Raw genomic sequence first — 144,179 nt, 5'->3', positions numbered from 1 at the left:
TCATTCAAACACAAGTGTATAAAGCTGGCTACAGCTACACTACTGATCTGTCCATTTGCTGAAGTAACCTTATTATTTCTCTGTTTGGGGGACTCAGTAACAAAGCACTCAGCTACTCCATCTGGCCTTCATCCTAAGAGGAGTATTTATTCACTCCAGGATAGTATTTTAAAGCTTGAGCTATTCTGAACCTCTTGGGATAATGCATTTTTGGAGCATGGTATATTGTTTTCCACTAACATGCAAATATCTTTTGTATTTTGAATAAATTCTGATTTTGAATACATTTTGGATGCTGTACTAGACAACAAAATAAACAGATGATCAGGCCTCACATTTGGATGCATTTATCTAATACATTTTCCTCTCATCTGTCTCTTTTCATCCTTATTGTGAACTATGCTTCCTCCTGCTATTTTTTCCCCATCTCCATAACTAAAGTAAGGTGCCTAGAAAACAGCAGAAAATAGTCACTGATTTCAGGTCATGTAAAACCAATAAGTAAATAAAGAGAGTAACATTTTAATGCTAACCTCTGTAAGTTCAAGTGTCACTGTGTGCACACTTAGAGAACACGGTTACGGTTTTCCATTAACCTTCTGGTAATATCCAGGAATTCAATATAATCTAGATAGTATTGCTTCTGATATTTATAAAGAATGGTTGATCTTGCACAAAGCCTCCAATAAGGACCTCTGCTTTTAAATTATACTGCTGTGCTTACAGCAACACTTACAAAATGTGTGTTGTTTGGAGAAAACTGATTATGTAGGACTTCAGACCACATAATTTTTGTAGTTAAGATAAATTCACATTCAATCAATCACAGCTTTATGAAAATAAAGGCCAGGAAACTATGCACTGCGTAGATCATAGTCTCATAAAACAGGGCATAGGGTTTCACATGATGAAATAAGAAGCATACAGATGTGAGAGCACAATATTATTTCTCTCTTCTCTCCTATTAGAGCAATGCTATCAGAGTTGACTGATCAGATGTTGACAAAAGTTTAGGGTGATTTTTCTTTCCAAATATAAATTAAATGCAGAAATGCTAATAGTATTTTTTAATACCCAAGTGATTGAAATATTCTGAAAAAAATACCCCAAACAAACCACAGACTCTTCAGAGTATAAAAGTGGCCTCATTTTTTCAAAAGATGTGAGACAAGTGGTTCCCCCATGTACTTTAAACCATTTTTCCATTGGAGAAGCCTACACAAGGCACCAGAAGAGCTGCCTGAAGAGAAGATGGCCTGTCACTCAAACCACATTTCCCAGTTGAAAACATGGATGCTGGCTTTCCTCAGCACCACATCTCCAGCTCTTAGGCCTTGCTGTCTGTAAAACTGTTGCTGAGTCCTCAAATCTCCATCAGCTGCCAAAGCCCAGGAACTCTATGACTACTCTATGGACTATCCAAAGGCAAAGCCAGGTTTCATTAACTTCCTGATTGTGCTTTGGTTAAATCTTGAACAATTAGAAATTGGTACTGGTATTGACAAACTGGTTTTGTTGTTTGCTAGGTTTTCTATTCTAAAACAATTTCAATTGGAAAAATCATAATAATCTGAATACCTCCTAAGCATGCATGACTAGTAGAGTCTCTCTGTGCATCCTTTAAATCTAAACTGGTTTGACACAGCCAAACTGGTCAATAGCATTGCTCACTGTCTCAGTATGTTTATATGATCTGTACAGATACCTTTTGTAATTCAGCAGCATGACAAAGTCAAGCTCTGAAAAAACAGTGAGAGGTCATCATACTTTTTAACAAATACTAACATAATAAAAACTTCTTTCTTGACCTCTTTTCAGTTGCACTTTCATTCTTTACTCCCAATCATGATGAGTAGGAACAAAATTTAACTACAAGCAAGAGGAAAAGATGAATCTTGAATAATCGGCATCATGAATCATAGACATTTCAGAACTCCAATAGTTGGAACTTGAGGACAGAATTCATTTCACCTATCATCAGCAGTTGAAGGTTGAGCAAACAGTTTTACATCTCAGCAGGATTCCTTCCATAGCCATCTGAGCGAGAGAAAAAAATCCAGATGAGGTTGCTTAGCAACTTCAGTTTTCTTCAAATGTCTTAGACAGCTATCTTAAAATGGGATGGATCTTCATCTGAAGACCTCTTTCTCCTGGTGATTATAGATGAAATAGCTTAAAGTGGCTGCTTTACTTCTGGACCGGTAAAATAGGAGAAATTAATTCCATCTCGAGAACCAATTATAGCGCAATTAGAGATTTTGGTGGTTTGGAGACTGTGGTGGAAAGGACCTTTAGTATTAGCACACAGAAGGTTAAGAAGTTCATCTAAATAACCTGGTGTAAATAGAATAGAGATTTGCCAAACTGATGGAGGACAGTAGCACCATGTGTTGTGAAGATTATGCATTCATGAATAATTATCGTACATCCATAAGTGGAAGATAATATGAGGGAGGTCTGGTAAAATTCTACACAGATAAACTAATATCCTTTTTTTAATAGATTTATTTATTCATGTATATTTATTCCAATGTAGAGTGAAAGTTAATTTATTCGGTTTGGGGATTGTTCTTTGTCGTATCAAGGGGCAAAACATCATCTGACAGATCTTTATTTCTTTTAAAAAGACCCTGCTTCTTCTGCTATTTTCTTTATTCTAAATCTGTCTTTTCTTCAATGTTAGAGCAAAACAACTCTCCTCCCACGATTTTTTTCAGTGACTCTTCACAACTGTCATATGTCACATATTGTAAGCAAAAAATTTAGGCATCAAGCTTATGAAGCAATGACAGCTGAAGGGTTAGTAGTTCATCTTGATAAAGTTTGAAATGCACATACAAAGCTCATATGGACTCTAGCTATGGAATGCATGACTCTAGCTGTGCAATTTCCATCTAAGGATGGAAATTTCACGTGATTCTAAAGGGTTTTCTAGCTGTTCCTCAGCAAGTCAGCAATATCACAGTTTTTAAGGCTTTATTTTTTTTCAGAAAATATCATGCTTTAAAAAAATGACTAATTTTACTGGTATGCTATAACTCCACTCAAATCCTTTTTTTTTTTTTAATGTTATAATTTACAGGTGATATATGAATGAACAGTACATTCATCCAAGCCTTAGGCAGTCAGTTTCTCCAGGAGGATGCTGTGGGAGACTGTATTGAGGGTTGTACTAGTGTCCAGGTAGATAACATCCACAGCCTTTCCCTCATCCACTCTGCTGATAATCTTATTGTAGACAGAGATCATGTTAGTCAATCAGGATCTGCCTTTCATAAAGCCACACTGGGCCTGAACCCTTGCTTGTCCTGTATGTGTTTCATGATGGTGCTCAGGATAATCTCTTCCATAATCTTCCCCAGCACCAAGGTCAGGCTGACAGGACTGTAGTTTCCCAAATCCTCCTTCCAGCCCTTCTTGTAGATGGGTGTCACATTTGCCTACCTCCAGTCCACTGGAACTTCCCCAGTTAGCCAGGTCTGCTGGTAGATGATGGAAAGTGTCTTGGTGAGCACTTCCACCAGCTCCCTCAGCATGCTTGGGTGGTTTTACTATTGAAGACTTAGAAGGTGGCATTAAGTACCTCGGCCTTTTCCTCATCCTTGATCACTCTGCTTCCTGCTGCATCCATTAAAGGATGGGGATCCTCTTTAGCCCTCCTTCCATTGCTGATGTATTTATAGAAACTTTCCTATTGTCTTTTACAGCAGTAGCCAGTTTAAGTTCTAATTGTGCCTTGGCTCTTCCAATGGGTCTGATCAAAGATGAGGGCTTTTCTATGGCACATCAGACTGATGTTTCTGCAACACAAAACTGAAGGTAGGTTATGTCTGCCCATGGGAGTAGCAGAGTTTCTAAAATATTACATGCTTTGTTTAGAATTTTTCTCTAAAAGAAACTTAAATACTATTGTATGTCTGGTCTTCTGTGAGTGGTGTATGTGGAGATCCATCATGTGCTCTGTTGGGCTAGTCAGGAGCCTCGTATATTTTTGTTAATATTTAAGTAGCCTTATTTTCTTAATATTTGGAGACAAAGATGATGTTTTAAGTAGAAAGTGGATTCAGGATATTAAATCAAATTATTGTCTTAACTGTATTTCTTATACCAAAAGAATATTTAACTTAATAATTTCACCCTTGCGGTTGAAGCTAATGTTTTTCACAAGTATTTGTTACAAAGGTGTATTGCTATTGCAATACATTGGATAATAAGTTTAAGGAAATCAGGAGTTTTTTCTTTAAATGTATTTTTTTAAAAATTTCTGAGAAATAAGAAGCCCTATACTCAAGCAAAATCGTTTCAGAATATTTTGCAAACTAAGATGAAGAAAAAACCCTCCAGAAATGGTGCCTGGATTAAGTCCATTAAACAGTACACTGAAGTAATTTTGAAAGGTTTCATTTCAACAAGAATCATAGAATCATAGCATGGTAGGGGTTGGAAGGGACCTTTAGAGATCATCTAGTCCAACCCCCCTGCAGAAGCAGGTTCACCTAGATCAGGTTGCATAGGAACATGTCCAGGTGGGTCTTGAAGACCTCCAAGGAAGGAGCCTCCACAACCCCTCTGGGCAGCCTGTGCCACTGCTCCCTCACCTCACAGTGAAATAGTTTTTTCTTATATTTAAGTGGAACTTTTTGTGTTCCACATTACCCCTTGTCCTGTTACTAGCTACTATAGAAAAAAGGGATGTCCCAACCTCCTGACACCCACCCTTTAGATATTTATAAATGTTAATAAGATCTCCCCTCAATCTCCTCTTCTCCAGACTAAACAATATGCTCACCATTTTCTTCCTACAAATCTGAAAAAGAAAAGAAACAATAAGTAACTGATGTTTATCAATAGTTTCAGTAGACCAATATTTCCAAGAAAATATCTGTGTTAAAAATTGTTATCAAGGTCTAATTATCTATGTAAAGATTGTTTATATGAGTGAATAATTAAATGTTAAATAAGTCAGTTTGTAAAAGAGTTATGACTCAAAACTCATCCTAGCACTCAGATTTTCATGTACATAACTTTATCTTCACTTTCTCTTCATATCTTCCATCCAATATTTGTTGTTTCTACTTAAGTATACTGCACTTTCTTTTTTTGTGTATGCAATAAATCATGTTTCTGTGATCATAAATTGCCTGAAAATTAGAACGTTTTATTTTTACACACTTACATTGATTACTATGTATTTTCAAAATCTTCATCAGCTTTGAACTGATTAAATGATAAGAAAACCTTAAAGACTTGCTGCTGTAAAATCTGCCCTGATGCTTTAGAATTTCAGTTCAGCAAAACCATGCTAGGAATTTCTAAAGTGTTTTCTACTATATTTCTCAAAAAAGAAAACATGAATAGGTCTGGAGACAAGTTAGCCTAAACCAATGACCTGTGTGGCACAGGGTTTCCTTATATATCTGTGTTTTCATTTTGCTTCATTTTAAAAAGCTCCAAGTTTATCAATGTTTAATTCTTAACATGTTTTGGACTTGTCACATGTACTTCCTCTTCCCATATACACGTCTTCCTTCCTCTCATGTCTTTTTTGGGAACCTGGAGCCATAGACAGAAACATAATTCTCCTTTAGATAGAGTTTAAGGTTCCTGCTTAAATGTATCAAAGGAAGGGGCTCAAAAGTGGGGAAAAAAGCAGATTTCTTATTCTGTTTCTTATGTCCTATCCTATGTATATCAAAGAGGGCAGTCCAAATTTAGTGTTTGTCAGGTCTGATTCAGTAATACTCTGGTAATCTTTTGAAATCATACACTTCAGCATATTCTTTTAAAAAATGAATCTTTTTTTTTCACAGAAAAAGAAGAGAAAGCTTGGGAGAAAGGCTGGAAAAGAAGTTAATAGCCTTCTTTTGAAATGATCGACCAACGGAAAATAGAGATGTGTTTAGAACTAGTTTTCTTATGAGTAATTATTAAATTATTAAATTACTAATACTTATTAAATCCAGTCTCTTTATGTTTCAAAATCTTAAGAGCTCCAGTGAAAATGAACAGAGTAGAAATTGCATAACTGTAAGTTTTCTTCTTGTGAATCCTGGGGAGCTTTTCTTGTTTATGTGCTGCTTGATTGTTCCATTCTGTTCCACTCTGTTTTTCTTCAGCATCAGATAGAGTCTCTTATTTGAGAAACATTAAATAGATATTCAACATTTCTGACAATGAAAAAACCTCATCAAAGTGGCATATTGAAGGGAAGCTGTTACTACCAAACTCCAGATCAATTTTTCCTTAAAAACTCTAGGACATGTGTGGGAACACAGATTTGTGAGAATTCAGGCCTGTCTTAGCTTATCAGAAACATGGGAAGAGAATGCATGAGATATCAAAGTCCAACTGGTACATTTCTGACATCATCTGCTGACTGGATAGAGGTGAAAAAACTTAAGGACGAAAATAGATTATTCCTTTCCTCTTCTGCAGTTTTATTTGCATTTAGTTTTGCCTAAACAAGTTAAGTGTAAACGTGTCAGGAAAAGAAAAAATGATGGGAAATGGTGATTGAACTCAGAATGATTTAACATGGCAACCAGCCCAACTCCGTGCATTGCTGAGTGGTCTTAGCCTCTGTGAAATAAGGAAATGTTCAGAATTTCAACGAAGACTGGGTATGTAATCACTGCTTGCCATGGATGCTAGCAGACAAATCTTTAGGAAGGTAAAGGAAAAAAGATGAATAGAGGTCAAAAGAGAAGAGACTCAATTCTAAAACAGACTTCATTAAACATTAAACTGAAGTACAGTCTGTCTTGTAATAAAACCAATCCTACTTTACCCTTTTGGGGCACCTGCTGCTTTTTCATATTTCTTTCCACTGCCCTCTCTTTTTCAAAAGGAGCATTTTGTTTTCCTCTGCTATATGGAGTAACCTCAAATTTCCAGCCATCTCTTCCTATTTGCTACTACAAGCACACTTTTTCCTTTTCTGTCTTCTTTTGATGTATAATGTATTTATAGTGCATATTGTAAAATTTTTTACCCCCATCATGCAATCTTTTTTTGCAGTAGAAGTGCCTCTTGTTAGTGAATGTATGGCATATAATGTCAGTTTTTTCACCCTGAAGTAGTTACTGTGCCATACTTAAAACATCATGAAAAATAAATGAGATTGAGTAGACATTATTCTGTCTAATATAAATGATGTTGCTTGTTTTACTACAGACATGTAGATGGCATCAACAGAAATGGAGCCATTCCCATTTATGTGAGTGTGCTCTGCCTGGTATTGAATAGATATATGCTTGTCTTTCAACCAGAGGCTGGTCCCTGGACTGCCATTGAATAATGTTTTCTGAAGCTTAAGGAAGTATTGTGCAAAGATGTTTCATATCTATCCAGTTTCAGGGATTCCTATGTACTTGGATGATCTCCTAGTATTGATTAGAGTAACCACAATGTTCACGAAGAGCAGCCAAAAGAGTGAAAAAAAACCCAGTGAGGTGAAGAAAGCAGTGCCATTGCTCATAGCTTTTTATCATCCTGACATTTTCCTATTTAGATAATATCTTTTAGGATCCCCAAGATTTCAGGCTATACTGGAACCAGAGGGCATCAGAGGTACACATGTCTGCAGCTTTTCTTTTTACTTGTCTGTAGCTTTTGTTTTTCTCTCACATGCAATTACTGAGACAAAAATTATAATAAGTACTTTTTCCAGGAGTTCCACTGCTAAAGTGGACCCACTGTAAAATGAAAACACTGGTTAAAACTTTGCTTTAGACATTTTAGCTCATGTATAGCAATTGATTGTGTTCTGGGTCTACATTTTGCTTTTTGATTTTTAAAATGTTAGGCCAAATTCTGCACTCCATTACACATATGCAAATATTGTTTTAATGGATGTGTAGCATTGTCAAAGAAGACTTAGTTCATTCAGGGCCCAATTTAACTGCCACTGAAATCAATGGAAAGGCTCTGACTGATGTCTATATGAATTGCATCAATCCCTTAATCATTTCAAATGGGATCTGATGGTGAAATGGTTCCCATTAGAAACAGTGTACTGTGAATGTAAGCCTGCTGAGCTCATCAATGATAATATTAAAGCAATATTAACAGCATAAAGAAAAAACAATGTTACTTAGGTTTCACAATTGGCCATTTGATGTAAACATTGCCTGTTACAGTAAATATTCTCCACCAGAATAAACAGATTTTTCCTTTCACCCCAGTTACTGGACCCATAGCCCTAATGATATTTCACAATTAGAAACTAGGCTCATGATCCACATTTCTAAGAGGAAACTTTGGTACTAAATTATGCTGGAAGCCCTGAGAGCCACATTTTGCAGCATTTCATGTTCATCTATTGGTGCCCAAAACAGACACCCGATGAAAGCTATCTTCAGGGTCTGCTGGTATAGAAAGGGAATGCAATGCCCTAGTTCCTTGAAGTCCCATTGTAAATGCTTATCTTATGTCAGTGGCTGAAATAATCATTAGTACCCAGAAAACCACCAAAAATTCACAAACAGCAGATCCAAACCTAGAAGTGAGTGTGCCACTTCTCCCATTTTAATAGGCAACATCTTTATGCTTCGGTTGAAGATGCTGGTTCAAGAAAACAACACTATCCTGTGATATCTAACATCTGGTGACACAGTAGGAAGCAGTAATTACTTGCACCCAAACAGGCTGCACCAGGAAAAAGGAAATTGATTACTGTTGCTGGCAAAAGTACACATTTCTGTGAATGACCTAAACAATATTAGCCACAACTCCTGAAATATCCTTTGCAACTTTGTATTACATCCACTTTCGGACGCAGTGACAAGCCCATGCTTACCAATAGCTGTAAGTAACGCTAGAGCCGTAAACCTATTGAGTAGAGGTGGAAACCTCCCACACCTTGCACTCTTTCAACTTGAAAACATTTGCCACTGTAGTGTTACAGGATAATTTAGCATTCTTCAGTAAGAATGTGCACACAAATGGCACTGTGTTCACAGTGTAGGTAATTAGAGAAAATTTTATCTCCACGTAATTCACAGGTTATGGACATACCTTTACTCTTATTGTTAAAACTGAAAACAGATCAAACTGAGCTGGTAGCACTAGCCTCTGTATTTAAGCCTCAGTTAATAAGAGGGTCCTTAACAAAGCCCTCCTCTCTGAACCCTCCCACTGCATTCACTTGCAAATCACTGTATGGCTAGCAGAGCCGTAGTCTTGTTCCCCCCCAGACCCAAACCTTCTCACGTTGAGCACTGCGGCTCTATCAGCAGCAACATCTCTCCCTAAGAGGGACGTTTCCTATTTACCAGGGGCACCGAATGGAAACCAATCAGATAGAGAGTTCCTTTGGCTTCAGCTCCCTGCCTGCCTGACTTAAAAGTGATGCTGGGAGACAGGGAGACCTAGTTAGATGCAAGTACATGCAGCGCTGGAGATACAGTAGCAGGCAGAAGGGAGGAAGCAGGTAGTGAAGCAGCACTAGACGGACAGAGCTAAGCTCACACGGACAGACACGGTGAGTAGATTAACTTCCTTTACCACTGAAATTGCTGACAGCAAAAGAGCAGATGTGTTCTTAAAGTGTCTAAAACGTTAAAGATGCCTTACAGATACTTTTTAAAGCAGGGGGGTGGGGGGTGGGGGGGAAGGTTAGCACAGCACTTTGATGAGATTTCTTTTACACAGTTCATAAAGAAAATAATTATACTAAATTGCTGAAAGCTGAACTTCTGTTGCTATTACAGATGACAATTGTTTGTGCATATTGGAAAGCTAGCAATGTATGTTATTATTCAATAATAACTGGATATTATTCAATATCGCAGTAACAATATAGCCTAACTTTTGTGCAGGATGCTTTTTCACCTGTCCACATAGAAACTATCTTCCTTATACTTCTTTTACGTTTGTTTTTATTGAAAATGTCTAATCAAAACAAATCCAGTTAAGAGGGATGGAAAAGGAGGAGGTCTTTACTACTAATAAGAATGAAGTAATGATGCTTTATTTTGGTTTTCTACACTGGGGGTAGCAAAATTAGTAACGTTTTTATTTGTGTTAAAGGGGCAAGTGGTAGTTTAAGGTTCAGAAAAAACTGAGAGCTGAGGGAGATGTCTCTTTGAGTATTCATAGCAGTAAATCAAAGTCAACAGGCTTAAAGTACAAGGCTGTTTTTCAGAAGTGCTACTAAACAACCTTATCAGCCTAATACGTATAATCAGAGACTAGCACAGAAAGCAGGGCACAAAACCTAAGGGTGAACCGACAACTTGATTTTTGAAGTAACCAGCAGAAACCAATTGCCCAATGAATGACATTTTGCTTTTTCTTTTCGCATGCAAGAAGCACACAGGCACATCCATTCCATTTCACTGCCTGAGCTTCAAAGAAAGAATGATGCATACAAACTATAAAGAAATTGATATCCCTTGCAGTTGTATGGCAATGTGTATACAGCAGCTACTTTTCTCTCTCACAGACTGAAGTAGCAGGTCAGAAAATAGAACGGTATTGTCTTAGGATAATTTCCATTTTCAGTAGATAAATTTACAACTAGTATATCAGTCTTGCTCTGGCTAGAGTCAGTGGCAAAACTCATATTCTACTCAAATCACAGCAGGATAATGCTTTATAGCTGAGTACTAAACTAGTTTCTCCTAGTAAGGACAAATATGGATAAAAAGGCAAATACAATACTTGCAATAGTTTTGCTAATGGAATCAAAAGCTTTGTTTAATAAATAATATGATGGTAATTATAGGAGTTGGTAATGGCAGATCCTTAAAAATCATAGTTTCTAAGTAATTTTCCATATGAAAAATGTTAATTTCTATTCCAAAAGTAAGACTGGACAAATTAAATATTTGGAAGTGTTGTGCCATATTTTTTCTTCACTTATTAAGAATTCTATGGAAGAATCATGTCAGTCTCAAAAAAAGATACACTGTTATTTATATGTCAGTTTGATAGGTAAAAAATGTTGTCTTGTCATTCCTTCTTCACTATGTAACAATATAAATTCTAGATAGAATTAAATATGCTTAAAGCTAATGTGTTTTTATATTAGCAAAAATATGAAGCACTTACAAGGTCACACTATACAATGAAATGCCTGTGAAATAAATTAATCTTGGGTTAGATTGATTTTTCAAAAAAAAATTACATTAAACAAGATTAATTTTAAGTGTGGAAACGTAATTGTATCAGCACTACATACTAAAATTGTACTCAAAACAGTTGCCAAGTCTTTCTAAACTTGATGGGGCAATTTAAACAATCAAAGTTTTTCAGATGTTTATTAGTGTGAACAGAGTATTTAATTTCAGAAGCTGTCTTGCAGCCATTATTGTGAAAAAATCTGTTGCATAAGTAACCAGTACGTCTTGACTAAGCACAAAAAACCAATTTGGAGATGCAGTTTGGAGAGAAAATGTGGAGAGAAACAGCTCTGCCTTGTGTACTGTACAGATCCACAGTAAAAGCGATTCAGACTTTCAGCATTTGCACACTTAGTCTGCAGAGGTGACCATTCAGAAAGGCTGTCCTCCCCTCTGGACAGCAGCCCCTCTGCAGGGATCTCCCTCACCTGTCTGCTGCTCCACAAGGGTGCTGGTCTCAGCAGCAGTTGCACGGCATTGATAGAGACACCCTCTCATCACTGGATCAGCCAATGAGGATGATTTCATTCCCTGATTTATCTACCAAACAGATAACCTAAATCCACAGTTTAGATGTTATCACCCACTATGCTGCAGAAGGAACTGTACAACTGAATTCTGACATTCACTTATGCCCTGGCATAAGGACGTGGTTTCTGAAGCTGCCCAACATAGGTTGAAGGGAATGTACTGGCAGAAATGCTGAGAAGTAGACATAGAAAGTAACAGGTTGATGATTTCCTCTGGGGACAAGTTTGTTCAAGAAATAAAAGAAGGTAGACTGATGTCTCCTGTTGCCTGTACAAAGCCTGATGACAACAGGACACATGAAGAAGCAATTATTCCATCAAAATTTTCATTTATTGTAGGGTAACACACACATACAGAATCTTGTGCCTGTTTTCAGAGATAAGCAGAAACATAGAACTGTTCTTTTCTTCATCCTCTCCCTTCTTTTCCCAATTTTAAAAACTAATCCAGAGGTACAGCAAGACCTTCCTGGAAATCAGAACTCCATAATGACCATGGTTTTAAAACTGTGTCAGTCCCTGTATAAATCTAGTGCTTGTAAGAAAACTGGGCTATATAGATCTGGATATAAGACAATATAGATATATAACTTCATATGTTTCTTTCATGCAGTCAGTGCTATTTAACTGTAGAAGGCAACTGAAGCAAAAGCCTAGACAAAAATGCATCTCCCACTCATATCAAAATGCCTTCTGAATTTCTAAGGCTTGCAGCAGGTGTTACATGCAAATGCTATCTGCAGAAGCACAAATATTTGAACATGAATAGGGATGTCTGAGTGAAAGCTTAACTACATTCTGCACGTGAGTGAGAGAGTGTATGAAAAGTCATTGGTAGGAATAAATCCAAAATTTTGCTAAAGGGGATGGGAGGAGAAGGAAAATAAAGTGAAGGGAAATGAACATGAATCTTTGTAAAAGCACTGAAGCATCATTTTAACAGCTTTCTCATTTTGCCTGTTAGACAAATAGGAAATTGCTGAATGGCAAAAGACAAGTCTCCACCCTAACTATCAGCAACTGATCATGATATAAAAAATCCCCAGTGGCATCAAGGCCTTCTTGCCAAACACGAACAGGAGAGGCGCATCTTAATCAGACCATGCTATGTGTTCGCAGTCAGAATCCCAGTGAAACTGGGCTTTAGTTACTTCAAGGAAAATGTTGCTACTAACTTCAGGGAAAAAGAGAAAAATACTGTTTGTACACTGCAGTTTACAAGAAAGCTCTAAAATTACTGTGTTTTGGAAAGAAATGCATTAATGTATGCATTGTAATATAATTGTAGAAAAGATAGGAAGTGAAGTATGTTATTTATAATCCACATTCTGCAATCTCGAAAAGATTACAGAAGGAGATGGGTGGCATTGTCTTCATCCCATACACAGAGATTATTGCACAGAGAGTTGAATTGACTTTGCCTGTTACAAAGCAGCTCAATGTCAAGAGCCAGAGGTAAAAAGAGGCCTTTGCTTTCCCAGTCCTCCAATTTCTCTGTACGAATACATCAATGTTCATAAAAATAAATGCACCTTGAATGCTTAAATAACACCATAACCAGCCAAGAATCTTTCTCTGGAAATATATTTCTATAACTGCAAAATGGAATGCCTTAAGTGGTGGCCAGTGTGTTTCTTTGCCACTTAAATGCAAATTTGTATATTTAAATTGCGGTAAGAGCAAGAGCAATGTCAAGATAACATCACATGAGATCCAGATTTCCTTGCCTTGTACAAACATAGTGCTCATATTAGAATCTCTTGATAGGAAAATGCAAATGTCAGAGAGGTTTATGCAAGTACAAGTTTGCTAGGTGCTAAATGGTGTTCAGGCAGCTTTAGCCTTGCAAATCCTATTCTAGGGAAACAACCATCATCTTCCCAGAAATTCTTCCTGGAAGAATACTACAATGTTGGGCCGTGCATGTCATTGCTCAGAGATTAAAATGTCCAAAATATACTGAAAGCATTTTCCTATTGTGTATATTGTATATTGAGAGAGAGCTCCTAAATTACTTGTCCAAATTCAAACCATGCTCTTTACAAATGACACCAAAGAAACGATTCTATGAAATAGAGAAAGTTGTGGATAACTCTGGAAACAGCAGAGGTGGAAACAGCACCATCACTTTAGACAAACTAAACAACAATTCTCATAAGGAGATTATCTCAAATTGAATATGCATTAATATACATAATATATAATAATGTATAATATACAAGCTTATCTAGCAATATATGCAGACATCATTAGATTTAGCCTTTACTTTAATAATCAGTGGTGCAGAATTTGACATTATATTTTGACACCTCTTTAAAAATAACTATCAGTAAAACATCAGGTTGTAGAAAAGTGTTCAACAAAAGAAATTTTAAAAGTATAATGGTCTAGCATCCTCAGCTCGAGATCTTACTAAAAGAATTGCTCTTTATCTCCTCTGTATTCCATCATTCAATATTTTTTCATGCAGAGATGACACAGAGGTAAAATGAAAAAGATGTGAGTTGGAGATAGGGTTGAAGTTAATCACATTACTTCTGTTTTGTAATAAGAAGTGGGCAGAGTACAAATGTAAACTAATATTTTAAAATCCATCAGTAATGGTTTTATGTGATTAGAAGGTATCTGTAAACTTTTCGTATCTGAATTTAGAAAATCAGAATAGCCTCAGTTCACGAGCGGAATTCTATATACATATACATGCATTCACAGGTATATATGCAGACATAAACCTAAGCATAATCCACAAAAATTATGAGAATAATAATAAAATATTTTTTAAAGGAACAGATTCATATGGATTTGCTTAAGTTTGCAGTTCTCCTTTCTGGCTGAATTGTTTGCATACTTATTTCATTGTTTATCACAATATTTTTACGCGATTTGCATTCCTCTTTATCATAATACTTAACACTAATGGATTCAAATATCAGTTTTTTTCTAGTGGGAAACTGTTGTAAACAAGCTCTTGCAGTTGTTTAAATTATTTGTCAGGAGAGCTGTTTGTGTTTGTGCCACATTCTGGAACCCTGATTCAGAATGACTAACATTTTGCAACAAGACTAGTCCCGCTGAAGCCAGTGGAATTGCATTTGTGTGTTTCCTTTACTCAGAGTAAAAATGAGTGCTGAATCTGTGTTTTTATAATGACTCTGTCTCATAAAAACATGTATTTTCCTCAAAGTAAAAATAAAAACTATTATGTTACAGAAAATGTTATCCCATTTCCTACAAGTTTTGCAATAATCCTCACATTTGCTTCCCAAATGCAAAAAAAAATCACCTCTATCGAGAATCCAGTTCTGCTGAAAAATCTAAATATATCTACAAATTAATATAGACTCTTCATTCTCTGCTCTTATCTGCATCCCATGGATTACCAGCAATTGAGCCAGCTCTTACTCCTAACAATTTTAATCTTGTTCCTAATGGATGTGTGATACATCTCTTCTTTCCTAATCAAGACACACTTTTTGATTGCTCTTACACCTGTTCTAGAGGGTAAGATACTAAGTAAACTCCTTTGTGTTCTGAAGAAAATTGATTAATATGTTCTTTTCCTTCATGGAGATAGAACTTATCTGTGATACTGAAGATACTGTTTAGTAGTAGTAACAGTAGTAGCAGCAAGGCTGAGAACTCACATATCACTTCAAGTAAGGGTTTTGTAACAAAGCCAGGGCAGAAACACACAATGAGTAACCTGATGTAATTGTTATCCAAGCTCTTTTTAAATGCAATGCTGTGGACAGCTAAAGTACAAATGGGACAAAAATGAATGCTGTAGTTTATCTATCTTGTTCCTGTGCAAATAGCATCAGAATCATTAATTTGTGCAGACTAAAAGATGAAATCTGAAAAAAACCCCATGCTTTTAAGGAACATAAATAGGGGGACACCACTATACAATGGAAAATAAATGAGTCACATTAATTTTCTGCTTCCTTCACCTCAAGTTGATTAGCACTAATTGAATTTCATGCTAGTCAGCCTGAGTTCACTAAGCAATAAGGAATCCCTGAAATTCTGTTGCTTGTGGTAAAAACATACACATATATATATAAATGCACACATCTATTTCTATATCTGTACAAATATTGATATAAGTTTAGAGACAGAGGTGAGATAAAGAGATCTAGAAATAACTACATAAAAATATATTTCCATCTATAATTATATCAATATAGTGATTTGGTTTGGGATGGGGTTTTTTTATGGACACAGCATCAATGTCATGAAAGCTAGGCACGTACTTGCATTATAAGGTCTCTAGTGGTACATGTTTTAGACAATATCAGGTATGGTAAGAAGCTTTTGTGCTGTGAGTTGAGAACTCCGCAGGCCTTTTCAAGTTTCAATTCCTTAAAATCAGATCCAGACTAGCAAATATCAGAGGAAAACTCAGCGAAACATCTACTCTGCCTACAACATCAATCCAGAATCATGGAATGGTTTGGGTAAGAAGGGACCTTTAAAGATCATCTAGCTCAACCCCATTGCCATAAACAGAGACATCTTTCACTGGAGAAGGTTATTCAAAGCCCCAACCTGACCTGGAACACTTCGAGGGAAGGGACATCCACAACTTCTCTGGGCAGTCTGTTCATGTGCCTTTCCACCTTCACTGTAAAATATTTCTTCCTTATTTCCAATCTAAATTTGTTCTCTTTCTATTTAAAGTTGTCGTTTCATGTCCAATTTTACATACACTAGTGCCCTCAAATCCTTCTCTGCAGGGCTGCTCTCAATTCCTTGATTCTGTAGTCTGCAATGATACCAGCGGTTGCCCCAACCCAGGTGCAGGACTTTGAGCTTGGCTCTGTTGAGCCTCATGAGGCTCAACACAGCCATCTCCTGAAATCTGTCAAGATCCCTCTGGATGTCATCCCTTCCCTCAAGCATGTTAACTACACCACTCAGCCTGGTGTTATCTGCAAACCTGATGAATGTGTGCTCAATTACACTGTCTATGTTACTACATTAAATAGTACTGATCTCAGTATAGACCTTCAAGGGACACCATTTGTTACTGGTTTCCACTTGGACATCGAGCCATTGACTATAACTCCTTAGATGCAGTCATCCAGCCAATGCCTTATCCATCTAATAGTCCAACCATAAAATAAATATCTCTCCAATTTAGTACCAAAGATTTTGTGGAGGATCATACCAAAGGCCTTACAGAAGTAAAGGTAGGTAACTTCTACAGGTCCTTGCCCAATGATGCAATCAGTCCATTATAGAAGGCCACTAGATTAGTCAGGCAGGATTTATCCTTGCTGAAGCCGTGTTGGCTGTCCCTAATCACCTCCATAGTTTGTCCTGTCTACCAGGAGGATCTGTTCCATGACAATACTAGGCACAAAGGTGACGCTGATTGGTTGGTAGTTCCCAGGGTCCACCAACCAGTCAGCTTCAGTTTGTTCTTTCAGGATTTTCTGAAATCCCCACTTCATTCAATAACTTGTATTGAGGCAGGAATTCCCTGAAAGAGGAACTAATCCCCATAACACAATTACATGGCATGGCTGATTGCTTTCAGTGAAGCATCTCTATTTAGTACCCCTACACTTTCTACCTGATTGCACACAACGACAAAATTCTTACCTTTGGAAAATTTAAGATACCATTTAAAACTTGGGTTTTCATATTGTCTCACTTTTTCTCTCCTCAAGGGGCAAATATTCAGGAAACCTGGAATCTTGTTGCTCCAACGACATTTTCATACCTTACTGTATGATCAGCTAAATGATCAGTCCCAAGGCAAACAAAACAATACCTTTGATAACTTTAACTTAAAAGTCCCTTTACAATGCAAATACAAATTTTTTTTCTTATTACTACTTTACTTAATTGCTCCTGAAGTTTATTACAATATTTGAAAGTTCAGGTGATGTGAGCATGCTCCTTTTAAACAGAAATTTCCATTCAATTGGCTGCTACCCGGGGTCTGAAGTCCAGGAAGGACAAGCACAATGTCGGCATGTTCTCTCTCCCTTCCAGGTAGTCTGGACTGGTTAATTCTAAGGCATGCTGAATAAAGTACAATATTTTCAGAATTGCCTCAGAGTATACAAAATTTCTTATCCTTTCTATTCAAATGAGATTTGTTAAGATTCAAATTAAAAGGTAGCCATAGGACTATCACCTCTATCTACAAGCAATTGTTTTCTCAGGTGCAGGTAACAAACAACAGCACCTACGCCATGCAAAAGATGAACAATTGCTATTTGCCCTGAAGTATAATAGTGTTCATCTTTGGAGGCAGCATGCATTACTGTGTTTTTTTTCCTCAAGAGATGGGATGTTACCATATGGTATGTTAACTGTTGTATCTGAGCATTGGTTTACCAGTCATATTCATTAATGCTAGGAATAGATGTCAAAACTTGCAGTTCATCTCACTGAGAATTTAATGAGAAGTATTTAGCAGCATTCAATCGGTTTATTGTCCACAGCTCTATGAAATTACAGATGAAAGAAATGTAAACACAATCAGTGTAAAAAACCTTAAATGCTAAAGCATACATATGCTTTACTTATGTATTTTGGGACATAAATAAGTATAATTAAAAAGTTGGAGCTGACTTGCTAGTAAGAATCAGATGCATTGTAATTTCACAGAGTACATCTGCTAGTGAGAAGGAATACTGTAAGGTCCCACTAGAATCTTAATGTACATGCTAACAATTACCAGAATTTGTCAGAATGATAGCAGCATCACAACATTTTCAGTTTTTTTCTCTTCCCAAACCCTGTAACCCTCCCTGAAGCCTGGCCTTATTGCCTTCTGAAGCAACTGGCCTTGCTGTGGTTTGAGTTGCAGGATTATTGAGTATTGTAGGTTCAGAGAAAATTGTCCCATTTCAAGGGACAGCAGTAAAAGTGACAGAGGTTTCTGAGTGGTCCTCATTCTGAAATTAGAAAAAAGGGTGGCACCCTCAACCACAGGGTGATGTGTCAGTGGAAAAATCATTTCCCTCTGCTCCAGAGACCAAATTGCTTTAGTAAGTGAAGGAAAAGGTCCTTCCTCTCAGTCCAAATCTCACTGACCTCTTGTCTAAAATAATTAATGTCACCATCATCTTTGTCTTAGCACTTTATTGATATTCAAACAATGAAAGATTCAGAAGGTCTTAATAATCACTAATGTCTGTACTTCATCATTAAGAGACTTCCAGGATAGGTCAGGGACTGGGCTGAAGTATAGGAACCAACATAGACTAAGTACATCCACCCCATATCACTGAACATCCATAGCTTTTTATCCTGTTATGGCACTTATCAATCAGGCCACCTGCAAGCCATATACTCTTATATTTATGTCCACTGATAGTACCTTTCTACCAAAAATTGTAATAATTAACTATCAGAAACATAAATATCTCTCCATTCCCCCAGCATTGTAAGTATTGCCTATTACTTATGTGAAAGTTAACTTACCATTTGTGAATTAAAGACACTGAACCCACTTCTCATAGAACACACGACACTACTTAGCTCACTAGTGATGCACTGGTTTAAGTGAGTATTTTTTACCCTGTGAGTTTGCAGACTTTTAATTCTCCTGTTTTCTAAGAGACCCATGCAAAAATATATACGCCAATTACAAGTAAGTTTAACCTTGTCACACAGAATCCCACTTTCCTGATGGAAAATTCGGACAGTGCCTGTAAACCACAGTAATCACATAGGAAACAACTTGGAACAATGTTTGTCCATTCAAGTTTTAACCATTCAAGTTTGAAAATGAAGCTATTAACAACTTCAGAAACTTGCATGTATGTAAGTGTGCATTGCTTAAGTTCAAGTTTTGTCTTTGACTTCACTTGAGATAAGGATAACCAAATAATTTTACTACTCAATTTGAAGTCCTGTTAAATTACTGGTACAACAGGAGAGTCTAAACAGTCATAGCCTACTGTTCAGTAAAAAACCTAAAAGCAATGATTTGAATACCAGTTTTTTTCATTGAGCACAGAATTATATACTAAAGTTACGTCTGGAGGAAGAAATACTAGAACTTGAGAAAATTGTACAAACAATATTAGTGCATCCTATGTAGTGTCTTTGTAATGATATGATCACATGTCACTACAGTGAAAGAATATCAGTGTTATATTAGAGACAAGTACATTGATATTCATGTGGTGCCCCTTATAAATTACCAATGACTAGTAAGCAATTACAAGGTACTCCAAAGTGTTCTATGAGAGCAGCAAAGTGTAAGCTCCAGGTAAACAACAGAAGTGCACATAGTCTTCATGGAAAGCTCAACATGGTCTAGCTGAATATTCCTAAGGGCATTGGCAATATTTGGATTCATTCTTTATAAAAGGAGGAAGCACTGTCATGGTCATTAATAGGCATAGCAGAGGGTTTGAGTCCTGCAAAGGCACAGAAAGGGTAGAATTCGCTAAGCAGCTGAGCACCAGCTTGTTCAGGAATACTTGAAGTGCCTGACCCACACAAGAGCTTGCATGCTGGACAATGGCAAATAAACAAGGGGGCAAATGGCTGACTACTGTGTAATGAATGTCACATTAGTACTGTGTACTAATGATCATTGATAATTTCTTTCCTTTTCACACTCTTCCTCCTGCACAGGAGGTTAGTATATGTGCTGAAACAACATTAGTTTATATATTGCACATGTGAATATAATGTGAGTAGATAGATGATATTACATGACAAGGGCAATTTACATACAATATGGAAAAAATATTTGGATAACTAGATTTTAAAAAAGTGTATTATCTTCTACAAATAAATCATTTTTCAAACAAATATGTGCATTAACTCCATGTACTTTGCAAGATAAATGTCACAGCAAACAGTATCACAAAATGTCAACAAATACTGATTTCTGATATATCAGAAGGTAAAGTTAGAGGAAAATCCAGACAGTGTAAAAAGGCTTCTTTCTGAACAGGCTAGGAGAGAAAGGAAATTCAGCTTTTTCAGCTATCAAAATGAGATTCAAATGTAATTTCAGAATGTCTTAAAATAGGAGAAATAGAATATTGTGAACATATTGTTTATAAAAGTAATACATTCTTTTATTAGATAAAATAGTTATACTTGAGTACTGTATAATTAGAACAACAGAGAAATATACAGTACAGATTTCAAAATTAGCCACAGAGCTAAGAAATCTTTGGTTTAAAAAACCAAAATCAAATGTTTACACTAGTAACACATGTTGAAGAAGCCCTTGCTTTAGAAGGCAATGCATTTTCCATTAAAAGACAGAGATACTAAATGACTAATGTCAGATAAAAAGTGGATAGACTACAGAAATGCAAAAACAACTAAGCCACTGCTAACTGAAGTTAGCCGAATCTTTTTACTGACTTACATGACTTAAATGATCTTTCAAGGTCCCTTCCAACTCTTAAGTTTCTGTGATTCTGTGACTTGGAAGAAAGTTCTAAAACTTCCTGCAAAGCCTAGAACAACAAAAAATATGAATAATGTTATGCATATCTTAGCAGAGAAAATACACTGCACATAGGAAATAGAAAAAAAAACCCCAAATTACAACCTACAAAGACCTTTAGCTTATTGAAATAATATCCTGTGGGAGGCAAGAAGAATAGAAATAAAGAGTGCAATCCAAAATAAAGATAATACTGAAATAAACACATCATAAAAGTTTGGAAGACATTTATTTTCAGAAAGAAAAAGTAAAATTATAACTGTATGTGCCATAGAGAAATAATCAGAAATTTGGAATTCCACCTATGAAGTAACTACCCAAGTCCTTACTAAGATCATCTTTTCTAATGTTGGTGCAGATACAACCTGCATTAAAAACAGTAACTAAGTATGAATTGTAATTTATTGTGTGACAGAGGATTTGAATGATTAAAACAAAATAATTGAAAGTATGAATGTTTTTGATTTGGTAAGGAAGTATTCAAAGTAGACCTGATGCCATGTAAAAGAATTTCAGCAAATGCAATTGGAGGAAAATGTGAACATATTTTCAAATGCCAACAAGAAAAACAGAAAGTAAAAATATGGCTGCAGTAAGCACTTTTATTCTCAATTACGTTTTCAGGGCTCACATCCAAATGATGAAAGTTTCACGTGTGTATTTTTCAATGCATTGCCTGTTATGATTTCAATACTCACAAGTTGGTGTTAACAAATGTATTTTCTTATATATTTATCAAGACCAAGAGGGAAAGCTAAAGATCAAGAAATAGATCTACCCTCAAGCTCATAATTTCTTTTATGATGATATAATGGCAGTTGACAACAATTTTTAAATTTTATTTACAAAATTAATTCATGTGCAAAATTACTCTCATTATAGCACAGCAGGAGTGGGGTTCAATCTGCAAATTAAGATAAAGTATTTCATTTTGTATTAGATAACAAGGACTTCAATAATTAAAGCGGTTTTATTATTTCACGTTAACTATTAAAGCATACTATGTCACAACAGAAGTGGTGAAGTGGAAAGCTGTTACATATTGTGAGGCAATATAATGGAAGTTCATGAAATATTGATATTGAAACTGAAAAGCATCATTTTTAAAACAGGCCAACTAAAGAAGTTCTATTTTACAGAAATAGAAATACTGGTAATGAGAGTAAATTATGACAAGTGAACAATTCATCAAATAACTTATTGAATTCAAAGAACTGTAAATGATCTCCTTTTTGTTGTTGTTGTTCAAGGTTTGAGTTCCAGAGTATTATTGAAGTAACTTATCAGGAAGGCAAGTCACCAGCTGTTCCAACAAGGAACATCACAGGCTATACTGATGTTATGGGATAAAGATATATAATAAGCAAAAACTGTCTAAAGAATTTCAGAGTGAAGAAGAAACTGACTAGATGCTTTGGTTAGCTAAGCTCTTTCAGGTGGAATGTTTATTCGGTCATGCTTTATTCAGTTGATTGCTTTTCTTCAAAAATCTTCATCCTTGTCTACTTTGCAGCAGTGTCACTCTTACAATTTATCACAACCCAAGTAACATAGACATTTTCTTAGTTGCATAGACCATTTTCAGAATTGCTGAGCATTTATAAAACTCATTTTATAACACATTGACATACATGATATATACTTAGCAGCTCTGGAAGTTAAATCCATGTTTTTTGATCTAAGTAATTGAAAACAGGGATAGTAATGGATGGCCAAATTTTATTTAACAAATATATACTACAATTGCAATGTTCATACCCTTCTTTCCTGTATCTTTCTTGTTCTCGAGCATTTGCAACTCTCTTTCCTCTCTTCTCCTCCTTGGTACTATTGTTCTTTCCCAAACATTACTTTCCATCAATTATATCACTACCAAATAATGAGATATGGTGATAATCAAACCAGCAAGAGATTTTTTTTGGAGAGCAACAGGCAAATCAAACCTATATTTTAGTTAAAAAATATTGGAAAGGAGTTAAACAATGATCAGTGCTTTTCTGATGCCAAAAATAACAAAACATTCCCTCTCACATAAGTATACTGAGGTGCACTAGACTTTTCATGGAGTACTCAGAACTAGCAAGAAGAGGCTGATTACTCTGCACTTTTCTATTCTACTCTTTTGGATATATCCTTGTCCACTGACCTTTCAGATATGAAGACAATCCATTCCATGCTTTCCAAATTACATGTAATGCCTTTATGAGTACTGTGTTCTTCCAAGCAAGGGCTTTCATGGAACTGTACAACTTATCAGTTATTTAGAGTGATATGTTCAGCAAGTACATTAAGCATTCAAAAGATGGTAAATTAGTACAGAGAGATTAAACTCTTTTCTCAAAATTGGCAAAAAAGCACGTGGTGGAATTAAGAGCAAGAGAATTTAATCTGACCTTTTTTTTTATTGACAGGATGGTTTTGTCTTCTTTCAGCATATTTGACTTTAGTACAAACAGTTCACTCAGCAACAATAAGATCATTAGCATGTATTATCTATTTCTGAGCTATATTGCTTATTCATATAAACCCCAAATAAATTCAGAGCGAATATAATCTTTAGATGCAATTCAAAAGAAAAAGAATAAAAGAATATATGCAGTTTCACTGTCTTATAAAGTGGAAAGATATAGTATAATGTTATGGCTCCCTCTTTTGGATAGCATATATCTAGTATTCAATTATAAGAGAACTAATCATGTTCTTAACACCAAAAATATAACTCGAGCCTCTCTGCTTCTCCCCTAGATTCTTCTTAACAGGGACAAATGCAGCCAGTAAAACCAAGTTTCTTGTAAAATGCAATTATATTGCAGATCTCTGCGTGCTATAAAAATAGGCATGTGTTTCCCAGCTAGTATCATAGCTAGAATATTTTTGAAATACATGAAACACTAGTCAATCAAGTACCTGTAAAAACTGGAACCTAAAATTCTCTCAAGGATCGCTCCTCATTTTAGTAGTACTGTTAATACGAAATGAAGGAGAACAATAAACAAGAGACTGATGGAAAGCACTTAATCTAACATAATCTCCAGACCGGTGACCAGAAAGGAACAAATTTTGTTCCTACAATATTACTATTACTTCATTAGGAACTGTGAGTGAAAAATAAAATAGTCATCTGGGTTGCTCTTTTTAAATCTTAAATACAACTGTGAGCTAGGTGGAAGTCCACAGACATATATACAATGGCTTTAGAAAGTTTTTGAACATACTCTTGAAGAATTTAAAGTCATATATTTCAGAAGAAAAAAAAAGATCCCGTAAATGAAAGCTGTTTTATTAAATGCAAAAGATGAGGAAAGAGTAGAACTGTTATAATGTACCAATCAACACAAAATACTGAATTTAGACAAGAGTCTAAATTTCAGTGGGTTAAGATTTTTTCCTAATGTAAGACTAGTAATCAAATTATGTTTGCTTTATAGATATATTTAGTTCTGACTAAGGATTTTACTTTCCCAGGTATTGGAGGCATATCACCATTCTTCTACGTTAATAGCTAGACATAATTCCACACTACACAACAGGTTCCATTTTCCCCATGTATCCATGTATGCTGCTGTGAGACAACTAAAAAGAAAATTTTTGGGAAAAAAGTGTTCATGAAAAATTCAGTAGCACTTTTCAATTACTTCAGCAGTGTCAGCTAGAAGACAGACTTTATTTCTCTTAAAAATTCTTCTTATTGCTTTCTTATTACCTTTATATAAAATATTGATGTTAGGCAGGTGTATTTATACAAATGAATGGTTCTACAAGCTTTGTTTGGAATTTTCTATTCCTAAAAGCAGTCATTCTTAAACATTTATTAAGATGTTGGGCTATACAATTAAATAATTTGTTTGATTTATACCAACTAACTTAAAATTGTTCAGACATCATGCCTATTTTTGTTATACCACTGCAGCCTGCTTTTCCCTTCATTGTGTCCAGAATTCCAAGAGAACAACTGCATTTGACTATGCTAGATCATTACTGTTCACTCTATTTATTAGTAACTGTTACTGTAAAACATTTCTTTTAAAATCAACCTTGTAATAATGAGATTTAGATGAAGGTACATTCTTTTCCATGAAGAACTGCCTGGGGGCAGTGCATATTTTGACAGCTCTTCAGAGCAAGGAAAAAAAAAGGTCAATTTAGCATGATTTATTGACAGTAGTAATGAAAATGTTTCATGAACTGATACTGTGTACACCCAGCCATACTAGTAAAAAGTGACATCAAAATTTGACTAATTATGATTGCAGAGTCACAAAGATAAGAATAAGGGAGGAAATTCACTTGTTGGAAGTTTGTTTCATGTAAAATATCTATTCCTATATAATCCAAGAAAAGATGAAAAAAAAGGTGATTGAAATACCCATTCCTATGTTCAGATTAACTATGCATTTTATTTTTCACTGTTACATGATTGAGTTAATTTGTTATCTATGAAGACAGATATTTGATGACTTGTTTAGCAGTAAGAAACCCTAATGCAGCTATCATCCCTTGTATACTCTTTTCCTGTATTTTTTAGGAATGTGAGAAGAAACAGTCACAGGCATTTGGATTTATATGAGAAAGTTTGAAAGCTTGTCTATGCCCTGACATTTCAGGCAAAAAATTAGACAATGAATATTGGAGCAGGCAACATAAGGCAAATGTTTTGTTACATCAACTTTTTTTCGGGCATATTTCTACTCCTTTTTAACTCTGAAACTGAAGCCATATACATGGTTTCCTGAAGTTATTGCTTCTTACTGAGTTTTAATGAAAAAGGCAGGAAAATATAGGGGGTCATTCTGGAATGCTATCTGAAAGCTACTAGGTATGTTTTGAATATATGAAAGTCTGCACAGTCCAAGAATTCCTACTGAAATATAGACTATTAAACTCTCAAGTCTGGTATAGATTTTACTAAAGGAAACATATCATATGTCAATTGAAAGCTAACTAGTATCTTAAGAAAAATAAACCAGTTATTTCTGTCTCTGATTGCTAGAAACAAAGGAACCAAATAGCAAAACAGTTGGTATCAACAATAGTAGCTGCAGTCTCATCAGAGCTTGATTTAGTGATTAAAGGCATATGCAGAGAACATATTTTCCTATCTTTAGACTCAGTTGAAGATGTGTCTGAAGTCTTGTGAAGCAGCAATAAGCCACATATAAAGTCTGCACTAATGGTAAAAATTTGAGGAGGGCCCTTTCAAGAAACAAGACAGGGAATATTAAAACCTCAATAACAACAACAACAACAAAAAATAGAGGATTTCTTTCCCCAGAGGACTTAGAAACCTGACTTAATTAAAATTTCAATATCAAAATGAGTATGGAAACCAAACTCTGAGCTACAAATCAGAGTCCTTGTTAGGCTTTTCTGTAGGCCTGTCATGCACCAGAGGGAGTCTGATTGACCACATCTAGGCTACTAGCTCTTGGGAGAGAGAATAAACCCTTAGGAATCAAATAGCAGAAAGGAGTTTAATTAGAACAGCATATACACCCAATATCCAGTGCCATGTATTTGTGGGATACCCTTTCTCTCCCTTAATCAGAGACCAGAGAAACATTTTGATTTTTCCAAACTGCTACAACTAAAACCTTAACTTATTTAGGAAGTTCCATGGAAAACTTTACCATCAGTGCTATGCTTGTGGCTACACAATGCTCTGTGGTTCATTTGTCATGTGGTTCATTTGTCACAGTTTTCAGGAGAAAACACTGAAGGATTAAATGCCAGATTGTTTGTTTGTTTGGCGCTTTAAAAACATTCACTTAACCAGGGATTCATGAAAAGATCTCATTTCAGTACAGTGGGATTTCAAGCAGTAGTAAATGGCAGCAACTTCACACGTAGTATCAGGAATCTTAAAGACCTCATCGATGAAGCTGCTGAAATATTCATTATTTTCTTTAACTGTTCTCTTGAACTTCCTTAATACTTCAGGGTTTACTAGGGAATAATTTCAGGGACAAAATCTGAGACCCAAACTGTGAAACTGTTAGCAATTCTTACAAAGAATACAGTTGTTGGACTCATGACATACCAAGGAAAAGTCAGTATAATCTTTGAAAGGGAAGCCCTGCCTCAAAGACCTATTGGAGTCCTCCAAAAGAGTTATCAAGCTTATGGCTAACTTTGACCTCTTTGACATGAGCTAACTGTGGTTCTAGAAGGCTTTTGACAGGGTCACTCACCAAAGGCTCTTAAGCAGCCAAGAGGTAGAAGTGAAGGTCCCTGCATTTATCAGTAATTGATTAAATGACAGGAACCAGCAGGAAGAAGTAAATAACGAGTTTCACATTGAAGTAAGGTCTGCTGTAGTGTTCCTCAGGGATCTATTGTTACTAGGGCCAGCACTGTTCAACACACTCATAAGTAAACTGGACACAGGTTTAAATATCAATGTGAAAAACTTTGCAAGTTACATTCAGCATTCAACTGGCCCTTAACAAAAGCTTGCAAAAGGATCTTATGATTATACTAATATACTTTACTTGGCAAGGAAACTGGCTTTTGCAATGTGAATGTTCATGTCATTTCACTGTTATTACAGACTTTAACATCAGTTTAGCCTGTACCAATTGGCACTCTCCCAGAAAATTCATCTCAGTGTTTGAGGACCAAGCCCAGGGTAACTTCTCGTAGATGAAACTCACATGGTAATCCTGCTTTGGAGGGAGGTAGAGGAGACAAGGGGAAAGTTTAGGCATATGGCTTTGAGCCTTGCCATGCCAAATCATTTAATGGTTTAGTAACTATAATAGTTTGCTATATATACACATTTGTAGTCTATGGAATACAGTGTATGGATAGGGAAATTGTTATAAAATGATGTTAAGCCATACACACGGTAAACTTGTAAAGTCTGACTATTACCATTGACGAATAACATCAGAACATAACAATAAATAGGAATAGGAAAACTTTACCCCAGATCTCTGCAGTAGTCGAAAGAAAACAAACAATGCCACATATCATGATGAAATTAAGTAGAGAATGTGATTAAGTTGCTGTCCATACATGTACGAACCTCCTGCAGCTTGAATATTGAAAAAAATGTGATCAACAAACTCAAAAGATACATCAAAAAGATGGAAGAGATTCAGTGGATGTCTAGGTACAAACAAAAGTATGGCACAACTTCCAGAGAAGGAATGATTAAATAGTCACAGAAATTTTTGTATTAGGAAAGAGACAAAGAAGGAGAGGTAAAGTCTACACATTCATCAGTGGCAAAGAGAGTGGAGAGAGAATGATTGTGGCTGCCAATGACAGTACAACTTGTCTAATGAAGCTGTCAGTTACAATGCTCAATAATAAACAGAAAGAGTTGGTTCTTATCACAGGACTGTTAAACCGAGTCTCCTTGTAGAATGTTGTAGTTCTTAGGAGTTTACATGGTTTACTGTAAAAGTGGAAAAAATCATGACAGAGAGAATCTATTCACGATTACTAAATCCCTTATATTTGGAGAGTGAGAAAACATATAGGGCAAAAATCATTTTCCATGCTTCTACACGATCATGGATGTCTGCTTGTTGAAGGCATCCTCATTTCGGACCATCAGGATGTTAACAGAATAAGAATACTTTATTACATTTAGTTCGAATTTGTCCCTGTTTCGCATTTGTCTTTTATTAATGAAGTCAAAAGATATGCAAGTGAAAGGCTTTTTTTAGTTTATTTGGGGAGTTGTGGGTGTTTTTTACTTTTTGTAAGGATGAGATTCAGACTTAGAAATAAGAAAAAGGAAAGCCATTATACTTCATAGTTCTGAGTTCTGTATCATTCCTGTTGTTTATTCCTGTTTCTGTTAAACTCATGCACTATTTCTGTTCACAAGTTCCTATGCTTGCAAAAGGCCTGCTTAGCTCTCAGGGTGAGATTTTTCCTTGATTCTGTGATGCTAGTGAAGACAGCAGAAGAACTCAGGGTTGAGTTCTGATAAATGACAGCATTCAGCAGCTGCTCAGTTTCTTCAGGAAGGAAGCAGCAACAACGGGCTGCAATTAGCAGTCCAAAACTGCTAACTGTCTTTAATTGGTCAGCAACTGAGTTTTTCTAGTCCAGAGAAGTGAATGTATATTCTCTTCCAGGCAGTAATTAAGTCTAATTTCCACAATCCTCTCTACAGCAAAAAGATTTGTAACAACTCAGATGTATATGAGCAAAACCAAAAAAGGACAGGAGAGGTTAATGTGTTTTTTTTTAAATCTGGGGAATATTAGTTTAAAGATGTTTTTATTACAAGAAATTATACAAGTTATAGACTCGGAAATTTAGAAAGTTCTCATCCTGTTACATACGATGCTCAGCAGATATGCAGAGGTAAGAGGCACCTGACATGGATTCTCAGATTCTTGTTAGGACCTAGCTGTGTGATCAGAGTGGACTGCTGTAAAATGAAGCAGCAAGAAAGAGGCATTTGCCAGATGCACACAGTCACAGCTATCCAGAGAACCGGTAATAACAGTGCTACCATAGGTGATTCTCCTCTGTTTCATGCAGGGTGACTGATGAGAATTGATGTTTCTGGAAATTAGGGGCCTGTATCTCCAGATACTGCTTGGGTTTGAATAGGGCAGATGGAGGCCTATGCTGTTTACAAAAAACAAAACAAAATCCACCCACCCAAACAAACAAACCCCCAAAATGCTTTAGGTATTGCAAGGTATCAATATTGAAGTACTGCCGGCCACTTTATGAGTGAACGAACTTGAGACAATCTTAAAAGGGGAGCAAAGAGAAGAATTTTGCTTTGATGACAGCATTTATTTTCCACCTGTTTCTGAAGGCTATTTTTTTTAAAACCATAAATGTGATGAATGCATCGCATTTATAAATAAGGTGTGGTATAAAAACACCTGATGCGGCTTCATTATATGATAAGAGTGAAATGTGTTCCTTGTGGAGAAAAATCAATACTAAAGATCAAAGGAATATCTTCAAAAGACCTTGTGTTAAGTGTTTACAAGTGCTATATTTCCTAGTTCCCCTCATGTTGATGAAAAGAAGATCCTGTTAAAAGGTTCATTATTGGAGAAAAATATTTTTATCCAATATCTTCTATTTTCTTTAAATGTGAAAATACACATAACTTTTGTAATCAAATGACCTGCTACTTCAGGAGTAAATATTTTCAAAGTCTCTTTTTAGTTCCATTGGATGCTATTGCTAACAAGTGAGAGATCCTTTTACAGGATGGGTTGGAAGTGCTGCAGGCTTCATTCACTAGCTGATGGAAGGATGGTCTGGAAGAGAAAGAGTCCAGAAACAGTTTCATCTGCACCTAGGAAGAGACTTGCTCCAGAGGAGGGCAGATGGTATTTTCACTGCCCAGGGACAGTTGCTTTAAAATCACAGCTGTGTCTCTGCATGAGTCTTTGCCAGTGAGGATTGTCCAAACATGAATCAACACATTTTCTTGCCAGATCCACCCATCTGGGAGACTGGTGTACTCAGTGTGAGTACTACAGAGAGGGTGACTCAAGTCATGTTGAATTGAATTTGGACCAATGTCTTCAATGTATGTGCTCAAAAACCTGACAAAACCCTAAAACAATTACTAACCCTCTCTTGTCACAGTAAGAGAAATGTTTCTCATAATGCACGTACAAACAATAGATTTGTTTGCCTAGAGACATTAATTCAACAGACATTTCAATACTAACTGCTGTTAGTTCACGTTCCCTTTAACTTTATTAATATTTGTGTGACTCCTTGACTTATGCAACTCAGTGAACCTGCACTGCTGTCCCAGACATGAAGAACTGCCTTCAGATGACAAAATTTTACTCTCTCTCTACTGTATATACTACCAAACAGATCTGCAACCCAATGGGCAAAAAGTATTTATGAAAATCTATTCCAAAAGGTTTGCAGTGAGAGCTGCTGAGTGGGAAAGTGTTTCTTTGTCAGTATGGCCCATGTTTGTGTGCCTGAATGGGATCTGAGTACTTACATTCAAAGAGTGGATGTACATCAGTCAAAAATCTGTCCCTTAAATTTTTTGAATCCTTCAAAACCTACTTCATCTCTCACAGAAATAAATGAAATCACCTTTCTTGATTCTCTGAGGTTCAGTACAAGTGGTCAGGCAAGATGCACACTGCCTGTTTTCTTTTTGGCCTTTCAATATTACTCCAAATCCCATCTTTACCTACAAAGAGGGGAGAGGGAAGGAAAAAAAAAAAGGAAAAAGAAAACAAAAGGAGTTTGTTTCTTCAAAGTCAGCCATCAATGACATATCCAGTTTATATTCATGTTTGTATGACAACTGTACTCAGATAATATTTGAGTGCTGCAGTCAGAGGGAAGCACGTGTACTCATACTTGGTCTATCTTTAGTTAGGAGAATAATAAAAGTGAACCTACAGTAACAGAGACCTATCCTCTACTTAAGCCTTGGTATTATCAGTGGCAGTGTGCTGTTTATAAGCACAACGTTCTGTTGCTACATCTTCACTGTTCTCAGTATTTGGGCTAGGTAGATTAAAGCTACATTCAGATATTTTGTTTTCAAAAGAAACAGTCAAAGCCAATAAGACCACTTCCATACCTGGAGGCTACAGTAGATTGATACTTGCTATATCCTGTTAAAATCTGTATTTTAGCTTTACAGATTGATTGGATAATCCTGAACATTGGTTGTATCTTTCCTATTTAAAGACTGGTGAGTGCAACACGAAGCACTGCTGCTGCAGTTAACTCTGCTATTTTTAGCTGTACATGAGCACTACAGCCTTTTTCTTCTAGAACAGAATTTTACTTCACTATTAACAAATGAAACAAACTAATGTGGGATACATTATCAAGTTGCTGAAGGTTAGCCTTTCTTCATGTCATGCTTGTGAGTGACTGTGCTGCACTAATTAAAAACATTGCCATGGCAATTGCTATAGAAACATTTAAATTGGCATCATTGCTAACAAATCCCTGCTATTGATCCCAGCAGGGCTTATTTCACACTACACCTGAAGAATCTAAATAGCATATTTTATATTCAAAAGGACTTTAAGAGATACATTTTTCTCCAGTTGCTAATGTGCTCAGGAGAATAACGTCTTTCATAGACAGATAATTCATTTGCTAGGAATTGTTGCAGGATTCTGATATCAGTCCTTACTGCAAGGAGAGACTGTAATGGTTCAAGGCTATCATCTCAGATCCCTCAAATTGTAAAAAGAAAAAACATTTATGGCCTCCACTCAGAGCCTCCAATTTGCAAAGTGGGGAAAGAATGCAGGTTCTCCTCAATTTGGGGCATTAAAAATATTTAACACATTAATACCTCACCTTAAGTTTCCAGTGAAACTAGAAATTTGTTTTCCATTGTTTGACAAGAACAGTAAGTTGACCATTGTACTGAATAAAAGGTACAAGCAGAAGTGAAGTGAGATAGCTTGTGTTTGTAACTTTGATCAATTGTTTAGAACAAACTCCATTATTCTCTCTGTTTCAGACTTAAGATCTTTGCTCCTCCTAAGAGAAATCAGATTAGATATTTACCATAATGATCAGTAGATCCAGATTGAGACTCAATAACTCTCTCTTCACACTTGATTTATCCAACTACTGTAAAAATCAAAAGCAGGAAATAATGGCCTATGTCTTTTTCCTTTTTTTTTTCTTTTATCATTCCAAACACTGAGTCTTATCCTTCTTGACGGGAACGGTAAAACTTATTTCATCACAGCAGCACTAAAATCCTCCTCTTAATTAGCAAGGAAATCAGTAGAGGGCAGCACTACACAGAAAACCACACATGTTAATCATACTAAATTCTGTCCTGGCTAGGACAAAATATGGGAACTTAGATTAGAAAAAAAACTTTAAATATTAGTGTTTGCACAGAAATATTTTCTTATATCAGGCTCAGTGCATCTTTGCACAATGCATTGTGTTCCCTTGAGTGGCTGTTCTTACTTTTCCAGACTACATAAGAATCCTTAGTTTCAGTATTAAAATACACCAAGTCTACCGAAGCCACTTGAACAGCTGACTGCAAGACAAAATGCAGAAGTCAATGACCACTTTGAAGTATTGCTTTAAGTATAAAGAAAAGAGTAATATAAACATCTAATGCTCTCAAATGAGTGTGAGAAATAGTATTCGGACAGAAAGGAATGAGGACAATTGCTGGAAATTTATAAAGTGGGGTTTTGAAAATGGAGAAGTGAGCACTTGAAATTTGGAATTTTATTTCCATTTGAAATGATCACAAAACTGAACATGCAATGACACGCCTCCAATTGGAAATATGAAAATATATTTGTGTCCTTTATCCTTCCCTCTGTTTCAAAAAGGAGTATGAATAAATCAGAAAAAAAACATGAGTGTCAGACTTGTCTTGGTTTTGAAACAATGCCATTTTTAAAAGAAAATTTTAACCCTTAGACATTTTTGATAGCTTATTTTTCACAGCAATCTTCCAAGGCTTACAGGGTTTCTGAAATACATTTTTTTGATTTTTAGTAGTTTCATAGATTCACTTAATTTTGCCAAGTAGGTGTGTAGTTGGCAGTACAAACAGAAAAAAGTAGCTTTTCCTTTGCTTTGTGCTTTGTTTGGTTTTAATGCAGAAGAACCAATATGTTCAAAGAAATTAGAGAAATAAATCAGTCGTGATCTTAAAGATAGAAACCCATAAAATTTATCAGAATAGTTAAGTAGCAACACATCACTCACATACAAAGCAAAAGCAATCAAATCCAACATTTTGTCCATATGAATATTTGAACATGTTATCATTCAGAATGTATATGAATTCTTGATCTACAGTCCAATAAAAAAGTGCCATAAGTCAGCAGTGAAAGAACACTATTAGGGAATACCTCAAGAAAGAGTCTCTCAAGAAGAGGCTTCAGAGCCATTGGTATAACTAGTTAACCTGCCTTTTTAGTATAGCATTTTCAAAACTAGTTCCTATTGCTGTTTAATTTTTTTTTATAGTGCCTTAACCAGGATCTAATTTACAATGTTAGAAGAGGCCTTGCAATTGGCCTCAGATGGTACAGTCGGCTGGATCTGAGGATGTGGATGATCATATCTTATGCTCTAAATTGATAAAGAGTTTTATTTTCATAGAATCATTATGATTGGAAAAGACGTTTAAGATCATTGAGTCCAACCACTAACCTCACACTGCCAAGCTCATCACTAAACTAAACCATGTCCCTCGGTACTTCATCTATGCACCTTTTGAATATCTCCAGGGATGATGACTCCACCACCGCCCTGGGCAGCCCGTTCCAATGCTTAATAACCCACTCAGTGAAAAAATTCTTCCTAATGTCCAATCTAAACCTCCCATCGACCAATTCAAACACATTTCCTCGTGTTCTGACATTCATTACTGGAGAGATTGACCTTCACCTCACCACAGCTCCCTTCCAGGTAGAGAGTGATTGTATCTCCTCTCAGACTTCTCTAGACTAAACATCTCCAGCTCCCTCAGCCACTCCTCATAAGACCTCTTCTCCAGACCCTTCACCATCTTCGTTGCCCATCTCTGGACATGCTCCAGCACCTCAAGTCATTCTTGTAGTGAGGGGCCCAGAACTGGACACAGTATTCGAGGTGCGGCCTCACCAGTGCTGAGTACAGGGGAACAACCACCTCCATGGTCCTGCTGGTCACACTCTTTCTGATACAGGCCAGAATGCCATTGGCTTTCTTGGCCACCTGGGCACACTTGTGTTCAAATGGCTGGCAATAAACATCCCCAGGTCTTTTTCCACAGACAGCTTTGCAGCCACTGTGCCCCAAGCCTGTAGCATTGCATAGGGTTGCTGTGGCCCAAGTGAAATAGCTGGATGGCACTTGGCCTTATTTAACATCATGCGATTGGCCTCAGCCCAGTGCTCCAGCCTGTCCAGGTCCCTTCTTGTCCTCAAGCACATCTATGTTCCCACCCAGTTTGATGTCATCTGCAAATTTACTGAAGGGGCACTAAGTCCCCTCACCCAGATAATTAATAAAGATGTTAAACAGAAGAGGCCCCAGCACCAAGCCATGGGCAACACCACTGGTGACCAGCTGCCAACTTCACTCCATGTTTTATAGGGAATTAGAATCATCAAACCTAGACATGGATAAAAGAGTGACTGAGTTTTCCTTTTTCTTTTGACCTGTATCAAATAAGTTTCAATCACACGACAAGATCATCATGTATGGAATATGTTTTGCAGTTAATGTCAAAAGTTACTGGTATTAAATTAGCCACAAGAGAACTCTCCTTCGGCCCTCTGCATGCAACAGGAACATACTGAGCATTACAAGGGAGAGAACAAGATTTAAGACTGTATCTACAGAATCCAAAGAAAAGATAACCACCAATGTATGCCAAGAGCTATGCATATTCATGATTTTATGTAAACAGAGTTGACTTACTTTGTGCATTTATTCTTCAATTAAAATAAAGAAGTAAAAGAAAATAAGAGTTTTCCTGCATTATATCCATGATCCTGTGCATAAATTTGACACCTACTAAATTCTTTATTCATTTGTTTTTGAACATGATGTTAGAAAGTGATAAATACCCCAAGCCTTCAATTCTTGCTCAGCTAAAACTGTTTGAAGTGACTAAAATGTTAAGACTTTGATTCTCCTTCAGATTGCTAGCTAAGATCCTGAGACCATATAGAATATAATAATTTTAAGGAAAACATCACACAAGGGCATAATTCTATCAATTTAATCATTAAGATCTTTAGAGTAAAATTAATTTGATGTCTTCCCTTAAACAGTCAGGTTTTCAACTAATAATTTTCACAACAGCATCCCATCCCTTTCCTTTCCCCTTTCCTTTCCTTTCCTTTCCTTTCCTTTCCTTTCCTTTCCTTTCCTTTCCTTTCCCCTTTCCTTTCCTTTTTCCTTTCCCCTTTCCTTTCCTTTCCCCTTTCCTTTCCCTTTTCCTTTCCCCTTTCCTTTCCCCTTTCCTTTCCTTTCCCCTTTCCTTTCCTTTTTCCTTTCCCCTTTCCTTTCCCCTTTCCTTTTTCCTTTCCCCTTTCCTTTTTCCTTTCCCCTTTCCTTTTTCCTTTCCCCTTTCCTTTCCCCTTTCCTTTTTCCTTTCCCCTTTCCTTTTTCCCTTCCCCTTTCCTTTCCCCTTTCCTTTCCTTTCCTTTCCTTTCCTTTCCTTTCCTTTCCTTTCCTTTCCTTTCCTTTCCTTTCCTTTCCTTTCCTTTCCTTTCCTTTCCTTTCCCCTTTCCTTTTTCCTTTCCCCTTTCCTTTTTCCCTTCCCCTTTCCTTTCCTTTCCTTTCCTTTCCTTTCCTTTCCTTTCCTTTCCTTTCCTTTCCTTTCCTTTCCTTTCCTTTCCTTTCCTTTCCTTTCCTTTCCTTTCCTTTCCTTTCCTTTCCTTTCCCCTTTCCTTTCCCCTTTCCTTTCCCCTTTCCTTTCCCCTTTCCTTTCCTTGGAAAGTAGCTGCAGATAATATTGGGTTGTGACAGAAAGAGGAACAGGTATGTTTTTTACAAAATTCAAAATTTCAATATCCTGAAATTTCTATTTTTTCCTGTCCTCACAGTGCTAGCAGTGTTTATGGACTAGGATTCACAAAGTGATCAATACTTTTGCTGATGAATTGTTTTCCTGTGCTTTCTATAATCTACAATGTCAGCTCAGCTACAGATATCCTAAAGCAAACACAACCTGGACAGGAAAATCTGGGTTATGGAAAAGACTGGGACAACAGGCATCTCAGATGAAGTGCTAAATAAAGAGTATGAATGAAAAAATATATGATTTTGGTTTGATCAAATGTTGTTTACAAACTTCCACATAAAATATCAGTGCCAGTTTCAGAAAATCAATAATAATACTAAGATCCTATATCATGAAATTTCTCATTCATTCAGGTGGGGAAAAAATAAAACACATTCTAAATGAGAATTCTGTCCCAAATGCAGAATTTTCATAAGCTCCACAATATTCCTATTTACGAAAACTTATCTAACAAGTACTTTTTCTTTCTTGAATAAAGGATCTATTGAAGGCATCAGTAATTCTTGAGATTTCATCTTTGTGCCGAAACAGAGGTGGATCCTCTGGACACCTAACAAATGGGAGGAGGCATTTTATTAATCATGAAATAACAGAAAGTTCAGACTCACAGACAATTCTGAACAGACAGTATGATGTAATAGCATCAGGCTGAGTAGGGAAAGACTAGGTTGGAAGGTTTCTTACTATTTGGGTTATTACATTGTGTCAAGGTGCTGCTAGTAGTTGAAGTTTTCAGGTGAAGAGCTATTTTACTCAGATTGTGTTTTCCATTGTCTATATACAGTGTGAGAGAGTGAAATTAGAAGGAGATGAAGGAGATCTTAAAAAGCTTGCTCTGAGCAGTTTTTATGGTTATATGTAATTTCCATGGGCTACTGTCATAATCAGTAGGCTATTGGCATTCCTGTTTCCTTATGGCCCTGACCTTAGGGAAATAAAATTACTGCAACTTACTCAAATTCTTTTTTCCACCCTCTAGGTCTTACTTACAAGACGGATATAACATTTGAAAAAAATCGTTCTGGTGAATTATTAGAGGAGTGGAGGCTAACAGCATCTCTGTAAATTATGAGGACTTACTCCTACCTGATAGTTTTGCTTTGGAGCTGTATGTTTCATGTGATTCATATGATACCATCCCAAAAGAGGACTAACAAGCATGCACACAGTGAAAGGATAATAGGATTGTCAGAAAATGATGGAGAAACACTGCACCGCACCAAGCGTGGTTGGATGTGGAATCAGTTTTTCTTGCTGGAGGAGTACACAGGTCCAGACACTCAATATGTGGGCAAGGTAAGCCTTTTGTTTAATTAGAGGTGATGCTTGATATTTTCTCTCTTTCTCCACAGTTGTTTTGGTTTTGGGCAACGGTCCCAATTTCTCATTTAAGTCAAACAAAGCATGTGATGGATCACCTGAGACTTCCACGATTGCTCAAGGTTATGGGAGAAATTAAGCAATTTATGAGGAAAAAAAGAAAGGAAACCATTTGGACTAAAATATTCCAATTTCTTATTACATATGCCCATGCAAATATTCTCACCAAATCTTTTCCAGTTTTCAACTGTTAAACATAAATATTAGATAAGGGAAGAGAAGATGCTACACTTTCATCTACCTTGTGACATATGACACTCTGCTGGGATATGTACTTCCTGAAGTGAATTACAGAATTATTAAAGTTAAATTGCTTTCTATGCATGATGCCAAGTACAGTGTTTGAGAAGGAAAAAAAGAACCCAACTCTAGTTTTCATAATTTCAGCAGTAAACCAAGATCTTTACTTAATGGTTTGAAAGACTATTCATTGAGACCTATCCACATCAGGTACTGCTGACAACATCACCTCTGAATTCCAGCTTCTGCAGTTCTGTCTTTTCTGACCACACACAACTCAAAGATTTCTCAACTTTTAGTCAGTGTGGTATCTCATCATCCACAGATGTGCCTTGCAGTTTTGTACAACTGAAGAATCTTGTTAGAGACCTAGAATACACAGAGCAACCATCTAAAACGACTTACAAATGAAAGAAAGGTTTATCTTAATATCTTAATAAATGTCCATTCCAGCTTCTGTCATCCATCCACAATGGTGACACGGGCTTGGATTGTCAGATATCTCTCACTTTCTGGTGCCTAACTACCAAATGAATTGAGACAGTTTAATTAAAAGATCCCAAAATGTTTTTGAGGATTTGCTAATATCTCTGGTCATGGGAGGCATGATCATGTGGAAAGTATGGAAATACTCTTTATTAAGAAACGAATGTCAAAGAAGCCAACCACGGTAACCATGAACTTCAATCTGACCTCCTTTATATCAATACTACACCCATACAATTCTGTTTTCAGTGAAATGGATTCTGACTTGCAGTAGTGGAAATAAATGAGAGCAAATAATTGCACTGTTAGATAATTTCATCAGTAAAATGGGAAGATTTGTTGTAGGCAAAATCATCTCCAATACAGTCAATTAAATGTATAGAGATATTTCTAAAAAAAAAACATTGTTAGAAAGTATTCCCTAGTATTGAGTGAACTTGCAAAGAAAACAAAAGGTGCACTAATACAGATCTCCATAACCTTAAGTTCTACCAAGACTCAGAGGAATAAGTTTTAGTAAAAATAAAATGTTGTCATAAAGGAGAAGTAAGTATAAAACTTAAGAGTTGATTCCAGTTTCAGTCCCACTGCTAAAGATGGTCTCCAAACTACTTATGACATTCTAAACCTGAAATAAATTAAGCTTACATCAAGACTGTCAACATCATCTCTGCCTCAAACAAGGACTGGGCACATGGTAAATTGCAACAGATGTAAAATTACTGTGCGCTTATTTCAAACTAACTAAAAGCCATTGGACCTTTTTACCATAGAGCTAAGTCTAAGAAGGAAAACAAATGGTTGGATGGGAGTTGGACTGATATGATTAATTACTTACAACTCAGATAACATGTTGAAGTTCTTCACATCTCACTGCCAAATACTGTACAGAGGTCTCGAAGGAGAGGAAAGCACTACAGATTCTATGAACAGATGGAAATCACCCAAAATATGACCCTATGTTTCAAAGAGACGGAGTTAGAGTGGTAAAATCCATGGGATTGCATTAACTTTAGGACAGTTCACAACACGACAAAATTATCCTAGTTCTGTCCTCAGTGATATAAAACCACAGTAAATCCATTTGATTTAGCTCAAATTATCCTAGGTACACGCGACACACAGCACCAATAGGGAGCTGCTACAAGGCAACCAAGGAATTCCTTTTTTTTCCTTTTCTTTTTTTTTAAATAAAAAGCAACAACTTTTTTGAACAATGTTATTCGTAGAAAGGCTTAAATCTTACGTTTAGTATTCTCCTGCTCAAAGTGATGGTAATTAGCAAACTGGTACGTGTGAAGAGAGAGCACTTTTATTCAACCCATGGGAACTAGTTCACAGCAAGTACTCTTATCCAGTCCCTCTTTAATATGGATATGCAGAGGCAAATGGATTACTGGGGTAGAATAATCAATGTTACACTAAAAATTAAGTAAACTGAATTAAGAAACTTTATCAGGTAATAAACTTAAACGTAAGCATAGCTGTATTAATAAAAATGTAGTTTTCCCACTCTAGTTCAATTTTCATCTTTTAGATCATCATCTGTGGTTTGTTAGTGATGTTACTTTGTTGATGGTTTGTTTTAAGTGTATTCTGTTATTTGCAATGGGGTAAGATCACTCAGTATGAAATAAAGGAATAAAATTTATTTCTGAAGAAGGATAATTACATGGGATGGAGAGCTATTCTGTGACACCCATACACTTCCACCACTCAGTCCTCCAGCTCAATTCAGACCAACAACAGGGACCTAGGGGAACCAGTCACTTATTTGGTCACTGGATTGTTCAAGTCATGGCTGGCAGTGTAGTGCCTACAAGAGCCCTACCCCTTTGTGCTCAGGCCCCACTTTGTCAGAGGTCACTGAGGGAGGACTTTCTATTCCATATAAGAGCTGTTATCATCTTCAGCAAAGTTTAAAAAAAAATCAGATTGTTAGCAGACAGTCATTTACATGAAATGGTTACAGTTGGAAAAGACCTTTAAGTTCATCGAGTCCAACCAGTCACCTCACACTGCCAAGCCCATCACTAAACTAAATCATTATCATTCTGCACCTCATCTATGTGTCTTTTGAATATCTCTAAGGATGTTGACTCCACCACCTCCCTGGGCAGCCGGTTCCAACAAAAAAAGGACTAATGCCTGGAAGTACCATTTCACATTGGTTTGCTGGCTGTCTTTGGTACACTACAAAAGTCCAGAGCCCTCTTAATATACAAAGCAGCAGAGAAAGCAGGAAATGGGTCAGTGAAGTTCTTACTCCGTTAGTCTTATCCCAGTTCATTCCTGTCCTCTCAACATGCTGCTGAGGCCTTGGCCATTCTCAGCCTCTGCTCTGAGGAGTGTAGGAGAAAGGAGGTTACAGCCCAAATGGCTGACCCATTCAACTAGCTATTGACAACACTAAAGAGCCAAATTCTGCAGTAACCTTAGTTCCTCATCGTGAAGCATAATGTTCTCATCTGCCACAAAGATTTTTTAACATTAATTACCTAATATTCTTTTCTCTATGTATCGATTTTTCTTTTATTTTTGCCTTTAGAGTTAGATACCTTACTTTTTCACTTCTGCCTTTAATTAATTTATGCAATTAATCCATAAGGATTCTTTACAATTGTTATTTTCCCTCCACAGAGTCCATTTAAGAGCCATCTATTCTTTGGATGAGAGAACATGCAGGTGCACTATCCTTTCTGTAGTTGAAGTGTGCCTTTCACTTTTTTATAGATACATCCAACTTGTCTCATTTGAAAAACTATTGCATTCAGTACAGAACCCAAATGCTGCTAAAACCAGCATTTCTTTGACATCTTTTGACTTAGCAGTATGATAAGTTTCAAAAAAACCAACAGAATCATAAGCAATCATATGTTGCTGATGTGTAATCATTTAGAAGTGTGATTCAACTGGGGGAAGATTTCATCACATTCTTAACATGTTCTATCTAGCATGTGCTATAACTCAAAGCAATCTTTTAAACACAGAGCTTTTGAAGGAGACAATATATATTCATTAGAATCTCTGCTTTCAGATTAAAATAAGCATTCTAAGATTAACTAAAAGAATGAAAACTAATGGGATGTCCAAGGTCTCCTCATTTTTACTTTATTTTCCTCTCAGATCCCAAGTTTTTCCTTGTCTTTGAATGAATATTGCAGAATAGTAATGTATGAAAACAGAATAAAGCCATGGGGACTAAAAACATCAAAGAAATAAGAGAAAGAGCCTGATCAATATTTTTAACATAAGAATATACAAATCTGCTTGATTCCAAACTTAATAAATAACTAAATATACATTGCATTCTTCAATTAGCTTATTTTTGTGACATACATTTCTAGCAGCCATATCTCTAGGCAAATGAATCACCAACATAAAATTAAAATGGAAACGGGAAAACCAAGAAAAATAAGATTTTTAAAAAATGCCACAAGTCTCTGTCTCCACATAAATGTCTAACTTAAGTAGAAATACCAATAAAGGGCCATTGCTTTACTTGTTTTAAAATACATTATTTTTTGAAGGCTTCCAATATAAATCTTACTGAAAAACTCGCTGGCAGCAAGATTTATTTTGTCCAAAAACAGCAAAAAACAAAGTTTTCAATAACATTTGATTGCTGCTTTTAAGAAGAATGCCGGAGGGCCAGGGAAGAAAATGTTAAAAGACAAATGCAACATTTTTCCAAAAGCAATATGAATTCTTTTGGAGGAAGGACTGCAGCTTAGTTCTAAAAACCTATATACATTTTTAATTTCAGTTTAAAAAACACTGAAGCTATCAAATCACATCATGCATAACCTACATAAAAGCAGTTTAAATAAGAAATATTTTGAATGTTACATTGCAATAATAGACCTAAACTATTTTTGCAATCAAATTTGGACATCATATTTCACAAAACAAAGAATCATTTCTGAAAATAAGTGCAACAATCACAGACTTCAAATACATGAATAAAAGGAATGAATTGGCATTGTTTGGTACAGATAGAGCAGCTGTCAGGAGATCTGACAGCTTCTGTTTCTGCAACTACATAAAAGATTTCTAAAAAAATAATCCCAAGTTCCTGTCATGTTCAGAGCAAGAAGCTTAGTTCATATTATCATAAGGTTGATTTATATTCAACACCAAGAAAAAAGTTTTGATGGTAAATACAATCAATACAGTAAAGCACAGGTAAAGACCACTCAGAGAAACACCATTATAACAGAGGTTTTCAGGACAAACTAAAAAAGCAAGTGCCCGAAAGCCCACATTGATCCTACGTGAAGGTAGGAGGATGGCACAAATTATCACATTTGGGCCCAGTCTGCTCTGTTTTTAAGGACTCTTTGTGTGTTTTTCAAGTTCAAATGGTAAGTCAGCTAAACTGCTTGTGAAAAACAACACTAGACCAAGAACAAACCCAAAGACATAAGAAATGAGGAAATGCTTTATTTATTCCAAACTCTTCCCTTTGACTCTCCTCTCCTGAGACAGAACATCCAGTATGCACTGGTTTTCAAGTTCAAAAACCAAACAATAAAGAGCAGAAAGCTACCAACCATGTGCCCTTATAAAGCCTTTGTGCTCAATGGAAAAAGGAGAATTTTCAGGATAGTTTCTGAGAATTTAGCAAGGCTAAGTGATAAGTTCATCCATAGCAAAGTACAGGCCTCCGAAAAATTACATGGCTACTTTTAAAGCCAAAGTTAATATGAGAAAGTTCAATAAAGGCAAAGCAACAATTTCCCAATTCTTTTCCCTCTCTCCCTTCATCATTCTCTTCTAGATGTGGAAAAGCCACACTCAGTTGATACCCAACATAGATGCAAAGGCTACCATGTGAAGTCTGGTTTATTGCTCGCTACAATGCTTGCTCTTTATGCTTAGTCACAGTTCCTGGGGATCTCATAAGTGTGCTCAGAGCACCTGGGACAACAGTAATGAGGGTTTGGGCCCACCTTGTGGATGCCCAAACTGTGGATTTTGCTGGGATTGGCAAGCTAAGAAAAAACAAGGTTCAAAGTAAAACCAGATGATACAGAGACAAGAGGGTATGAAGAATTCTCTTGTCTCCAGTGGTAACTTCCAGTTGCCATTTAAAACAGAGTTTTCCTTTTAATAAAAAATGGCTTTTCTGAGTTTAAAAGTGTCTTGATCTCGACACGTTCCTTATGAGAAAAGGCCTAAGCAGTTCTGACTTAAAGATCAGGCTGGCTCAGGAACCTGCCACAGTAACTGTTATTCGTAGAATCACCTGATCTCCTTATTACAACTTCACAGGCTAGTATTTCTCAGCCTTGCTGCTTTGAGCTTGGAGGAAGAGAAGATTATACTTCTGGCAATCTGCAGACCTATCATTATCTGTTATCAGGCAATCATGTATTGTGCATGGAAAGGTGGGAGGGTGAGGAAAAATGTATTTCACAAGATACTTTTCATGATGTTGTATATTTATTACATTGATTACGTTACGGGAGTGACTCTGAAGAGGGAAAGTATTTCGACTATATTGTGGTTTAGTGGTACCTGCCAGACTGGTGATAACAAGAGTGCAAAATCCATTGCAGCAAAGAAATATGCGACGATTTAGAAAGAGCAATTTGACTGCATCAGAGGGAGGTACTGTGTAACATCTTGTCTCTCAGATAAAGGCTTATGAATAGTCACCTTGAAGCCAAACAGAGGAGCTGTCAAGAAGCAACTGTCAAGAACATCAAGTCTTTTCTTCTGATATGTGTCTGATACATCAAACTCTGTCCATTGCAGGACTCATCACACATTTCAGCCTTCTAGAAACTGAAAAATATGTTAGTCTAGCCAATGTAATCAGTAAATTTAACACTATGCTGGGTACCAAAAGAGGAATCTGTGATCTCTTGTCAGTTACAGAAACACATAACTACGGTCAAATCCTTGCTGTATGTATTGCTGTGGCAACATGAGTACATTGGGCCATCTTCTGCTCTCTCTTTTATCAATGTATGGTCAAAAAACGGCTGCAGTCTTTCTTTCCTGTTTTTACATAGCAGAGTGTAAGAAAACGAGTGACAAAACATGCCATCCTCCATTAATTTTTCAGAAGTTACTAATTCCTCCCTATCCCCCTTCACATTTCAGGGACAAATATGCCACTTCAGATGAAAGTTATTATACTTTTTTTTGTCAACTAGGGAGTGTAAGAAAATGCCAATCAAGCTGATAATATTAACTAAGTTCTAACTTAAATTGAAATTGGTTTTATGTATTCTCTATTTCCATAGAAGGAACCTATGGAGAAACTACATCAATTCATAGAATCATAGAATGATAGGGGTTTGAAGGCACCTCTAGAGATCATATAGTCCAATCCCTCTGCTAAATTGGGTCCACCTAGATCAGGTCACTCTGGAACATGTCCAGATTGGTTTTGAAAACTTCCAGAGAAGGAGACTCCACAACCTCCCTGAGGAGCCTCTGCTAGGGCTCCCTCACCCTTAGAGTAAATTCCCGTCCGTTTAAGTTGTAGAACTCTAAACACAATCTCAAAGAGGTTTTGGAATGGTTGATTCAGCTGTAAGAATAAAGTTCTAGTCCAAACTATGACATAAAAATGATTCATGTTGCTGGAAATAATTATTAACAGCATTTAATTGAACAATTGCTTTATGCACATTTGCTTTATTTTTTACACCTGTAAAATGTAATTGCCAACATTTGTACAACGAAGCTTTTCCTCAGAATATGTCTATGTATTAGGTGTTCCAACACAATATTACAAAACCCCTCTGGAATATCATGAAAACAGCCATGAATCATCCATTTGATTGAAAGCAGGGCTTTAAGTATTTGATTTAACAGGATATCAGGGTATACTATGAAAAGGATGAAAAAAACAGAACTAAATATTAATAGCTACCTCCCTGGTGAACAGTGCTTGCATGTTTGAATTTGTGATATAAGCTTTAACTTTTCCTAATGCATAAAAATGATAAACACAGAAGTATTAGGGGATATTATTATACTCGTACTCAAGCATCCATAAAATGCATTTAGCTAATGTAAAACTTGTGATTGTTTCCACACCTGTAGACATTTTTGCCCCAACTTTTAGCTATTGCTACATATTTCTGATTAAGAGATACATTTAGTTTCTGAATATTCTTATTAAAAAGTTTTGGTTTACAACGTCTATGCAACTTAAGTGAAAATAACAGCACTATATCAAAAACATTCCAACTACTCATGTAAGCTTTAAAAATGGAGTTTTTCTGATAGTTCAATCTTACAGGGATTGTGGAACTAAGCATATTTTTTCTTTTTAATAAGAATTTGTGATGAATAAACCCTATCAAATACCAGGAGGTAACAGAGCATTAAATGTACAAATATAACTGGGTCAGGTAGCTGACTGATAGGACTGAATTAACAAATGAAAAATAAAATACAGACACTATTTGCCTAACTTGTCTCTCTACCACTGCAACATTTACATTTAAAATGCTGAGACTAAATATCCTCTAAATCAATCATTTAAAAAGAAAAAAAGGAAAAAGTTACTGTATATCCTGTGTGACACAAGTGACCAAATGAAATAACCAAGTATATTTATCTTGTATTTTAAACCTATGTTAATTAGCTGTAAACAAATGGTGACTAGGATAAAATGAATGTAATGAGGAATTTGACATGGAAAAGCAAGTATTTCTCAGCATATTGTCGTTGGAGTAAATGGAAGTGTATTGTCACAAGACAACAAAATAAATCATTAACATTTTCTCTAACTGTCTCTCTAAGTTTGACAGAACATAGAATTACATTAATCTCTGTATAGTCTAATAATCTTGAAGTGGAAGAGGTCACAGTCTAATTCCCACCCATTTCATATGAAATATTTAGAATCCTGTGCAGAAGGGCATGAAGTGAAGGGCAAAACGTCAATCTATCCCAGAAGAAATTCTTTAGTCCTTCAAAAATACTGTTAATGGGGGAAAACTAGATTAACTCATTCATTTTGCATTCTATTAGAGGTAATGCAGTTAATTGTCTTTGTACTTCAAGTGTCTAAATAAGGTCTAACTTCAAAGTGTACTGTAAAATAAAAAGAAACAATAAAAAAATTCCAGAGTTAAAAAAAAACAATAAAAAAACTCCACGGTTAAAACTAATGTCATGTTCCTAAAAAGCTATAACACACATTGTTTTATCTTCAGGATAAAGATTTCCGTTTATCTATTTGATAAGGATAAAAAAGAAATTATAAACATTATAAAACCTTATAATGATGATATCATTATTAATAGGGATTTCCAGTTCTGTAAGTACCATTCAATAACATCTATCACAGTATTTTACATTAAAGAAACAGTACCTATAGTATGGCAGGAAACGACATAATATCTGTTCTGCTGAGGAGTAAACTGCAGCAGAGTTGCTGAACCAGTGATTTGAAGTCAGAGCCAGTTGATGACAACAGATGCAGGACTGAATAGCCACTACACAGGGACAAATTCAGTGAAATAGCAAGGTTTATCTATATGAACAGATCAAGGCAGAAAGAACAGCACACATCATGAGTAAAAGTAATTTGAACAACAAAAGAACATTCCTGATAACTTTGGATATTAGCCACAAGTCAAACTGGGTCTTAAAACCAAATAGAGAACAATCACATGGTCAGCATTTACTCCAGATGAAGTTATAGGATAATTAGAAAAACAATCATTTTTACTTTTTGTGCTGTATGCTTCTTAAAAGTACAGAGCAATGCTCTAAACAAAAAAATAATGTCAGCAGAGGATGCAGATAGCACTGAAGATCTCTTTTCCTGCAATATTTTTTTCATTAATAGAAAATTAGCATTGATACATTCTGATTTGTATTAACTTTAACAAGTTGCAAATGCTTTCACTATCCATACTATTAAACCATTAGTTTAACTCATCCTTCATGCACCTCCTGCTGGCCTTCTTTTTATTTACATTTGTTCTGAGATTCTTAGGAAAAACCCCAAAACAATCCATCTTCAATAAATCCTGCATTTTCTAATGTCTCCATGTTAATCTCACAGCATCTAATCAGTTTGTAGATTGAAATATTACATTAAACGAAGCAATACTGTTGGTCTGCAGTGTCTGGGCCTTATGCTTTGGGTTTTCTAGGCACTACTCTGTCATGGAATTTTCATCTGAAGCCCCAGGCAGCTTTCCCCTGGCTCTCCTCTAAGCCACAATCCTCATGTTCAATCAAATAGGTACAATTAACTTGTGATTTGTGTCGAATCTCAAGCCCATCCCAGGCTCCCTCCAAATAGCATTGCACTTTTCAGGTTCTCCTGTGCCAGGAAAATAAGAACAGACAGACACTGCCTTGTCTGCCATCATTACAGTGATGACCTTTCAAAGACAGTATTTTGAAACAAGATTTTAAAAAGTCATACTAGTAGGTAATGAAAACATCAATAAACATAAAACCAGCAACAAATCAGGAAAAGGAAAAAAATTACCCTAGATCTACATATAGTAATAACAGTCTGGTGCATGTTATGTCGTGTTCTGATTTCCAGCCTTATGCTTTGATACACCTACATTTAAGAACCTGCTTCTCAGATTTTATGAGATGGGCATCTACCTGTGTGTCTTGGAGCAGCCACAGAGCAGGGGAATTGCACTCATACTGAGGAAGGCATGAGAGGAATAACCTTACAATGTACTTTCACGAAGTACCCTTTACATTTCCAATGCAGTCTGCAGAACAGAGAAACAGTATAACACTCCAAATAAATTTCAGACTTAGTTTTTTTTGTTTCCGTGTTCAGTTATCTCTGCCAATAAATGAGCACTAGCAAAGGATCTCATTAATGCTTTAAGGTAATCAATGAGTGTATCTAACTTCCACTACTGCTCATCTGAAAGTTTGATCTTAGATAAACATTTGTAGTATTTAGAGAGATATCTTTTAACAACCACATTCTGAAATGAGTATTGAGGAATGAACAGCTTTCCTCTTGTGAAGTGTGTACATTGTTCACAAAATACTTATCAGTTTGCCAAGTAGGATCCTTGGAAAAATACATTTTTAGTTGAGATGTGAGGCTTTGTGGTAGAGATCATTATGAATAAATAAGCATGGAGCAAGAAACCATCACCTTTTAGGTTTGAAATGAATTCATGTAAAAGTAAATATGTTTGAAGAATACTAAATAAAATATTTTTAATATTTCTAGAAACAAATTTAGTTGAACAGCTTAGGAAAAATGCATATTTTGGGATCTGCTTCGAGTCAGGCTTACAGTCTGTTTCTGTTTAGTGCTGTAAATTTGGAAGCCTGCTTTCAGGTAAAAAAAAAAAAAAGACTCTTTGATCATATTGCCTCACATCTTGACATCTTACTCTATTACTCTTGCATTATGCTGCATGAATCTCTGGAAAACATTGTCTTGATCTGTAGATATCCAAGTATACATACATTTACGTATATATATACATAAAATTGGGACTAAAAGCAATAAACTACTGTTATTGATGTATTCTTTAGATCACATCACATGGATGATATGCAGCTGGAAACACATGGGTCAGTTCAGTATAACTTTAGTCAAGACAGTACTTGTCCAAAGTTAGGGCTATGGGTAGTAATACAGGTTCAAGGACAGATTTATAAAACAAAACAAAATGATACTCTGTCTCTGTAACATTAGTATTCTAATCTAACAGATGGAGATGCTGGGGCCAGAGGGGGAAAGGGAGTGTAAAAAAAGCAAGTTACAGTGGCCAGACTTGCATACTCTCTCAAATCAGTGACTGCTATCGCCTGTGAGAAAAAGTACTTGGCTAGACAAACCACTGGTCTTCCCTACTTGACTATTTCTTATCCATTTGTTAGTGTGGAACTGAGCCCAGACTAATTAGTTCCAAGGAGGGTAAGGGATAATCCATCCATATGATAAACTCATGTTGCTTCCCGGGCCAGAGTTTTTATTCCTGCCTGTCTCTGTGCACATCTTTTGTAACTGCAGTGCATTTTTAGTGCCTCTGAAATGGCAAGAGATATCATACATTGAGACAGATTTCACTCAGAAGTTTCTGGTGAGTGAAAAATCTATGAGAAAAATATCCCTTCTTTCTGTGAAGCCTTTAAAGTAATGATGGATTTCCCACCTGTTCCAGGGATTGATTCAAGTGACAGTGCTTGATGTTATGTTGTGATGATTTCTGACCTGTGGACATCCTGGATAACTATAGTCACTTCCTTTAAACCTGTATCTAATGTTACGAAACAGCCAAATGACAGGTTATGGTGCACTATAAAAAAACCCAGTTTGGCTCTTTTCATCAGGCTGAAAACCTACAACCAAGCTGTTGATTTGGAGAACAAAGAGAGGAGAAGAAACAAATAAATTCTATGTGCTCTGAAATCCAATATTTGTGCAGAAGTAAGCTATAACCTAGCATAAGGCACTGGAGATAAAGAAGATATGCAGGGGAAGGGAGTACTTGAGAAAACAGCTCTGGTTTCTAAGACTCTTTCCTAGGTATGGGAAGATCTATGTGGAGAGAATGAATTTCCCTGTATTATATTTGTATCAGCAGAACCAAATGACTACTAAGAAATCTGCTGAACCGTTCCTGAATGAAAACTAGATTTACCCTTACCTATTAAGTGAAAATCAGCACCTGCAGCTGATGTCAGCAGTGTTTTTCACATTATCATTCTCTAGAGAATTTGTAACAATAGATAGCTGAACACAAGAACCAGATGCTGGAAAACAGAAGATAAGAAAAGTAAATGTCATTTGCCTTGTTTAATATACAGTCACTTAGGTTACCATCACACACAGAGTTTGGTTGTTTAATTAAGAAGTTTGTGCTGATGTCACAAATTCAAGTCAGGTGAATACATTGCCATTTAGCACATGCATAGAACTTTTGATTAAACACACATAAATAGAAAATTACAGCAGTGCAGATACTGCAATCCATACTAAAGAATGACTACATTTATTAAGATATCTTTAGAGTTTTTAATTAGTTAAAATGCTAATGAAGGAGAATATTGGCTGAGTTGGTGCCATATCCTAGCTAGTGTAAATTTCACAAAGGTCTGAGATCATACAGTGAGGGCACTGGCACATCCTACCTGTCACTTGGACTCAACATATTTTCTGCGAGATTTTAGAGTGAGCTGGGATGCTACAAGCTCTTATTTCAAGTACATTTCTTTCATTTTTGGTATAAATGAATTTGTTTTGTTTAGGTAAAATCCATCCTCCTCCACAAATACTGTCTTCTTTCCCACCTTTATATACATAACCTTCTTTACTTGGAGTAAACTTGGAGTGCTAATTACAGTCAAGTTTCCTGGGGTCAAATCAATTTGTGTTTTAATACATATTGGGCAGACTTGGAAAAGTCAATCTTTTTCTGTGCCATGGCTTCAGAATAAATAGCACAGTACAATCACCATATATGAATAGAAATTTGCTGTAAATAGGCACATTGCTTTGTAAAAATAACAGATATATGAGCTTGTGTCTTCCTGTATTTGGTATGTTTCTTCCCTCAGCCCAGGAGCTTTAGCTAGAAGCTGTGATTAAAAGATATTTGAGGAATTCTAAAAGTACAGAAATTCTTTTTTCACCCCTCTCATTTAGGAAAGGGTCACTTTGGGTAAACTTGGATAGCTTATGCTTTTTTTGTTCCTTCCAATTGCTTACTATTTACAATTATTGGTTTCACATTGAAGAAGACATAACCATATTTGAAGGAATCACACTAAATTTGACAGTTAATGACATTTTGGCAAGTTGATGATTTATGTCTTATGCAGTCTATTAGGGTTTTCTCAAACATTTTTCAGAGTCAATAGGTCTGGATATATTACAGCCAAAACTCAATATTCTACCTGTCAAACTATTCACTTCATGCTTCATTTTGTTAATTTTATGGAAAAGTTTTCCAATCTGAAGTTATACATGGCTTGAGTCTTTTGCCTTAAGTCATAAAGAAAGCAATGTTATGAAAGGTAAACTCAAGGAAAAGAATGTAGGTAAAGGCAAAGTTTTGACTGGCGTGCAGAAAGCACCTTAACTGTATCAGGAACTAAGAGGCTGATTATACAGTGTGTTACTGGAGAGGGGGAATGTTTTTTATCTGAAACATAAGTTTCCCATGAAATATTAAAAGAACAGGGATGTGTTCAGACAGCTGCATTACAGTGCAGCAAAACCTTAAATAGAAATACATTTGGTATAAACAGACAATTCCAATGTAACTCCTGATTCAACTTTCATTCACACAGGGGGAAAAAAAATCTTTGCCTTTTATAGCTTCTAATTTTACCCTGCTGAATTGTGATAGCCTCAAACTAAAATAACTAGCACCATTTCCACTTTTATTGTTGTGCTTCCAGTAACTGGAAGTAAAAAAAGACAACCAGCAAATGCTAATGCCTTCCTTTAAGAATGACCTTTGAATTACACATGTGGAAACCAAACCCTATTCCACCCAAATGTATGTAATACATTTATGTATTAGACTATTATATATGTAATAGACTACTACTCCAAAAGCATATTTACACATACACAAGTGCTGGGGGAGTTGGCTGATGTGATTGCTAAGCCTGTCTCCACCATTTTTGAACCATCATAGATCACAGGTGAAGTGCCTGAGGAATGGAGGAAGGCTAATGTCACCCCAGCCTTCAAAAAGGGCAAGTAGTAGGACCCAGGAAACTACAGGCCTGTCAGCCTCACGTCCATCCCTGAAAAGGTGATGGAACAGCTTATCCTGGATGTCATTTCTGAACACATGAAAGAAAAGATGGTTATTAGGGAGAGCCAACATGGGCTCACCAAAGGGAAATCCTGTTTGACCAACCTGATAGCCTTCTACGATGGCTTAACCCACTATTTAGATGAGAGGACAGCAGTGGATGTTTGACACTGTCTCCCCTAACATCCTCACCAGAAAGCTCAAGGAGTGTGGGTTGGATGAATGGACAGTGAGGTGGATCGAGAGCTGGCTGAATGACAGAGCCCAGAGGGTGGTGATCTATGACACAGATCGAGTTGGAGGCCTGTGGCCAGTGGAGTTCCACAGGGATGGGTTCTGGGGCCAGTCTTGTTCAACATCTTCATCAACGAGCTGGATGAAGGAACTGAGTGTGCCCTCAGCAAGTTCCCTGATGACACCAAACTGGGAGGACTGGCTGATTCCCCAGAAGGCTGTGCTGCCATTCAGAGGGATCTTGACCGCCTTGAGAGGTGGGTAGAGAGGAACCTCATGAGGTCCAATAAAGACAAGTGCAGAGTCCTGCACATGAGGAGGAACAACCCCACGCACCAGTACAGGCTGGAGGTCAAACTGATGGAGAGTAGTTCTGGAGAGAGGGACCCGGGAGTTCCAGTTGACAGTAAACTAGCCATGAGCCAGTAATGTGCCCTCAATGGCCAAGAAGGCCAATGGCATTCTGGGATAGGGTAGGCTAGCAGGTCAAGGTCAAGTTCTCCCCCCCTCTACTCTGCCCTGGTGAGGCCTCAACTGGAGTTCTGTGTCCAGTTTTGGGCTTCCCAGCTTGAGAGGGACAGAGATCTTCTGGAGAGAGTCCAGTACAGGGCCACCAAGATGATCGGGGACAGGAGAATCTTCCTTATGAGGAAAGGCTGTGGAAACTGGGGCTGTTTAGCCTGAAAAAGACTGAGGGGAGAACCTCATTAACATTTATAAGTATTTAAAAGGTGCAAATCAAGAGGATGGAGTGGCACTTTATGTTGTCCCCAGAGTAATGGATAAAAGCTAGAACACAAAAAGTTCCACTTAAACATCTTTTTTTTACTGTATGAATGAGGGAGCCCTGGCACAGGCTGCCCAGGGAGGGTGTGGAGTCTCCTTCTCTGGAGGTTTACAAGACCAAGCTGGATGTGTTCCTTTGTGACCTGATCTAGATGGACTTACCTTAGCAGGTTGTTGGACTAGATGATCTCTCAAGGCCCCTTCCAGCCCCTACCATTCTGTAATTCTATGCTTCTATATAGAGGTATACACAAACTTACCAGTAACATTTTTAGTATTTTATATAAATACAATCTACCTTTGCTCATGAAGGCAGAGGGAAATAACAGATAAGACTGCAGTAAAGTTGAATCCTTAGAAATTGCTTCATGCAACTATAATATGAGAGAGGAATTAAGACCTTTAGGTTATCACAGCAAATTTACAGCAAATATTAAAATACTTCCACAATTCTACAGGAAGAATTTTCAAAACACTGTAAGGACAGGAAAAAATTCTAGTTTTAAGGACTTTTTCTCAAAAAGCTTCTTACTTCTACACAACAATAAATAATAAGTAAGGATGAATACCCTAGTGCCATATTGCACAATACACAAGGCTATGATGTTGACAGTGAACACAAGAAAGCAAGGCAACACCATCACTGTACAAGAGCCGTTTCCCTATGCCAAGAAATAGTCAGTTTTGTGTCTTCCTCCCATTCCTCTCTGGCCTGCTGTAAGAGGCTCCATTTTGTCTAGTGTGTGACCAGGATGCAGTTTAGAATTCCAGGTGTTTGGGCCTGGGACTGAGCATGCCCATGAATTCAATTCAATGAATTCAACCACCTACCTACCTAACCGGGAAGTTTATGACACATGTGCATAAGAGGATTTGTGTCTTTAAACCTCTTATTTCAGTCCTTTGTCCCTCCCATGTGCATCTGCATTCTATCTGTAACTGCAGCTCTATGCAATCCTGTATCCTTGACATACCTTTGAAGAGGTTTTCTTCTGCTCCAATAGTAGTTTCACCCCAACAATGTTGAAGTCAGCATGGTCTTCATCTGCTGCTAAAATATGAAGAGGTATTCAATGACACTAAAAATAATTCACTTGACCACAACAATCTCACAGCATATTTTCCCTTAAAAATAATGAAAAAACATAGAAAACATTTAAAGGCAAATAGGGTCTCAGACAGAAGACCATGGGATATCAGGATTCTTCTGCTGGAGACAACTGTTTGGGTGGAGGCAGCAGAGTTTAAGAAATCTGTAGTGACAGCCCTTTTTTATACTGTGATACAGAAGCACACTATATACCATTTAAGTTGTAAATATTAGTTCAGTACCTACCACAATGTAAACATGGATCTACCCTCTCCTTCATGTATCTTTGTCCCTCCTTGCCCCTCATCCCTCTCCACAAGAGAGATCACACCCCTTCTGAACTTAGGCAACCAAATAAATGTTTTTAGTGCATTTATTTGTAACAATCTTACTAGTTGTAAGTAGCTCATCTTACTTTTTTTTTTTTTTACCCACATCAATAGTTGTACACAGATAAATTGTAACTAAAATGAAATCTAAATGAAGTCTGGCAATTTCTTGCTTCTAAATGGGGAAAATTCATTTATAAAACTATATAATTTGCTCACTGTGTCCATTGATTCTCTCCTCTTCCATTGATTATATGTCTGTCTAACTTGAAAAGGGCTGCTTTCTATTAAAAGAGTTGAGAAAGACATCAGCTGCACAGTTTACAGGGAATCTAGTAAATTAATGAGAAACAGGCAGGTAATTTTAAACATGGGTCTTTATGGAACTCTTTTCTAAGGCAATACCTTTTCCTCTATTTTTTGTTTTGCTATTTCATACCAATTCCTGAACTTGAAAATTTAGGAGATATCTTTTCCCTCCCAAGAATGCTGACACCAAACTGGGAGGACTGGCTGATTCCCCAGAAGGTGGTGCTGCCATTCAGTGAGATCTTGACTGGCTTGAGAACTGGGCAGAGAGGAACCTCATGAGGTTCAACAAGTGCAGAGTCCTGCATCTGGGAAGGAACAACTCCATGCATCAGTACAGGCTGGAGGTTGAACTGCTGAAGAGCAGCTCTGCAGAGAGAGACCTGGGAGTCCTGATTGATAATAAGCTAAATATGAGCCAGCAATGTGCCCTTGTGGCCAAGAAGGCCAATGGTATCCTGGGATGCATCAAGAGGAATGTGGCCAGCAGGTCAAGGGAGATTCTTCTCCCTCTCTACTGTGCCCTGGTGAGGCCTCATCTGGAGTACTGTGTCCAGCTCTGGGCTCCTCAGCTCAAGAGGGACAGGGAAGTGCTGGAGAGAGTCCAGCACAGGGCCACCAAGATGATCAGGGGAATGGAACATCTTTCATATGAGGAAAGGCTGTGGGAACTGGGTCTGTTTAGCCTGAAGAAGAGGAGATAGAGGAGAGATCTTATTAACATTTACAAATATCTAAAGGGTGGGTGTCAGGAGGCTGGACATACCTTTTTTCTATAGTAGCTAGCAACAGGACAAGGGGTAATGGGGTGAAGCTGGAACACAAGAAGATCCACTTAAACATAAGAAAAAACTATTTCACTGTTGAGGTGAGGGAGCCCTGGCACAGGCTGCCCAGGGGGGTTGTGGAGGCTCCTTCCTTGAAGGTTTTCAAGACCCACCTGGACATGTTCCTATGCGACCTGATCTAGGTGACCCTGCTTCTGCAGGGGGGTTGGACTAGATGATCTCTAAAGGTCCCTTCCAACCCCTACCATTCTATGATTCCCTACTGTGTATAATAAAAGTACTTTTGAGAGAAGTTGTGGATTAGCCTTGGATATGGCAAGAAGGCATAGTTATATAAACTGATTTCTGAAACCAGGCAGTTAAGTTTGGTTTAGGCCAGTCCAGGAACAAAGGACCACAATCAGCCGCAAGTCCCAAGGGCTTTTGGAACTCCCTAAGGACAGGGAGGGCTCACTTGCCACTTATTATCCCAGGCAAAACTGACAAGGCTACTCAACTTTGGGAAGAAAATGAAACTTAAACTACCACTAATCAAAAACACTATAAACAGAAATACTCAATCAAAAAAATACAGGGGAGAGCAAATGACAAAAAACACAACCAGCCTCTTTAAGATGCCTTCCCCCCACCTCTCCCCTCTTCCCAGGCTCAGGCACCTGATGCCAGTGTTTTTACCCTCTCCCTTCCTAAGCAATGAAGGGGAGCAGGGAATGGGGAGTGTAGTCAGCCTTGTCCTGATGGCTCCTGCAGCTTGTCTGGCCCCAGGGCAGGCAAGCTCCTTGCTGGTCCTCCCTGCTCCAGTGCAGGGTCCCTCACACACCAGGCAGTCTTGCACAGGCCCCTCAGATATCCCTTTACCTTGAGGGCTGCAGCTCCTCTCCATTTCAAAACACTCACTCCTCTGGCACAAGGTCTAAAGCATTCACTCCCTCTAGCATGGGGTCCTCCCGCATCTGCTAGCTACTGCTAGTCCTACCGTTGCCCTCCATGGGTGCAGAGTATAGCCTGCATTCTTACTGCACACTACAGGGGCTCTCCAGCCCAGTGCTCTTCCTCTCTCCTTCTCTGACTACAGCATCCACATGACCACCTCATCCAGCCCTACACTTCCACCTCCCCCTACACACTTCCATTCTTAAATAATGATGGTCCAGGCTGATTAGCCTGGCCAGGCCACAGGTGGACCCCAACTCAGCTGGAGAAAGTTTTGGGCACTGCTTATGAGGGCAACACTGCAGCCCCCTCCCCCTGTTAACAAGAATAAGTGGCTCCACACAAATCCATCACAATCTTATAACCACCATTTGCTGATAAATAATGAGGGGTACATGTGCATTAATTATAAGCCAAAGGAACAAGTTACTTTAATTTAGAGCAAATACAATTATGCTACAGAACTCCAAAGTAATATGTTTGCCTACTCATTTACTTATGGGAAATTATAGTAACAGGAACCCATGTAAATTTATGTCAAGACTTCTTTTGAGAACATCAAGATCTCAATTATCATATACATAAAAACCTAGTTTCACAGAATTGGGTAGACAGGCTAATTTGAGATGCAAAGTTTTCATATGTAAATAAAGAAAAAAGATTGAGAGCATATTTATAAATATGCCCATATTTATAAGACATACATTGTTACAGAAATAATTAATTTTCACTTCCATAATCATTATTATGTCTGTGATGATTCTCAGGAAAAGTTGTGTTGAGAATGTGTTTAGCCAGCCATACAGAGATGATATAAAAAGAAATGTGTGTAAAAAAAATACTAAGAAAGCAAGGTACTTGGCAGTGCATCTTAGTTATGTCTTCACTCCAGAGTGTTTCAAATTAATTGATGCTGGATGCTGAATGGAATGGGGGTGGTATTTGTTATCAATGTGGTCACTATATATTGAATAATCTAATACATTACCTGGTTTAGGGATTTCTTGGTAAGCTTATCTGACAGTTTTTCACAGAAGGTGAAGAATGAACAGTGTATGAAATGATACTCATATTGAGCTTTTGCTTCCTAACCACCCCAGACAAAGACCTCACATTCTCCATACATTTGCTGTTCTTCTCAGAGCAGCTGTACTCACTGAGTTGAAATAAATGTTATATGTATATTACAACATAAAAACTATTGACATGTAAATCTCAAGCTCAGTATTTTTATTCTATTTATATACTCTGCCCCAATTAGCCACTGTTGATTCAAAAAGGGTTCCTCCAATTCCATTCATCTTTCCTCAGGCTACCATTTTTTTCTTCAAAACCCTAAAACATCGTGACTTGGTTAGCAAGAAAATGCTGTTAAATGACCAAATGGCCTTGGGATTTTTAAAACTTTCCTGTCCATTCAGTCAAATTCCTTCTCTTGGCAAGCTCTAATGGTGCTTTTCTTGGTATGTTACACATTTTTGTGGCACTGTATATCCGTCTGAACTGATTTTTCTATGTGACATTTTAATACGTTATTTTTCTAGAGTCAGAAAATTTCTTTCTTATTTGTTCTTAAATATGAAAATGCTTTTGGTATTTTTTTTTCAGATGATGATATTGCAAAATTCACAGATTAATGACTATTCCTCAAATGCAAAGTGCAGAGCACATCATACATAGGAACAAGAAATTGGTACATGTACAATAAGTGATAGTTTACAACTGTATTTCAAGTGATCTTGCTTATAGTAAATTGGCAACAGAAGGTGGAACACTTCATTGCTAGAAATCACATTCCAGTCCCAAATTTATCATGCTTGAAAATTCTGCTTATCGTTTGGAAGAAACGTGAGATAAGTAGAAAGCTTAAAATACTCATCACAGTTTGCGTTGGCTGACATTCCTGTTGGTAAACAGACAGAAAAAATAAATTAACCTATTCTCTGAGGGTATATGCATAGTTGAGAGGCAGGGTAAGGGAATGGCCATGAATAGATGTGATTTTTTTCCAGAACCACTTGTTAGCGCAGAAGAGATCACTGCTCCCACTAGTTGCTCTTCATCTTCCCATTTCAAGGGGTTGTTGACCCTGGATTACCAGCAGAGTTGCATATATGAGCAATCAAAATTACATTTGCAAGCAAATACTATTTACATTTACATCCTGGATATCTGCTACTCATCTGCATCTGTCTTCTTTTAGAATATAAGACACTTTTTCAACAGATGATCAGAGATCTAGAAAGAATCTGCAGGGATAAAAAATTTCAAACAGCAAAATCTGCTATATTGGTAAAGTGTTAACTTTAAGTGAGTTTATAGTCTCTGAAAGATTCTTTAGGTAGCAGAATTGCCTGTGGAAAGTATTTACCAGGTTTTCAAAGATGAACTATATTCCTACCACACTTTCAAATAAAATTATATAAAAAGAAAATTCCATATATAATTTCCAATAAAATGCATATCATGTACTTTTTATTTTTCAAATACATTCTATTTATATATTCCTACTTAAAATCTCATTCTATCCCCACCCCATTCTCTTATTTTCCAATTCAGAACTGTATGATATTTTGTTTCAGTGATGGTTGCTTTTTTTCAAGTGAGAAATTTGGTATTTGTGGACATATTCCATTCTTCCTGTGCATAGCAGTCTTGGCAATTACAGACCATGGTTCCTATAAGTTAACTCTCCTTTGCAGTCTGTCAGGCAGACAGCTATGGACATAATACCTGTGGGCAAAAGGCTAGTTTAACTTATATAACAATAAGCAAGTTAAATAAATTTCTAGCAATAGCAATGTGTATTGGAGTATATACATGTGCAGGAAAAACACAAAACAAAACAAAAGCCCAAGGGAGGTTGATGGAAATTCCCTTGAGAATACAAAATGTAACTATTTAAATAAAAGAATGTGAAGCTACTCAAGTTTTGAGAACTTAAATGTCTACTGTTAGTACTATAAAGAGCTTAATAAATTCCTGATTAGTCACTGATAAATTATAGTGTAAGATATTATCTTTATATTCAGTGTTTAAAAATCACATTAATTTTACTAACTTCTCTAACACCTTATGTGAAGAAATTTCCCTTTTCCTGACTGGTGGAAATGGTCCCTCACTGGAATCCCAGACACAGCTCTTGCACAGCTCCCCTGGCTGGCTGAGGATGTTAAGCAGGAACGTAACAATAAATGTCATTATAACAGTACTTGGATGTGTTAAAGAGTTAAAAAGAAGATGGCCTGTCTTCATGAGAAAACTGAATTTATGGAGCTAATAATAAATCCTGAGATCTGATTTTTATTTGGCAAGTTTTAAAAAGCTTCTACTTCAAGAAAAAAGGATAAAGCTATATTTATGCCACAAGGTGAGAAATATCTCAACAAGGATGAATGTGCACTGTTTCTTAAGGACAGAAAATTGTCCCGTGTGGCAACAAACTAGCATCATCTAGCTGAAAGAAATATGTTGTATTTTTTTACCTGACATACAAATAAGCCTACTCTTTTTTTTTTCTGAAAATAAGAATAAAATATATACAAAAGAATAAAATCTTAAAAGAAATCAAATATCTGTAATGAACTTTGTATATGGATTACGTAATGCTCCATATTCTGTGTCAATTTAACCATACAGTACTTATAGTCTCTGTATTGCCTGTGGAGTTGACAAGTTGACAGGGACTTTTTCTAAGTGTTGTATGTATGTTGTATATAATTCTCTCAACCCATTGTATGCAATCCTTAAGAATTTCCACAGGTATTTCATACAGATATACACTGAATATATTAAGTGCTGAAACTGTTTGGATAGCCATGTCATCCAGTCTTACCTCTAGAAGACCATAAAAACAATCAGATCACATTCGGTGACTACTGCTAGGCTACAGTGTAAAACTAGAGGAAAAATAATCAAAGTGAAGAGATCTATCAAAATCCACTACAACCACCCTTCACACAGGCGGAGTAATAAAAAGATGCAATGCCTCAGCCATGAAACATGGAGATAAACACTGTCAGGAACACAGAAACAAGGAAACAAGGACAGAAGTGGCAGAAAATAACCTACCTGGCTCCAGTGACTGTCTAGAGTAATAACTTTACTGATACTGAACAATATTTTCTCAAATGGATGATATACTGTAATTTTCTACTCAGGGAAATGGAAGCAAAACGCTGGGATAAGATTCTTTCTGTCCACATTTGAAAAACACTCAGGTCACTCATCTGTGACAACATGTAACTGTAAGCATACTTGTGAGGAAAATACACTGCTCATGAAAAGCAACTGTGGGATCCTGGAAATGACATTGGATGAGTAGACTTCTCAAAAAGAGTATTATGGGAGAATTTCTAGTGCCTGAGTCAGCTTCCGTAGCTTGCTTTGGCTTTGGTTTTAGGCACTTTTTCATAATGGTGCTACACAGCAAACTAATCAGTGCCTGTAAGTTCACAGGGATATAGTTTTGAACTCTTAGAAAAAGGTGTAGTAGGAAAAGGAATATTAAATCCCACTTGATTCTTTGAAAATCTACCTCCTAGTGTTCCTGAAAATTATTTCTCCTGCATGGAGAAGACTAGAAGGAAGGAAGTAATTAACTGATTTAAGATGTTCCTAAAGAATTAAAAAAAAGAAAAAGAAGAAACCAACACAAACTAGAAACACAAATTGCTTAAATCAGAACATTTCTAAGTGCTTTTGGGAAGTTCAGAAGATATAATCCTTAAAACTCATTTCGTCTATGTTGTTACAAGGTAACTGGTTACCTTATCTGCAGCTGATAAACAGGAAGACAAATGTTATTTTGGACATAGAAACAGGAGTTTTACAGACCCTGTGACCTTCAAAAAGGAGACATCTGGTAGTTTCTGCACAGATTATTTAAAGAAATAGTACTTTTTGTTTACAGTTGGTTATTTTAAATACCGCTCCAATATCTTCCACATCCCTTTGTGTCGCTATGAATTTGTTTAGAGCTATTTTTTGTGTATGACTGAGTCTCAAATTTTTCCAACAGTGAAGTGAAAGATAGATAACCATTACTGTCCCTAGTTATAGTCAAGATTGCACAGACTTATTCATATATGCTGAATGATTTAGTCTGTAATAACAATACATATATTTATAGAATTCTTCTTTTCTACCTCCCTGAAGCTACACACTGACCAAGATAAAGGAGATGGAAATTTAAAATACATATTAACAGGAGATGGGGCTGGCAGTCTGTTCATTATAGATGAAAATACAGGAGATATTCATGCTGCAAAGAAATTGGACAGAGAAGAAAAGTCCCTGTATGTGCTACGTGCCAAGGCTATAGACAGAAAAACTGGAAGACAAGTGGAGCCAGAGTCTGAATTTATCATTAAAATCCACGATATCAATGACAATGAACCAAAATTCACCAAGGATATGTACACCGCCAGTATTCCGGAGATGTCTAGAGTTGGTAGGTAAAACTTATCCTTATGTAAAATACAAACAGGTTTGAGTTGATTTGGAACTCATAAGTAACTTATTATTTAAGGCACTTAATACTAGCTTCCATGAAAATCCATGAAACGATTTTTGTTGACAGTAATGTACCATAAATGTTTGGTTTCTGCTTTTATTTACTTTTTTCATTTTCATCCACTTTTTAATCCTTTTGCCACACTATAAGCTACTCTTTATTCATTTAAGCCCACTGGAACCATCAAAGAATGTAGCACATGTGGTTATCTTATCAGTTATTGCATAGTTTTGCCACAGCTGAGAATATCAGTTGCATAAAATGTATCCTTTTGTATTTGTAAAGTCTAATTTACCAAATCTTTCTATACCTTTAGACACAAACATCTTTAAGCAGGTAAGTATGTTGAATCAATTGATGTATCAAAATGATGCAAAATATATTCTTCCAAACACCTAAAACTTTGGTTTGTTTTCCTTTGGGTTTTTTTTTTGTTATGTTCTCAGGTTTGTGGGGTTTTTGACTTTCTTTTTTTTTTCACTTTGCTATCAATATTACCAGTTGTTGTTTGATTTGTTTGGGGTTTTTTTAATATGAGCTTGTCTGGTTTTTTTTCCCTAAGATACAAAACATGTGAACCCCTTCCCCAAAGAAATAAATCTTTTTGTTTAAAAAACAATTTTCTTCAAGGATAAAAACTTATGGCTATTCACAACTGCTGCACTAAAAAGTAAAAATGTGGAGTGACAGTAGAAGACAGGTGAGAAATATAGCATCAAAGGAAAAGAATTCTCTGAGTTTTATTCAAATTATATGAAGTGAAAGATAATATTCACCAGATCACGTTCATCAGAATTTACCATGATTACCCAAGTGCTCCAATCTTTTACAGCAGAGACAATCTCTCTGATAAAACAAGTAAAATACATAGGCTATGGGAAGCCACTAACAGATACATTCTCACTAGTTATTTATCTATTATGAATTACTGCAATGGTTTGCAAAATCAGCCCCGGATGATGGCACTGCTGAGAGACACAATAAAATATCAACCAAAATTTGAGACTAATATGTATCTTTGCAAAATAATTTCCAGAAGCCAATAATCATCTCCAGGCCCAGTAGTAAGAAGTATAATGGAACAGGGATCTATTTTACAGCTCTCTTTTATAATCATGAGAAGGGAATATCTACACTCTTATGTATCATGCAGAGAGTCCAAGTATGGTTGGACTCTTTTAAAGATACATGGAAAATAGAGAAATCCCTTCCATTCAGAGAATACTTTGCTGATAATCTGTGATGGAAAAACGCTAGCAGTTCACCTGTCATATTTAATTTTAAATACATTTCTAAGGAAGGAACTCTGTAGGAATAGATAGTATAAAAAGCATTATATCCGTGTTTAACCTTATCACTTAGTCTAACTTTGTTACAGTCAATGGAGTAGCATGAATAAAAGAGAACAGAGAAAGATCCAGTGCTTTGGCACTGCCTGTGAAATTTTAAGTCTATGAAATGTCTACATTTGATGAAGGTGATGATAGTGTAAGTACCATTATGTACTTTAAGCTGAGAAAATGTCCACAAAAGATCCAAGTAAAGGTGAGTTTTACTCAGAGGCAAAGGATTTAAACAGTAAAAAAGCCCCTTAGCTGCCAATAAGAATGCAAGAGAAAGATCTGAGTTACTCTTTGCTATGTTTAGTTTATATTTGCACTTGGGGATATAAAAACTACACTGGACAAGCAATTTTTAGCATTTCAATTTGAATTAGTAAAAGTAGTTTTGTAATTTCTTAAAGTGGCAAAGAATAAGAATCGAGATTCACATCAGTTCATTCAAGAAGCAGAAATACTATTTTTCTGAATTCAGCCATAAGAATGCTAATTCAACAGTCAGGATGTACATATAGGTAAATAAAGAATATACAAACGTATTTCCTCTTGTAGTCCTTTTGTCCCATTCCTTCAGATGCCATAAATGGAGAAAACAACTTGGCAGTGAAAATGTGAGATGCTTGACATAAGTGGAATACAACTTACAAGTGAGCAAGTGGTACTCTTGTAAATCTTCACATGAAGCACACAAGAGAACAGTGTGTGCTTCACTACAATGAAGGTAGTGTATTTCTTGAATTATCTAGACAAAAGAAAGATGTATGAATGTAAGCCTGCAAATACGCACTGGGCAGCACATACAAGAAAGTGCAGGAAAAAGAAGGGTAAAGAGAATGACAATAATTGAATTCAAAACTGATTCAGCATGGCAATGGGCTGTGGAAGTAGCTCCTGGTTCATACTTTTCACAGTGGTGAGGATATCCATTAAAAAAAATCTCCAATGCACTATGAAAATGGCATTTAAGCAGATACAATTATTCATTCAATAGGTGTGATTTCATGAACAGCTAGTAGCTTTTCTTTTGTCTAGGTATGAATTCCAAACAATCTTCCCCCAAACACAGTGTTTATTGCAGAACATCACAAATTTACAGAATTGTCAGTTATGCAGATTGGTTCATTATACCTCAGCATTTCATCTCTTCAGAGGTTTTGGTGTATACTGCGTTTCACAGATTAGACAGGTGTCAAATAGAGGTTAAAAAGCTAAGCTTGGCAACAAAGGCACAAACCTTTTAGTTGGTTCTGGACTATAGAATTTAAATTAGAATTTGAAATTGGAGGGTTGTGTAAAATAAGCCATGAAGGAAGAATAAACTTAAAACTTATTGAGTGAGCAATGAATGTTGGGGTTATTGCTGCTATGAAAGTAACACGTCTGAAAGAAAAGGACAGAAATACTGAAATCACAAAATTGCATTCCAGAAAACCAGAAGACATCAGAATAAAAACTTGAGCGCCCCTTAATTCTATATGTTTGTTCACTGCTTGTGGAAGAAGATGGGAATCACAAAACAAAACCAAGAATCTCTGGAACATGGTGATCATCTTCACTACAACTACATCAAATAAAAAAGTCAAGTCCTGCCTTACCTGCAGAAACACTAAAGATGATGATTATTTGTTATGCATATACATAGATTCTTGCACACCTAACAAAACAACTTTTTGGTTTTTTCTAACTGGAAACAATTCTATAATTAAGCTATACACATTTTAGAAAGAAATAGAGACGTGCTCATGCTGAGCAGGTCAATAACTTGTGGGAAAATCTTAGTTTCTTCCCATCCTTCACTTCCTCCTAATTTTTTGTATTTAAAAGATACTTTTTTATCTTAGGTATTATATTTATTATATTTGCCAAGTTCAGCAACTATGAAGGCAGATACTTAGGAAAGCTCAGGAAAATGTCACTAAGATTGAGACACTGAAGGGGAATCATCACTAGGAATATTTCCAGCTGTATGTGTATCTTATTCAAATGACATATCATGCAATATATTTCTCATTCTCTTACTGAGTGTTTCTTGGAATAACTGGATTTAGAGCACACAGGAAAAAAGTATAAGGCAACAACTCAGACAGAATGTCTGATTTTCAATACCAACTGGCAAACCTCACTCATGTTTAATTAGTCCAACAGTAAGAACAGCGAAAGCATAACATGGATTTTAGCACAAGTTCTCCAAAACGAGGTGCAAGTATGAGGAATGCTTATTTGTGCACTAGTTTTTGTTTATCCTATGTGGTGATATCTGCACTGCATCCAGTAAGATATACATAAATTAGCCTTGCCATGCCTAGATGGGAACCAGTCATATCTCCAGCAGCATTATGGGTATACCTAAAACACCTTGTAGCAAAGTTAGTACTGGAAGCAATCAAAACCACTGAAGGGAGCTGACTGCAGTGTCATTTCAGATAGCTTTTATGGAAATGATCATGCTAAATGCTCACAGTGATATTAACTTAAAAAATTAAATGAGAAAGTTAGGTTAAGAGATTCCAAAACTCATCATCATGGGATTTCTCATTTAAATCAGGTACTGTACTGAAGAACTGGAGGATAATAACTGCTGGAGCTATATTTATAGAGAGCTAGAGTTGACTGGAAGAATCCTGAGATTTATGTCAGACTGGGAAAATTGATTCAATAAAAACTAATTTTTAAAATAGAGAAAAAGATGCTACAAGGACCCATAAAGGTTAATCAAAACATAATACAGAAGGTAAAGGAACAAGAACACTCAACATCTTAAACTGATGGAAGGCCAAAGCTGTAACACAATCTTGGTCACAATGTCAACCAGGTGGATTTGAAGCATGATCTAATCTGTTTTGTCTACACTTTAGAAATACTGTAAAAGGAAACTTCAGAGAACCTAAATACGTGCTATATATCTTGAGAATAATAATTTCTCTTTTATGTAGTAGGAAAAGTACAGCTCTGATCGTACTTAAAATCTACTCATTTTGTCATTAAGGCTTACAAGAATAAAAAGCTGTGATCTGAGTATTTTTCCAAGTGCAAGGCGATAGCTAAAAAACCAAAATCAATTTAAACCAAAACTACCCATACATTTCATTGTGAAAAACACTTTTCTTGGGGTATTAAAAAAGTTATTAAGTAATTTTTAAAAAGGGAAGTTAGCAATGAGATGTCCTGTGGAGTTCAATCCCGTTTGGCACCTGGGTCAATATTATTACATCCTCCTGTAGCTGCCTTGCTGATTTTAATGAGAAAGGCTTACCATTTTTTCTCATTAAACATCTTTAGCATGCAGCTGATGAGTATTACACAACATATATTTAATCTTTGAATTGATCCTACTAAGAGAAGGGATAATGCCTAAATTAACAGCACTCATTTCTTTGTACTTAACTGCTACTTTCTATATATTATACATCTAACCAAAGGCACCTCCTTTGGTTAGATGTATAAATTGGTTCAGAATTTCTACATGACAAGGTGTGTATAATGTATAACTATAGAGGGACATGCTTTAAATGTCTAAATTTAAAATCTGTAATTTTTCCATTAAATTCATTTTATTGTAAATACAGTCAGAATAAACAAGCTTTTCTTTAGCTGAACAATGACGTTTAATAGAAGGACATTATATATGAAATACAGAGATTGCCATTTTCAACTCAGACATCCAGGATTATAGCATGCTTAAACATGTCTTGTATTTAACAGCTACTTTAAATAATAAATGTATATAAAACACATAAACATAAAGAGAAAAAAAGAGATGAAATTGCAGTAAAACTCACAGGGTAATACGCATTAATACTAACACTCCCGTGCTTTTGTCTGTGAGTTCAGTGGCATATATTCCAATATCAATTACACAATAGTTGTGCTAGAAGTTCCAGTATCATAGTTCACTATTTCTAAAGCATGTTCTGGGAATCTAGAAGCATCACAGCTATTACTAGATTTTAGTAAGACTGCATTCTGACATTTAGTTTTAATTACATCACATTTTCAACATCACAGAATCATAAACAAATCTTTCTCAAGAACAGTTTGCTATTTTATATAGGAAGTTCTTACAAGAACAAGTGGCCTTATATTAAAGAAAAAGAGAAGAATCTGAACCAAATACAGTAACCATCACATTTTCTATTTTAGAATTTGCTTATGTCAGTAAGCATTAATCTACAGATGTGTGTAAATGACTAAATGGAGACAGCTCTCATCTTTCATATTTCAGCAGGAAATAATTATATTTTCTCATCTTCATATTTTCACTGGTTTCAGATGTTTATTAAAAAAAAGCTTTGAATGTCTTGACTTTGCCACAAGCTTATGAAAACTACTTGTGTAGCTTGCAAAATTTCAGAATGCTAATTGTCAATGTACACTCTGTTTTAAAATGAATTATTGAGTTAGCTTTAAGAGAAAGATATACCTCGTATAAATATTTTATCTGCAAGTTCATATTTTACATCCTGTAGTTAAAATATAGTATTAGAATTCCTTTTAGTCAAGCTAAGCATGATGGCAGAAATCCTGTAGCTTGAATACTTCTTATATTTCTGTTTGCATTTGCCGCCATAACAAAAAGATTTCAAAAGCTCTAACTGTCCAAATCTGCAGAGTTCTCCTTTTTAAAAGTGGTATTTTTATCCTTTGTTAATTTCTCTTTTTTAAAACTATTTTTATACGAGTCTTTATAATAAAAAACTCCTTTTCAATTAAATAAAGATAAAAATGTAAAATGAGAGTCCAATGCCTCATAACGCTTTCTTAAAATAAATCACCAAGATGAAAAAGGCAAAAAGCTCTTTTTGTTAAACAGTTAAAAATATAAATCTAGTTTTCCAAGAAATTTTGGGAATTTGGGGGTTTTATCAGTTTTGAAAATGCATTCCTTTAGATACATGCATAGTATTTTTACTTCCAATAGGCTTGCATAATATTTTTATTAGGAAAGTACACAGTATGCTCTATAACTATTTTGTATTTGGCATGAGGCAAAAGTTTTTCAGAAGAGTATGAATGAGTGCTTTTAAACTTTTTATTTCCAGCTAACAAAAAGACATTGGAATGATAAAAGAATCTTACTTCCATTATTATTTTTTTCCTTCAAATTATTCTATAATCTATATAGTTAAGTATATAATAATATGGACAGTATATTTCTAGCTAAAAAGGAAGTCTACTCTGCACAGAATCTACTTTCTGGAGCTCTGATACTATAAACAGGTTATTTTTAATTTGTACAGTTCCATTGATTTCAAGATAGATGTTATGCATTAGGATCTCCCTGTATGGACTTTATTTCATGATTAATATACATAATTTCTCACAAATTTAAATGTCCATCTGCTAATAGTACGTTTTTCCTGAAATAAAATCATAGGCATTGTAGACGTTTTTGCTCTTCAACAAAAAGAATGAAACTATCCTCAATGGAAAATCTCTGAGTTTACAACACTCCCAAATTATTGTGCTATCTCAATAAACAAATACATCCTGATGCAAAAGAAAAGCAACTATTTCCTTTTAGGATTCAAAGAGGCTGTGTAACTAATTTTTAACAATAACATTTTGGGATGATTATTGTTGTACAAATCTATTCAACATCCAAATATAACATATGGAATGGAAAGCAAACATTGGATGAATATATTATTTTTGCTCCTTCAGAGCCTTGTTAATTTTATCTTTATATAAATCATTTCATCCATTAGTAATACTGATTGTTCTCTGTTGCTGACTGCAGAAAAGAGGAATACTAAAAAAAACCTAATGTACGCAATCACATAAAACCTAATATGTACATATTATGGAGATAAAGAGGAAACCTAAACAAATAAATAATGTTTATTAAATGTTTTAAATTCCTCATAAGTCATCAGAAACACCATAGTTCCATTAAAGTTTATGCAGAATATATTAATTTCACACTTGAAAAAACTGACATTGCATATTTGGAAAAATAAAGGACAAAAATCAGCCTTAACAAGATTCACAGTAGTGTTTCTGAAGAACTCAAATCACTTACAAATTTAAGATTTACAGAACACTTCACACACTTCATTACACATGAGCAAGTTAGAGTCAAAAGGAGTGGTGTTCTTTTTCTTCTTTTGCTCTCTCTGCTCCTGGTTGTGCTATATTATGCCTCATCCACTGTCCCTTTAAACCCAAAAGAAGAAATTTTAAAGAGCTAAATCATCAGAAAAAAAAGGATTGTTCAAGGTGAATATTCTTTTTCTCTTACTTTTGTTCTTTGGGTCAGATCATTTGAGGTTAGATGCCAGAGCTGGTGCTAGGGAAGTGACAGGAGCATGCAAAGTATAGCAGGTAAAAGCAGAAGAACCTCTTTAATCCAGCAGTATCTAACCTCCACTAAAAAAAAAATCACTTGATGTATTCATTTTTCTTCAGCTACAAAATCCTCATATCTTCTAAACAGGACTCCTCACTTTCTTGGTTTTTTTTGAGCAGAAGTTGGTTTCTTATTAAGACACCACAAGTCTGAGGAAGCAAAATGGGAAAACCAGAACTGTCAGTTCACTTGCTGTCACCTCTGTGCTAGAGGAAACTGGGGTTCTCTAGAAGTGCTGTCAGCAAGTAAAGGCAGCTAGACTTTGCTGTAAGCACTGGAAGGTATAAATAATTTCCCTATTTCTGTCCCATGGGCACTGAGCCGCTGTCAGCTCATTGTTAGAAGTTTGTGACCTCCTCTGAGTTCCCATAAACCTCTGCCTGCTGACTCTTCATGACCTGCTGATCTAAATTATTTATTGTAGGAAGAAATAAGATGACAGCATCTCAATAAGATGACAGCAATTGGTAAGCGGGATGGGTGACTTTTAAAGTGCTGTATGGGACATTAGGCTTTGTAAACCAGTTGGCCTAAACTTTGCAGATGCAGTTTTAAGGTGACCACAAACTCATTTAACTTCTGTATGTGTGAATTTCCCAGCAGTTAGTGGAAGAGTAGAACAGTTGTACACCACAGGTATGTTGAAATGCCTTCAGACACTGCACCAACAGGTATCACAGCATTCTTGGAGTGCCAGTCTTCTTGATAAGTGGAACACTCCGGCCTGGCCTATGTTAAATCTGGCACTGCTTTAAATCCTGAAATGATTTAAAACAATACTGTTTGCCTGGCTACTTTATTGCAACAAAATTGTTATTTCCCAGTATCTCTGCCCATTCAAAACAATGCAAATCAGAGGCCTGGATCTCTCTAGATTAGAGCTGGAAATTAGCATTAAAAGCTCTAGTATCACACTAAAAATTGTTTGATGTGTCCACTTTTTCTTCATTTCAGTAGATTTTCAACTATAACACTATAATCACTGAACGAAAGCATAATAAGCCTGACTTCTTTACATCAGCACTTTCACTCACCCTGCAGTGCAGTACAATGGGACACGTTCTGCGTTGTTAAGAGATGCTGTCCTTCCTACAGGATGTTAAACCAAAGTCTTTTTATCTTTCATGGCTTCATATCTAAGAAGTAAAAAACTCATTGACATTCTGAAAATATTAAGGAACAGCCACGTGGCTTCAGACAGTATATACCTCTTGATATGAATTTACACTCTTTATACATCTTTTAATATAAATGTGTTACAATTCACAGCTATGTGCAACCTGTTTCCAGAGTCACTGTAAATAACGAGTTTATGTGCATGATGCCAATTTACAGGCACCTAATTTATTCCCTTATGAGCTCTTGCAGCTACCAGACACCAAATAATTTTGCTTCTTTTAAGACAGGTTACAATGTAACAGATACAGTGAGCCCTTTCTCACATTTATGGGACCATTTTGGAAACTGCAGCAATTGAACTGCTGATACTAAAGACCAGAATAGCTGAGACTAATTAACATGACTAATCCTGGAAACACCTATATCCTTGTCAGAAGGAACATGTCAAATAAAGGCCTACATGTGTTATAATCTTTATTAAAATGAAAAAGGTGGCAGACAATAAAACAAACGAGTAGTGGGGAGGAAGTAATCTGCTTTCTAAGGGCAGATCTTCCTCTTAAAGCACTAGTGTTGATGTGTATTGGTATCATGCTAGTGCACAGGGTTCTCTCTTGACACCATGTAGTGAAGTTACTCATGTAGGTTTCAATGTCCTTCTATTCATTTAAATGATTTTGAGAATGGGATTTAACATATATTGGCTCTGCAGTAGGCTGAGAAGGCTGGACACACAGATCTAAGTCAGGAATTGTAATTAACTACACATAAGTTAAATCTTGCTGAGAATAGCTAGGAATTGCAAATTATATTGAGAAGAATTATTTATTTTCTTTTTTCAGTTAAATCAAAGCACATCTGGGATGCTTACTTAGTCTAATCTTCTGTACACAGAAGCTTTTCAGTTGTTTTTAAAAGCACAGGCAGCTTTCTGAATGCCTCAATACACATTTTAGTTCCCAACTTTATGCAGCTGAGTGTAAAATGTCAGGTTTGGGGTTTTTTTTAAATCATGCTGACACGTGCATGCATCTATTTTGAAAGTAAACCACCGAGGGAGTGGTTTGTATCCAGGGTTCTTTTCACCAGATTTCTCTATAACTTCAAAGTATTTTTAAAATGTGCAAATAAAATATAATGGATCACATTTGGGTGTAAGATTAAACAATTTTTTCTCCCAATATAAATTAAAGTAACCAAGTATCATACACAGCAGAACATAGATAAAGATACTTTGACACAATTTTAGGTCTTCCAAAGAGGTAAAGGTCTTGTCAAGACAGACTAATCTGTCACAAAACAAAGGTCTAGAATCCTACATATTTATTTATTCCCTGTACCTCAGTTTATCAGTTATTCCCTTGTGCCTACTCTTGGTTTTAGTAGAGCTACTGAGAAATGAAAGCTTTATATCATGTGAGTGATTAGACCTGCTTCTGATACAAGTGATTTAACTTTCGCATACCACCAGTCTACAAGTAACAAGCTCAGGAAAGGAATAATACTCCCCTAAAAGAAGTCCACTGTTCTCCCTAAAAAAGAGGCTCTCTTTGAGCTAGAAGGATGCCCATATGGATATAGTATTGTTAAAATTTCTCACTTAAAATGTGCACATGCTTATATATGCACATATCTGTTTATATAATAGATATATATGTTTATATAGATTATAAAATTAAAATGTCATTTATTTCAACTGAATCATGAAAATAAGTATGAGAATTGATAATAAGTTTCCAGCAATATAGAATATGAATTATAGAAATGGCAGCTACTGCTGCTCACTTTTACTTTATTACCTACTATCTAAACAGATGTCTCAAAGACTTTCCAGCATAGCTTTTTCCTACAAACTCGTAGATATGTGACACTGAAATTCAGATTGAGTATAATTAAGATCTGTATCACTTAAGAAAGTTGTTAATATATTCAAATTTAAAGCACATATTGCTCAATCCTAATTGGTAATTTAAAAACCAAACCAACTTAACTTGCTGTCCAATGAAGTATGTACATGTATGTGAATATCCTGCATTTAACAGAGTCGCTGCCAATAAGCCACAGATTCTCATCAACACTTCCTGTCAGAAAGCCAACTCAATAAGAGTTACTTCACTCTGCTCCAAGGCAAATGATAAACAGTCTGTGATAAATAAGGCTATGTGCATGGTATACTGGAGACGTAAACAAAAAAAAATGAAAGTTAAAATATGTGACTGTTGTGAAAAAAACATCTAAATAGTTGCCATCTCTTTAGTGCATCGAAGTGGTTAAGATTGAGGACAGGGTGAAAAGAGTTGTATTTCATGGTCCTGAGGACTAACAAGTACTGATTTCATGAATAAGGTTTTACCTTGGCTATCAGGAAGATGTGTCTAACTGAGAAGCTAAACTATTTAGAAGCATATGTCCAACTAGTTTTCACTGATAACTAGACATCCCAGTGTCTAAATCTTTGGAAATGAGATCAAGCATTTCTGAGAGCATTTCCCAAAAAGGCAATTTGGAATCAATACCTTTAATTGATTTTTCATCCAGAAGTTTTTGAATCTATGAGGTTTGCCCAAATGAGATCATCCTGATGATGTTCGGCATTTACCATGATGATAATCTTCCAATCAATATCCAATTCACTTGCAATCACTTTGCAAACATGATGAAAAATCAGCAGTCTTTAGCAGACTGCTTCTGCATGGGAACCACTTCACAGACTGTACTCTAGACATTTGAACACTTTTGAAGAGAAATGGAACTTCTAGAAATAGTAACCAAAAAGTCTCCAGAGTGACCCTACTTAATACTCTAGGAGGTTTATTTACACATGCATACACTCACACATATATACCTATATCTACATTTACTTACATATAACCTTGCAAGCTCTAGAATTGTTTTGCTTTTGTCTAAAAATCGTACTCTAACTAATACAACTTTAAAAAAGCCCACGACTAAGATAATCTTCTACTTTAGACTCCATTTCGCTTCCAGATTACAGATCTTCATTGTCATTTCCACAGACAACATCCACAGTATCTGAACACAACAGAAGCAAGAGGCTTCCACAAATCACACAGCATAAACTGGCATAAATTTGCGCTTAGCAACAATATCTTAATTTACTGCATTTTCATAGTAAATTAGTATTTTCCACAGTTCCACAGTTTAAAGAGACAGAATTTATCACCACCAAAACAGGAATTTCCACAAATAAACAAAATGCCCCCAAACAAAATAAATATGAGAACAGGTTGTTGTCTTAACAATAATGTACTACATTCTCAGAGTTATAATAGAGATTAATATTCAGTTTCAAATTGCACCTCCTTGTAGAGCTGGCAAAAAGGCAGAAATTCTGGAAACATTTCTATTTACTTGTATTATAGACAAATTCTGAAGGTGCAAATGAGAGTGAGGCTCTAGTTCTGAGTCATAGATAGAAATCCATAGTAAAGAGACTCTCTGAAATCTAATAAAGAGGTAAAAAAACTGAGCTCAAAAGAGGAGGGCTAATGAAAAACAGGTATGGGAATCTAATTTGCTTCTTCCTTCAAAGTTCATACACCTCAACCTGTTCTCTCCCAAGAAGTTAGTATATCTCTCTGTTTTGTGTTGCAAAATACAGAATTGTACCACTACGCACCTCAGAAACTTAGTTTAGTCTCAAAAAGTGGCAATTATTGAAACTGTTTCTTTTAAGCTTGCTTTTTTGCTCTCAAGTGAAACTTTGCTATGGAGGACCCCAGTTAACTTGTTTTGAGATAAGGGAAAAGCAGAAAGCTTCTTAAAGCTGTGCTACATAAACAAAAGGCCCTGAGAGCAGTCAAGAGATGACATTGCTATGATTACTTCACTATTTTATAATTTAATAATTATAAATAGAACTAAAATCTTGGTTGGAACTGTTGGCCTGGAATTGAGATCTTTACTTAACAGGTAACTGTGTTGCAGCCTTTATGAACTACTACTACAGGAGGATCAACAGGGACAAGCTTTCCCTACATTTAGCATTAAAACAGCTGGAAGCTCTTTCTCTCTTTTGGAGTGTTCCAGAAATTAAGATAGGAAAAAAGGGCCAAGACTGCCCATTTCCATCTTTAAAAAGGAAACAAGTGCTGGAGTTCCTGTAGCTAACCTGCCATGGATAACAAGCTGTCAGACTGTGAAACTGGCCTGGTTCCACATACTCCGTAAAAGCACCGTGGTGAGAGTAACCAAGGTAATTCACTGCCATATTACTGCATTATTTGTTGCTCCTTCAACATGCTGGTTTCATTAGCAACTAATTCTAGTTGGAATAACCTTACCACAGGCATAGCAGCTCCAGGCCCAGAAACACACTACTGGTGAGTTTCATTATTATTTTGAACAGAAATGTTGAGGATAATGATGTGATTCATTCTTTTCATTTTTGGTTTTAATGGTTTTTTTTTGAACACAGACTGCAGATACTTGCTCAGTCTAAAAGAAATGTGTTTTCTAAGTATGTACAGCATGTTTAACAAAAAGGAAAAGATTTCTAAACTGCAGTTCATTTATTATGGATGGCAGATCACTTTCTACTGTACCTCTTTAGTTGCTATGACATGCAATGTAAATGCTAGTCAACATCAACACCTGAGAGATTTTGACTGCACTTCGCTATCTGATCATTGCCATTTGATGGTACTGCTATTACTGTTTCAGAAGGTACCTTGTTTATGGTGAGAAGGAGAAAAAGGAGCTTCCTTAAAAAATAAACATGCATGGAGTTGTTCATTCACCAATACTTCAAAATACTCCCCAGTTTTTTTACGGTTTACCACTTGTTACTGCATTCATAATGCTTTTCAGATTCTCATGCAGGGCATCTGATACACTTCACCCTTACAATTACTGCCAAAGGAAAACTATAGTTACTGTACCAAGGTACTGAACAGCAGGAGGGTGAAGGCTAGGGGCTTTAGCCATTCTTTTCCATTTCAATTTCAGACATTATGTTACAATGGTCTATATACTGTATTCACTGGCAAAAGCTTCTACCCTATGCAGCATTTCAGACAGATCAAAGACAGAATAGTTTAGTTACATTGCATCTTTCTATGTGGTGAGAAAATCATTACCACATACTTCTTTAACGGAAGTTCTGATAACACTGCCTAAAATGTGAATTCATTTTGTCATAGAAAAGGAGGCATTGAACAAAACCTCAAAACATCAAAACACATCACACATGAAATCATGAGAATAATTTCCCCATTGTGTTCACAAAATACAAGGAACAGCTTCCAGAGTAAAGCTGCAGAGAACTAGCATCTTATATTTCCAGAATGGGTGATAAGGTCCATCTGTTTTTACTGGGATGGAGTGAAATAGAGAGGAAAAGGTAGCTCTGTGGCAGGACATAGGGCTATAACATGCAGCATAGTTGCAGCATCTTCTTGCATCTCTCATAAATTACTTTTAGTCACATTAGCAGAGATGAAAGTGATTGTTTATGTACATCATAGTTGTGCAAAGTCTGTGATTCCCGAATGGTGGATCAGTGGGCAGCCAAAACAAAGGTACAGTACCCATCTACAGGAGACAGCACATCAACTGACTTTTCAATCAGCCATTGTGTAAGACTATATATACAAAAATACGAGACTGTATGTTTTCAAGTGAAATTCAATTTCACCTCATACCTATTAAAAATCATCATCTTGTAAAATGTATCTTACAAACTATTGCATCTCGTGCTTCATGCCACCTTTTTGCTGCCTCTCTTTTTATACATTTCTGCTCAATATATATGATTAAATTACACTTTGAGTACCTTCTTAATTTTTCACTGTCTTGTTATTGCTGCTTTGACTCTGTTTCCTCAGATTCCTTATTTGTTCTGAGTCGGCCTTATTTGTTTTATTCAGTCATGTCTATATATTCCTCTTCTAGCTTGGATCGCTTGTCTATTTACCTGTTGACACTTGCTCCTTTTCTGCTTTTACTCTCCTTTTCCTTTGCTTTTGCAAATCTGTCATGCTACCAACCTTCTAGCCTTTTCTACATCAAAGAAAAAGCCATCTAGTGAAATGTCTGCTAAATTGTGGTCACGTACAGAAGGCACATTTCCTTTTGCAGCTCCCTGTTCCTTCAGCTTTCTATGTAGAGTTGTCTTCCAGTCAAAACATAAGAATTACACCTCAATCTTATTTGGTCCTGCTCTTTTATACAAAGTGGTCTACCTAATACAGTAATGAAATCCTTGGTGGCGAATTCTGGGTGTTCCTAAAGATTTTAGGGTTAGTTAATGTGAAATAACTGCTCCTAATTCATAATTTCTCTGGTTCATTGCCTAAGCACAGGCTCCTATTCAAAGGGTACAACCTGCTCTCAAAACCAAAAGTGGTATAATACTTCTCACTTAAAATGTCACTCATGTCTTCAGCAGGGACATCTCCATAGCATGTCTGCATGAAAATAATCCTTAGAGCCATGCTATCTGAGCAAACTATCTGTCCACTTATCTTTAGGCTTTTAGACAAACAAAATTCATAACCTCCAGAGGTTTTCCAGAGCTCTCTCAAATCTTTTCAGCTTGTAAAAGTAATCCACTCCTAAAATCTTCCCTCCATTAATAAATTTGATGAATAGCAGATTGTCATTGTGCTTGAAAACAGGAAGCGAGCACAAGAGCTTCTCCTTTAGGGAGATAAAGTCCTTCCTGCCTCTCCACTTACCCCAGCTGTCTTCTATTTCTAAAAATGAAACAGCCTTTCTGCTTTGAAAGAAGCTCTCTCTTAAACTGAGCTACACACACACATACAGAGAGCAAAATTTCTCTGTAAAAATCAGAACATTTCAATAATTACCAATTTTTAACAGAAGTTGACTGGAACAAAAATAGAAAGGAAGTTGGCTGATGATGTAAAAAATAATTTTTCATCAGTTTCAGATTTTTACACTTCAAAATATTTATTTGAAATCTTTATCTTACAAGGACAAAATCTAAAACAAACAATTTTTCTTATAATCAAAAGTTTCAATTGATCTGAAAATCTACTTCTATAAAAAAAAATCTCAGAATCAAACTTAAACTACATTTTGAAGTTAGAGAATTCCCTTCGGAAAAGAAATGTCATGGTTTTGAATGATATTTAAAACACTGTCATTTTTTGATCCAACATTCATAGTGGAGTCTTGAAACATACTATGCTAACAACATAATATGCTCTTTTTCTTCGCCCAAGCTAGAGATTACTGTTCAAAATGAAGGTTACAGAAAGAAGTTATCTGTAAAAGTAGCATTTTCAAATAGATGCAGATATATTCTTCTAAGTGGCAGAAGCCTTTTTAGCTCACGTCAACCAAAGGAGCCACTTGCATGCTGAAGTGTATTACCTGACATGAAAAGGTAGCAAAACATGTGCCTATCTCATCTACTGGAAGACCTTTTTTGCACTACAGGAATCCTCTGCAGGCTATTTACTTCAGCTTTGCAATGCACTCCTTTATCAGGTTAGGAGACCTAATTATACCAGAGAGACTCATTCAAAGACTGAAAAGCATAAAAAAAAAAATGGAAACCATTTAAAATAATTCTGAGAAGCATTCTCATTTCAAATGTTTGGATTTTTGGGGTTTTTTTTGTGTTTTTTTTCAAATTTATGTCTCTTTCCTCAGCAATTCTGGAAAACTGTGTTAGTGGGACTCAGTTATTGGGACACCTGAGTTATACTGTCCTAGATATGGAGCGATGCTCTCTCTAACTCAGTTTTCCTTTTTGGACTCTACTCCCTTACATGCACATACATGCAAGCCTAACACAAACACATGCACACAAGACATTACTTACATAGATTCAGTCTACATTTGTCTTCTCTGAGGAAATCTTCATAACCATCCTTCTTCATTTTTCTACCTTTACATTAGGACCTCATCCATCACAGATGTGTTTGTCAAAGTGCTTAAGCTTCCAGACTCAAATGTACATCTAAGTAAAGAAGGAAAAAAACCACGTTAATTCTACAGCACTCATAAACCTTGGCAATTTCAACACATTCAGCAAACTGCTATTCCTTACTCATTGTATGCTGACATAGAGATAATCTTTGAGAGACAAAGCCAACGAAACAATCTGCAAGCTGTGTGAAAAAACTACTGAGAATTCATCAAAACAAAACAAATACAACAGGGAAAGAAAGAAAAAGAAAACAAGACATATCTCTTGAGAACTCTGAGGTTTAGTTAGCATCCTGTAGGCTTGCTAGTTAGGATTGGGCTGAAGTTCACTTTGTTTTAGAGAAAAGTGATATATTATCACTCCTTCGACTGTTATTCTAGTCATTCTCACATTTTCTCTGTTATCTATTACACCAGCTTGCTGTGTGGTGTGTTTGATCTTGACTGACTGTCAGAGGCCCACTCAGCTGCTCTCTCATTCCTCAACAGGACAGGGGAGAAAATAAGACGGAAAAGTGCACGGGTTGAAATAAAGACTGGAAGATCACTTACCAATTACCATTGGGAACAAAATAGACTTAATTTGGGAAAATTAACTTCACTTATTGCACACTAAAAATAGAGTTGGATAGTGAGAAGCAAAGGCAAAAACTAAAACACCTTCCCTCCAATCCCAGCTCTGCCCAGGCTCTAAAGGTCTCTTCCAGCTGAAACGATTCTATGATTCAATGATTCTAATCCTGCTCACATTGGCAGATGTGGAAGTATCTGAGAAAGTTTCTAATTTTTAACCTAGCAGCCTGATTTGTATTTGAAATCATGCTGACTTCTGCTGACAAATGTGGGCAAAAGGCTGCTTGTGAGGTAATCTAGACTAAATAAATAAATGGACACTCTCATCCTGTAGGTACCATTGAAGTGAAAGTGAGGGCAGAGCGCAGTTGTCTTAGTTAAAAAGATTCAAACTACTTTCCAATTAGTGCTGAATTCCTTTCTTTTGCTGCCTTTGCTTGTTTCATTTTGGACCCCAAAAGGTAAAAGGTTTCCTCATAAACAAAAAAACCAAGCTGCACGAACATTCCCTATTATCCATGAGGCTCCTTCTTTAAGACACAGCTGACTGTTGGCAGAGTGAACTACAACGATGACAATAAACTTTCCGAGGATATGTTTTTGTTAATAGTTTTTCACAATTGTACTATTAGTTTACTAGGAAGAAGAAGACTGTCTACAAAATTCAGCAAATAAAAGAAAATATGGATATATTAAAAACTATAATGAGATCTCATTGATCTAAGATCAAGATCCACTTGAACTATCTGGCATTGACCTCCAAAATATCTGTAGGGTAAGAGCTTCTGTACTCTCCTTAGTAATGGCTTATATGGCACTTGAGCCTCACGATTCCAAAGACAAGGATCAAAATTTCCCAAAGACTACCCTGAGCTTTGTAATGTCTTTCTTAAAAAATAAAATAAGTCCAGACATCATTCTCGAAACAGGCTTCAGCATTTTCTTTTTATTCAAAATGGTAAGCTCAGAAAAGTGAATGTGAGTTCAGTGACCATACTCAGTTTCTATATCTGCCCCAAAACGGTGCCTAGATTAGAAGGCCACAGCAAAAACTTTTCCTGATGAAGGTATTTTGGGGTGTCTGGGAGGAAGAGTGGGATGGAAACACATATCTCCCATTATTTTTAATTTCTAAGTCCTATAGTGGCACACAGTATAAGCATTTGATTCTACTGATGACTTTCACATTTTTTATAGGCTAGCAAGTGATACTGACTCTCCCTGGCAGTGCTGAGGTGCTATGGGATTTAATTTCATTTGAAAGCAGATAAGACCCATGGAATGTTACATTTCTCAAAAAAACTGTCTTCATTATTTGTCCAGATGAGCAGTTCTGCTGAACACTGTTAGTGATTAAATTGTCCTTAAATATTCACTTCTTCGGGAATATCTTTACAGCTCATCTTGGCACACAGATGACCTCTAACTGTTTAACCAGGTAAAAAGTAATCTGGATTGCTGATGGCAAAAATCATCTTCAGTGTTTGATGAAGTGTGACAAAGCATTTTTACAACTTTCTTCTGGTGGTTTGTTGCAGAGAAAGAAGTATTCCCACCCCCTTGTCATGCTGAAATAGTGGAAGTTGTTACTATTATGTAGGGAAAACTTTTATGTGTAAAACATATTACATGCTATGAGAAAACAGATGCACCTAAAAGGATCTAATAATATGTGCTCTCATAAATCTGTTTTGATTATTCTGGATTTCTACTTTCCCCAATCCCTCATATACACTGAAGAGCACCGTTAGAGATTACACACTTTGATTCCATTAGTCACAGGGAAATGAACATCTTCAAATTTGCAGTCAGGATGAACATTCGACTGCAAGTTATCCAGGTGAAATTCAACCCAGAGAGGCTGAATATGAAAAAGAAAAGGAAGAGGAAATGAGAGCACTTAAGTGGATAGTGCTCACTAGAGATGATACATTAAAAGACACCCAATCAAAAATAGGGTAAAGATCTTCTCAGATATCCTTCCAGCCTTGGCAAGGAGTTAAGGACTTCTACACTTCTAACTATGGGACTGCCTGCATTTATCCAGACATCTGTCACTTCTACAATGTGTTAGTAAAATCTATCCTGACTTCTTGAAAATTGCTTAGAAATAAAAGCTTGTGAAGTACAGGTTTGTCCTTTTATGCATCTCATAAGAAAGGCCTTGAAGAAGCTTTCATTTGCTTCTAATCATGAAGTACACCAAATGCTTTTAATCCCATATAGCCTCTATTCTCCTCATTTTGATCAAAGGATGGATGTAGGCCATTTTCATGCATCAGCAGTGAGCGCTGAAAAAACAGAGTTATCATTTAAAGGCAACTATTTGTCAAATAGGTGGATAATATTGAATACAAGAGAAAACTGCAGAATTTCTCGTTGTAAAACCAACTACATTTTTTAACACATCTTAAAAGTCAGATAGGAAGAAACAAGTTTTTTTTATTCAGTCTGACTTCAGATATTTGGAGGTTTGGATCTAAGCAGAGAATGTGTGTGGGGAAATATGCTTTAGGTTAATTTACAGATTAAACCAAACTTAAGAATCATAATAGGACTCTTCACTCAGCTGCTACCTACCACTTAAATCAACAGCTTCAACTGAGGCCATGTTATTACCAGAGAATAATCTTTAAACCTGTTTGACACAAAAACTTGATGCTGTGTTGGGTTTCAAAGATATGTATCAATCCCAATGCATTTGCTCATGATTAACTGTGACTCTTAAGTGGCGATGATTTTAGTTTAAGTCACAAGAAAGATGAGACTTTATTTTACTGTTTGCTTTGGGTAAGATATAAGTGGATTAGCCCACTGGATGCTGTTAGGATTTTTGAGAAATTCAATACTAGTGTATGTGGTCCACAAGAACTAGTGCCTTCTTAAAATCTGCTGGTTCCTTCTTTGTTACCCATTTAGGTACATCTGTAATTCAAGTGACAGCCACAGATGCTGATGATGCCAACTATGGAAACAGTGCCAAAGTGGTGTACAGCATCCTCCAGGGACAGCCATATTTCTCAGTGGATCCAGAAACAGGTTAGCAATTCATTTAGCCTTTTTTGTAATGACAGAGATAGAGTGCAGGGATCAAGACACTTTTCACTTGCATTTCAATATTGCAACAGGCACATGGCATCATATGACCTGACGTGAAGCCCATACACTTTTTGGAAACTGGAAAGCACAATAAGAATGCCCTTTTCTTGGTAAAAATAATATAATCTCAGCAGAAGAACTTCTTGGTATGAATAAAACTTCTTGCAGAACAGTGCAGAAAGGGTGTAGAATATTGTAAAGGGCCCAAAGAATCCTGAAACTATTAAAGCTTATTTTACAGTAATTTCTAGGAATTGTATCACTTTGTCCTTATGAAGGAAAAAAAAAAAAAAAAAGAGAGAGCTGGACAATATCCTACTACAAGGTGAAAAAATAACCCCCAAAGAGAAATTCATTACTTCCAAAAGTTTGTGATAGATTTGTGATCACTGTCAATTTTAAACCCAAGATGTGTTCTCTGATTGCATCAGTTATTAGAATTTAAGCAAAGAACAATGATTTTAAGGTGTGAAGCATGAAAGGAAGTCCTTTTCACTGACATGCAGGAAATCAGATACGACATGAAGAAGAAAAAAAAGAAATTTGTGAACTTTGGATATCTATTATGCAAAATTGAGGTGCAAAAAAAACCCCAAAACAACATAATTCCTTCACCCCTACAGATACCTAATCCTGATGCACCTAAGACTCAGCACGCATTGTTTCTGCACGTTATCAAAATTGTCTGAATTTAAGTACAATTGTGTCCCCAAATCCCAAAGTTTCTAATCCATTGGGCAGACTAATTTGGCTAATTTCTTTTTGAAACGATTTATTTTTCCAATACAGCAAAGGCATTATATCAAAAAGACAGTAACAGTCCAAGATCAAAGTGTTCAAAGTTTTTCCACCTTTTCCCGTCTCTCTCCTTTTCCTCTTTTCTAATTTGTTACTTAAAACATCTTCACCAGGCATGAGCAGGGAAATAGGATCAATACCATACGGTCTTCAATGGATGGCAGCAGGTGTTTGGGCAGGCAGATGGTTTGGGAGAGACCTGAGATCTTTGAGGTTATCTTTCGGTTTTATCCAATTTGCTTTTCAATGTTAAATATACTAACAAAGCTAACTATAGTAATCAGAGCCTAGTAATACTGCATCAGATGTAAATGCAACAACCACTAGACTATAGAGGGGTTTTTTTTTTTATTTGATTGACTCTCTTTCTGGGAGCAGAAGTTCTGCAGGGTTACTTTCTTTTACATAATAGAACATCTTCCATATCAAGAGCTGCCTTCCACAAAAGGCAGGGGTGTGAATCCTCCATGCAAAAAAAGGACACTATGTTTAAATTCTCCCACTTCAGAAAACAAAGCTCCCATCACTTTCAACCTTGCAAAACTTCTAAACATATATACAAATATATAGAAAAGCTCTGCTTGGTTTTCCAAACAAAAACTTGTATGGTTGCACTGTAATGAAAAAGTCTCATGGGCTCTGAGGTCACTTCTTTGTTCAGGCTCTGTGGTTTTCGGTTTTCTCACCTGAGGTTATCTACACTCTTTGTGTGCTGTACAGGATTCTGAGACATGTAAATTACATTTTGAAATTACTGAGAATAGACACACAAAAAAGATTTCCCAACACTAATTTTACAGTCTTGCCTATTTCACTTATTAGCTACAGTCCTAGCTGATTTATAGGGGTTATCACAGGCATTAAAATCTATGACTTACTACAGCCCAAAGGAATGAATCCAGGATATGTTGGAGTTCAGTCATATGCTATAATAGCAAAACCTCACCAGGGCTGGATATTATATAACTTATTAACATAATAATCAAATAGTAGCTGAAAAAATCCATTAATTCAACAAATACATTTAAATTTTTATACCTGAATGAGTAGATTGATTCAGCACGTAAAAAAAACCAATGAATAATGTCTCTGTTACATTTAACTTTTTATCTAAAAAGCACATTAAATTAGACATAGATGGTAAGGTTTATTGTAGTATACCTTGTTTTGACTACCAAGGTTTAACATTTACACGGTATATCTTACTTGAATCAATTTAAAAACTCTTAGATTCAAGTGGATGATGCTTCTTCTCCTGTCTCTCTTTTTTCTCTCTCCTCCAAGGCATAATCAAGACTGCTTTACCAGACATGAGCAGAGAAAACAGGGAACAGTATCAAGTGGTCATCCAGGCCAAAGACATGGGAGGTCAGATGGGAGGACTGTCAGGGACCACCACCGTGAACATCACTCTGACTGATGTCAACAACAATCCGCCTCGCTTCCCCCAGAGTATGAAGCATCTAATAGTCCTGTTGTTTTCCAGAGAACCTCTCTGAAATCACCTGTTTCACTTTCATCATCTTGGATCTTCTACTTTTCTCCCTTTGGGTTTTTTGGAAATAAGCACTAGCTGACTGCTTGTCTGTTTATGTTGCAGCATTATTAAGGCAAATTTGAACCTCTGCCTCAATTGTTTTAACAACAAAATATTTCTCAGAATGATAAACTTATTTTCCATTCTGTTCCCAGGAATATGAGCTCTAACAATAACCCAGGCTAACTGCAGTAACTTGAAAGCCTTCAGAGGAATTTAATTACAAAACCTACAGTTCAGTTTTAGAGACGCTTTTAGTAACACATTTTTAGGCAAGCAAATAGGTCAGCAAATTTTCCAATGTACCACCTTGCACAGGCAGAACTGGTCAGGTCATATGCTCTGCTGGAAGTCTAAGCATTTCCTTTAAGTACTTGTCATCTCTGTTCGACTTTTGATGTTGAACTATTTTGATAATCTCGACCAGTTTGACAAAATTAAGTGCTGCTGGGTTTTAAAAAAAATATCATGGTTGAATAAAAAATGGCAAACAACAGAAAGCTGCACAATGCAGAAAGCCTCACAGCAGCACGCTACAGATCATATCATCCTAGGGCACTGGTTTAAACGCCATCCCAAATTGTTAATCAGTGTCTCATAACTGCTTGATAAGCTGCAGATAGAAGAAATTTACAGCCTCAGTTCAGTGCCTGCTAGAAAAAAGTCCACATTATAAAATTTGAATTGCTTGTTGGCACTGATTAGGGATCCGACTGTCTCACTTCACAGATGCACCAAGGACCGAACAGAGATGATTTAGAAAATTTTCTCCTGGACTTAAAGAAATTTGAAAAGCACTTCAGTACCATGGCAATAAGTACACTCAGAATAGAGTAAACAGGTCAACATATAACAGGAAAAAAACATTAGAAAACTATGACATCGTGAAGGAAAGGATTCTTGAAATTGTATATAACCTTTTTCATCTCTGTTCATGGTGTCAGATTGCTTTTTAAAAAGAGAAAAGAGGAGAAGTACTGTAGTCCACATAAAGAAAATATAATTTGAATTCACACTTGAGAGTTCACTAGCTGAGAATCACCTTCACGTGGCAAACTCTAACAGCAATTTTTAACCAACCACCTTGTTTGACTTCAGGAGGGGTACTTTTAAAATATGTATAGCATGATATAGCCCATAATATTTTGGCAGATAGGAATTCTTGAAGCTGAATTAGTATGCAGTGAAGTACATTGCACTGTAATCTTTGTCACTGCATTAAATTAAATCAAATCAAATTTTTAAAAATAAAGAATAAAGAATGAAGAAGAATGAAGAAAGCCTTTGTTCCTTACGATGCATTTCTTTCAAGATAGCTGAAGCCTAAAGTCTATGGAAGTTCTTCTGATTATTTCAATAAGCTTTGGGTTTTGTAGTTAATTATAAAAAAATTTACACAATTTGCTGCCTCATACAATATTCTCTGTAGCTTTCTACTTTGAACATCACTGAAACACTTTGGATGAGCTATAGAAGACCTGCTGTGGGATCTATTTAATAGTGCAATTTTCATTTTGCTGATGATCCTTCCCTCTCATTTTCTTTCTCCTCAGCAGGGTGGTTTTCAACACATCCTAGGAAATCAAATAAAGGAGGTTTTGATTTCTTCTTAGTTATGAAGAGGGGCATACCTTCAAAGAACTATCTCGGCCTGGAAGTCTGCTCTTTCCAAAAATTATTTTCTTCCATTTTCTCTCATGTGAGGCAATAATAAGTAAAAACAGGGCTCAAAGCAGTGGGTGAACTGCAAATGTAAGCAACAGGAGTTAATGTCAAGGTGTTGAAGAAATACTGATTTCTTAGAGGGACAGAAGAAAGGAAAATGGCAGAGTGCACTGTGAAGTACTGGTTGTGCAGACTGCATTAAGAGGAACAAATTTTAGGTTTTGTTCTGTTTCCTGAAAGGAGTCTGTCAGGAGTTTCCTGAAAGAAAAGACACGGGCCTAAACTGTATTTAAAAGGCACCTTAATGAAAATTCTATAAGTTTTGATTCCAGTTATAGTCTAAAAAAAATTCAGCCAACTAGAATGCTGAAAATGTGTAACACTCACACAGCACCACAAAAATAAAGAATGCTTTCAGATGCAAAAGCACTCAAGGGGGTTATTTCTTCTGGAAGACGTCATAAGTATCATGATTACTCTTACACTATTTCTGGCTCACTTGCCAAAAACTTGAATTTGAGCAAGTTTTCAAACTTATGGTTTAGCTGTCAGGGATCCTAACATTCATCGCATTTTCAAACTGGTTTAAGGAAATGATACGCCTTTTAGTCTGTGTGGATTGCAGCCAAACAATCTGCTGATGACTTTTCACTTACAAGCTTGAATTTGTAGCAGCAAATACAATATAGCATCAATTGTAGCATTTTCTACATACCTCCATGAACATGAGGTGTTGGCAGTGACACTCTTTTGTGCCTAGTCTGTACAACTGGGGATGGAAACTCATTCAGCACTCAGGCTTTTGGTATATTCTTTGTACTTAAAATGAATCTTTAGGATCCTTTAGGCATCTTAAAAGAAAGCAAAGGACATATAAATATAGGAACAAGCAAATGTAATTTATACAGGTTCTTAAGGGACCTTTCAAATAGAGATTGTGTGTTTTATCAGGTGCTAATGCTGTGAGACTCTTCAGGTATTTTTCCAATGCTACTACTTCACTCAGTAAATTTATATGAATTTACATGAGAAAACAGATCAGAAGAAATATCACATTCTGGAACATCACATGTAAAATGTTGAATATATCAGATCTTTAAAAATGTTTTCTTAGTGGCAAATAACTTGAAATACTGATTTGGAAACATTTATGTCTTGCTGGTGATGAGAGGTCTTCATTGTCTAGTTCTATCTGGTCAAGAAAACCATCTTACTAATATTTTTTTCTGCAACAATATGTCTTTATAATTAGCTTTTTATTGCAAATGTTGTCAGAAAATACATATATATTCACTTTTCGTGCACATAGGCAAGATTAAAATGTCTGTGTAATCGTAATTCTTTCTATCAAACCCTGATTATAAAAACATTAAATGAAACCAACCATTGAAAGAGCACAAAAAGTATATGCAGAGTAAATTAAAGAAAATCTGAATGCATCTGCCTTTCAATTAACTGTGGCAATTAACTTGAACATGTATCCAAATGCTATTTACCATGACTCTTTAGTATGTATTGCCAATAACAAATGAATTAATTACTTTCACACAGAACACCTACAAATCTTGAATATATTTTTTGAAATAATTAAAATTAAATAACCAAAGCTTATTCTATTTTGGTCTCTCACCCAAATTCACACTGGTTTCTACAACCCTAGTGCCTTGAGAAAACAAAACCAAAATCCTGTACTACTTTTAAATATATGTAGGAACCTTTCTTGAAAACTGAGAGGAAAAAACCCCACCATTAAATAATCAAGGTTAGAACTGGTACCTTATTGTTGAGCGTCTCTATTCCACAGAGATGAATTAAAGAAAAACAAAAAAGTTAAAAGCATAGAAGTAAATGGCTTTGAAGAATCACTTAAAATCTTTGTGACAGTTTGTCAATTAACTCCAAATACTGCTACAAAGTTTAATATGATGACTAAGAGCATTTTTCTTAGTGTTTCAAGCTTCAGGTTACTTTAAAAATCTAAGTGAATTGAAGATGTTTATTATTCAGAAGAACAAAGCTTCTCAAAACAATAAATGCTTGATTTTGCTCTTCCAGGCACCTACCAGTTCAGCTCTCCTGAGTCGGCATCACCTGGGACTCCTCTTGGCAGAATTAAAGCCAATGACCCTGATGTGGGTGAAAATGCAGAGACTGAGTATAGTATCTCCAATGGGGATGGATCAGACATGTTTGATATCATCACTGACAAGGACTCACAGGAAGGGATTATAACTGTCAAAAAGGTTTCTTTTTTTCTCCCTCTTTTTTATATGTACTTAGCTCTCCAGGTGTTACAGTTATTTTTCTTTTTCCAAGGGAAGGGAGGGTAGATCTCACAAGGGGTCAGGTTGCCAAGGAGTTGTTGTATTAGTTTTGTTCTTCCCTTTCTTCAGCAGATATCTGTTATTTTCAAGTCTCGAGGGAAATTTACTGGCATGTCACTTCACATAAAGCAATATTTCAGTGACTGCTGTCTGTTCAATATATATACTCTCACACACAGTACTTTCAAATTAGGGCTGTGAAAACCTGGAGGGGTTCAGTTCACAGTGAGGTTTATCAGCTGAATGCTACGGTAAGGTGCACAAGAGTTGGAGGCTTTCCTGAAGTTTGATGAACTTACACCTCCAAGGCTGAACTGTCCCTCTCTTAATTTGACCAACAGTCAGCTATCTCCAGTACTTAAAATCTGTCTTGGTTTAAGTCCAACCTTGGTGAAACAGGCTGTTACATATCATGTCAATGGAAGTCCAAAAAGCAAAGAACGGGCAGAAATGTAATTCAAAATGCCAACTCTGACAGAGTTATTGGTTATGTTCTAGTGTTCAGACTGTTAAACTCTGAACACTGTTTTCACTTCTTGTAGAGCACAACAGTAACAATTAATTGGTATCTACATCTCTCTATATAACATAGACCTATATATATACATTTGGAAATATACCTATACTTATGTATGCACACTCAAATACATGTGTGCACATATGAATGTGTATATATATCTGCAAATACGAATATGCAGAATATAAATGTCACATAGATTGGAAATTATTCTTTGTATATTTTTTATTTTCATTCTGGAACATGGAGGCCAGGGACGGGTCTAGGTTGCTCCTGATGCAAAATAGACAAGGATAGATGGTAATGGAGGAGGGGTAAGGAAGAAGAAAACAGGAGATGGAGCACTTAAGAGCTGGGATAGTTCTTCTTGTTCCTACCAATGAGATCAGAAAAATAAGACCTTTAGTTACTCTCATTTGTAGATCAGGTCCAACTTCTCTGTTTGTTTCTCTTTTTTCTATAGAGTTGTTCCTCCTGGCTTTCCAGGAAACTGAACAAGTAGTAGACAGATGGGTCATAATTACCTTGCTGCCCTATAATACTCCTTATTTTTCTTATACTGAGAACAAGCCATAATATACTCCAACTTCTCTAGGATACATTAAATTTTAGAGCTTTTGCTCCTAAAAATGCCCACGATTCTAATTCAGCATTATAAACCGGAATACTATTTCTTGTAAAGTGACACATTTTTCTTTATTGTTGTTATTATTTGCTCCTCAGCATCTGGATTTTGAAAACAAGATGTTATACACCTTAAGAGTGGAAGCAACGAACACACACCCTGATCCTCGTTTTCTACAGCTGGGGTCGTTCAAAGATACAGCTTCTGTCAAAATTTCTGTGGAAGACATAGATGAACCTCCGGTGTTTGGCAGACCTTGGTATTTAATAGAGGTAGATGAAGATGCCAAGGAAGGAAGCATTATTGGGCAGGTTGTAGCCCAAGATCCAGATATAACAAAGAATGCAATAAAGTAAGCTATTACACAACATAAAATGCTTTAGGTGTAGGTCAAGTCTAAAGAACACAGAGTGATGTGAGTGCAATGTAACCGGAGGGCACTTGAGAAACTAAGCACGTAGGAGCTACAGAAAAGTATTAATCAGAGAAATATCTATGAGAGCTTGTGAAGGCAAACACAGTTTATAGTGCAGAGTATGCTTCTGAAGGACCGTCTATAGGGACCAGACAAAAATGAGAGGTCAGCATTTAACTGGTATCATGTCCTCATACTTTCACCAAATTTATGTAAAATACTCACAATGGTGCACTTCTAAATTTCCAGCTGGTTGATAGCAGTCAACCTTCTGTACCTTCGTAACCCCCAGGACATAATATTGTCTACCATGTCCCATAGCTTAACTCTTTAATGACCACAGTACATTAAATAAGAAATGATTGCAAGAAAGTCATAACAATTGGAGGTATGATTTCAGTGCTGTGAAATTGTAACTGTTAGCCATCTGCTATTATTATCTGCAGTGACAAACATAGCACTAAAATTTGTGTATTTACATTTGAACTGATTGGGAAACCTAATTTCTGCTTTGCTAAACAAGCCTATTATGTCTTGCAGCAGCACAGTTTGAGGTAGGAGGTGTGAGAGAAGAAAGAAAATAAAATTTTTAAAAGTATAAAATCTCATTTTAACCTGAGAGTGACTGGTAACTACTAGACTAATTAAATGAAAAAAAACCCCAAATATGTAAATCGAGTTTTTTTCCTTGCTGGAAAAGAACAAAGCAAACCAAAATGTCCTAAAGACTTGAAGAACTTTAATTTTAAACAACACCTTAGCCAAAGACTTTTCTGGTGATTTTGATGGTCCTTGTGACATCGTAAAAGTATCTTGTAAAATGAAATCAATATTGTATATATCTGCAATGTGTGCCTTTTGATGACTGAGCTCTCCAAGAAAAAATAATTTGCAAAAATATGAGCTAGGAATGTTCATTTTTAGTTGCTATTCCAGCATCACTATATAAGTTAAAATGTAACTTTAAATATCAATCTAACAAACTGCCCACATAAATAGTTTGCTCTTCATCCTGATCACTAGTTCTAAAAAAATTGTTTCTCAGTATTGGTATTGTGCTACACTACTCAAACAGCTACAGGAAAGCTGAGGTTAATTGTAAAGAAAACGTTCTTGATTAACCACAGTTAAAATTAGAAAACTTTTAGTGGTGGCTATGAGCTAAACTTGAGACTGTAACAGGAGATTGTGATGCTCAGTTGTACTGTATCTTGACAGATATTCTGTGGATCGACACACTGACCTTGACAGAATATTCAACATCTATTCAGGAAATGGATCCTTATTCATCTCAAAGCCACTTGACCGGGAAGAAACTCCTTGGCATAACATCACTGTCATAGCAACTGAAATCAGTAAGTAGGAGATCATTTATCTCAGAAGAACATTAGAACTGAGAAAAGGTTGAAATTCTACAGTACCTATCATTCAGCTCATTTCATTAGTTTTGCCCTTATTTACATATTACCAACAGAGTATCTTTAAACAGACATCTAAAAGTTCATTTTGCTGCTTTAGGATTGTCTTTGACCATTTATGAAAAGATCATTTGGCATTCTCAGGCTGAACAAAACTGCCTACAATATACATTTGACAACTGAACTGGTTTCATGAGAATTCCCATTAAATAATTTATTGCAGGTGTCATTCACTGACAAAATTCTAAGCAAAATGTTTGGGAAAAACATTGGGAAAAAAAAAATTATCAGGACAGACAAGTAACACATTGTTAGAATGACCACTGTAAACAGGGGAAGAAATTATGCTTTACCTCAACTGCTTGAACTGACCTCAGGAAATGGCTTCATTTGAAGCCAAGACTGGAGTAAGTTCTTTCCCCTCCATGTCTGAAGCAAACCCTATCCCTAAGTCTTTCACCTGGATTCTCTACTATTAAGCTGGACTCCTTTAGGTCTGGATATCTCTTCCTGCCTTTTCTTTCCAGTCAATTAGTAACAGTCATCAGAGGAGAAACAGTATCTCTAGTTTCAGGGAATAACTTTTCTCTTGCCCTTCATTCTTCCTATAGATTCCCCCGGAGTCTGTGTGCTTGGAGTTGAGTAATATAGAGAGATTAATTATGTCCCCATTTTCAGAAAGACTGATACCTTTTCCTCCTAAATGCTTTTTCATTTTTTTTTGTGTACTGCAAGGTCCATCTCCAGCGACAGCTTGACCAACCGATGATAACATCTATGTATGTGAAGACCAATTGATAACATCTGCATATCTCCTTTTTTTTTTGGTTTTGGTTTCTACATTTTGGGGAGAAAGGACAGCTGAAAGGACAACTGTTGTTTAGTTTTTCATTGTCTGTGTTGTTCTTGTCTGAGACTGTTTAACTGCTTTACTGATTTGAACAAGTAAATGCTTTGACAGCTCAACCTTAGGAAACAGCTTTTGCAATAAATCATTTACTGTATTGATGTATGGAATGCACACCAATAACAACTTAGTAACCTATTTCTAATGCAAACAATTTAAGTATAACATATTACTTCAAAATAGATATGTTATAATACAAAATTTATTTTAGAGCTTTTGTGCATATAGAATATATGTCAGTAGAAAATGAAATATGTTTGGTTTAGTATAAACAAGAATAATGAATGTTTCTAATTATTCAAAAAATGCATTAGATGATTTCATGTCTTTTCATAGAAATGGTAAATCCTTGTGTTGTAATATAAATAATTTTCTTGTTTCAGATAATCCTAAACAAAGTAGCCAGATACCTGTCTTCATCCGGATTTTAGACATAAATGATCACGCACCAGAGTTTGCCAAATACTATGAGACATTTGTTTGTGAAAATGCAAAAGCAGGACAGGTAAACAAATACTTACGTTACTGAAGAATTTCTAATTAATATATCCTGGAATATCATCATGGAGACTTCAGCACACATTAATTCAAACTATTACAAACCAATCCAGCCTCTTTAGTCTCTACCTTCTACAGAAGCTACCAGTTGATACGAAAAAGAGGAGATAAAAGATGTAGGTTCTTACCCTAGTAAAATATCGTAACATATAATACAAAAATCATACTTTAACATGGCTTTTTATCTCTAGAATGGTAAAATATTTTTTACAATCAACTATGCATAAGTCTACAAAATCTTTTGTATTATTTGATAATTCTTTTTCTCCAAGTCTTAGTCAATGTAGCCATATCTCCAAGTACACAAAACAGGAAAATCTTTTATTGTGCTTCAGTAAAAGAGAGGTGAAAACCAAACTTTTACAAAAATAAAAGGTAATGTAATTATTTCCATTGTCATTTATATGTCAATTTGGAATTGAATTTAATCTGCTCAAAGCTCATGTATATCTCTTTTTAATCTAGCTCATCAACTCTGTAATAATCTAAAAAAGATAACAATAAGATTTGTAGATAAAGTCAAGTGGTAACTGGGAACTGAGAAAGAAGGCAGGCCAATGTATCTCAGAGCTAGGATGTTGCACAAATCTTTTGATATTACTGCCACTACAACCCACATCTGTTTATGCTAATATCTGTCAGCCTTTCAAGTTTTAAATCCTGTGAGGAAAGTTATGGGTTGTGCTGATTCTTAATTCTGAAAGTATATCAAAGTATACCAAAGATCTGGATTTAATATCAGATTGGTTACCTCAAGACTATCTTTCAAGCACGGGTCTAAGTCCAGGCATGGACCTCTTTAGACTGAAGCATTTTGACTGGATGTAAAAGCTTGAGATCATTATTTTTCCTAGCACAAATCTGAGTAGGTTCCTACTCAATCAGAGAGACTAGGATGGAGTCCTAAACTCAGCTGAGGTCTATCCTTGTATCTCATTAGTCTTATGCTGACATCATTCAACCAAAGTTGGCTGACTTCACAGAAAGTGTGTGGAAAGGATCAGAATGTAGGATATTTTGTCTTTAGACCACAGTGACCATACAACACTCAAAAGCTTTACAAGGATGGAGATACACATCAGCAAGCATGCTCATGTTTTACCTCAGTTGCTGCCCAGTGTTGTATTTAACATAGTCACATGGCTGCACCAAAAAGGGGAGAAAAAGAAGATACAGTAGATTGATGGAGTTTGCATTTAATTCTACTTATTTTTCATTCATTGCACCTAATACTGGAATTTAGGTAAGTAGGTTAGAAAAACTGATGACAGTTTGAGTGAAATCACTTGGTTTTGAAGAAGTACTTGACTATTTTTTTTTTCCTTAAGAAAGTCTTACTATTTTTGATGGAAATGTCATAAATAGAAGAATATACATAGCAAAGGCAGTGATTAACTAAATTAAAACCGTGGAGGGAATTACAATATCAGAAAAATTAACAAGTTCCTTTTGAAACAACTGAGGTTTATGGTCAGCACATTGTGTCTAAACTAGTTGCATAAATTTTCATATAATAATACAGTTCAAGCCTTATCGAATGAGCAAATATTCCCTAAAGTTCAGGTTATTGTGCCCTTATAGTTCCACTTTATGACTTATAAGTTGTTTTTCCAGGTCAAATAAATTCAGATAATTCTAGCCATTAATTTCAAACAGCTGGCATATGACCTAAATTCTGTCTGTGCAACAAAATCTCTTTGCACAAGATGAAATTGAGACAAACAAACTTTAAAATGTCAGTATGACTGATAGCAAAGTGAGTCATGTACTTCAATTGCATAACACAAAGAAAGGTTACAAAGCTTTCAAACGAAGATTTCATTGCAAACAATTATGTGCAATTTTATCAACCAGCAAACACAGGTTTTGTCATATTTTGAACCAAGTTCAATCCAGGCGTACTGCTTGTCAGTTTTCTTAACCCAATTTCCACTTAGTCTAGCATATCTGACGAAATATCCATTAATATACAAAATTTCATTTACCCTTCTGGTAAAATCGGTATTTTTCTAACAACAGAGATGACAGAGATGGATTGGATAAGCATACTGTTATTCAGACCTCCCTTACACCTACAGATCAATGTAATTCCAGGAATTATTTTCTTTCTCTAATTGGTAAAATTTAGTATTGTTGATTTAGTATTTCAGAAAACAGATTACTTCCAGTACATGAGAGTACTTTTATTTTAATGTCTAAAAATAAAAATGAATATAGGTATACCAACTTGAATATTTTGGGCAAAGATGCTAAGTTCCAGATAGCCTGTGTTGCTCCTGTTTAGCAATCCCCTTATAATACATTAAAGACATAGTATCATGCTGTGTTCATTCAGTACTATACCTTATTTTAGAGATCCCCTAAAACAGCTGTCTTATTAGAATCATTATTGCTTCTTGACACATCACAGCAGTGCTTCTACATCTGGTGCCCATAGCAGGAGTGCCAGACGGAGAAGATAAATACATTTGGTTAATGGTGCTGGTTTTTTGGTTTTGTTTTGCTTTGTTTTTTTAATTCACTACAGCTATTAAACACACCTTTCTCTAAATCTCAAGTGCATCAGGAAGCAGTCAGAATGATCAAATATTGCTCTCTGCTGACAAGTAACATTACTCATTCTCAACATCAGCAGATATTAGTGGCTGCATTCCTTGTATTTTTCAGATAGCCTTAGGAGGGTCAGAGGAAAGAAAATCCTACTCTCTCTTCTCCCCTGCCATTCTTTTGTCTCCAAACAACAATGGTATGATTGGGGATAAACATTATCACTGGAGGTGCATAAACAACTATGTTCATTAAGCTAGAACAGATTTGCCAGCGTTAGAGCCCCATTCTACTGGCTAATACACAAGCTAAAGAAAAGTATGATGCAGCCTTCCTCTCACACAATTTAGAAATCCTTAATCCTTTGATGGCATGCTAGAGCCCCAGGGACTGTTGTGGGGAAAGCTTTGGTACAAGTTCTCTCATGCCCTTGTCATGGGAATTAATTGGGTCTTTTTATCTGGATTAGAGGACGACTCTTCTCCATGGAAACCAGGAAGATTTACTTGAAAAGGAGACTGATTTAACCGAACAATTTGCTAGTAACAATTTAGCTAATTTCACCACCCATCAATAATAAAGAAAATAACCTGAGTCGCTTTCTTTTTACACTGATGCTATATTCTTTCCTGCCATTCAGGGGCTCTCAGACATCAGAACAGAGAAAGAGCTTGTTTCCTCCTTGGGAAAGCTGGCAGATACTTCTTTTCATTAGTCCCCATACTCCCCCTCCCTCTCTTAGATGGAGCAGACGGAGATCACATTTTTCATATGGCCATTGCTAATTATCAGTCACGAGTTGTTTATACATTGTAGCTGCCTTCCCTAGGTAGACACCTATTGGCTTGGTTTAGTGAGAGACCCGTGCTAACAGTCTGTCTCTCTTTTGAAGTAAGAATTGGAGTTCAAGGGAGAATTTTCCAACTTCTGATAAGCATTCAGTCCAGCTTTAAAACTGCCAATACATTTGCGGAACAGAGCCAGGACTTGAAAATCAAACCGTTTTTCATTACCAAATATGAAGCTTTGCTAAGTGGCAGGCATTTTAAAACATTTCTTAAGACATAAAGCATCAAGATCAAAGTTCTATTCAAGCTTACACGCAGGTGATGGAGGTTGCTTCCTGCAGCTGGCACCGTACAGGTATACAGGTTAGAATAGTGCCTGAAAATGACAAGATGGGCATTCATCGATTGATTTTGAAACAGTTCTATGCAGGGACACTTGAACTATAGTGTTACTTCATTCCTAGAGAAATGTAGCCACTTTGAAATCTACAACAAAACCTCCACCCCACCCAATTACACTATGTTGTGCCATTAATGCAGGCAAGGTTAGTTAGTGATTTGCCTTACGTACAGGCAGGAAAAGGAGCAAGAGAAAGAAAAAATGGGAGAAACAGAAAGTTGTTCCTTCACCATTCCCCCATAGCATTTGCACACTACTACTTTCTGACAAATGTCAAAAACGCAGTCTCTCTCACACTGTGTTTTTCCATAGTTTATTGAAGATGGAGTGGTGAGATCTTTCTTGATTCCTTGAGAAATAGTTTAATAAGTTTCAAGAATGACAAAGGCAGTGTTCCAAGATCCAGGATTTGTTCTGTCCTCTCCTCTGAAAAAACTGTCAGACATCTAATCAAACAATAAAATGTCCCAAGAATTTTTTTCTCTGCACAGCAGTTCTTCCCAAGAATTTTTTTCTCAAGTGCATAGTGATAGTTTTTAAGTCTTATCTCAGAAGCAGTTAAAAGAACATAAATGATAGTCCAGAAATTTCTCTGTCATACAATGACCACATTTAACTAAGAGCACAACATAACAAGAATGAAAGTCCAAATGATTCAAGTTGATTGAAGGCCTACTCATCTATATATCTATGATTGCACGCAAGAAACAACAAACTTTAGGAGCTGTTAATTTACCTCTACTTTAACTATATCTGTCTCTGGTGGTCTTACTTCTCTGGGGATAGAAGTATAATTTTCAAGCTATCTGACAAATATATTCTTCTAAAACTTCAGAAATGCACTTTCTGCAACAGCAGAACATCTTTAAGTTCCTGTGATGGTGTCATTATTTTTCACTGTCTTATTTATAGCGAATTTTAAAAGAAGGAATTTTGAAAAAATGGTTTAAAAATATAATAGCAACCACTGATATGCTGCTGTTTCGAAAAGAAGCTGCATCAGATCACATTGTGGACACTCTATTTGTTTCTAATTTTGTTTCATTAGTAGAAATTTTTCACCCTAAAATGTACTGTATCTGTCTATACATGGTTCTTATCTTGTTCAGCTTGTGTGTACTCTGGAGCCAATGTGCAACTGGTTTATTCTTATGACTTGCCAAGCCAGCACAGGCTGGAATGCCCTCCTGAAAAGGGATTAGCTGGTGCTGATCTCTATACTGTTAAAGATGTGCTGTTAAACATTTGCTTTAATGGTTCCTATATTCCTTTTGTGGGAAGTGCCAAGGCTGAGGCCACTACCCAAGTCTTCTACTTGTGCAGCTCTCCATGTCCACAAATGCAGTCAGTGTCAGGAACAGTAAGGGCATGCTCTAAAGAACACAGGGACTCTTGCTACTTCAGAATGCCCCCACCTAGCTTTTACTCATTTTCTGTCTTTAAAACAGCTTGAAGAAATCTGGAGGGCAGGCTATGTCTAGAGATGTACCAGACTTTGACCATGATGTAAGTCATGGCCTTAGAAATATAGTATCCAGGAGACAAAAAAAACCACAAAACCAAACCACAACACAAAACAGTATTATGATCAAATGATTTCCACATTTCAGAAAAGTTATGCCACTGGGAAATAGGTACAAATCCTTTAACAGAATCTCTGGCTTCACCATGAAAGAAATTCTTCAAGAAATTTTTCTAGTGGGAATAATTCCTCACTCACAAATTATCTTACACTGCCAAGCTGCTACAATCATGTTGCCTTGAATGTGAAAGAGAAAACTTTATTTCAATGCCTAAGTTTAAAGTACTGTTAAAGACCCCTAAAAACTTGAATTTGCTTGATAAGATCCCCTCAGGAGTATGAGACTGTTTCTTTAAACACATAGAAGTACATATGAAACTCTGAAAATAATTACAATAAAAGTACATGTTCCACACTGTGTTCATTCAGATGGGAAACTATGGAAGAAAGAAAAAAAAGTGAGAATGCTTTGTACCTTCTGTAAGTCTGATATGCTTGAAATGCATTTGAGTAAAAGTCATTTTCTTGAAGTAACTCTTCCCTCATAAGTCTTACAGTGTCAGAGATCTTCCTCTGAACTCCTATTGAGAGTGACCATAACTCAATATCTGTAACTGCTTCAAAATGGAAGAACACATTTCCATCATTAAATTACAAAATGTACATGAAACAATACTATTTTTTCCCTATAATTGTGATACTTAAAAATAGCTCCATCTCATTCAATTCTGAAGTGATTATTAACATAAGTCTCTTTTATTTACAGATATAAAACTGAAAAAACCACTCCCTTAATTAGATAACATTTTTAATTTCCTTTCACCTATTCATTATTAGGAAAAATTCACCTGCAATCATCCTTCGTCATTGTTCTTTTATTCTCTCGTCTTCCCTGGTGGAAGAACAGCTGGTTCTCAATTTATGCAGCCAATAGTTAGAGCAGGTAATATGTTGTTCGGTTTTTTTTCTTCTTCAGCCTTACACCCAACAATAAGTTTTCAATGTAATTAGGTTTCTCTATGTCTGGCACAATTGTCCTCCTCTATGTGATTTGCACATGAAGGAAATCAAATCCAGATCCTACAAACATCCCACTGATTACATCTCAAAAAGCCCCAAGACACTCAACTGCAATTTCTGGTAGCTATTATATCAGGATATTTTCTCCTCGAGTTTTTCAGCAAGTAATTGTGCAAATATTATCACTTATCCTAATTCTCTCTCTTCTCTCTGGTACATTTACTCTTTTTCTGTCTTTTCAAACTTGCAAAAGCAAGAGAGGAAAATTTTCTCATTTCAATTTGGCATTTCAGACCTATCAAAAGGTGTGGGGTTTTTTTGGTAGTAACATTAAATTTTTGCATTATACAATGCAAAACTAAACTTAAGCACCACCCTGGTCTAATTTTCTGTATTGCCACTCTCGAAGGTGGATTACAGTAAAAAGAAAGGCAATGGAACATTGGCAAAATGTTGGCATAATCTGAGACTCAGCAACACATGAACAGACTACTTTGCCATAAACAAGGAGTTGGCCAATCTTGGGAAACAGAAAACCTACCTCCCCCCCCCCCCAAAAAAAAAAGTGCTCAATGATAATCAAATGCTTTAAAACTAAAGAGATCTTAATTATTCTAATCACAGGTAGAAAAACTGCATAGTCACATCCTCTTGTACAAAGCTGATGTTCACAAATTATCTTTCAAGTTCCTCAATATGCCTCTAAACTAAAATAAAATTATACTTAAAAAATGATAGTGGTTGTTTTAGAAGGAATTACTAGGAAATAAATGAGCTTGACTCAGATGTCTCTATTATTTTGGGGTTTTTTATAATACTACTATTAGCTGTAATAAAAGTATCTTAAAATTAACTAGAAAAAATGATCTAAACACTTGTGCAGTACAGCACTAGCAGCAGAAAGCTTCCGAATGACATAGTAAGAAAAGCACTTTATTATTTTTGGTAGCCTTATATCACCTAATACAGCATTCCAATCCTCAGAGCTGCTAAATATCCTCCAAAAAATGTAATGATATCCTCTAGTCTCACTCAAGCTGATGTTGAGAGAAAATACACAACAAAAAAGCATTCCGTATTTGATTGCTGCAAAGCTTAAAAAACTTATCAGTGCTAGTTGTGAATGACTGTATTTATTGAAGAAATCATTCTATACTTTCCCTGGAAATATCAGAAAAACAGGTCATGAAGCAGGTCTTTGATAACAAGTGGCTTTGATGTCTGTGGGACTTCAAGACATCCTACACACTGGAAACACTTGAAAACCTCAAGACAGTCGTTGGCCCCTTCATGGCTTTGTAAGAAACAAGTCTGACTGCTGAGCTCTTTCTGCCTTTAGGTTCAGGTGTTGTAAGGACTTGCCTGTACTGCGTTGCAGCATCATCAGTTGAAGCTCACTCCTATTCTCATGCCATACATTTTGTCATCTTGCGGTTGAACTCAAACACGTCCTTGCAAACCAAGGTGGAGTATGGGTCACTCTCCAGTGTGATAACCACTAGAGAGTGCAAAAGACATAGCAGTCATTCATACATCTCACTGGAGTTGCTACTGAATCATGCAACCTGGCATGGTGTTAACTGTTGCAAGTCATTTCACAAACCATGGATATTCCCAGGTAGCTTGTTTTCCTCAGTTGAGCAGATGTCCTCCTATCGGTCTAACAGCAGACAGGCAGACAAGAGTCAAATTGCTAGAGTCTATGTGTGCCCATATATACATGAGTACACACAGTTGCATGAGTTTAATGCAACAGGAAAGCCTGTGCATACCAGAGGTACCGCTGAAGCATCTCCTTTTTAATTCACTCTACTTAGACTCTGTGCACACTATTATCCCTCCTTCACAGCTGGGCCTGAGTGGCCTTGTTAGGGCAGTAGCTATAAAGCTCCACAGCCTGAGGTTTCAATTTAGGAGGGAGTAAAACATTGCTTTTTATTACTTCAGGAGAGACAAGCATCCTGCCAGCACAGCACTCCAATTTATCACCAGAAGCAGATGAGGTGGACTGGGAATTAGACCCACTTAACAACTGGTTTACACACTACTCTGTGTCATTGCCACATGAGACCACAGAAGTTTATGGCTTATTCAGAAGGGCAATTGTTTCTGTATCACTGTAAGATACTGAGTACAAATCAAAGCACACAGTTGTCTTGCAGTGAGGACTGACTCCTTTTTCATCCTCCATTATGTGTTTAAAAAATAAAGCTACTATAACCTATCCTGTGTCTATATGGCTTAGGACATCAGTTTGTGTCTTCAGGTAGAGATTCATTTCATTCATTCATTCAGTCACAGGGTTTTTACTGGACACGAAAAGCAGAGACCTTATTTCAAACCTAAGATTTCTAAAATTACATGAAATGCTATTTTCTTTATAGATGATACAGACTGTGAGTGCAGTTGACAAAGATGAGCCTCCTCGAGGGCACAGATTTTTCTTTGAGTTGGTGCCAGAATTTGCTGTTCAACCAAACTTCTCCATTGTAGACAACAAAGGTAAATGCTCACCAGTACCACTCACCTCCCCAGCCCCAACATCACACAGATCTTCATCTAGCAACATTTTTTTCATTCTACTTTCCCATTCTAGATAACACAGCAGGAATTATGACTAGGAGAAATGGGTACAGCCGTAGTAAGATGAGTACCTATCTCCTGCCCATTATAATATTTGACAATGACTACCCGATCCAGAGCAGCACTGGCACTCTGACCATTCGCGTGTGTGCCTGCGACAGCCGGGGGAACATGCAGTCCTGCAACGCGGAGGCCTTGCACCTCCCTGCCGGCCTCAGCACGGGGGCACTCGTTGCCATCCTCCTCTGCATCATTATCCTGCTAGGTAAGTACTTGTGTCGAGTTATTTAATTGACTAGGCAAAGGTCTGGCCACTGCTAGATCCCTGATATTCTCCAAGTCCTAATGCAGGTGACCCTGTGGAACAGTAATTCCTACTCAATGTGGGGTTCTTGTTTTGGATTTTTTTTCAAAGAAATCTTATCTAACATGCACAAGGAGCTGGGAGATTGAGAGGGAGCTCCTATGGGCTGCTTATCATCATTACTATCATTACTATTCAGAAGAATGTGCAAAAAGAATGAGACTATTAATGTTATTTGGATTAAATAAATTTTAAAATCTAGGATCAGTTTAAATATTATGCCCATTTGAGTAATGCTTTATGTTATAAACAGGTCTTCATTTAGATCCAGGACTCTAAAATCATATTCCTGAAGGCTGAGTGATAAGTTTCTAAGTGATTAAAAAAAATTATCAATTATACTAGCTATTTAATCATGAATGATTTGCAGTTTTCATACTCAGGAAATATTTAGCTCAAAAGCATAGATGAGAAATGTTCAGCTGCTTGCAAGTGGTAGCAAGAGCAGATGATTAAATAAAATGTGAGCACAGAAGTTAGATGGGTGGCTATAGAGCAGGAAGATGAGGTGATATATGAAGAAACTAGAATAAATGCTAACTCATTGCCTGGTGTTCAGAACATAAAAAGTGTAACTTGCAAGTTTAACTTAGCAGAGAAGTGCCTCCTTAAAAGTGCCATCAGCTCAGTGAAACTCTGTGGAAAACCTCTTCCCCTTTCTATCTGAGCCAGCCAGGGGGCAGTGACACACTTACAGGTCTCAGTTTATGTAATTCTAAGGAGATCAATTTTCACCCAGTTTTTAGACTGGATTCAAGCTACATTTAGTTTATATTCAGAGGACCACACAGGTTGTCAGGAGAGGAGGAATACATAAGAACTATATTTATATTGTTGGACATGGGGAAAGGGAAGTACTTGAGCTCTGACAAACGGATTATCCATACTGCTCAGGTTCAAGCATTGGTGCTGGCCTGGTTTCACATGAGCCAGCTTGGATTCCCCAGAATGTTGCCCAGATACAGTCTGAGCAATCGAACTTGCAGGGCATCACATCCAGCAGACAATTATATGGCTCTGACAGATCTGGCTCTCGACCTTGTGTAGTTCTTAACATCATGTCAGGAGGCTCGGTGTCTTCAAAGCCACCTTTCATAGCCCAATGCTGACCATGAGGTGTGTACCATGAAACAAATACCCTTACTTGCTCACTATAGAAACATCACTCTGATTGGCTGCAATGCTTTTGTACAGAAACACTGAATTAAAAACAAAAATAAAAGTGTGCCTTGGGACCTGAACAGCCTTGGAGATCAGAATCATGCAAAACAAGAGTTATCACTTTGTATCTTTTCGCCCCAAGGTCAGAGACTTTGCTCTACTTAGTGTTACAGAGCTGAAGCCAGAGTAGCGTAAGGGAACAGCTAAACAGAATTATTAGTCTACAGCTGCTGTGATTCTCTGCATCTTTTTTAATTGTTCAACAAAATATAGTGTATTACAACAGTAGACTGCTGTCATCGTGGACAAAACAGGAGAGACGTATTAAGTATGTGGCTACTTAAGACACTTCGTAATAACCCGTTAGTGATTTGCCCTACCCTTGCATATGAAATTGTTAAATTTATTGAAATGGACTATTACTTGTCTAGTATTAGACAAACTTGCAAAGAATGGCTCCTGTACAGGTACAAAACCTGGAAATAAAACAGAAGAGTCTTTACATTCACAGCATTGTTCTATGGTATATGGAAGATTCTCTCTCTCTATTTACAGCACGCCCAATCTTGCCTTTTATTCACCAGTACTCAAGTAACTCAGAGTAAAAACCTTGCTCCTAAGACTCAACAAAAGTGCTCAGTACTGCTCTAATACATGGTTCAGCAATCACTGTTATGATTCATTGATAGATGATTTCGCTGACCTCTCCTATTTGCTACAGCTACCTGACCGAGGCTCAGATTTTTACATGTATTTAAACATTTAGTTCCTCCTGAAATCAACAGCATTTCAGCACAAGAATGTATTTACAATTCTTAACTTCAGTTGTTCATCTAACCCTGCAGAGGTTCATTTTTGTTCCAGTCCTCCAAAAGGAAGAGTTATTCAACTACACATTTCTTAAATTAGGGGGATCAAGGTTTTAAAAGAAACATTTAGTAGTAAAGATTAGGATTTAATTCTTGCAATCACTGAAGTAAAAAACAGTTTTGTCATTAATATTGATAGTTGAAGATCTTCAGGTTCTTGTTTTCAGAAGGACCCATAGATCCCATTTTCAAAAGTGAATTAGGCACCTAGGAATACCTAAATCACCACCTTTCAAGAGTGTGAATTACTTTTGCCAAGGAGATTCAACTATATCCGACGAAGTCACCCTTAGTGACTGCCAGGAAGGCTGTACTTCACAAAACTGAAATCAAAGTAAAACTCTAGGAGGGTGACATATTTTAAGACATCGTCTGCTTTTCAACTTCAGCTCAACTGTGTATCTATTTCAAACATATAACATTTAAATCAATGCTATCATAGGTTTAAAAGAGTATAAATTTCTCTGACTGTTATAAAATAACTAATGTCATTCCTTATGAACTTCCTATTAAAAATCCCATCCCAGCCTCAAAACTTTTCCAGTTCAACACATAATGTTAAATATTTTCTCATTTCTAACTACCTATTTCTTCATTCATCTTTTGTTTCCTTTCAGTATTAGTTGTCTTGTTTATGGCTCTCAAGAGACAGAGGAAGAAAGAGCCCTTGATCATCTCAAAGGATGATGTTCGAGACAACATTGTGACCTACAATGACGAAGGAGGTGGGGAAGAAGACACTCAGGCTTTTGACATTGGCACGCTGAGAAATCCAGAAGCGAGGGAGGAAAATAAGTTGAGAAGAGATGTTATCCCAGAAACTATATTTCAGATAAGACGGACTGCACCTCTCTGGGAAAACATTGATGTACAAGATTTCATTCACAGAAGGTTAAAGGAAAACGATTTAGACCCAGCTGCCCCTCCTTATGATTCACTAGCAACATATGCCTATGAAGGAAATGATTCCATAGCAAATTCACTCAGCTCCCTGGAATCGCTTACCACAGAGGGCAACCAAGACTATGATTACCTCAGTGACTGGGGACCACAGTTTAAAAAATTAGCAGATATGTATGGTGGAGAGGAGAGCGATTGAGACTCAGAAAGTAACCTGTGACCTGGTCAGTGTTAGTGGAATTCGTGTCTATGTTACTAGATACAATGGCCTACTCTCTCTTATTCGGGAATAAAAAAACTTACAAAAAATTAGATGTTGTCTTAGTAAGGGTTTGCTTAATCAGTAAGTCAACGTGAATGAATATGAATGACTTAGATTTAAAAAAAATCTATAATTCAGCCTGTCTGCCTAGAAACCTCTGATGAAAGGCTTTTATCAACAACAAGACAATAAAAGGCTTTTTGTGCCTTTAGTAATGAGATGGAAACTTAGGGTTTTTTAATTGCTTTGCATTATCTTTCCTACTAGCTGGGACAAGTGTGCACCTGCATTGTAACATAGTCTCAAAATTATACCTTAAAAAAGATTAATATAACTGCCATATTTATTGAGTTAAAGAATGTCTGTGTGTTGACTCATCATGATATTTTTATATATGTATATTTATATTTTTGTATTTTTATTAAATAAATTAGTATTTATAAAAACACTACTTACTCATGTTGTTTGTTAATCATAAGGAAATGCCCAGTTTTTCTGATCAAAGGAAACTGCGTATTGTGCAACAATTAATGCATCTGCTTATATTGGATTAGCGGTTGAAATGCACTATGCCAGAACAATATGGAGAGAGTGCTCTGTAATGGGAATGTAGTGTAGAAAAGAGAAGAACTATTTTGGAAAAGTGATTATAAATAAATGCAGTCTGACTTGCAATGTGTATTACTAAACGGCATAACATAGTTTCATTGTGAAATTTGCCTCTACATACCTTCTCATATAAATGGGTGACCAGTGAGAGGACTTAACAGATGTATGCCTGGGGATTTAAGGAATCATGAAGGTTTGCTCTGGTACACATGAAAACAATTTTATGTTATGCCTTTAAAAAAATGGAATCATTAAGCAAACATCAACAATGAAAGGAAGGCCTTTGTATTCTTATCTTATTTGGGGATTTTGAGGCAATTAGGCAGATCAGACACATTACAAACGGCTTCTTTTTAAATGAAAGTGAGTCAAGTGAAAAAAACAAAGTCCAGCTCTCCTGGGTTTGTCTGGGATAGAGTTAATTTTCTTGCCAGTAGCTGGTACAGTGCTGTGTTCTGGACTTACTGTGAGAATAATGTTGATAATACATTGATATTTTAGTTGCTGCTAAGGAGTGTTTATCTTGAGTGAAGGACTTTTCAGTGTCAGTGAAGACAGGCACAAGAAGCTTAGTGGTAACATGTCCGGGACCTGAACTGGCCGAAGGGCTATTCCAGACCCACAGTATGTCGTGCCCAGCGTAGAAACGGGGGGAGTAGGTAGGAAGGGGCAGATTGCTGCTCAGGCATTAGGCAGCAGATGGTGAGAAACTGCATTGTGCATTACTTGTCTTTTCTGGGATTTTGTTTTTCTCTTTTTTGTTATATTCCTTTTATTACAATTATTATTCCTACATTATTAAGACTATTAAAAAAACCCTCAAAGATTCAGTTATTACATTGTTCTTATTCTAACTCAGGAGTTCTACTTTTTTTCCAGTTTGCCCCATCCCATGGGGGAGAAGGAGGGAAGAGTCAGGGAGCAGATGCATGGTGGATAGTTGTTGGCTGGGTTAAACCACAACTCCACTTAACATTTTATTAAAGTTGTTAGTTTTCACTTCCTTCAATAAAGTGCACACATTTGTGTATTTTCTAAAGCAATAACTACAATCAAGTATGTATTTGTGTTTAAAATCTATTTCCTGTATCAGCTTTTATGCAATGCACATTTTTTTCCACAACACAAGATAGGAGGAATTTACGTGTATCACATGTTATTTAACTGACAATTGCAAGGTTTATACACTTCTGTTTAAAAAAAGAAAAATAAAATCCCTCAAAGGTATGGAAAAGAATAAAAAATGGCAGCAATATGGGATGTACATAATCCACCACATTTCCATTTTTAATACTGACTCTGGAGAAAACTAAGTTCATATAGATGTCTCAAATAATAATGTTTTAAGGTTTTCTCTAGATTGTTTGGGATTCTTTTAGATCTTTTCAGAAAGAAAGTTAAGAAACACATTGACAACATAATGTGGACTACTGGGCACTCATAAGAAGGCTCCAGACAAAGTCACTCCACATAGACATAGGGACAGAATCCTGCCTAATGTTTTCCTCTCTACTATGTTGACTTTCAGGTTATTTCTCAAAAATATTTCTTTAATGTTATTTATTTTAGCCCTCTATCATATTCTTCTGCTATCCCCAAAGAAGCTTCTCAAGTTTTGTGACACTGAACTCCCTTTTTGGGGAGGGATGTGTGTATGTATGTGTGTGTGTCAGGGGACTGGGGTTCCACACAAGCACCTGAACAGCTCACTGTGGGCTGCATGTCAGGTCTGTAACACTACGTTGCAAGCAAATAACTTTAGTAACACAAGAAAAGTCAAAATAACCTCCAACCATGTGTCAGCCATGTATATGGATGTGATGTAGCAACAAGGCACCAGTGTACAGCTGGGTGGCATATGAATGTGTATTTCTTTTTTGTGTCATTGGGAGGTGAAAGCAAAAGACTTAGGGAATGTATCCTCTCAACAGTGTTGCTGCTGAATGCATTACTCTTTTAATGTAATTTTCATAACTTTAAGGCACCACCTTACAATGGGATAGGAGGAAAAAAATTGATGATAAAACGGTTATGTCTCTGAAGAAAAGCAATTGGGGGAAGGGGGAGGGGAGAGCAAAACAGTAGTACAGGAAAACCTTCCTTGACTTAGAGAAATTGTATACTAAACTTCACATTTAGTGACAAACACAGTAGAATGGACTGACGTGAGATTTTAGCAATCTTGTAAATTGCCATCAGAAATCTGCTGTCACAAGGTGATGCAGAATGGTAGGAAAGATGAAAATGAAAACACATCTGTCCCCAAGAGAGGATAGATACAGACAAGGTCTGTGTCAGTGTAGTTTTTAAGTTGGGAAATTTTTAAGATGTTAAGAGTTAATGCAGGACACATCAATTTCACAGAGGCTACTGGTGAAGGCAGGATGAAGAAAACAGGGTGTGATGAATTGTTCTTCCTCTAAATTAATTGAAATTTTAAATGTAAAATAATTTTACTTTAGAAACTGAGCAGAAATTCCAGAAGATCCTTTTAAAAAAAGGCACCTCCTTCTCTCACATTAGGCTTTCTCACCCCACAAGTGATTGCCACTAAAGCAAAGAGAGAGAGATTTAGCCTTTGTTTTCAGCAAGAGAATGAGACTTTTCTGTGCTTTCCTATTGTTTCAAGTAGTGAGACTAAGAGCTTTGCATCACTTAAAGCAATATCTGTTTAAAAGCTGTTCTACATGGATTTACAGCTCACAGAAATCCATATAATATGTATAGCCAAGCAAGTAATATCTCGAAGTTGCTAAAAAAGTCGAGATTCTTAAACTGACTAAAACTAGTGGTCAAGTTTATCACCTGACATGCCTAATTGGTAAGTTTTGTGGGCTTCTTCATTCAAATGGACTGCAGAAAACAGGTTTTTTAAATGCAATTTTTAAGAAATAAAAAGATTTTCTTTTAGTCTTATATCTGAAACATCACAGTAAATACCACATCACAGATGAGAGATTCGTAATCACAGTGGAAACTACTGTGATATGTCTGCTTTGCTCTGTGCCATTTTTATCTGTCTATATTCATTGAGATTTTGGGGGGTTCTTTTTTTATTACATATGATACAATAGGATCTATGAGTTACAACCATAAGGGACAGGATCACAGAATCACAGAATGGAAGGAACCTCTAGAGAAAGAAGTTTCTCACTGGAAAGCAGTTTCTCCTCATGTTCAAGTGGAACCTCCTGTGTTCCAGCTTGCATCCGTTAACCCTTGTCCTATCACTGGGAACTACAGAAAAATGATTCACTCTGTCCACCTGACACACACACGTTAGTTATTTACAAGCATTGATAAGATTCCCCCTTAGCCTTCTCTTCTCCAGGCTAAACAGTCCCAAGTCTTGCAGCTTTTTCTCCTAAGAGAGATGCTTCATTCCCCTGATCATCTTGATAGCCCTCTACTGGACTCACTCCAGAAGTCCCCTCTCTCGAACTGGGGAGCCCAGAACTGGACACAGTACTCCAGACGTGGCCTTAACCAGAGCAGAATAGAGAAGAAACTTCCCTCCACTTGCTGACCACACTCCTCTTGGTGCACTCCAGAATGCCACTGGCCTTTTTGGGCACGAGGGCACATTGCTAGCTCATGGTTAGTTTGCTGTCCACTATAACTTCCAGGTCACTCTCTGCAGAGCTGCTCTCCAGCAGTTCAACCCCCAGCCTGTACTGGTGCACAGGGTTATTCCTTCCCAGATGCAGGACTCTGCACTTGTCCTTGTTGAACCTCATGAAGTTCCTCTCTGCCCAACTCTCAAGCTGGTTGAGATCCCGCTGAATGGCAGCACAGCCTCTGGGGAATCAGCCAGTCCTCCCAGTTGAGTATCACCAGGGAACCTGCTGAGGGTACACTCTGTACCCTCATCCAGGTCATTGATGAAGATGTTGAACAAGACTGGCCCCAGAACCCATCCCTGTGGAACTCCACTGGCCACAGGCCTCCAACTCGATTCCGTGCCACTGATCACCACTCTCTGGGCTCTGTCATTCAGCCAGCTCTCGATCCACCTCACTGTCCGCTCATCCAAGCCATAGTCTCTGAGCTTTCTGGTGAGGATGTTATGGGAAACAGTGTCAAAAGCCTTGCTGAAGTCAAAGGAGGTGACATCTACTGCTCTCTCTTCAGCTACCCAGCTAGTCATGCCATCATAGAAGGCTATATTAACAAAATTCTTTTTTCAATGAATTAACAGTCATTTTCTGCAGATGTTCCTCCATGAGCGAACTGAGGCACCTAAGTGCCGGGCATTTCATATTTATATATATCTTTATCCTCTGCGAAATCAACTGTGCCTAGCTAAGTTTCAGATCCATGAGATTGCCTCAAACCTCAGACATGTCTCACTGGGAAGCTGAAGGCCTTGGGACCTTAGAAAAAGCTAAAGACGAAGAAGAAAGGTAATTTTTTATGATGATAATCTCACCAAGGATCTAATTTTCTGACAGTCAGATCTGTCTTGGTTCACTCCAAAGGAGAAGAAATAGCTAGAAACACTTAGGATGTACAAGACTAATTTGTGATCGCTTGCAGAAAAACTGCTTGTGACTGCTAAGGACCAAGATAAACTTACTAATGCCTGAGGAAATACTATGGGATTTAGTCATCATTCTGAACAGTCTTAAATCAGTTTTGAATGGTCTCTCTTTGAAAAGCAAATAAGCTAAAAAAAAAAAAGAGTGAAAAGAAGTAAAAATGAACATGGTAAAATTCCAAGTGAATGTAGTGTTCCAAGAAAAAAACCCAAAAAGACTAAAAAAGGGAAAAAGAAAAAAGAAGAGGAATATGTAATGACAATCTTCTTTTGTAATATTTATGTATTTTCTAATTCTTTTCACTTTAACTGAATCTCATAACATACTCATTGAGTTACGAGCTTATCCTGATAAACAGTCATTAACAAAACAAAATGCTGGAGACAAATCTCCCACAGAAGGTTGCATCTTTCAGTGAAATGCTGAAACAGACTCTCTGTTATGCCAGGTTAAGCAACCTAACCACAACCACCCCCACACATGAATGTGCCTAAAATGTTTTGTCACTTAATGAAATGGCTGTTATCAGAACAGAATAGTCACACAAACCCCCTCCCATATAGAAAACTTTCCCTTGGTACTTTTCTTACACATTGACAACAGGTATTAACAGCTTCTGCTCTACCAAAGTAATTTCAACTGGTAATTGTCTAACTGTTAATGAAAGTTGTATTTTAAAGACACATTTACACTCCACTCCTCATTTGTGCTAAGCAGAGAGAAAACAGAAATGTTTCACTCATTGCATATCGGAGTATTGTTACAATTTATGTTTTACAATCGAATTTGTAGATTAATTTGAGAAGTTCCAGAAAGAAAAATAAACAAGTAAAAAAAAAAAAGGAGAATGGGGAAATCAGATGTTTTCAGCTCTGCTATGGGATAATGAATGGAGAAGAGGTGAATTCCAGAAGAATTTTTTGAGAACTTAATGTGGACATTTGTGGGAGACTGCTGAGCTGCAGGCAGCTTTAACCTTGAGACAAAGCTCTTCCCTTGAAGCACACACACAAACAACTCTGAGAAAGAAGTGATAAAAACAGGATGTAAGCATACCGAAGAAGCAGCAAGAGCGGGGCATGAACAATATGGATTAGCCAATCATTGTGTTAGCATAGGCGTGTGCTTTGAGACTGTTACCCAGTTAACATGGAATAAACTGTGCATGATCAGGGGATAAGGGTATATTAGGGGGAAGCTTCGGTATCTGCAGCACCAAGAACTGAACCTGTGTCTGTGAGTGATTCTTGGCCGCTATGACAGATATTACTTCATATGCACATGATTGTTTGTCTCTGTGGGTGAGTGTACAGATACATATATGGAAAGCTCCCTCACTTTATTATCTGTAAGGTTAATCAAGAGAAACCCTTAGGTACCACTTCTACTCAGAGACGTCCATCTAAGAGTAAGGAAAACAGGAGGCATCCAAATGTGTGCAAACAAAACTGATTTAACAAACTGTGTTGTTCTTGCATCCTGCTGTTAGAGGGTATATTTTACACTTCAGTTCAGTTGCAGTTCCTGAATCATAATTCAAAGTAGGAGAGATCTGGTCTGAACTCTACTTAAAAATCACTTCCAAATTTGGGCTTCTGCATCTTTGTTAAAATCTCACAGAAATAGAAATATGGAAAAGAGTGCTGTGAATATCATGAATATCACTGCTCTTGTGCTCCCAAGAAATCATGTTGACGTTATCTCTGCAGGGAAACTGAGGGTCTCTGTGTGGAATCAGCCCACTGGCTGTCACAGGGCACCATGCAACAGAAGAAATCCAGGAGCATTTACTTCTTTTCTTTTACTATCTGCCCCCTACTATCCCCATTCAAAGAAAAGCACTCTGCAACACCTTTCGCCTACTCCACCAAAATTCATTACAATACTTTTCAGCAAATTTCCAATCACTAGTAAAAGCTGAAAAAATGACAGTATCTTGTCACAACTTCGGTGTCTTTTCCCTCTCACTGATGTGTGCTGTTTTAGCAGGAAATACATTTTCGTAGCAGTCCTGTACCTTAAAATATGAGCATATTCCTGATTTCGTACATTTTACCATGGAATGTGACACAGCTCCTGTCATAACATATATTAATATACCTTCATCAAGCTTGGAATGAACTGCCTAATTTTAAAAAGTATATCCTTTTAGAACCAGTGTGCCAACCATTTCTCCCATCACTTCTTACAGGGGAATGACAGGCTGTACAAAGTAAGCCTGAAAAAAAACATATTTTGATTTTTGGTGGGAGTAAAATGGTAATAGTCTTGTTCACCACTTACAGTTCTGTTCTTCAGTTCACCTTTCTAGTTGCTGGTAGACATTAATACCACATTAGAAACAGTTTATGAACTGTTAGAGTAGTGTCAGAATGCCTTCAGAGCAGCATAGGCTCAAAAAACCAGTTTGGGATCCTTACGGCTTTCCTTTTCTCTCCAGCATCAGAAAGCAGAATGACCCTCCCAGCCACTGCATCACATAAGTACCTATCTGGCAGTTACCACTGGAAGAAGAGGTGAAAGCCAGAGTTTCATAAATAAAAATGGTGAGAGGGAAATTAGGGCTGGGATTTTTGTCACTTGAGAACTGCTCTTGCAGCTGTCAGGAAGCAGGCTGCTAGTTGCTAGGAGCAACGATAATAATACTTACTTCTTATATAATGTTTTTCATCCCTAGTTTTTAAAGCTTTTTACAAAGAAGGTCAGTGTCATTATCACCATTTTACAAGTAGGAAAAGTATTTTTTTGTGCATCAGTTTCCCCAAGGACACACAGCAAGACAGCAATGAAGACAGAAGCAGAAGTCTGCTCTTCTTCATGGGCCACACTGCCTCAAGGACAGGTAACCATTTAGGAGGCATTAATTTATGTACCTTCACTGCTTAAACTGATCAGAAATTTTGCTTCTAATTAGCTTTTACTGCCCCACAAATTTCAGACACCTTAAAGGAAGATGGACTTCCATAGGATACTATGAGTCAAAGATCCTTTCCAAATTAAGGCTGCACTTTGGACAGGTATGTTTTTATAACAGGTCCAAGATAGTTGCAAGAGAAGTTGAGATGTCTCCCCAGGTTTGCTTCCTGCAAGAAAGTCGATGAAAAAGGTTTTTCAGTTCAGGACTGAAAATGAAAGACAAAGAAACTTGCAGTAAGCCCTAAAAACTGCAGACATATGTCTGGAATAGGCATAGAAGTAGCTTAAAGATGAAAGTTAATCTTTCTTCTAAAGTAGATGACTGTGGGACAGAAAGGACAAACGGTGTAAGAATATCAGGTGGTAGTACCCAATGCCAGCTGGTCTTCACTCCTTCAGAATTCGTTATTTTTTATTTCTAAGGACTCCTTCCATGTCTCTCCATCTGATTTCTTGATGAGACATTATCTTTTGATTGCTGATAAAAAAATTGCTTTTTCGCCAGAAGTTCCAGATTGGTAATTTAATGACAAATCTTTAGGAACAAGCCTGACCAGCACTCAGCAGAGCTGCAGCAAGAAAACAAGACATGAAGAGGCTCTTCAACTCCCATCCCCTGTGTAAGTGAAGGGCTTTGTTTCAACTAATGCTCAAATCATGATACAGAATGGACAACAGGCAGCATGGCACCATCCAGCGGGATCCCACGTGAGAGCCAAAGGGAGTAAACAGTTTCCCCACCTGCTAACACATTCGCTGCCATCTGCAACTTACCAACCAAGGGGGAAGTTTCATCTTATCCAAAGCAATGGCAGCAACGCTTTCCTCTGTGTCATGGCTGAGTGCCTTCAGACATCCTGTGCCACAGTGACAGAATATTTGTCACTGATGTTCAGCCAACCCTGCACTGGTTTACAGCCAGCTTTTGCACAACACTACTAGTAAGGGCCAGATTTCACCCACAGCATTTTTCTTCCAAAGTCAGTGACGTGATGCTGTACTTCATAACACCAAACTCATTGCTAAAGACCATGAGAAATCACACATTGTAATTTTTTAGAGGAAAGAAAACCTTCATATTTATAGTCTTTCTCTTAGTTTTATGAAAAGCTCTTAGTTTTTTAACAAAAGAGTTCCGTGTTACATCATTAATAGAAATACATGCCTGTACAAGTCATATACTCTGACATAACTTACACAGGTATTTGCATGATATAAAGGAAACACCTTTTCATGTTTTAAATCAGATAGTTAGATGTAAATTAAAAGCTTCACCCTAAAATCCTATAAATAAATGTTAAAGGGTTAGAAAGTATTGTATAAACATCTTTGCAGAAAGATGCTTTGTACAGATTTTTAAATAATCTTGCAAAAAATATGAATCTATACTGCCTTACATAAAATAGGGATAAAAAAAGGTGATACATTTCTACCTAGCAAATAGGGACTTTCCCACAAAAAGGATTTATACACTTGTAATAGAAGAAAAGTCTGAGGAGAGACAAGGTATCTTTCACCCAACTATATTACGTGCTTTAATAAAACCAGACAAGTTTTTAAGCTTATGAATCCCTTCACACCAGGACTGACAAAAGTCTAGAAAAGACTCCAATGTCACTCTGCAACATAAGCTTTTCAAGTCTGAATGCCAAATTCATTTTTAAATTGTTTGTTCAGAAAGATGTTCTTATTTATACACTGCAAATTTCGGATATTTTGGCTAAGAAACATTTGCAAGGTAGATGTGCTGACATGGTCTATAGCTGCATTTAGGGAAATTTGTTGATTAATACTTCTTTCAACTCATTTTTGGCATATATGCATAAATATGGCCAATCAGTTCATGAAAAATCGTTATTTTAATCTCATTTTTCAACCAGTAGGGCAACAAGCTGCTTGAATTCTGTGTCAGCATACTGAAAGGCAGAAGCGCAGATTTCAAAAGGAGCCAGTTCAAAAGTATTGCATAAACCATTTTGCAACACAGTTCACAATTCATACACATGATACATCCACATTCTACATAAATTTTAGTACGTAATTAAAATCCAATTCATCCTGTGGCTCTTGTAATATAGACAGTTCTTTCAGGTATTTCACACAACTGTGAAGCCAGGTTCACAGTAGCCAGATGTTGGATTTTAAGAAAATTCCTGTTGTATTATGGTTATCCTGCCAAAGATGAGACTCTGAACTGTCAGGTTGCAGCCCTGGATGGCAAAAATCAAGTGCAAGAACTTAACATTTGACTCCAAATCTTCGTTGTTCCAAAACCAAACATTTCTGAATCAATAAAGATCTCACCTAAATCCACATCTTGCTTCCCAGCAACGCTCAGATGTGGAGTTATGTTACAGGCAATTCTCTCCTGTTGCAATATCATCATGGAATCAGGCCTGAATGATTTTTGTGGATGCCTGTAGTTCCATTTAGTGACACTATTGTTCTAAATATCCTAGTGAACCAAAACACTGCAGACATGGGTGAGTACACTTATAAAAATGAAAGTTTACTGAGGGAGCTCCAGTGGTTTCCAGCTTTGAGAAGTACATGGTAAAGTGATAATTGCATTATACTTAACAGTTCCAGATTAATTTCTTGTTCCCTCCAGAACAAAGTATTTCTGATTTGGATAGCCATTTGTCCCACAGCATCATACCGTTTCTAAGGATGTGAATGATATCACGATGAAACTGTACGAAGTTGCTTTAGTATATACACTGTTTAAAATATAAATCTAGGTAGCACGAATCTACATAACATATAAATCACTGAACCTCTACAGTGCCTATCAGCAGATCCATCATGTTCTACTAGGTTGAAAAACAAATCCATTTTCCCCTGAGTTTCTCCATTTTCCTCTCCTCATCTTTTCCAATTAACCCCAGGACTTTCAGTCTCAGAGTATACTGGAAATTATCTGCTGTTATATAACACCCCGTGCATTCACATTTATCAGTGCAGTGCTGCCTTCTAATTTTGTAGTATTCATTTTCTCATTGAGTAAAACTGCAAAAGCAATTGTGGATGTGGTTCTGCTCTCCAGAATACTGTTGCTGCTGTTGATTCGCTACTAATCTTTTGTTCATGCAAGCAGCCAAACCTTCAGACTGTAAATAGAACAGACTGAGAATACTAATCTTCCTCCCTCTTCCTCCTGACATACAGAGATTCCTCCAGCCTTTCAGCTCTTTCAGGTTGGTTTACATTTTAGGACACTATTATTTTTTCCTTTGTAGGACAATAATTGGATTATCTTAAATGTTTCCATTTCTCTACATTCATTTATGAAAGATTGATTCATTCTCATCTCAGGAACATAAAAGATCTATTTTATTGCTTTTTTTTTAAACTAAAGGACACGCATTCTTTCTTCTGTATAACAGTAATACCAGTAAGCAGCCTCTTGAAAGGAAAGAGGTTCAATACCCATCCTGCCCTGTTCTGGAATATGATTTTAATAGCCACTACTAGGTCTATCTTCCACGAAGCTTTTAAAATCTCTTTTGATTCCTTTTATGCTTTGAATAGCTTCTATTTAATTATGATATGAGCTTGAAACTTGCTTTAAATCTGCTAACTGATTTTCTAAAAAAAATACCCAAAACCTATGAGATAAAATTTTACAGTCTTTAAAACTCACTTTTTAAACATTTTACTACATTTTCATGTATAAGTAGTTTTTGAATAGTTTTGAATAACCTCCACCAAACTGGAGGTTAAATGACATTGGCAAATTACTGAAGTCTAGAAGGATATCACTTCATTCAGAGATGATTAATGTAATGTTGTTTCAGTTTCCTGAAAAACTCTGCTCATTAGAGGCTATAAAGCATCCTTCTGGCACTTAATTGCTTAAGAATGAAAAATTAATAGAAAATAGATTTTTTTTGCTTTCATACAATAAATAGATATTTGGGGAAAGAGCAGGGCAGAGAATATTTATGTACAAGTTCTTTACTAATTACTATGGATCACATCTCAGATTACAGTTTGAGAAACATCAAAATATATCATAAAAGAAAGATACACAGATATCAAAGTAACAACATTAGAAAAGATAGATGTGTGGGAGGATGAAAGTTAATGGAAACTTGGAAGCAAAAATCAAAATATAACACTTTTATCACATTTTAAAGAAGACAAGGTCACAGAATGCAGTCAGACTGATCAAAAGACAGACAGTGGACTGTGAGAAATATGGCAAGTGACCAAGAACAGAAATTGGTTAACCAGAATTCTGGTTATGTGTCTATATTATAAGTTTGTTTTTTGTAAAGGGGAAATATCACAAAACTAGAAAAGGTTAAAATTGGAAGGTGGTTTTGCTAGAGAAACCTCATGAGAGAGGAACCTCATGAGATTCAATAAGGGCAAGGGAGAGGAACAACCCCATGCACCAGTGCAGGCTGGGGACTGACCCATTGGAGAGCAGCTCTGCAGAGAGAGACCTGGGAGTGCTGGTTGATTATAAACTAAACATGAGCCAGCAATGTGTCCTCGTGGCCAAAAAGGCCAATGACATTTTGAAGTGCCTTAAGAAAAATGTGTTTAGCTGGTCAAGGGAAGTTCTCCTGCCCCTCTCCTCTACTCTATTGTGTTGAGGCCTCATCTGGAGTACTTTGTCCTGTTCTGGGCTTCCCAGAGCAAGAGAGAAAAGGAACTTCTGAAGAGTCCAGTAGAGGGCTACAAAGATTATCAGGGGTCTGGAATATCTCTCTTTTGAGGAAAGGATAATGGACATTAGCTGAAACACAGGAAGTTACAGTGGAACATGAGGACAAACTTCCCTAGCCTAGAAAGTAGCTCAACAAAAATGGAGATCCCAATTTTGTTGACTGACTGACTTCAAGATCATATTTACTACAGGCCTCTGGTAGAAATATTGTTTATATTCTCTGTAATGCCTCAAATCAGCAAGAAGTCAAGCTGTGTCCTTTTTGTGCTCATGCGTCACCCATGATGTTCAGCAATTAGAACTTAGGGAGTGAAAAGGGAAACAGAAGGAGAAGATCTTGTGGTATAAAAGTGAAACAGTAAAGTTTCTTCTGATATCATATAGGTTAAGAAATAAAGAAATAAATGGTCTGTTTGTGAACCACAGAATGATTTTAAAAAAACAAATAAACCCAAGAAGTGTTCTTCTTACCAAGCAGCTTTCCACAGTAGAAATGCACCATTAAACTTTGAAATGACCAATGGAAAAAGGACTAAACACTAGGTGTAGTCTACAGGACAGTTCACTTTAGAAACATAGGGTATTCCATTTAAAATTAGAATTAGGGATGTATAGAGTGACTATGAGGAAATTCAATATCAAAGAACGGATGTTTGTTAAATTGGAGAAGTATCTCCCCAGGAAATATGTAGAAACTAGTTTACTTGATACAATTTAAATTAACTAGGAGAAGAACAAACAATAATGCAGTAGTGAAACATAAGGGATGGAAACAGAATGCAGGGGTAATTACTAAGACAATATTACTCTTTTACAGCAGTAGCATCTGCAATATTAAATAATTGTACATAGATTCCATTTTTTTATTACATTGTGTTGAGATGTAGAACCTAGTCCTACAGATCTTCTCCACTACTTCTTTGTATGCCCTGCAAAATATGCCTATCAAGTTGTCTTTATAGGACAAAGTTTTATGTTTTGGAAGAATGGTCTCATTTCCTAGCACTGCTACATAAGTATAAGCCTTCTGGGGCATGGCAATGCCAAATTTACAATCTTGCTGTGCTTTTTATGTGTGTGTTTTCAAAAGGAAATGTTTATGCTAATACAGCAAAATGCTTGAATCAGCCCAGTATGTGCCATTTATATGTTCTCTTGCATTCCTAAGGAATATAAAAAATATGGTGTTTCATTGGCCTTAATTTCAGCATTATACAGAAGACAACACACATCCCCCCCCATATTTTTATTATGTTTGAAAAATATTAAACATGACACTCAATGCATCAGCTGTTAACACCATGCATTTCTAATGCTGCTTCTCAGGATGTAATCAAAGAAAAACAAATCACCAATATGTCAGATATGGAAATTTAAATCTCAATAGCATATACACATTTTGTATGCTACATTCATATATAAATATTATCATTCCCATGTGAACCTTTTCTTTATTCTTTCCCATTCTTTTGTATAATGCAGCGCTGAAGTATATCTGATGTACTGCCACTATCATACTGGAGTACATACAAAATAATGTGGGGAAAAAAAAAGAGGAAGAGAACTTCATTGTTTTCTGTAGGAAAATGCTAGCAGGTCTAGGATTCTCTGACTGACTTCTGCTGTTTCTGTCCTACTTCCTCTGCCACCCAGAAGGCTAACAAAAATTCCACCCACAGGCAAAACTGCTAACCCTCACAAGAAGAAGGATGAGCTTCTGCAGACAGAAAAAGAAGAGGAGGATGAAAATAAAGCATAACTTAAAAGGTGCACTCAAGAACACTATGAAGCTTCCCACATTGAAAGCTGGGAGAAAAGATGTGCAAGTCATTATCTCAGTACATAGCTACAAAAAGTCTGTGAAGCTGATCTCATTCACGATTTTGTTGCTATTGTCTTATACTGACAACTGAACATATCAGGCCAAACCCTTGCCTTTGAAGACTATTTCATGAGGGGTTTTTTTACACTTTCTAGCTTCAAATAACAAATTTACCAATTCAGTACACAGAACACATCAATTTTCATTAAATTAAATTATTCTGGAACATAAACACACTGCTTGATGGCTATGCCATATTTGTAGAGCAAGTTAGAAACCTATTCTATAGAAAAGACTAAAAAATTGTGTTAGACCACATTTCTTCAAAAGGTTCTTTTAGTAAAGAACAGGATATCATTATAGATAAGTATATTTAGGTTTTTATTGTCAGCTTCTGCTTATTTTCTAATATTTTTTAAAGTACCATGGAGAACAAGATTTCCTTAACAGTAGGCTTTATTCACATGGCTCTGCAGAAAGCTCTTCAGAAAAGCAACAAAAATTAATTTAACAGCAATATGTAATTCTGAACTTCAGCCTTTCTGGTATAGGATTTTTAATAGCAGTTAAATAGTCCTGAGGAAAACTCTAGAGCAGTTATCTGCCATAGGACATCACTGAATAATAGTATGCTTTCTACAGACACGTTTCAATCCAAAGTAAAACAAGCGTTCAACTATGCACTGCATGCTTGTAAAGTTGCCATTGTCAAATACATCAATTAAACTGCCAAGCAGGAAAACACAAACAAGGCCTAACACCAACTCTGAGCTATATTGAGTGCATTTAGGTGATTTCAATAAGATGTTATGTTTTATCTTAGTCTCAAGTCAAGATCATTAGAGAACTTTCTGTACTACTACTGTAATTTTCTTTGACACACATTTTTACCAGAATTCATACCAGAAATTGTGATAATGTATCCTGATACAGCTTTCCAGATGAATGAATATTTAGATAAGCAGGCAACCTCAAAACCCCTTGTGCCTCCTGTGCTCCTCAAGAGACATCTGTGAGAATACGACTTTCCACTCTGCCAGCTCCCCAGCTTCCTGGAGAAGGATGTAGTTGCCCTTGGCAGGCCTGTTCTGCCCACCTAGAACAGCTTGTGTGAAAAAGAAGATACAAGCCAAGGAGACTGCTAGATAACACCATGCAACTTAGGCAAACTTAGGCAAACTTTGCCCAATTTACAGTGTGGTTACGTTATGGCCAGAAGTTACACCTATTAATATACAAATAGTCCTTCAGCAGACATATTCTTTATTTATTTCCTAGGCATCTCTTTTCCTAGAAAAAGGATATTGTTTTGTATTTACCATATAAGCTTTATATCCCACCTTTTTTTCACAGACTGCTTCAGTGATCAGCACAGATCCTGTTAGCTTCAGTCTAGTAGTTGGACTTCATGGTTAGAAAGGAAACCTGACATTGAGAGTAGTGTATTAACAGAATATAATGAGCCTGCTCATTTTGCTAATGCAACATATATTTGCAGGTGCCTTTCAGAAATGTTTAAAAACAATAATTGACTAAAACTACACCTTGAAGTGGGAAATTGTTTGAAGTCTCTATATTTAATTTGTTCTTACCTATTATTGAGAGGATATGAATTGCATAAGACAAAATGCTATAGAGACAACACAGTCTTCACCACTGGAAACAAGTGTAGAATTCTTTTCAGAGTGTTAATTCAATTCTCTTCCCTAACTCTGGGATCCTCGGGTCAGTACGAGACAAGATTTAAAAGCTAAACACCTAGAGGAAGCCTGGCATTAATGGGTTAGTGTACTCATGGACTACAAGACATCAGAATTTTCCAGTATACAGACAGGACAGAGTTTATTTTGATTCCAAAATATGAAATGGTTACCCCAACTAATAATTCACAAATGAGTTAGATGCAGAGAGCTGAACTTTTCACAGTACACTACGAATGATAAATTATCTTGCAGCAAATGTATTTCAAAAGTAAACCGCAGTTTATTCTCCATTTGACTTGTAGGTTTTAGCATCTTTCCTTAAGTTCAGCTTTGTCTCCCAGCTCATGATGATATGTCAGAAAATATGTTTTGTTTACATTAGCATTGACAATCTGAAATGCACCATTTTTCCCCTTATTTCAAAGATCAGCTGTGTCCATTTTTCCAATGAAAGACGATACTTTACAATTTTCATTGTTAATCGAACCTTCTGTTTCATAACTCTGTATTAAAATATGCTTAGTCTTGTCATTAGAATTCCATTAAATTAATCACTTATGCTCACAGAATAGCTAATAATTTAGAAATAAAATGAAAATATATTTAAATGCAAATATACACACGTCAAACATAGGCATGCTCTGAATCTTTACTAAACCATAGTTAAGATTTTGTTACAATTCAGTCATTATCAATTGTGCTACAGAACTTGTTGACTCATATGAAATAATTAGAAAAAAAAAAAAAAAGCATGAAGACTGAATTTCCTAAGTGAAGGTTGTTACTAGGTTCTATCTTCCTATGAAGTCTTTCAGCAGTCATCTCCAGAAAAGAAAGATGTCTTTCATGTCATGTAGACAAAATACCTCAAATCTTTATTTAATATAGGATTAGACTGATTTTGCTATTAAAGAAAATTAAAATTTTTCTCCATTGGAAAGGATAACATCTCCCCATATACCAGGAAAAGACAGTAGATGCGAGGATGCACTAATTTGATTAGTCCTTATTGTTTCACTAATAACTATTCCAGCCTCCCTGGTGATTTTGTTCCACTGCTAGAATTTGTTCATTCAACCACTACAATTACTAACCCTATGCTATCACAAATGCTACTGCCAAAGTGTTTCTTCTAAAGAGCTATGTGACCAATAACTATTTCCTATCATAGCAAATCAATGTACTTAGAAGAAAATAGAAAGCACAGCGTCATCGTTTGCAACCAACATTTAAATGTAGATATGCTAAAATAATTGTTTTTCTTTCAATTTGCTAAAATCCTCAGTAATTGCCTTTTATATAGCTATTTTACATTAGCTGCATATACTTACTCAAGGATTTCAAACTTTCTGTAAAATCATGCCTTAGTAAGAATTCTAGTGCTGTAAATTAAATATATAACCTGGTATTCCTCTCCTTAAAACATGTAACAAACCATTTAGAATTTATTACTGTAAAACAATACTGGGAACCTCCTAATTGTAGACAAGGAAACAGAGGGAGATTGTACAGCTGAACGCAGAAAAATGGAAAATTGTGAGTCTAATCTTGTTATGTTATTAGCAGAAGGTTTATCGACACGAAGTAGTCCAAATTTGAAAGACAAAAATGGATAAGATTGGTAGGATAATAAGGATTGCTATGGAGATAGATTAGGACGATGTGATTATCAACAGTGTCAAGAAGTGAAATGAGGTTGAGGACTCTACATTAGCAGAGAATAAAAAGACATTAACTATTTCAAGGATAGTGGCTTCTATGGAAACCACAGAAGAATTCTTTCTGAATTTGGACAAGTAATTTGCTTCAAGATAAGGAAATCCTTTTAAGAGATATCATAAGCAACAATAGATTTCATACTCTGATTAAAAAAACATAAAAAATTAAGAGTTCAATATTAGAGACATTCACAGTAACATAATACACAAAGCACCCAAAGCACCATGATGCAAGAGCAAAAGAGGACGAGAGCTTATTTCCAAGTTATCTTCTTTTTGACCTTTCTTGCTTTGCCCAGAATAAAGAGTATATACAAGATATTGTTACTTTAAAAAAAAAACGAAAAATAAAGAGAAAATACTAGAAAAAGAGGTAAGAAGTGAGATTGGGAGTAAAGGGATGCAAGCTCTTTGTATCCTTCTGGAAGATGTAGCAATGGAAGAAAAGTAGAGAAGAAATCAGTCCAAGGAAGACAGGCTTTTACATTTCTTTGTCTTTTTCAAAGACTTGTAAACTAGATCTTGTAGTTCAAAGGATTTGCCCATGGGACATTCTGATAAAAAATCTCACATTACTCTCCAGAGCCAGCCATTTCATGGCAGTTATCAAAAACTAAAGGTCACAAAAGCCATACGCATAAAATACATTAAATGTTTATTACCCATTTATGAAGCATGATACAGAACATAAGGAAAATAATTGCTACCTGAGTGCACAGTTACAGTGAAGCTACACAATTTTTTATATACAGTTTAATATCTACTTTTTAAAAGGCTGGGAAAGTTTAGAACTTATTTGTAAAAAAAATGCCTTTGTTTTTGTGCTCAAACAATTTTTTCTATGCACTAAGGAAGGGAGTAGCATACAGGAAACTCTAGTTTATTAGTAAAGCACCATGGGAATATTCTCAGATATTTTCTGGACTTAAACTACTTTTTTACTGTTGAAGGGCACAGTTTGTATTTACTGAGATCAATCACAATACAAAGTTTTGTTACATTATCATTAATATTATTACCATCTAGGAGAAAAAAAAAAAAGACAGTTAAAAGATGAAAGAAAATCTGCTACACTTCTGAAACCACGGATAAAAGACTTACTGTGTTGTTGCTTCCTCTGTTAAGTAACACATTAAAAAGACTAACATAAATACACACTGCAAAACACAATCTAATTTTCTCGGCTACTTAGTGGAGTGAAAGTGAGTTTTCTGACATTTTGATTAAACTATGACCAGTATTGCTGACAGCTGTATAGCTAGATACAAACATTAATGTTACACTTTATTTTTAGGTGTTTTTAGTGAATTATGCTCTTCTGCTTTAACAGTAATAGGGGAAAAAATGGGCAAATAGCAGTACAGTTTTGTTTGAATTTTCATATTTGTTTTAAGATATATTCCAGCATTATGCTTAACAGACTCAACAGGTTCAGATTTCACACAGTTTTAAATATTTTTAGACTCTTATCAAAATTTGGGAGTAATTTTGTCATAATCAATATATAGCTTTGATTGTCCCTGGGAATATGAAGTCCTGTAAGATTTTGTATAAACCTATGAATCAGGAAGAAATTTGTTGATGGTATTTAACCAAACTAATGATTTTGCTAACCAGCAGTCATCAGCAGCATGTCTCTGAGAAAGCAGAGCTGGCTTTATACATACTGTAAAACTAGGAAATGCAGATGGGTTGTTTTGGCTTTTAGCAAAAGTCATTTTAAGGTGATTCTAAAGCTGCTCTAACAATAACAACAACAAATATGAATATACAAACATGTGTACTAGCCATACACATTGCATATTAAAATTAAAATAAAAATTAACTGTGCTATTGTCATGCTTGGGGCAACTGCTGCTAATACACAGACAATAGAGATCACTATTGTTTAACTGCGTACAGTTTATCTACCTACTTTAATAAAATGTAGGTAAATCTATTAATGCAAAAAAACCACCTATTTTAGATTGCTCAGCTTGAGAGCTGGGCAGAGAGGAATCTCATGAGGTTCAACAAGGACAAGTGCAGAGTCCTGCACCTCAGAAAGAACTACTCCATGCATCAGTACAGGCTGGGGATTGACCTGCTGGAGAGCAGCTCTGCAGAGAGAGACCTGGGAGTCCTGGTTGATAATAAGCTAACCATGAGCCAGCAATGTGCCCTTGTGGCCAAGAAGGCCAATGGCATCCTGGTATGCATCAAGAAGAGTGTGGCCAGCAGGTCAAGGGGAGGTTCTTCTCCCCCTCTACTCTGCCCTGGTGAGGCCTCACCTGGAGTCCTGTGTCCAGTTCTGGGCTCCTCAGCTCAAGAGGAATAGAGAACTGGAGAGAGTCCAGTGCAGGGCCACCAAGATGATCAGGGGAATGGAACATCTTTCATACAAGGAAAGGCTGTGGGAACTGAGGTTGTTTAGTCTGGTTGACACTGAGGAGGGATCTCATTAATATTTACAAATATCTCAATGGTGGATGTCTGGAGGTTAGGACATCCCTTTTTTCTATTGTATCTAGTGACAGGACAAGGGGTAATGGGTTGAAGCTGGAACACAAAATGTTCCATTTAAACATAAAGACAAAATATTTTACTGTTGAGTTGATGGAGCCCTGGCACAGGCTGCCCAGGGAAAGTGTGGAGTCTCCTTCTCTGGAGGTTTTCAAAACCAGCCTGGACATGTTCCTGTGGGACCTGATACAGGTGGACCTGCTTTAGAAGGAGGGTTGGAGTAGATGATCTCTAAAGGTCCCTTCCAATCCCTACCATTCTATGATTCTATAGCATACAATAATCTATACTTAAACTGTGACATATAGCTCTGTAAGCTGAAAAATACCATCTAGGCAGCAGTATCTGTAACCTTATTAAATAAATAATGACAATATATAGTTAATAATCTACATATTTATGTCAAATTTATTTTCAGTATCATCACCTACAGTTTTTTTTGTTCTGTAATTTATTCCATGTGTCTTGAGGTTTGGATTTTTTATTTTGTTTAGGTTTGTAGAACTTGTTTTTTTAAGCAATTTCTACTTTATTGCCTCTGACTGTTTAGGCATGGAATAAAAACATTTTCCCTGTTTCCCAGAGAGTAAAATGTGAAATGGAAAAAAAAAAAAGGCACCTAAATAAATTTTTGATACTGTGAAGAGATTTAACTCTATGGCTTTCTTACATCCTCAGTTTTAGCACAATTTTACTATTCAATTCTCTTAAGAATGACTATTAGTTATACAGAAATTTCAAACAACCTACTTCCATTAATTATTCAATTCAAAGCTAAGTTTTACAAGCTGCTCACTAATACTTACGCAATCATATAGCTAACTGAATTCCTTTCAAAACTTAACACTGTGGAGCACTCTTCAACAAATCTTAACTTGTGAGAATACTTACAAGTTTTGTAAGCATTCCAGAAGGGTGACATTTATCACTTTGCAACACAAGGACTCTGAATATTGTTGTATTTTATAACCAGCAGCTCACATAAGCTCTTTCTGCCTGCAGGTCACCATAATACATTTGCTTTTATTTTTCATGTTATATTACATGCTTTGTTTCCAAATTTACTCTCTTTTCATAAACAGAAGAGAATAGATCACTAGAAGAGAGCATGTTAGCTATTAACTATATCCAATCTGTAATCACAACCAAATTATGTCTGACTCAAAGGGCTCACAGAACACTTCCTCCACAGTCCACCTCGTACCATCAGTGATAAGCTGATTCCAGATCTTTGTGACAAAATTAAGTCACAACACTAATCAGCACTACTTCAGTGCATTGTAAGAAGAGATGTGACATTCAATGCATAGTCGAAGTCTTACATTCATGCAATAACAACAAAACTAAATGATACTTTTTACTTATTTCTTCTTGTTTAAAAATCCAAAAGTGTAATATTAACAGAGATATGCATCTATGATGTGAAACTGAAATGTAAATCACACTGGAAGATTACAGAAATTGCTAATTAGTCTGGAAGAAAGTCAGGCCCTTGGAAAGCTAGGAGATGCTACAAAGAAGTATGCATGCAGACCTTTATCACAGAATCACAGAATCTTAAGGGTTGGAAGGGACCTTGGAAGATCATCTAGTCCAGACCCCGCTGCCAGAGCAGGACCACCTAGAGCTGGTCACACAGGAACTCATCCAGGTGGGTTTCAAATGTCCCCAGAGAAGGAGACTCAATAACCCATCTGTATTTAATTGCAATTTACATAGTACCTCCCCAGAGGATCCTCTCTACCCTGCCATCTCATACACAGCATAGTTGGTTTCATAAAGGAAGTTACATCACGTATTCCTATACTGTCATTAGTTTACATGACTAACATTCAGTATTTACTGCACACTCTGTATATAAAGTGCACATAAAGCATTGAACACAGAGTTATCAATTTTCTCCCTATAGGTCTAGTCACTGTATCTATCTGGCATATCTATCAGGAATTCTTCACAATAGAAACCAGCTCTTTAGGCTACAGTAGAGAAATGATATATTGCATATATTACATGTATCCCTATCTATAGCATATGAATTGCAGTGTACCTAAGGTGTAGAAGTGATCTTTCCAAGAAGCTTTGCATAAGCACTGGAAAATACAAGAAAGAAGATGCATTAGTGTAGGACATTTCTGTGAATTGGAGTGATGTGGTACGTAGTTACTAGATACTCTTTTATATACTTTTAATCATTCAGTGGTATAAAAAAAAAGAGCTCTACAAAGGGAGGGGGAAAAAGCACTAAGACATTAGTAGATATTAGGTTTTGCCACCTGATTTGTGAGAAAGCCTGACTACGAAAGTATTAAAGCCTATGATCATAAAGTGCATTCCCTAATCCAAGAATTTTTTGTGACTTACTTGAAACACTATTTGGAAAAAATATAGAAACAGATGTTTTTAAAAAATAGGTTGTTGAACTAGATTCACTTCAAAGTGCTCTCTCCATCTCAGGAAAATTTGTTTTGGTTTGTTTTTTTTTGCCTAGTATTCGTAGAGTTTCAATGAAAAGAATGAAATGTTCCCATTCAACTCACTGTCTGCAACTCACCTCAAATCCCCACTCCTGCAACAGTTTTTTGGTTGAAGTATGAGGTAAAAGATATGGTTCACTAGAGGCAATTCTCAAAAGTGAAGACATGACCTGACCTTACAGCATGGAAAATTCCCTATTAGATTTTATTTTTATAGACACACAGTCACACACACATATTAAAAGCACCATTAGCTGTCATTTAGGAGAGAACTGGGATCTCTGTTCAGTTCTGTAAAACAGCATTTAAAAGGTGACTACCTTTCCAGCAGAGGTGGAGGAAGCTGAGACCTCCTGAATACATTTTTCCTGGAGTTGTGCATTCCAGTGCTGTGGAATGCCTTTGTGCTGCCTTCATCGGGTTCAGAGTGAGTCAAAGTCTCTGCACGAGCACTGATCAGTTAAGCAATACGCGCACGCCAAGCCTCGAACCTCCAGTGCACATCAAACTCTCTGGGCCCACAAGGATCACGGCCACACAGATAATAAGCGAGGTGGCCTTCAGAGTTATCTGTCACTGATATCTATCACAGAATATTCATTGTGGCTGCTACAATGCGATATCTGTTTAGCAGGAATCCCTCATTTTTTTTCCTCTCCTCTACCTCTAGAAAAAAGCTCTGGAAAGAAAATAGGATGTGCCCAAATAAAATTAAAAAGGTGACAATGCCTCAGTTGAGTCCTGGGATAATAATATGAATGTTACGTATCTAAAGGTTACAACATTTAACTGGAAGGTGTCCAAGTCCCTTGTCAGATGTAGTCCCAGGGTATTTATCATTAAATTCTAATATAAAGGTTTCAAACGCTGGAAACACAGGATAACGGTCTCATCTATTAAAAAGTTCCTTACTCTTTGTAAAGGCTCTACAGTAGAGATTATTGTTATTCAAAACACATATTGCTTTTCAGTTTTTTCCAGGAGGATACACTAATATAGAGGACATACTAATTGTCAGTATTGAGTGATGCTTTTCCTTAGGTACAGTGTCCAAAAAGAAAATAAATGCAAGGTTAGATGGAAGTTACAGATAAAGCAAGAATTTCATGGTTTACTAAAATAAAGATGGACCAATCACTTGGTGCTTCAATCACTTGGTGCTTCTTTCACTCTGGTCTGGGGATATGAAGTTGGAAGTCCAAAAGTGTAAATGTGTAAATACAAGCGAAGACTGACAGCCAGAATGTATGATTAAAATAGAGTTTTCATTTTAAATGATTTAAATCATCAAAACAGGATTCTCCCTCTAAAACTATAGTAGTTTTCCTGCATTTTGATGGGATAACACTACATAAAAGAAGTGTTTAAGATTTCTTAGCCTGCTTGTTGAGTAGGAAACATTTAGTACACAACTGGAAAGCTTATAGGAATAAAAGTATTGGATTTGTCCTATTTCCTAACGTATTTACTATGACTGCCATGCTACATCCTCCATAATATTTCAGTGATGGGTTTTGTCAACATTACTCAACACATTTAACATAGTTATCATATAGACTTTTGTTATCTTCTTTTTAAAACAGAGAAAGGTATGTGAAAGAAAATAATTCCCTCGTGTTTTCTGAGATTAACCTGTTGAGTTTTTGGTGGTTTCAGGTTTTTTTTTTAACTGATCATCATCAGTTGGTGCCATATTGACACCAGTGTTATACAACTCTGCAAAATGTCATGCAATTTATGTCATGCTAATAGAGTTGAGATATTCTGTATTTCATTCTCCATATACAGTTAAAGGATATTACTTACACAAATTTGGCTTGATAAATGTTTCATGAGCAAAAGCCAAAGCAAAAGCTAAGGTCTCCTTACCTTAGCTAACCACCACACTACCTTTTACTGAACTACAGTTTGTTATTCTGACTGTTACTGGTGGGAAGGCTGCTAATCTGCTGGCCCTCAGAGCGAGCTAGAAGAGGGAAAAAAACCCATTTGTGTTGTCTTCTTGCTAAAACAAAGTTATGAACCTTTGGATTTGCCATATGCCAAGAGGAAAAGCTTTGAACAGCTATTCAATACTTAAAAATGATCATAATGATGTTTAAATCCTCCTTTTATGATGCTGTTACCATGGCAACTAACAATTCTGATCTGGTGAAGCCAAAATTGCTTTCAAATTTCAAAATATCTCTATAATTCTTGTTTCTAGTGCATTTTGACTTCATAAGTTTCAACACAAATGAATTTTTAGGACAGAACACTAGGTGGACACAACAAATAGGGAAATGGTAACTTGGGACAGAGAGATGTCGAGAGACTCTGTTAGGAGTCTTTGGTGGTAATTAGGATATTCAGCTAGGAAAAACATTTGCCTAAATCAAACACAAGTGAGCACATCTAGAGTGTCAGCTTTGTAAGTAAGAGTGGCTAAACTAAGGTGCTGAGGACACACCTTGACATGTGGAGTATGCTATTTTGCTTCCTTTGTCCCGCCTGTTTGCTTACAAAAATCACCTCCTTTCTGTGCCAAAAATCATCATCACATATTCTGCTTTTGAGGAACTTGATGGAAAGTGAATTGGCTTGATTATGCAGAGAAATGTCACTTTATAGTTCATTGTACACCCTTACTCTTCTCCTGTAAAACTACTGCTCAGAGACTCAAAACTTTACTGTAACTTTTAAAGGCAACATTCAGTATTCTCTCAGCATTCCCTGACTTGGTCTATACCAAGAAATATTCACTTTGAGTAGGAGTCTGCATTCCTTGTAAAAGTAACTTGCTTGATGGCTTCAGTGGGAGTCTTAGTTGCAGAAAGAATTCAAAATAGAAGGACTGCACATCATATTTATAAGCTCTGTGTGCTTCACAGGGCAGAAAGAAATATAGAACTCTACATGCACATACCTATTTTCAGAGGCTACTTAATAGGATTATGCTGATTTTAATAAAGTCAAAATATTCAGTTTGTAAAATATGTTGAGATTATTCTCAGGAAAAAATAATGTTTTATGTAAGATAGTATTAAACACAAAGAGAGAGAGGATTTATAAAAGAGAGAAGAAATAAATGGTTTATTATCATAAGGCGAGGCACCTTTCTGGGAAGAGAAATCATGGCAGACCTCATGGACATGTTAAGTATATGAGGCACCTAAAATCCTTTAGGAAGCACAGTTACTCATTTCCATGCTCTAATAATGTTAAGATCTCAAAATATGGCTCTTAAAGGTAAATTAACTTCTACATATAGGACTCTGGATTCTGTTCCTAATGTGTTTGATTATAATGTCATATAAATGAATAAATAAACCCAGTCAAGCAGCCGTTTAGCTGACACAATTATCATCTCTAAAAAACCTCTAAAAGCTTTTATAGACTGCTCCTGGCTTGTGATTGTGGGCTGAAAAACTGGCTCAAAAGCAGCTACTACAGTCAAATTAGACCTGTCAGCCTCATAGTGTACTACATAGTAACAGCTATTATGTGACTTCAGGTGCAAAAGACAGTGGGAGAAGAACTGGTATGGGCTGTCCAGATGGGTTGTTGAGTCTGCTTCTCTGGAGACATTCAAAACCCACCTGGATGAGTTCATGTGTGACCTACTCTAGGTGGTCCAGCTCGGGCAGGAGGGTTGGACTAGATGATCTTTTCAGGTCCCTTCCAACCCTTAAGATTCTCTGATTCTGTGAACTGTACTGATTGCTCCTGTATGTTTTGCAGCAAGATTCCAGACCTCTAGACTTGATAAGACAAAAGCTAATAAGAAGGTATAGCAGAGTTTAGCGTGGCAAGGGGGAAAACGCTAAGAAGCAGGAATTGTAATAGTTTCTGAGGCAACAATGTTTTACCAGAACAGAGCAGCAGCAATTGGCATTGATTGTGAGTGTCTGAGATAAACTCAATTCTGAAGCAAAAAAAGTCATTCCCTCTCTGGAGAAGATAATCTGCAAGTGCCTTTGACCTATCTGAACACAAATCACTGATGGAAGAACAACAAAACATGAAGAGCAACAAAGTAAAATTGAAACAGTACACAGAAATAAATTCCAGTGAGAAACTGACTGATTTTTGAGGATGATTACTTATATCTATCTGCTTAGACAATGAATGCAGATATTTACATTTATTTTCAAACTATTGTTAATTTTAATTTCTTTCCAGTATTAAACCTGAAGTCTAATATTGAATTTGCAAAACACACAATAGCTTCAACTATGATTGTAAGGTTGCTGTTTTGTTCCACATTTCTGAGGGTAAAGGAACTGTGTGATTTTGGCTTGGTTTTGGTGGGCTTTTCTGGTTTTGTTTTTTAAGAAAAGCTTCATAAAATTAAAATTTGAACTAAATTTAACCTGACATCATCTCTGAAAGGAGAGGAAAAAAATCAGAAAGGAGAAAAAAGAAAGATGTAAGCTTAATGAATAGCTCCTTAAATATCTTAAAAGATGTGATTGCTTAGGAGGAAGAGTACTGGATTGTAAGTTTAGAAGCACACTCACCATAGTGAAACTGAAGGAACTCTTTGAACTGTCACGAGTGCCACTGTTTCAGCCTCTTGCAAAGTACTGCATGCAACATTTATAAAGGGTCTCTTTGAAAAGACCTGAATTCCACATATGGTTTTAGCCTAAAGGCAACGGGTGTTCTGTTGTCGCTTTTAAAGTCACACTGTATCATGTGCAAGTTATAGGTACATATCAACATCTTGCATTGTATAATCCCACCACACTTCACTGAAATGTTAAGCTTTCAGCACTCTCGCCCACAATATGATAATTACAGCCATTCAAGCACTAAAACTGGCACATTTCTTTTCCACAGAATATCACGGGTTATTCAGACATTTCACACCCCACCTCCTTCTACAATTTTCTAAGTAACACTAAGACAGATATAAAAAGTGAAGATGGCAAACAGTGTGTGCCAGATATGACTGTGAAAAGCAGACCTTTATCCTCAGTTCCGTTCTTCACCTGCAACGCCAAACTCCAGACTCCTGTTCACTCTCCTCCCTCCCTTCTCCTTCCCCCATCCGATGATAATGTAAGATACTCATCTTTGATCTTTCCAAACATATTTCAAGCCCTTTTGAAGACTATGTATATGTAGTTTTTAGAAATCCTTTTAAATTTTTTATAGTTTTAAAGGCTTCCTGAAGTATAAGAGCCTTTTAAAATTTAATATTCACACAGCCCATCCTCTCATGTCTGTCTTCAAGAATTCTGTTGAAAAACCACGCTGAGTACCCTTGCTCTTTGTGTTACCTTCCTGGAATTTCATGGCTCCCTGCACAAATAGTCATACAAATTTGGTTAGTAAGGAACAGCTTGATTATTTTCAGCTAGGAGCTATGCCTCCGTATTGGACCACTCTGATTTTAGGAAGTATCAAGAAATGAGTGTGTTGTTTCTATTTTTATGATAGCAATTACATGGTTTTACAAGATTTATCTTTTTTCTCTTGCTTAAAAAAAGAAGATATCACTTTCATGAAAGTGTTAATGAGTATTTGACAAAATTCCTGCTAGCATAAAAAGCTTAGAGAAAATGTTGCAAAGAATAATTGTGCTAGTCCTGCTCTTAGTGTAGCTATGTGTTTGAATTGTATATCTAACTGCTTTTAGTTACACAAAACAATACATTCACAGAGATTCACAAAATCATAGAATCATATAGGTTAGAAAAGATATTTAAGATCAAGTCCAAACGATGTCCCATTAACAAGGTTAATCTTAAAGTGTGGAAAAAAATCTATGATGGCTTTCTAATGTAATATGCAAGGTGGAGGAAACGGGGTTAGGGAATTAGTGAATTGAAACTATGTATCTTTCAGAATTCATGCAGATTCATCAACTAAAAACTTCTCATAGTACTTAAAAAAATATATCCAGCCTGCATCAGGTCAGAGCAATTGTATGCAACCTGACTCACAACTCACACAAAAGCTCAGCAATGTTACTCCTCTGCTTTGTGGCTAAGTGGTCAGATGTGAAAGTTGCAACGATCACAACAGAGATGATTTTAATGCTTTTTCCGCAGTGTTGTCTTCTGTGACTTCCTTCCATAAATTGATTTAGATATAAGTAGTAACATGGATGCAACAGGATGCAATTTAGTAGACTTGTATACCTATATAGGACTGAAGGCTTTCATGAAACATTTCCTGTGTTTTTGTATTTTCATTGTTCAGAGCAGAGATCTTACTATGACACTTAACAGAAAATTAATTTAGAAGTTAGAAGAAACACTATGTAATGAGGAAATTAAAACCCATTACAGCAGTAAGGCAGATTGATTTCTTATTTGTTTTAAGAATATAGTATTAAGGTCACGTATTTATTTAGCAGAACCAAAAAAAGGAATACAAGGACTCAAGATGAAGGAAACTTGTTCCTGAACACCATCTTTTCTATGTATAAACTGAAGTGTCATAGAGGTAAAGGGACTTGAATAGAGCCTTATGTACTTAAACTCAGGTAGAAAATATCACTTTTTAGATTAAATTAAATTAGAATTTTTAAAAAATCTGCTCCTGTATTTTAATAATGAAAAGCAGCACAAGACAAAGTCCTTGGATTTTCCTTTCTGACTGTAAATAGAACATGAGCTGTCAGAAGTAAACATAAATAATGGTAGAGACCAGGGGTGAGCTAGCTCTCCACTGTTTGAAGCCACCATTACGAGGGAATGCTTCTTCCTCCAAACTGCACTTGAGATCACCTACAGATTATTTGGTTTAATAGTACTTTACTACATGTTAAGAATAACACCTGATTAACTAGAGGCCAACATTCATTTTTTTCAATTACACTTGATTTACACCACAAACTATTTTAACTATAAGAAAGAATAAATAACCCAGCCCAAACAAAACCATGAGTGGTTTGCAAGACTTTGCTAGTATTAATTTGGTAGACTCTTATCAAACTGCTGTCAGAGTCAGAGGTGTCCCTTTGTTCTCCTAATCATCTGCTCTGAGGCTGCTTTAAACTTTAGTCCATCTTGTCTCCACACTCAGCAGAGGGTATCAACTGTTCTTTTACCAGCAGCTTCTTTCTACTCTGACTCTACCAACAGCTTTGAGAGGCTGCATGTAAACACAGTACTGCATGATTACAGTTCTGATCATCAGCAACTACGGAAGACGTCTTTGCTTTGTCCTGATGTATAACTTTGCCAGTGCTGCTATTAGTATGCTGCCCACGCTGATTTATCGTGGATCAAGTAAACTACCACTTTGTCTCAATCCAGCAATTCCTATGATACTTGTTTCACTTTCTACTACTTATAAGAGAGCCCCATATTCCTCATTTATTTGAGAAACTCTTCCATATTGAATTAGCAAATTTAGAAGAGTCTTGATGCTGTTACCATAGAGGTAAAACCCGTCATTTCTGTTTTCCACAACACCATGGGATCTGTCTCAAATGTTTTATACTATAATGATTGCTTTTAGTTTGCTCTTTTGAATTCCTAGCTGTCCTTGTAAGCCAAGTCCTGATTTTTTCACCTCTGAACAGAGATTCGCAATGTATCCATTGCTTCATTACCTACAAGCCATACTGACACCAGCAATAAGGAAAGTGGAGGCGGCAGGATTTTCCTTGTCAAGTTTGGCAGCATCAGAATTCCAAGTATGAGCTCTGTCTATTAAAAGAACTCTATTCTTTTGTGCTGAGAAGCCAGACAGCATTTGTCACTAGAGTAACAAAGAGATAGGAGCTGCTTCTTTGTTGCTCAACATTCAAAAGTATCTATTCCTTTTCAATAGGTCCAGCAACTCCCACTAAAAATCAATGAGGCTTAAGCTGACACCTAGGATTTCATTCTAAGACCACTACCATTTCTAAACTGGACCACAGAAGAAGTGGTTTCTTTTGTGTTGATTTCTTACAACAAATTTTTATAAAGCATCTGGGTTGATCTTGATCCAAAATGTGGAAGTTACAAATTAATTTGTGTGGACTAATATACTAAAAAAAAATATAGGAAGTAGTTATTTACAGCATTACTTGCTTTTCATTTCAAAGCTGTCGTTATTAAACAGAGTTAAGATGAACAGTATGTACTTAATAAAAAAACAGACTTTTTTGAATTAAAAAGATAAAATATATTATACGAGGCAAAAATAAATTGGCTTGAACTTTGAAAGAATTCCTTTGTACTATTTACATCAGGAACATTCTTCCTCAAAGAGCTCTCATAAAGTTAAATGTGACTGGACAATATACCATATGGACTATGCAGCACGGGAAATGGAAAGGAGTCAGTGACTTAACAGGTCTTTTCTTCCTTGGTATTAGAACTCTGTAGTTTATCATTTCCCTTGTTCCTAATCCAGATTTCCTTTTTAGGTCTAATGATGGAAAACAAGGGTGACAGAAATTTAAGTTAATGCTTATTAATTTAGAAGGGTTTTTATATGCTTTAATTTTGTTTATTATTTCTCTAGCTCAATTCTCTCATTAATTTATATTTCCTTGTGGCCATTTGTGATGAGAATTGAATATATTTGAGAATATTTATATCTCTCTGCCTCAGAAGAGGGGGAATATAATAAGGGAGTAGAGAAGAGTTCTGCAAAGAATGAAGAAAAAGGCATAAGAGAGAAAAGGATAAAGAGAAATAAATGAAAATGAATTATGAGCCTACTGTGAAAGAAAATAAGAATAATTTCAGTCAGTGATTTGTATAAAGAGTGAAGTACAGGAAATACTTTCTTATGGCAAGCAAATTATTTTCTTCATGTGTATATTCCTTAAAGGCAACATTTGCATACTTTGAAAATCATGCAGAATACTCTTCTGATCTGTTTTCAAAGTCCATGCAAATACTTTGCAAGCCTGGCAGAAATTGTTAGTAAGGCTTCAGTTGACTCAATTGTTGGTTGAAAAAATTTCAGGCTTGTTCAAAACTTATTGAATTTAAGATTTCAGGCAAAGAAAAAGAAAGTCAATAAAGTCTGTGTTCTATCATGAGGTTTTTGCCTAAAAATGCAAGGTGCATTTTGGGAATAGTTAGGGACATGATCAATTTACTCAAGATCACTGGTCAGACTGTATGGTCAATCCTATTTTGATTTTCACAAAATGGCAGGAAAAAAACCCCCAATACTGGATGCAAGTGGATCTGGGGAAATTGATGCAAAATTGGCAGATTGGTGAGGGGAACGGAGGACTTCTGGAAGTAAATACTATAAAAAAAAAATCTAAAGGAAGGAAAGTATCTAGAATCCATATAAAGAAAGATACAGAGAGTGGAAATGTTTTACATAAATGACAGAAAAAAAGAAAGCCATTCAACTGATTAAGTTTGTTTACCCATAGGTATGTTCCTCCTTAGTCTTCCTTCCCATTGCTTAGCTTTAATTCTTCATCCCCAGAGACAAACAACAATGCTGCCAGAGATAAGCATACCATGGCTTGTGGGAAGCACTGAGTTGTTACTCAGCATGCCAAAGAAGCTGAGTGTTTGGGAACAGCTAATTGCCAGAATTAATAGCTGCTTTCTATTGCTGCTTGCCTTTCCCTCACAGGCAGATCTAATTGATGAGGGGAGGGGAAGCTCTGTCTTCAAATCATATCTAAAAATTGGTTACAATTATTGGTTACAATTAAAGAAGAGATCAGAAATTACAGATGAACTCTGAGCAGATAACCTTAGTGCCTTAGAAACCCAAATTTAAAACCCCTTGGAGAAGAAAACAAAACCACTTATCATGCACAGAGACCTTAAGTTGTAGAGCGCTGCTAAAATGATCAACTTGCCATACGTAGAGTATAAACAGGTAAAATACTTAAGAGTTTACAATCAGTGCTGTCTTGTAGAAATTTAGAAACCCCCTTTTTAAAGGCACCTGGAGAAGGAAAGAAAAAAAAGTAGAACAAAATCCATGAGAAAGCAGTGACATACAAATTGCCTTGGGGAAGCTGGGGAGTACATAAACCTGTATAGCAATGATCTTTACAAATTACTCTTTCTATTCCTCTATCTTCCTCAAAACTTCCATATGTGCCTCCACTGGATGCTCATCTTCAAATCATTAAAAAACTTTCTGGTATTTCTTTGCAATACATCTCATTTTCATCTGACAAGTAGGGAAATTGAGGCAGGGGGATTTGAACCTATATAAGGCTGCCTTGAAGACTGTAAAGAGAAATTAATGCTTCAATCCCACTTCTGTATTACGCTGTGTTACATGTTACCTTGGCCAAAAGGTCTACTTATGCATTAAAGCTTTCTAATGACTTAATTAATTAAAAGTGTAACAAGACATTTTACATCAAGACAACAGTTCAAACAAAAGCATGAGCGGAAAGGAGTCAGCAAAGGAGAACAGACAAGTAGACTCTTCCAGGCATAAACTAAACTCATGTCACTGCTTCATAGAGCTGCTCTGAAAAATGAATTTTTCATCTCTGGGAAAGACTAGAATCAAAAAGCTTTTGTTTTGCTCTTACTCTTCTTGAATTATAGCTAAGCATCGCTGCTGAAGAATTTCTCATGGAATCCAAATTCCAAAGTGTTTAATTTGGAGCTATCAATATATATTTTTTCAGCAGCTTCGGAATGGGATCCTAAATAGATCAAAGCCAAAATAGAATGAATTACTTAAATAAAGCATTACCATTTCCTCTACTGATGGAAGCATTTCCAGCCTTTCCAGAAAAGCCAGTACATCATCTCAAAATGTGAGCTGCAGTACCTATTGACTGAACCCACATGGTGGTGTACAAGTGACCTTGAGATCAGGGTTTATGCTAAGTTCTATGATATTTACCCTCAGAAACACAAGGGTAAGACCCAGTGAGAATCGATTTTTACTCACAAAGGGAAAACCCAGGGCATGCTCTGGATTTCAGAGTGCATTGTTACCTGCCATCTAGGTAGGCTTCCAGAATGCGAGATCATGTACTCCTATCTATCTTTTCTGACAGTTTGATATCCTTCACATAAAGGCTCAAACACCATTTGCTGTGAGGACAAGTGGGATTTCAGTCTTCTTGCAAGAGTAAGAGTGATAGTTGGAGCTGTGTGTTGGAAGGACAGTAGGACTGTCTAGCCCAGAGACATTATAGAAATCACCAATAGGTAAGCAAACACTTGCTTGTGTACAGTAACAGTGTACATACATTTTAACTACTAGCTAAAATATACTTAGCTACTCTTTCCAGAACAGAGATACTTGAAACAATGAGGATAAAAGCAGAGCAGAAAGAAACATATGCTGCATTGCAATGATCTTTCCAAGCGACATTTCACTGTGTAAACAGAACTCACGGTGTAACTCACCTATAGCTAATGACTGTACTGCAAAATTAATGTTATATTTAATCCTAATTTAAAAGCTAACTGCTCTCCTGAGGTGTATCATAGACATACAAGTGTGCATTTCTGAAGGGAGGAAGGTCACTACGAATCTGCACAGTTGACACAGAGTTTCAGAAGAAAAAAGGAGAATTGAACCTTTCACCCTTAGCCTATGGACAGTCACAGTAACTGCTGTCATTGACACTGGAAAAAAATATTCAGCTTTCATCTTAGTTTTAGAAGTGAATCTTCAAGTACATTATTACACTTCAAATCAATACTGCACAGCTGGTAATCCTTCGTATGACATAGCTTGAACTAGAGTAAAAAGAGAGCAGCTTTAACAAGACTGAAAAGGAACTGCAGTTGTGTTTAACAGCATCCTTTGAACTGAATACTTTTGCAGTTGCTCCTTGACGATGAACTGTCATCCTTCATCTTATTTTTCAAGGCCTGAATAGGAATCCAGTGCACAGAAAGGGGAATAACAGATGTCTTGCAGGCTGACACACTGTACCCACTGAGAGGAGCAATTCAACTGCAGGAGCAAATTCAGAGGGAAAACTGAAGGACCATCAAGTCTGACCTCAAATTATACCAATCAGTGGCCACAGACTAACAGCAACTGTCAATGATGCATGAACTGTGGTTTTGGTTACAGAGTGGCTGCATATATGTCTGATTGAAATGGGTGAACAGAACCATAACTAAACAAAATGTTTTAATTCTAGATGTTATGCGAAAAGTGACGTATGAGAAGTATATATTCCTGTAAGTCATCTGAAGGACAAAGGAATATGATGAACTGGAAAACAGAAATTTGACTCTGAAAAAAAGTTATCTAGAACTTGACTTTTTTTTTCCCTCCTTCTTGTAAAATAGACAAGGGGAAGAAAAACTTTAAAAAACCCACACCAAACACAATTTTAGTGCTGCTTTGGAGCTGTGGGTTTGGCTCTTTGTTTTTTTGGGGGAGGAGGGGTTTTGTGAGCAGGGGGAGAATCAGAAGAAAGGTAGGATGAAAAGAAGAAAAAAAAAACAAAACCAAAACCAAGAGAATGGGAAAGCATCTGATTTCTACCCCTAAACCCCTGAAATATGTTATAGAAGTGGTAAACCAAGATTACAACTTTGAATCTGGCAGAACTGTTTTATTCCACCCTGGTGCATGACTTAGCCCCCATACTATTGGTTTATTACAAGAGAATGAGCGAATCTTTCCACATCCTCTCTGACAATATCTTTATCATGAATGACACTGCCACAGATGGTGATATTTCTGTTTATGATCATATTTAACTAGAAAGCTGATAATGTTAGAATTAAAAGGCAAATGTTTGGCAGAGAGTCAAAAAGTTAACTCAAACAGAAGTTTCAGGGCATTTGAAATGTGCTAAAGTTAATTAAAAAAAAAAAAAACAACAAACCAAGAGGAAAATGGTGCCTCTTACTACTATAATGACTTTGATTCCCACAACACAAATTATTATTGTACCTTCTGCTCTGTCTCACAACACCATCACTACCTTTTTTTTTTTTCTTAAACTCATGTATCGCCTTTTAAACTGCAAGTGACAAGGATCTACATGCTGCTGCTTTATATGTATCAGAGATCTCAAGTGGGGACAGTGGAGAGGTCCTAGGGAGGAAACTCTTCAAAGTGGTAACAGTAGCTTTTCAAGTAATGTTATCCTTTCACTTGCAGAAAACGTTTCTCATTCTTCAACACTGAAGTGCAGCCACTGAAGTGTAATTGTCATCACTGACTTGATGTATGTTGCATACTTGCTTCAAAATTGGCAGCAGCTGAGGACTACATTTGGACCTGATTGCAAATATCAACAATTCTTATAATTATACTGTAAGTCTCAAAATATTTGGTGTTCTTCATAAAACTCAGCTCATTGAAACAATGTGTTTACATAAGTCTCATTTAAAACAAAAATAAGTTTCCAGTCCTTATGTTTGAAAAGAGAGAAAAGAAAGCTTTAAGACGTGATTATAATCTACTCTAAAACTTGAAAATAAGTAAAAAAGCTCTAAAAAGTTAATATTAAGAATGCTTTCCTTAAATCTACCTTGACATTTTATCACATCGTGCCTACTTTCAAGTCACTAGATATATAAACTACTCCTCAAACTTAGTGCAACAGAAACAGCCACCAAAAATTAGTGATCTACATATTTTGGTTTACCCATTTTGATTATTTTTATAGGGATTCCTCCATTTGTCAGATTTGTTTTCTCTCAAGTATGCAGAAGTAAGTAATGTGAAAAATGTTTTTGATATTTTCATAGAAGAAGTCAGGGGCTGAGAAAAGAAGAGACTGAAAGATGATTTCTATTGACATTCATCAGTCATTTAGGACTGTGGGAGATAGGTGCTGGTGGAAATCATTTAAATCACAAGCACTGCTACTATTTCACAGATTCACATCTTATTTATGATGGAGGAAAATCACAAATATCACGGTCACTCTCTGGTAATGGAACTCTAACATCGCAAAAGATAGAGGAAAAGCTGCCATACACTTCACTTAGTAAAGGCACTCAATTTTTAATAGCATGCATTCTGTGAGACTGGACATATAGTGAGCAGTACAGCCACTTGATCTATCGTGTCCTTTTTATGGGGAGTCACTGCTGTAAAACTAGAACTATGTGGAAACCAAGGGGAATTAAGATACTCGAAATCTTACAGAATCATGCTCTTATGTTACAGATGCTTTTACAGGAGGATATAATCAGCAGAGGACTACAAGGACCTCTAAACACAGAGGATGTCAGAGACACATTGCTGGGTCAGCTTTCTTGATTCTTCATCTTAATAAAGACAAAATGGCCAATGCCATTTTGAATGACAAGCCTCTTTGTAATATCTTTGCTAATGGGGATTTATCATGAAAGCAGCATAATGAATTGAATAATTCTGAAGTCAGTTGTACACACAAAGGCCAGTAATTAGTGCTTCCAACTTCTGACTCTAAGAAATTTACATAGTCATTGAGCTGGCATTCAAGCTTTCGGGACGAAACTGAAATTAAACATTTACAATGAGGTTGTTTTGCATGTAAGGCAAACAATATTGTCCCTTATAAAAGCTATTTGCTTGCAAAATTAAAAAGACTATAAGACAATTCGTTATAGACTATCACTTTGGATTTTTCATCAGTCATATACAACTGGCTGCTCCCCCCAGGATGAAGACCTTCCACAGTTTAAAAGCTGTCAGAAAAAACATAGTAATGGCTTAACATCCTCAGTAAAACCAGTATGTAAAAGCTAGTGTACTAGTCTTTTGGAAAAAAATAAGTTTTTGGGTTATGTCAACATTTTTTGCGATTATTCTCAGCCTTCATTTAGGATTATCATAAGCTCAAACTTAAACACACTTTTTGACATAATCTCTATGCCTGAAGAACTTCAGACCAAAACATATCAATGCTATTCTATCACAATATCAAAATAAATGGAAAAACCAAAAATCATTAGGTCACAAGCTATCTTCAGCTACTGAAGAATACCTATTCATGCAAAACTTCGTATTAATTACCTTCGTATTATTAAGACCCTCAGAGGTCTTACTTGAAAGTATGATACATTAAGGTTTTCTATAGAACCAAGAACAAAACTGGCTTAAGGAGCACTGGTGTTTGGGTTTTTCTTCAGAATATCCTCCCAATATTCAAGAGGTCTTTACAAAATATAGAATCACAGAAGCAGTACCAACTTGGTAGAAGTAACTAAAGAGCAGAATTGAGAATTCTTTCTGATTTTCAGTACAGTTGTCAGACAAAAAATGATGTCCAGTGATAGGACAAGGGGCAACAGGTACAAGCTGGAACACAAGAGGTTCCAAAGAACCAACACCTCAATGTCCTTCTTGTAGAGAGAGGCCCAAAACTGGACA

The 144,179-nt window shown here is 36.4% G+C and overlaps 1 protein-coding gene across 2 annotated transcripts; it reads left to right on the top strand.

Annotated features, from left to right (window-relative positions):
* The first annotated feature begins 37,653 nt into the window (after positions 1–37,653).
* CDH9 (cadherin 9) lies at positions 37,654–105,937 on the top strand. Of its 2 annotated transcripts, XM_061994591.1 has the most exons (11): positions 37,654–37,884; positions 62,066–62,360; positions 82,641–82,760; positions 84,903–85,070; positions 88,876–89,063; positions 90,385–90,638; positions 91,920–92,056; positions 93,410–93,531; positions 102,246–102,363; positions 102,458–102,709; positions 105,456–105,937. In XM_061994591.1, exons 1-11 carry the CDS (start codon positions 37,657–37,659, stop codon positions 105,935–105,937), a joined length of 2,364 nt encoding a protein of 787 aa, XP_061850575.1. In that variant the 5' UTR covers positions 37,654–37,656. The 2 variants fall into 2 exon arrangements, with proteins under 2 accessions (XP_061850575.1, XP_061850576.1); XM_061994592.1 differs by lacking the exon at positions 82,641–82,760 and having other exon boundaries at positions 37,816–37,884.
* Positions 105,938–144,179: the final 38,242 nt, after the last annotated feature.

The sequence above is a fragment of the Colius striatus genome, chromosome 4 (assembly GCF_028858725.1).
Source record: "Colius striatus isolate bColStr4 chromosome 4, bColStr4.1.hap1, whole genome shotgun sequence".
Taxonomy (NCBI): domain Eukaryota; kingdom Metazoa; phylum Chordata; class Aves; order Coliiformes; family Coliidae; genus Colius; species Colius striatus.
The sequence above is the reverse complement of the archived record's forward strand: the minus strand, read 5'-3'. Positions and strand labels throughout refer to the sequence as shown.

Coding starts and splice junctions, on each gene's coding strand:
- CDH9 (XM_061994591.1), top strand. CDS start 37,657: ATGAGGACTTACTCCTACCTGATAGTTTTGCTTTGGAGCTGTATGTTT. Junction 90,639..91,919: donor ATAACAAAGAATGCAATAAA/GTAAGCTATTAC, acceptor GTATCTTGACAG/ATATTCTGTGGATCGACACA. Junction 92,057..93,409: donor TGTCATAGCAACTGAAATCA/GTAAGTAGGAGA, acceptor TTCTTGTTTCAG/ATAATCCTAAACAAAGTAGC.